Raw genomic sequence first — 138,667 nt, forward strand, 5'->3', positions numbered from 1 at the left:
ATTTTCTGAAGGTTAAAAGGGAGATAATTAATATGAGAGCCATATTACACACACATACTTGAATCCATAATTAATGTTAGGGTCTACTGGTCTAAAATGACCAAAGGTATTTCCATCATCTTTCCGATCATTAATAACAAGCTACTCATTCTTAGATGTAAATTACTTTTAAAAGATACTGTAACCTTTGCCACCAGTATTCTAGTGAATTTTTTTTTGGGGGGGGGTCCGGTCGTGGGGCCTGAACTCTGGGCCTGGGCACTGTCCCTCAGCTCTTCAGCTCAAGGCTAGCGCTCTACCACTTTGAGCTCCATATCCAGCTTTTTTCTTTTTGCTTATATGGTGCTAAGGAATCGAACCCAGGGCCTCATGCATGCAAGGCAAGTGCTCTACCACTGAGCCACCTTCCCAGCCCTTTAGTGAATTTTTGTTTGTTTCTTTTAGCCAGTTATGGGTCTTGAACTCAGGGCCTGGGCACTGTCTATGAGCTTCTTTTATTCAAGCCTAGAGCTCTACCACTTGAGCCACAGTGCCACTTCCAGCTTTTTCTGCTTATGTTGTACTGAGGAATAGAACCTAGGGCTTTTTACATGCTAGGCAAGCACTCTACCCCTGAGCCACATTCCCAGCCCCTCCTGTTTTGTTTTTTAATATAGGAGTCTCACTTTGTAGCCTAGGCTGGACTTGAACTTGTGACCCTCTTGCCTTTGCCTCCTGAGAAATGGGATTACAGGTACAGCTGGGCATATTCCTTGAGTTGTGGTAACTCATATTACATTGGATATCTGCCCAGACCTCTTGCTAAGGTAGTTCTTTTGTTTTCATCTTAGAACCATCCATTTTGCAATTTTCAGGTGTTAGAGGATTGACATCAGAATCCTTTTCATTGAAAGATTTCCAGGGGGGAAATAAGCAAAGTTTGTTCTCGGAACATCATATCAAAACAAATACTATCCAGGGACTGTCTTAGAACATTTCATAGAAATCAAATTCTATACCTGGCGGTTATGTATAATGACCTATGATCCCCAATATGTGTTAGGAAGGATTATTTGGTGAGTTACCACACCATAGTTCTAGGTCAGTTTCTTCAATGGATGATTAAGGCAAAATGTGGTTTAAAAAGTGGAGTTGGGAATGAACTATGCCTGGGAAAGTTGATTGTGTAAGCACTGGTTCTGAGTACAGATCTCACAGTGTCGCCTGGTCTCCAGAACAAGGATGCTCTTCCCTGATCCTGTGTTCAATCTGTAGCTTTTTGAAAGTACCTTGTTGGAACCAGAGAAGAAAGATTCACAGATTGGACAAGTTGTTATGGCTACTAAGAACTATTGGGGTTTAGCCATGAACATAAAACGGTCGGGGGGGAAAGAGGTTGGAAAAGCAAGCACTGGTCTTGGTTTGGCCACTGAGTACTCAAGTAGCTTGTCATCTCTGAGCTTCAACCTCTAAAAATAATACTGTGTTGAATAATATGTGTTGAATACTTCCTATGTTCCCGGAACTATTATTAGACCTTGTGTCCGGTTTTATTTGGTTCTCAGGTTTCTACTGTGGAGTTATGACTATAATCATCTCTGCTTTGCAGATGAGGGAATTGAGGCATGTACAAATTAAGTAATTTGTCCAAGTTCATACAGTCAGGAATGACAGCTCAGAATCAAAACTCTGGTAGGCAAGACCACCTTGGACCTTTCCCCTTATTCATGACACTATACCACCTTCTAAAATGAAGGAAAGGAAGAATCAGGTGTTGGTGTCTTACACCTGTAATCCTAGCTAGAGACTCTTATCAACAATTAAGCTAGAAGTGGAGGTGTGGCTCAAGTAGAGGAGCTCCAACCTTGAGCAAAAATGCTGCAAGAAAGCACCCTGGCTTTGGGTTCAATCTTCAGTACCAACACTGAATGAATGAAGGAATGAAGGAATGAAGGAATGATAAATGAAAAGAAGAGGCTAGAGGACTCTGTTAGTAGAGAGGGGGCTGCCTCTAGTCTGGAAATCCACCACATTCAACACTATCACTTCCTCTCATCTAGGAGACTCTGGGGAATAGATCTTCCCCATTAGGCTTACAGTAGCATTGCAGGACTTGGCTCAGCTCTGTGCCCCAGAAGGATCCTTGCCATGGCCATTCTTTTTCAAGCATCTGGGTTAAGCAAAGTTTCAGTGGCTAGTGGGACTTTGGAGAAAGGAAGTGCCTGCAAAGTTGGTCACCGAGCCAAGAGCTGCGGCAAGAAGCCGCAAGCTCTCACTCCAGTGAGGCTAGAAATCAGCATCCATCAGGAGGGACAGTGGAGGCAGGTGCTGGATCTCAGGGCCACCACTTGGCCCGTTAAAAAACAAAACAACACAGCAGGAACAACAAACAAGCAGCCAAGAGTTCAGAATAAGGCAGTAAAGCAGCTTAGGTGTCAGGAAGGGGGCCCACTGAGACCGTGTGGCAGGTTGGGAGGGGACTGAGGAGGAGGGAGGAAGCCACAGACAGCACCAGAGACCCTGGAACAAAGGGGTCGAGGGATTAGTCAAAGGACCCTCAGGATCCCAGGAGCAGGCAAATCCACTGGAGTAAAACCCTGAGCTGGCATGAGAAGAAATTGAAGAAAGCTGCTCACGGCTACTAAGAAGAGGAGGAAGTGGGAGATGCGCTGCTTCCTGTAGCTAGAACCATGAAGACAAAGCTGGGTGGAGACTAGTCAGTCCCTGGGCTACAGCCGCTGCTACACATACACACGACGCTGCTGCTGCTGCTGCTGCTGCTGCTGCTACTGCTGCTGCTGCCGCCTCTTGCTCCCTCCGTGGGCAACTCCTACTACTGCTGGGCTGGGCTGGGCTGGGTTGGGCGGGCGGCGCCAGGCTGCTGCACAGACCAGTTCGAGAGAGACAGGGGAAGCAGTTCCTGCCCAAGCTTCTGATCAGCCAAGGTAAGGGACACGTTTTCCACATTGCTTCTTATTAACAGAAAGAGAAAAAAATCACCAGTGCCTGGGCTTGTGAGATAAATTTGAGTGGGGGGGGGGGGGCGGGGGGAAGCAAGGTACATTGCTTCAGGATTGGGGGAAATAAGTAGGAAGGATTCTTTTAACAAGGGATTTGAAGAATGATGGACAAATTCATGGCACATTTCCCCCCCCACACACACACACACCCCACTCCCCCAAAATCTCGGTGCTTAGTTTTAGTGACTGGCCAGGAAGACATACTGAATGCAAGAAAGGGTTTGCATAGTTGGGAAGAAAAGCCAGAGGGAGTTGAATGGGGCTGTGAAGCAGTGATCTGGGCATCTCGGGGTTGCAACCCCTCGCTTAGGGGTGCAAGTATTGGGAAATGGGAAATGCCTTCTCTTTCTAATCGATGGTTACACTGGGTTGTCTTTTTTGCTTTGCCCACATGATGACTGTGATTTGGCTACTTGGGGAGTAGTATTAAATCCTTTTGTGCTCAGATATTGCCAACAAAGGCTGGAATTGCGTATGTTAAGAAGCAGTATTTACCATTAAGAAACTGGTGTCCCTGTCTGTCTCCTCCTCGGCTCTGTGCAAAATCAGCTACCCTTTGCCACTCGGTCTTATCTTAAAGTTGCATCTTCCTTCAAAGGAGTGCCAAAGGGTTAGGGACAGAAACTTGTCCAGAATCCCTGACTGCCCTAGGTATGGATTTTATGTTTTATGTTAGGGGTTTCTTCATCTCTAGGTCAATGTTGACGTTAATCTCAGACAGAGCTAAAATATAAAAGTGAACATTATTGTTTCCTTACCTGTACATGCCATTGACTGAAGTTAAACAATCAAACTATCGCTTTTATTCATTAATTTTCCTGAGCAGTGGGTGCTATTAATGAGAACCTAGGACTAGTTCGTATTTGTGAATGATATGTAAAAGTGCAGTATATAGGTCTCAGAGCAAGAAATGAGAGTGTAAGATTTCTTTGGCAGGATATGTAGGAGAAGCAGCCTAATACCCTAGTGTGGCAGGATTTTTTTTAATTCAGTCTTTGTATGTTCAACACAAAGTATGGTTAAGCAAAGCAGTCATTGAAAAAGGGGTTTTCTTGGCATTTTATAATGAAAGATGATAGGTGTTTGGTTTTTTTTTTTGAAAAAAGAATGAGTTGTTTTTAATGAATCTAGAACAATAAAATGGCATATTGAACCACTCATGCATTCTTAAAATACAAGTTTTTCCACAACTAAATATTATACCCAATTAAGAATGTACATGTGTCCCAGATAATGATCACCATTCTCATATGAAGAGCTGCAAGGCTGTTTACTTATGGATTTATTATTATTGTTGTTGTTATTGTTGTTATTGTTATCTTTCCATTTTAATGAAGTTGATTTAGCTCTTCTGAATTTGTGGACTAGCAGCACATTTTTGGAGACAGAGCTTTTATTGATATTAAAGAAAAACCTGTCTGCTTTTTCTGAGGCTATTGCTGATTAGAGTAAACCTGTACCTTATCACAGAAACAAAGTATTACTGGTATTATAAGCATGGTGCTCATCTAAAGGATTCAGTGAATTTCAACAAACAGATGGGCAAAGCAAGTCATATCATGATATCACAATTCCTATCCTAAAGGAAAATATGTAAAGGTAATCTTCCTAGATAGGAGACCTGGGGTAGATCTGAGAGTCCTGCAGTCAAGCTGCATGTCACTAAATGCAGTAAGAAGTTATGAATCTGGGCTGAAGAATGAGGACAGGGCTTTGATATTGATCTGTCTTAGGCAGTAGATAATGCCAACATCCTGCTTTGTTTGGGTATGTATAGAAAATATATGTTACTCAGTGTGTGTGTGTGTTTGTGTGTGTGTGTGTGTTTCATACCAGAGTAAGAAAATGAAACCTTGGTGCATAAGCTTCATAGAATCAAGAGGGGCCCCTGTTTTTTTTTTTTAGCAACAAAAAGAGGTGCCTGCTTTCTGTATAGCACAAAACATTTCCTTAATTGCTGAACTCCAGCTTGAAGCAGAACATGAATAACAGCAGGTCTAACAATGGTAGAATGTTTAGGAAAAAGATGAATTTACTCCTATGCTGCAAAATAAAACTATGTGCACTCATTCTGGCCATATGGAATATTGAACGACATTATTATGCTTTTGCTCAGGGTATTCAGATGCTTTTTATGGAGGCAATCAACACTGAAAATTTAATTGTATGTTCTTGTTCCATCCCCCTCTCCCCCTGCCTCCCCTCCCCCCCACCATATGGCCAATGACTGAATGGAAACATGACTCCATTATTTCATGGCCAGCTCTGGGACTCATATGGTAAGCATGTACTGAATGTGTTTGGTTGACTGACTTCTTTAATCTACTTAGAAAGCAAGTCCAACTTTTAAGTCTAAAAGCCTGTTCACAAATGATTTCTGAGGAACGGACACCATGAATGAAAGAACACAGGCTGCAGAGGCTGGTACATCTCTGACTATTGCCACCCATTCCTACTACTTGACCTGGTACATTAATTTATGAACCTTCATTTGTTCATTGCAAAGAAGAGAGAGGCAGCTATCATCAAGGTTTTGGTTTTGTTTGACTCTTGCTTTTGTATGTGAATAGTTGAGTGTCTGGTGAAATTCTCAGGTGTCATTTTTTTTTCTTTCTTAGTGGCATACGGAAAAGTTAGCCTATTCTTGATCTTTGCCTCTGCTTTCAAGGGTGGAGGAGATTTTTATTACGAAAAGTACTCATAGCATGTAATTTTCCATTTTACCTTTTTTTAAGCATTCAATTCTGTGATATTAGATATGGTTTTGTCATGACCATTTATCCACCAAACTCAGCCTTGTGGAACAGAAACTCTGTAGATTAAAACAAAAACAAAAACAATAAACTTCCCATTCTCATCATCACCCACTTTTGTCTCTATGAATTTGACTAAGTTTCTCACATAAGTAGAATCGCAGAATATTTTCCCTTTGATGATAGTTATTTAGCATAATGTCCTCAAGGCTCACCCATCTAGCATGTGTCAGAATTTCTCTTTTCTAAAGCAGAATAATGTTCCATTGTACGTCAACACCATAGGTTTATTCATTCATCATTCAGTGGATACTTGGACTACTGTTTTGGCTATAAATAATAATCCTGTAAATACAGGCATACAGATAACTGTTAAGAGTCCTAGTATTTGGAGTACCCAGAATTGTTGGAACACAGTAATTTTATATTTATTTTTTAATTTTCTTTTTTCTTTTTGGTGCTGGTCGTGGGGCTTGAACCCAGGGCCTGGTTGCTGTCCCTGAGCTTTTGTGCTCAAGGCTAGCATTCTATCACTTGAGCCACAGCTCCACTTCTAGCTTTTTTGGTGATTAATTGGAGACAAGAGTCTCAAAGATTTTCCTGGATGGGCTGGCTTTGAACTGTGATCCTCTTATCTCATCCTCCTGCATATCTAGGAGTACAGGTATAAGCCACTAGTGCTCAATTGTTTAATTTTTTTTGGAGGAACTCTATACAGTTTCCCTGAGCTAACAGCTACACCATTTTACAAGGCCACTAGCAGTACACAAGGTTCCGGTTTTCCTACTGACACTTACTATTTTCTGAGTTTTGTTTGTTTTTGATAATAGCCATCTTAATGGGTAGGAAGTGGTATCCCATTGTGCTTATGATTTGCATTTTCCTGTCCATGGCTGTCACCCTGGATGCTCAGATTTGCATTTTCCTAATGATGAGAGCTGTGGAGCTTCTTTTCCTGTGCTCATTGGTATATCTTCTTTGGAGAAATATCCATTCAATTTGCCAATTTTAACTGGATCATTTTTCAAAGAGACTTTTTAAATGGTGGGATCTCTCAATGTGTATCACTAGATTATGACTGTGATGTTTGTATTTCATCTCATATACGAGGCTTATTCCCTCCAAATTTAATATTCTTCTCAAAAGTAACTTTTAAGCCAGGCGCTAGTGGCTCATGCCTATAATCCTAGCTACACAGGAGGCTGAGATCTGAGGATTGTGCTTTAAAGCCAATCCCGGGCAGGGAAATCTGTGAGACTCTTATCTCAAATTAACAACCAGAAAAATTGGAAGTGCGCTGTGGTTCAAAGTGGTAGAGCACTAGCCTTGAACAAAAATGCCCAGGGCTAGTGCTCAGACGGTGAGTTCAAACCTCACAACTGACAAAAAAAAAAAAAAAAGAAGTAACTTTTAAAATCCAAAGAAGAAAGTAAGAATAGTTGCACCAGTTACCAAGCAGATCAAATCCTAGGCTGGGCCAGCACATCTGCCTGTTCAACAGAGGGCTGATGCTTCTGGTCCCCTCTCCTGTGTGACATTACTCAGGCTGGGAAAAAGTCTGACAGGTAGTAGAATCAGAAAAGAGAGGAGGAACTGTGATCTCCAACTTACATGATGAGGAACATTTGCCTGTACAGAGAACTCTAGTGGTTAAACCATACAATGAACTTCCGAGACAACGTCCTGAGAATAGAAAGAGATTAGAGTCCAATTTCCCCTTTCAAATTCAAAACCTTTTTGTTTCATTTTCCACTACAGATTTTTCACCCCTAATCCTGAAACCAGGGTGGGCTGGCTATGTGTAGGATGAAGGAGAGCTGGGCTGAAGACTGGGAAGGACTTTTTTTTTTTTTTTTTTTTGCCAGTCGTGGGGCCTGAACTCTGGGCCTGGGCGCTGGCTCTCAGCAATTCAGCTCAAGGCTAGTGCTCTGCCACTTGAGCCACAGCGCCACTTCCGGCTTTTTCTGCTTATGTGGTGCTAAGGAATCAAACCCAGGGCCTCATGCATGCAAGGCAAGCGCTCTACCACTGAGCTACCTTCCCAGCCCCTCTGGGGACTCTTAAGTAGTAACAATATCTAGCTTTATGATGGGATGCAGATGTTGGCCTTGCCAGGTTTATCAGCACACACTCTGTGTGTGGATATGCATGGGGATGTCTTGTAGCTAATGATCCTCAATTGCATTGAATTAGTAAATCTGCTCATTCTACAATTTCTAGAACCTAAGCACTTCCCTTTACCAGACATAGGTAGAAGAGGAAAGTTATAGAGTTGTTTGAAGACTTTGCCCCTACAGCAGTAGACATGTTAAAATTAGAGATAGTAATTGATCGTTAAACAACATGTATATGTATGGAACCATTCATATCATCCTCAATAAATATATGCAATTATTACTTGCTAATGAAAAATACAATTTAGTCCCTGCCCTAGGGCATTATAGAATATCCTCAACATGACCTACCTGTATATCAACCCCCCTCAGATGAATAATGAAATAGGGCTAGAATTTGCTGTTGCCCAGCTGATTACTCAACTCATTAAGAGAAACTCAAGTTTTCTTCTCTCCATATTAGGGCAAGCAGATAGAGAAAAATCTTTATGTTTTGTCACTCTTTAAATTATAAGCCTAAATTATTTTGCTCAAAAAAGAGCAGTACTGAAATTCAATACAGTATGCAAATGTGAGTTTTCTGTGTCCAAATTTGTTCTAGGTGTTCAGAGATGATACTGTGCAAGTGAGGTTCCACATTTCTGAAGAGTATCTGAGACATTTGTGACTCCTATAAACTCATTGTGTTAAAGAAAGCAAGTAGTATTTAATCGGATTCAGTGTTCAAACAAACTCTGAGTTCTTCATTAAATCATTTTTTTAAAAGATTACCGAAGCCATTAGCACATTTTGATAATAGTTCATTTCCTAGCAGTGGTATCACTGTATGGTCAAGTGAGAGATAGCACAAGATAAGCCCTTTTATTTCTTGACAAGTAGTGTAAACAGTAGAAGTCCTAATGGAAAGACTGAAATCGCAGCCTATTCCTCCTAACTTCTAGTCCCTAGCCTTCCTTGTGCCCCATCCTGGCCAGTTTTTGAGGTAAGGCATTCTCCTCATTGTCTCCTATATGCCTAACATGCAGAAGTATGAGAAGAGGGCTGGGAACTGTGCTGATCTGTGCTACTTAGGATTCCTTCCCATGTCACAGGCCATTGCCATTCCTGGAAAACCCTTTTCCACATTTCTTTCGTGTTTTGCTTTTCTTCTTCCCCATGCATTTCCAAGGACAACCATTCAATCTAAGTCCTTACTCTCCATTACTTTCTCTATTGGAGGTTTCCTTTGTCTCATTGCTTATTCCATCAGAATTTCTCCATCTTCATTTGTCTTGTCTACACAAACAAATGGATTGAGTAATTTACTTCTCAAAATTCTAGAGTCTGGGGCATCCACAATCAAAGTGGCGATAGAGAAGATATTTGGTGAGAACTGGTTCCCCTGAGATGATGCCTTCTGTATGTGCACAAGAGCTCCCAAGGGCCTCTTTCATAAACACCAATCCCAAGCACCAGGGATCCAACCTCATGACTTAAACACCTCTCCAAAAGCTCCACCTCCTAATACATTGCATTGATTGGATTCCAGTATATGAATTGGGAGGCAGGAAATATCTAGATCACAGAATCACTCATTCTCTTTTTAACCTTTTCTAGATGAAATAGCCTTTCTTCAAACCAAGAGTACATCCTCTACATAGACTCTCCATCCTATTCCTTCTTACTAAGGACTTAGGTTTCAACTGTAACTTTAACTCTTTCCTATTCATATTTGCCTTCATGTCTTAATTAGTCCTTTATTCCTTGCCTGTAAACATACTTAGCTTTCCCATACACATGTAAATGAATTAAAAATAAATAAAACAAACCCATTCTCTTAATTCTGCCTCTTAACTCATTTATTTGTTTGCTTGGTTGGTTAGTTTTTTTGTTTTTTTTTTTTTTAGGTAGGATCTTCCTGTGTAGCACCAGTCTAGTCTTGAACTCATTAATGTCCTGCCTTTGCCTCTCTAGGGCTGGGATTGCAGACGTGACCCACCATGCCTGGCTCTCATTGACTGTTATCATCTCTCCCAGTTCTCTTGCTTCTCTTCATACCTCTCTGAAGGCTCCAAATTGCTCCAATTCCTGAGTGTTTTCATGACTTGAATCTTCTACCACCTCATTGCTTCATCACATCCTATCCCACAATTCCATTCCTGGTTGTGTGGGTCAGGCCCAGATCTGGTTCTCTCATTTGATCTATTTCCTAAGCTTGCACAGCAAATTTATGGGAACATGCAAGCCACCAACTGGAAACTTCCATGTCCAGCTTGGCCCTCACCCCTGGCTTTCCCACCCCTCCGTGGCTTCCATGACTATGATCAACACCCTCCTCGTTTAAGTCCCTTAATTATGAGAACTCAGTTTTACCCTTTTCTTCCCCAAGGAACCTGAATTGCAGTAAGCCCTTAGCATCTTTGGAACTATCTCTAGACACTGTTCATTTCTATGGTGATGGTCAGTACCTAGCTGAAGCTCCCCTAACCTCTGTAGAACTAACTCGTCCTTTTGTGTTCTTCCCTCCCCACTAGAATAGCTGTCCCACTTCCCCTTTGATCTCTTCACCCTACCATCTTGCTTCTTTGATGAGCCAGGTTCCCTCTGTCTTGGAAGGTTCCGTTCAGATGTGACCTCTTCCATGAAGCCTTCTTTGGTTTCTTCCCTTCCCACCCCCAATAAGAAATAATCTTCTCCTCTGAAATCTCTGTTCTTTCATTAGAACTTTTAGTAGTTAGCTTTTGTAGGGATACAACAATACTCTGCATCCATTTGTTTTTGTAACTGAGGATAGCAGCCATCTTTTTCTTATAGCATACAGTGAAGTTTGTTTGTTATTCATTGATTTAATGAACTTCCTTGAGTGACTCATTTTGGATATAGAGTGAGATAGAGAGTACTTGTCCTCCAGGAATTCATGGAATATGGGGTATGGGGGTGACAGGCAAATACAGAAATAATCAACAGTTCACAGGTCTGAAATGGATGTCTGCCACGTGCCTTTTGAGATGCCAGGGAGAGAACAGGGAACTATACAAGCCAGGTCTTTGTTTTCTTGGAACTTATATTGTAGTTTTGAGACATATTCGACAAAACATGTAAGCCAGCCATGCATCAGTGGCTCACACATGTAATCTTAACTACTGAGGATGCTGAGATCTGAGGACTGCAGTGTGAAGCCAGCCTGGGCAAGAAAGTCTGTGAGACTCTTATCGCCAATTAAATTACAGAAAAAGCTGGAAGTGGTACTGTGGCTCAAGTGGTAGAGCACTAGCCTTGAACAAAAGGAGCTCAGAGACAATGCCCAGGCCCAGAGTTCAAGCCTCAGGGCTGACAGGAAAACACACACACACACACACACACACACACACACACACACACACACACACACACACACACACACACACACCACCACCACCACCACCACCACCACCACCACCACCACCACCACCACCACCACCAGTGGTTTTTAGATCTAATTATATACTAGAAATAAAAAGAGGTATTTGAAAAAAATATATGTCCCAGACTCACCCCAAACTAGCTAAATCAAAGCCAGTCAGGATTGGAACCTTGTCAATATCAAATAATGATCAAAGAAAATATGCCATAGCAATAGGTTTTATAATGGATTAAGATAGAAACAGAATGAGAGAGCAGGTGGCTCCCATCTTAATCTTAGTTTCTCAGGAGGCTGAGATCTACAGGATCTTGATTTGAAAATTGGGCCAGGAAGAAAAGTCTTGGAGAATCTAGCTCCAATTAGCCAGCAAAAATGCCAGACTGGAGGTGTGTCACAAATGGTAGAGCTCCAGCCTAGCGAGAGCAAGGCTGAGTTCAAACCTAGTGCTGCTTTGAGGGACAGAGATTGGGTGAATGATGATGGTGATTTTATTTAGATCAAATTAATTTACAGTCAGGAAGATGATTCTATCTAATTATATATTTTATTTTCTATTCTGTTACCAGTGGGGCTTATCTGAATTAAACATGATTTTTATTGTTTAAAATAGCTAGAAGTACATGGTATTGTTTCTTAGATAAACAAAAAAGAGATAATAATGATTTCTACTCTTAATTCTGTTTTGAGGAACCAAGGAAAACCTCACAGACAAATCACTCAAACTATACACAGCCCTCACTTACGTCAGAATGGATGAAGAGCAGCAAGTTACGGGAATTAATTTGACAATGAGGTTTTGCTGATTCTTTGTTGGTGCTAGATTCTTTCTATATTCACAAGTGCTTTAAACTCGTTTTTATAATAATCCTAATGGTGACAATAAACTTTTTGCTGTAGGCAAAAGAGGAAATGTGTCCTACCAAATAGCTTAAACCATATGAAAGTTGTCTCTAGACCTGGAAGTTGGGCCACACCAATTAGTTGCTTAGTAGCTGGTGAGTGTTCTTAGCAAACTAAATTCTTTCCTTCCTCCCACTCTGACTGCCTCAGACTTGATTTTTCTCTCCATTGTGATGTGGAAATGACTATATTGCTATTTCAGAATTAAAGACAGATTTTATTACCCAGAAGTGTAACAAAGGGGCTGAATTCTTCTCATTAAACTTGCAGAAGAGCTGTCCCCAACAGAATTCCCCTCCCAATTGGCATGCTTTATGGATTAGTGACCACAAAGATAGAACCACTGTGATTAGGTAATTTAAGATTTGCCCAAGGCCAACGTTTCTGAAGAACATGATTCCTAAACCCCAGCAAAAGGGTCTACTTCTTTTTGCCAGGAAAAAAAAATGGCTTAATGGTTTTTTTGGGGTAGGCAATCAACAGAATCAGCCACCATTATTACTCCTAATTTTATTTTTTGGTTAGTCATGGGGCTTGAACTCTGGGTCTGGGTGCTGTCCCTCAGCTCTTCAGCTCAAGGTGAGTGCTCTACCACTTGAGCCATAGCGCCACTTCTGGTTTTCTGGCCATTTATTGGAGACAAGAGTCTCATGGAATTTCTTGCCCAGGCTGGCTTTGAACTATGATCCTCAGATCTCAGCCTCCTTAGTAGCTAGGATTACAGGCGTGAGCCACTGGCACCTAGCTTATTACTCCTATTTTATAAGTGAAAATACCAAAATTCAGAAAGGTAAAATACTTACCAAGAACACACAGCTTTGGAATGAAGAGTTTCCATGCATGTCACTTTGAGAGAAACCCATGCACACTTCTATATACACACAACACACACACACACACACACACACACACACACACACACACACACACACACACACACACACATGAATATTCATGTTGTAATGATGATCTATAGGATGGAGAAGGAATCCTAGAGGCAGATAAAGAAAGCTGAAGTGAGACAAAGAATAACCTTTCACAGAGAATCTTCTAGAAGGAAATACACTAGGTCCCAGAAAAGCAATAGGAATGGCATTTATGTTATATAACCAGTCTTACATTGAAAAAATACTATTACATTGAATCTTTGTCAATGGTCATTTAAATCCACTTAATCTAACTAAAATGAACCCTGGGCTGAGTAATGAGCTAGAGATGCCTACTATTCTGTGACTGATATCTATTTGACTTAAAACTCTATATTCTCTAGAAAGGCATGCCTTTTGTGGATTGCAGAAGCTTTAAGAGAAATAATCTCTGGAATTTCTGGCAATGAGTTATTTAGATAATAGGTCCCCACTTGCTTTTTCTTTCTTTTTAAAAAAATTTTATTGTAAAGGTAATGTACAGACAGTTACAGTTAAATGTCAGGTAATGAGTACATTTCTTTTTGAAGTATTGCCTCTTCACTCCTTTTCTCCCAGTTTTTCCTTCCCAATTTCCCCCAAAAGTTGTATAGTTAGTTTTCAACCTAGTGAGTATATATCTAGTGAGTATCACTGATGCATTTGTTTACCCTTTGCCCCACTACTTCTGTGCTTCCCCTTGCTCTCCTCAAAACAGGTAAACTTAAAAACAAGACAAAAATCAAAACCAGGGACAAAGGAGAAAAAAAAAACAAAAAAACAAAAACAGAAAGCAAAATAACAAAAAAAAACCTCTTATTTCCATTATTGGAGTTCATTTTGGGAAACATATTAAGTGATCATATACAAATAGATATTGAGCCCTTGTGATCCTCTCCTAAGAATATCCTCCTTTGGTCTTACTGTATGAATATTTAGAGTCCTGTTTAATTTATCACGTCCAAGTGTAATTTTTTTGTCTTTCACCCTCCATTGTGTTTACTTGTAGATTTATAGGCATATTCTAGTTACTACAATAGATGGAAACCATACAACCCATGTTTCTATGGTCTTGCTTACTTTACTTAATATAGTTTTTCCAAGTCTTTCCATTTCCTTATGAATGGTGCAGTATTCTTTCTGATGGAAGCATAGACTTCCATTGTGTATACTTACCATATTTTCTTGATTCGTTTATCCACTGAGGGTCATCTGGGTTGCTGCCTAATATTTAATAAGGGAGCCAAAAATACAAGATGGAAGAAATACAGCCTCTTGAACAAATGGTGCTGGCAAAGTTGGCTATCCATGTGCAGAAAACTCATATATCACCCTGGACCAGAATCAATTCCAAATGGATCAAAAGCCTTAATATAAGGCAAGATACCATGAAAATATTACAGGAAGGGATAGATAAAACACTAGGGCTCCTAGACATGAGTCAAAACTTCACAAGATCCAGAATCACAACAAAACAAAGAAAGACTGGACAAATGGGATTGCATCAAACTGAAGAGTCTCTGCAAAGAAAGCTTACCAAAATAAATAGAAAGCCCACAGAATGGGAGATCTTTACTAGCTATGCATCAGACAAGAGCCTCATATATTAGATATATTTAGAGCTCAAAACATTAAATGCCCCAAAAATAAATCCTCAAAGAAGCAATAGCCCAATTAATAAATGGGCTAAAGAAAAAGAGAGAATTCTCAGAAGTAAGAATGGCCAGTAGACACGTGAAGCAACATTCAACATCTCTGGCTAAAACAGAAATGCAAATCAAGACAACAATGAGATTCCACCTCACCTAGTTAGAATGGCCATGAAAACTATGTCAAGAAAACTAACAATAACAGATGCTGGTGGGGATGTAGCCAAAAGGGAACACAACTACACTGCTGGTAGAAATGCAAACTTGTTCAGCTACTCTGGAAAGCAGCATGGAGATTCCTCAAAAGACTAAACATAGAGCTTCCCTATGACCCAGCAATCTGCTCCTGGGCATTTATCCAGTTGACCACAAACCAGGCCACAGTAAAGCCACCAGCATATCTATGTTCGTTGCAGCATTATTTACCATAGCCAAGATATGGGATCAACCCACTTGCTTTTTCTTTGTGGCTTCCCCTGTCTGAGTTGGTATGTTTTGAGTCTGTGAACAGCAGTAATAGTAAAGGAGGAATTTCAGGGGAATCGCTGTGCTGCAGTGTTTTGACTGCTTCTGTGGAAGGCGTGTTTCTGTGCATTTTCCTCCTAACAGACTCACATTAATAGTAGGAGTGCTTTTTTCTGCAATACATGATGGAATGCCTCCTACTCTTGGTTTGCATTCTTAGGCAGGAATGTCAAGTTAATTTTTAGATTTCTGCCAACAAAGCTCTGTATAAGAAGGGTATATAGCTAATCTGTATAGAACTGTGTAAGAAAAAAAATACTTGAAAAAGGTAAAAAAAAAATCTTGCTATCCTTTTTGAGGATTTCCTTAGAAAAATCAATTGATCCTTTGTTCTTTCTTTTAAAAGTAAACCTCATGAATGTTAGCTATATCTGGGGAATACTGCTGAGTATTAGGCAATCTCACTAACTTTTTTTTTACACCCAAACAAGAAATTTATTATTTTCAAAGTTATGAAGGACAAATAACCAGAAAATGAGAATAGGAATTATGACTAACTTTGTTTTAAAATTATATTTTTATTATCTTTAAATAGTTACATAAAGAAATTACCATTCAACAAATCAGTTTATAAGGACAGTGCATCTTGATCGATGTCATCTTTTTCCATCATGGTCCCCTATCCCTGTCAACCTAAACCCTCCCCTCATTTTCTTAGTTTAGTAGAATATGCATTAAATACTACATAGACTTCATTCTCCCTTCCTGACTTCATTTCTCTATCCCCTTCCATTTGGTCTCCTTTCCACATACCAGTTAAGTGCCACACTAACTTTTTTTTATCTGACTTGTGCCAGTACAGGACTTTGTACTCTTACTTGGCTTTTTCTGATCAAGACTAGTGCTCTACCACTTGAGCCACACCTCCACTTTCAGCTTTTAGCTAGTTAATTGGAGATAAAAGTCTTACTGACTTTCCTGCCTGAGCTGGCTTGGAACCTCTATCCTCAGATCTTAGCCTTCTGAGTAGCTAAGATTACAGAGATGAGTCACCAAGGCCCAGCTACACTAAATATTTGGGTTGGTTTTTTTTTTCTGTTTTTCCTTTAGAAAAAAAATTGATACTGAATGGCTACAAGATCTTTTAAAGTAAGAAAAATTAATGTAAGGAAAGGTGAGAATTATTAGCAAAAATATCCAAAGGTGTCAAACTACCTTTTATCATAAATTTTAAAATAATTTTGATGTCATAGTGTAGAAAAGTAATGTTTTAAGGGTTATTACAGGCGAGCCAAGTGGGTGAAGGGCTTTATTCTGGAATCATTCACTTAGAAGTTGTTTAAACTTTCTATGCCTCCCTTTCCTCATCCATAACCTGGGAAATAATAATGATGGGCCTACTTCACAAAGTTATCCAGAGAAAATTGCTTATTATATAAAGTGTTTATTTGGCATGTTGCCTTACTTATAGTAACGCTCAAGATGCATAGCTATTATTTTCAAGATGTATAGTTATAATTGTTGCTGAAAGTCTGAAGGAGAGTACCTTATTTTACTCAAGGATGTCTTACCAATTTCTAACAGAAGTAATTGTTAGAAACTAACATTAATTCCAAGTTTTCAGACCTTGGAATTTGAAATCAACTAAGCAAGCCTCTTTCCTTAGGACAGACAATCAAAACAGATGCTTCAACTCGAATGAAGTATTGGTCTCAGATTTGTACCATTTGTAGAGAAGTCTGTGGTCTGAGCTGTATGTATATGTGTGTATGTATATGTATTTGTATTATCTCCAATCTTCTTTTTCAACTCATAATGTGTCCCATGCCCTGTCACTTTTCATAGCCATGTGTCAGCATATGGGCGCATATCAGGTATATGTTACCTGTAGGAGGCACATTCCTTAGCAATTGATAGTGATATGGTATGAGGGTCTTAAAGACAACACAAGGCAGGTCTTTCTGCTGAACTAGATGTGGACTAGGAGTAGGGAAGGTTTCTTAACCTGGGTTATTTGTTATAGCATAATCTTGCCTATCCTGGTTGATAGTCATTTTTTTTTGTTTTCCCTTAGAACTCTAGAGGAATATATATATATATATATATATATATATATATATATACATATATATATATATATACACACATATATATACACACACCTATCTTCTTGTTAAGTGAACATAAAATAGCTGTTTGAAGATTTTGTGTGTATGAATGTGTGTGCATCGTTGTATTGCATGTTAACATCAAGGGATTTAAGTCGACTACATTTATTAATCTGAATAATTTATTTAAATTTTATTTAAAATAAGGTTTGTAGGTGGATGTCTATGGCTCATCCCTATAATATTAGCTACTCAGGAGGCAAAGATATGAGAATCAAGGTTCAGAGGTAGCCTGGGCAAACAAATTCCCAAGACAATTATCTTCAACTAACCAGCAAAATGTCAGAAATGGAGGTGTGGCTCAAATGGTAGAGAGAACCAGCCATGAGTGGGGGAAAATGAGCAAGAGCTCAAGGTCCTGAGTTAAGCCGCAGTACCAGCAAATAAATATATAAGTAGAGAGATTGATAGATAGACAGATAGACAGACAAGCAGGAAGGTGTACGGACAGACAGACAGACCAATGGATAAGGTTTGTTTCAACTTCACATAGAGGAAATCAACATACTAAATGTATCAACATACCTTTTCTTTGAAAGAGTCTTATAATGTCAAGGTTAAGTCCCTGAATTCTAGTCCTCATGGTCAACAGGTGAGAATCCTTAGGTAATTAGAACTCCACCCACATGATGCCTTGTGAAGTGAAGGGTTTTTACAGTCAGAGAAGAGTGTCCCTAAGTCCTGTTGTATGTCCCAATTTTAAACAACAGGGCTGAGTTCATAGAGCATCTTAAGTAGTATTTATTGAATAAATAAAAGGAAGTAGTTCATTCACATTGCTTCCAAATGTCTAGATTCCTTCATGATCAAAATTTAAAGACAAATAGCTTTAATTTGGGTATTGGTCTAATAAGATCTTGTATGAAAATTTCCATTTGTTCTTTTATAACACTTCACATGTGACTGCAAAACTCCCAGACTTAGGTTATTTTATGTTATATATTTTTTACGACAGTTTTATTTTGCCTGATTATTTCATTCGGATCTCTAAAACTACATTATGAAATACCTTAATTATTTAAATTAGGAACAGATTAATTATCTCCAGTGTACAGACACAACTTAATTTCATTATAAACCTGAGGTTTAAATTGATTAAACTTAGAGTATGTTTAAGAAACTGAGTGATTTTTTTCTTTTACTTTTTTCATGCTTAAAGGCATATTTGATTTGATGACTTTCTATCATAGATATGCTAATAGGAGTAAAAAAATACAAGAAAACTTTACTTGGATTTTATAAACCAGTCAGAGTCTGTATGTCTGGGGTTTCTGGGGGAACAATCTGTGAGTCATTTTAAAAAACAAACACACTCATAATCACACTGCATGTTGTTACCATGGTAATTAGGCCTGTTGAGTTGGCTTGCTTATGTTCCTGATGAGAAGAAGAGGGGGAGAGAAACTGCAGACTCAAAGCTTTGACTATTGGCTCCTATTTGCCTGTTGCAGGAGAGAGTTCAGGGGTTTCTTGAGAACACACTGGCACTGTCTCCTGAGGGAAATGGAGAAGCTCTGGCATTCTTCCTTTGTTATTGAGTCTAGGCTAGCCATGTTAGCATTGGGTATTGTGGTTCACTGGGGAGAAAAGGACCAATTGATAGTCCCTTGTGAAAAAGGGCAAAATAGTTTCTTTTAGCTCATATATAATTACAGATACATCTCTAAGGTGAAGGAAGTGCCTTGTTTGCCTGTGTACAGGACTGTAATGAGCCTCTAAAAGGCACCAAGTGCAGCTAGCCTAACATTATCACAGATTGAAATGATCCTCAGTGTATTACCCTAATATAGTTAAAGGCTGGTTTTAATGAGGCCACTGTTTCTCATCTGATTCCTCAGTAGACCCAATATCCTTTTTTTGTTTTATTGACTGAGTGTGATTCCTTTATCTTGGACAGTGGTCTTATAGTATAGGCCCATGGTTCACCAAGGAGATCGGCAAAGTTGTGGGAGCTCTGCCAAATCTGTCAGGGATCCAGAGGAAGATAAAGGCAAAGCACACACTTAGCACTTGGTTGATTGACATCCATGTGGTCTTGAACAAGTGGAATTTTGTGGGCATTATCCATTATGACTCTATATGAAGAACATTAAAGGGCCTTAATTAAAAGTAGGAACCTACAAAATTGATGCAAAATTCACTTCCTGAGTGCTGTGATTACAGTTATATACCACCGTGCCTAGTTGGGAATCCTCTTACTATATGATTATAGTGTGTTGTCATAAGTTTTTTCTTCCTTTTGCGTGTGTGTGTGTGTGTGTGTGTGTGTGTGTGTGTGTGTGTGTGTGTGTGTGTGTATGTGTGTGTGTTGGTCTTGGGGCTTGAGCTCAGGGCACGGATGCTGTCCCTGAGTTTTTGTGCTCAAGGCTAGTACTCTACCACTTGATCCACAGCTTTCCTTCCAGCTTTTTGGTAATTAATTGGAGATGAATATCTCATGGACTTTCCTGCCCAGGCTGGCTTTGAACTGCGATCCTCAGAGCTCAGCTTCCCACATTTTAAAATATAGAATATTGGAGTCTTTATTATATAGTTAACAGGCTGCAGGCCACCAGCTGTTACAAAGGCCTGCAGCATGCAAATACACATAACCCTGCTAGGAAACATGCTAAAGAGGAAAGAAAGAACAAAAACAATACCAACAAGCCAATTCAGCTCCAATGGAGAGCAGAACTGGGATGCTATGATGACTGGGGACTAGACAGGACACAAGACACGATCACGGAGACACACATGGCATGGGGTCCTGGTGGCTAGGCTGGTCCGGGCCTAAATAGTTAGGCACAGGGGGCAGATCCTCCGGAAGTTCCCAGTCGCAGGCACTAGACTGACAGATTCAGTAACCTCCTATCAGCCATGTGCCTGCCCTTGCCTCCGGGGGTCTGGCACGTCCATTACCTGGGAGGCAGGTGATGGGGGGGGGGCTTCCTTCCCCCAGCATGGAGACCCTACCATCCACCATGTGGCCAATATGGCGCTGGCCAGACCTGGCCTCCTTACTTCACTAGGAGTATAGGTGTGAACCATCGGTGCCTGGCTGAAATTGTATTCTTTAGCACATCTTTAAAGTAAATTTTAAAACAGTCTTGGAGTTAGAACAATTTTTCCTTGTTAAAATTATTTTTTCAAAAGGCTTGAAATAAAATGAGGTGTGATTAAGGATTCATAAAAACTCAGTTTGTGTGGGTGAGATTTATACTCTCGCGTATGACACAGTAACTACTTCTAAACTGTAGACTTTATTTTTATTCTGCTATGTGGAAAGAAAGAAAATTTTTGAACTTTGCTCCTGGTTCGATGTTTTTAACATTAGTAAACAAAACTTTATTTTTTTCTGATCATCAAACTACTCATAAAAAGTATAGAAAACACAGGAAATATTGAAAGTTGTAAAGTAAAACTGAGAATAACACCATTAATATAGTTATTGGCTAAAAAAGATGCACATAATGGAGATCTGCTTTTGTAGCGGCGGAAGGAAGTTAGAACTTATTTTTAATGCAGAGATGGGTGGTCGGGGACTAGTAAGACGGCTCTCCTCCACGAGATCATGCAGGGAACCAGACTCCTTCTGTCACATTATTCAGTCATTCCTAAAATTCCACTTGCCTTCATAGTCAAAGGCAGCTCTCCATAAGGACCTGACTATAACCAGATGTGGGTAGCAAGAAGGGGCTGGGGAGAGAGGGAAAAGGAAGAGGAAGGCAGGACCTAGAGATTCCATGTAACACTTTTGCTGTGATCCCACTGAACTGTGTCACTTGGTCTCACACATAGCTGCAAGGGACATTAGGGAAAAGAGCTTCTCTTGACATGTATGTGCAATAGCTCAGATTTTTGTTAAACATAGGAAGAAGAGGAAAGCATATTTGGGGGGCATATCTAGGATTTCTGCCACTTCCATCACCTTATAAAACAGAGCTAATATACTGTTGGCACTTTGAGCATTTTCTTCCAGGTTTTTTTTTCCCTAAAATTGCATCTGAAGATATTAGGCATAATGCACACTAGAAAATAATATATTTGTGTGTAGTCTGTGTATATATGTTATATATATAAAGGTTGTATATTAACATATATACATGTGTTATACATTCCTAATGTATTATACATTAGGAAATATATTGAAACATTATATAAAATATACATTAGAAAAGTATCATGTACATCATCTTCCCTTATCTTTAGTGATGTATTTTATGTCCCCCTGATGAATACCTGAATCTACAGATGGTACCAAACACTGTATGTATTATTTTTCCCCTATTTATCCATATCTATGATAGCTTAGCTTATAAATAAGCTAAAAGACTATCAATAGAACTACTAAAACAGTGTTAACAGAACTACTAAAATAGAACTATTAAAACAGTGCTCCATCATAGAAGTTATATGAATGTGGTCTCTTTCTCAAGGTATCTTATTGTATTATACTCACCCTTCTTGTTATGGTGGCTGATACAATGAGATGAGATGCTGCCACTGTGATGTAGTGTGAAGCTACCACCTAAAGGTCACTTGAATACAAGCCCTCCACCAGATCACAACAGTGGGTGTGCTAACCAAGATGGCTACTAAGTCAGGTCACCAAGAGGGGGGTAGTATTATACAATATGGATATGCTGACCAGGAGATGATTCATGTCCTGAGTCGGACAGAGGAAAAAAGTAGGAGTTTACATCACACCACTCAGAATGGTGCATACTTTGCCACATGAATTATTTATACCTGGAATTTCCCAGTTCCGAATATTTTCAAACTTTAAGTAATTGAAATGTAGGAAAATCAAAACCTCAGAGGGAAAAAACACTGTATATGTGTATATATATATACATATATATAATTTAGTTGAATAGTAAATATTATTAAATTTACTAAATAAATATATTTAAATATTAAGAAATTAGTTGAGGTTATACTACAGATAACATCTTATATTTATCTTTCTCATGTAACTAGATCATATGCATTTTTTTCATCCTTTGAATTTCTTGCATTCATCGTTTTTTCTGCTGTGTAGAGTTTCTGTTTGACCTAGGTTACATTATCAATAACAAGGTTATTTCTAATGCCTTGGTAGTAATTCTTTGTCTACATTTTTTGTTTAAACAAAGAATTGGTATCACTAACATAATGTTTAAGACCATAGTTGTGTCTTCTGATAAAGAGTGCTAGACTGCTTTCCAGAGACACTCTGCTCATGGACGCTATGGTCGGTAATACTGAGAGTGATGCCCTCAGAGCACCTTGAAAAGGCCTATTTTGCTGCAAGTTCCATTTAGTCATTGTGATCCCCAGGGTTCATTCTCTCAAAATAGGTTGTTTTTTGCCCTTGGCTTGTTTTTTTTCCTTTTGCCTGTCATTAATCGTGAGATAATGTTTTTTTTTAATAACTTGAGCTCATTTAAAACATATGACCCTTTATAGTATTCTGGGAATATAGTTGATTGGGTGGAGATTTTAACATACACACCAGTCTCAAACAATGTGATATCTCCGGGAAGAGTGATGCACTTTTGGTCCTAGGCCTCCATGTGAAAATCATTTTCACCCTTAGTCATAATCCTCTAAATGAGATAGTTCTGTGTTCTGAGTCAGAACAAAACAGGAATGATAAAGTGCTCCCCAAGGCTCTGGCAATCCCCTTTGGGCTGTGCACACTAGAGATTTACAGGAGGAAGGAGGCTCCTCTGGGTAGCAGGAACCTTCACAGATATGAACCACGGCAGATGATAGGCCAATTCTAATTAGACCAACTCTGCTCAACTTTCACAGGGGGGTATTAGGATTGAAGGTTATAGATGTGGACAACCTGTGGAAGCTGTTGCTAAAAGATAGAACCACTAACTTGTTCTATCTACCCTCTTAAAAGGCCAGATACATAAAAGCTGCATGTTTTCCAACCAGCAAGTATGTTCTGTCTTTGTGGCTTTGGTCCTTCTCCATTAGGAGGAAATCTTACTCTTAGTCACCCCACAGTGCCTAGCCTCTGTCATCTGCTTCACCTGGGTTCCTAGGTGGCGTTTAGATTTTTATTTTTTCTTGCAGATTAGTGAATGTCACAAAGAAATGAGCTCCTAGTTCATAATATTATCTGTTTCATAACAGAAAAAGAGTTTATTAAATGTTTCCAGACTCTGAAACATAAGTCTATGCAACTCCCTGCCCTTACAACTCTTCAGCCCTTATCAGCAACCCTGGTTACAGAAAGAGTTCCTTGCTCTTTCTCATGTTTTATTCGATTTCACATTTTCTGGGGAAAAAAAATATATGTCTTCTGTTTTCTCAACAGCCACTTCTGCCAGTGAGCTTCAGGCTTTCAGAATTCAAAAGGTAAGACTTCTGAAATATTTTTTCCAGGATCTTCTTTAACTTAACCAGAAGTCAAAAGAGAAATAAAAGCTTCTTAAGTAGTCTTAGAGCTAGCACATTTAAGCATGTTATGTTTTATTTTACAGTATTTTTAATCTTCAAATGATTGCATATGCGGGTCATAATTTAACATGTCCATTTATGTGTCTGGTGAATTTTGATCAGGGTCCCCCCTTCCACCATTCTCCCTTATCCAAATGTGGTGTTTTATAGGAAATTCATGGAATCTTCAATAATATTGACCTAACTTGGAAATGTAAAGAAAATAGTTCTCTTTAATGTTAGTTAAACTTGGATTTTTCACTCTGATTTTTTCCATTATCTTCTAAACATCTGCACTGACAAACTTGTGAAGTTGCTACTTTAACAAAAATATCCCATGGCACTAGGCATGATGGATAGATTGCAGATATTGAGAGCATACTCTGTGCAGGACAGAACTGGAGAGTAATTAGATCAGAGACGGTAGCCCCTGCTCCTAGATTGATTGTAGACAACGTAAAGCCTTTTTTGCAACAACAATGATAACCAGGAATGGTCACTCTAATGCTGGTGGGGTTTCTTCTAGAAACCCCATTCTAGCTAAATCCACTTGAAAATGGTTGCTAGAATCGAAAGGTCACCATAATCATGTGACAAGTGATAATGTGTTTGTCTATTTCAAGCAAAAATGTTTGCTTGGGTCAATGACTTATATGTTTCATACCATTTTAGAATTTAACTTTACTATGAAAAATACTGAAGCATATGCTGAAACAGAGATAATAATATAATAAACTCCAATGTCCTCATTGCCCAGTTCCAACAATCATCAATCCAGAGCCAATATTTCCCATTTATATTCTTACCCACACCTCTTCTTTCTCTATTGGGCTGAACCATGTGTCCTCTTGAGTTTGATGGCTAGATTTTCAGTTTTTTTAATTGCCAAAACTGTTTAATGTCTATAGCAAAATTCTAATGGAAAAGCATAACCTACTGGTGACCTGATTTAATCAGCTTATTGGCACTACTATTCCTTTATTCATTTCTTCACTCAGCAAGGCTTATTTAGCATTTATTAGGCCTCAAATGTCCCTTAGAATCCATTTTCCTCAATTCATATTTATGATGTCATCAGATTTGGGATTTCCAAATGAGGTGATCCATGAGAGATACACGGAGGGAATGAAACACTGACATTTGTCATACAACTTGAACGGTCAAGTGTAGACATTTAGAATATTCCATAATTTTTGAAACTTATATTTGACTCTTTATAACAGCTTCAAAATACAGAAATGCAAAATTTAACAAAATAAATGAACCTTCTCCCAACCCTGGGATGAATCTGTTTTATCATGATTGCTTATCCAGTTATCTGCCTCCCATTTAAGAAAAGCTCTGAGAGAGCAGGCGTGGTTTCTAATCTACTAACAATTTTGCCTCCAGCATGTAGCCAGCATGTCTGGCACTTGTTACATATTTAATAAAACTGTTGAATGAACAAAAGAATCAGAGCCAGATGCTGGGAATAGGAAGATGAAAACCATACGGGCCTGGTCCCAACGTGGCTGGTTTTGGGGAAGAGAAAAGCCTAGCCCAGAAGGAGCTCTATGGGTGAGGTATGAGCACAGAGTATAGTCTGGTGGCCCACGTGGCAAGAAGTACCAGCAGCAAAGTGGCATTTAAAGGGTGTGTGATATGCCCTCAATAAGAAGAGGAGGCAAAGGCATCCAGCATAAGGATTTGCATGTGAAACTATGCAGTCTCCAAAGGGCATGGTGCCCACTGAGAACCTTAAGAAATTTAGAATGACCAGCCAGTGTCTATCCAGAAAGATGTGGCTGAAGAAGCAGGTCATGAGAGTTTGGAGGGACTCAAAGGCTTAGACAGTACCTGTTGGGTGACAAGACAGAAAAAAGGGCCTATAATCAGAAATTTCTTTGAAAGGATGATTCTTTAGGCAGTAGGGTGAACAAAATGATAGACTAGATTTAGAAGAACTGATGGATTTACTGATTCTAGATAGGAAAGCATCTAATTGGCAGATTTCTTATTTTGGGAGATGAGATGGGAAGTAATAAATGGCTAAGCACAGAAAGAGGAGATGGGATTCAAACCTGAGGAGCAGCTTCATCCCCCTGCTTCCTACTGAAGATAGCAGTGGTTCTGTCATGTCTTCCCATCAGAATCTCTGGGAAACAGCAAAAACTACTGCCAGACCCTACCCAGACCAGTAAGTAAAAGATCTTTAGAAGAGAGGCCTGGGTACATGTACCTACCAAGGTGCAGCTATGGCTGAGAAATCTCTGGTTTGAATTTATTAGAAGGAAGGTGTGTGTGTGAGAGAGAGAGAGAGAGTGAGAGAGAGAGAGAGAGAGAGAGAGAGAGAGAGAGAGAGAGAGAGAGAGAACACAAGTACATGAGAGAAAACATGAACAAGAAAGAAAGAGAGCATATAAACATTCTTTTAAAACCATGTATAATGTCTGCTACCCTATAGTCAAGCTCTTTGGTTTAATTTATCTGGTGTCTTTCAGGGGAGGGCTAAGACATACCTATATTCTATCAAATATTATTAATAATAAGATCATTTCATAAGAATCTAATATTCTCCTCTGATGTTTATGTTGTGTTCTTCGTTGTGCTAAGTGCCCTGAAAAGTTTCAAATCAAAGCAGAGTTTCTCAATGGAGCATGCTCATGTGTTGAAAGAGGTAATTCTTCATAATGCTCTTTGGTCTGCTTAGTCACAAAGGACTGTGGCATCTTTCAGTCCTCATGGTATCCAGAAACATTAGGAACAACTGTGTCTTCACACACAGCCTTTTAAATGAGAGTGGGTATTTCCCACTCTCATTTAAAAAAAAAAAAAACATTATTCCTTCATGCGAAATGATTCGTCTCATTTATGTTCAGGAATTCCCTGTGTGAGTAGTCTCTGTGCTAACAAAATGAAGAAACTAAACAAAGTAGACAAGTAAAAGAAGGCATTGCTTTGTACTGTCAGGGTGATTTTGAGCATATTTGGTCTAATACTGAATCTATTATTTTTAAGTCTGCCTGGAGAAGCATATTAAACAGGAACCGAGAAAACTGTCAAACACTGAGGTCTAAAGCAAAATCTTTTTAAGGTACCATGCCAATTGTGCAACAGTAGTAATGAAAAATGTCTGAGTTTTCTCTTGCTTCTGTAACAAATTATTACAGACTTGGTGGCTCAAAAATGAGAGGGATCTTGCTTGTGCTAAAAATACCCAGAAAGGAGTCATTCCTTTATGGAGATTCTAAGGGAGAAGCCCTTTCCTTGATTGTCCTTTACACCTTCTGGAGGTCCCTTCCTCCCTGTTCAAAGCTAGCAATGTTGCCTTTCTGTGTGGCTCTGTACTGTAGTCAGGAAGGGTTCTTTCTTAAGGACCCATATGTTAAGATTGGGCACACCCAAATCAACCAAGATAATCTTCTCATTGCTAGGTTCTCGTGTAAACACATCTTCAAAACTCCTTTATCCAGGTCAGGTTGCATATTAAGATACAGACATCTTTAGGGCCTCTTATTCTAGCTATTACTAATCAAAGAGATTAATCACTCAGAAGGGTAGAAATGCTTCAGATAACTCAGACAGGATCAGGTAATATTTAATTATCCAGGATTGAAAAGGCTTTGGATTCCCAAGTTAATGAAGCAAGTCCTCACCTTGGATCTGTAGGTCCCACTTTGTAAGTCCAGGTACTGAACCTTTTTTGTTTTCTGCGAGTGTTTGGCAATGCAGACAGGTTGAAATCTAATGGTCCTTTTCCTGGCTAGACTTTGTGGTGCTACAGGTGTGACCTTTGGAGGGTTTGCTGCTTTTGGCATTTCCCCAGCTCTGGAGAGTTTGCCTAGAGCATTAAGGATACAAAGCTTTGAATAAGACCAAAGAAATGTGAGGGTTTTTATTTTATGCTGTTATGTCTACCTGTCACATGTTGCATTATTTATGAGGCTGAGAAATGTGGAAATGAAGGGGGATCATTTAAGATCTCAGAACTTCACTGTAGGGGTACTTATGTTAGGCAGATTTGAGGCATGGTTTAATTTTCTCCACACATTAGGTAAGTTATCCCTGCAATGTAAGGAAACCATTTCTTGCCTGGCAAAGATTGTTGGTTTACTCATTTATTTATTTATTTTTGAAATCCATCTTTGTGACTAGAAATTTGGGGTGGAGATTTTCACTATTTTTCTAGCAAGTCCCTCTTTCTGCCCACTTTTAGAAAGTTCATCCGTGCAGATTAGAAGTCCAAACCTGGGGCTAGGCTTAGAGAAATAAATGATACTGATTTGCTCCAGTCTGAGGGATTTCCCAAGACACAGAACTTCCAGTACTGAAACTGGGAAGATGGCAGGAAATGAGAATAGTTGCTCACCCTAGATGTCTAGTAAAATGGCTCCAAGGGGAAGTAGCTCTCAGGTTGACGAACTGTTAAAATACAACTTTTAATTGCCTAAGAAGGAAGGCCACCACCAGGGTTTGGGGTGAAAGTTGTGGTAAATCTACATCTTTTGGTAAACTTGTGTCCATCCATACTTATAGTCACCCCCTGCACTAGTGAGTTCTGTGTCTGTGGGTTCAACCAACCCCAGATCAAAATTTTAATTGCTTCAGAACTGAACATGTGCATATTTTTTCTTGTCTTTATATGTCCTTATGTATATATACATAAATATATACATAGCACTTACATTGGATTAGGTATTAGAAGTCATCTAGAAATGATATAGGGAAAGAGATATACAGAAAGATATACATATATTTTATGCATGTATGTATATATATATACACACACATATGTGAATGACATGAATATCTACAGACTTTTGGCATCCATGGGGGTCTTAGAAACAATCTTCTAAGATATCAAGAGTTGGTTCAATCCAAATAAAAATAAAACTCCCTAAGATTCAGAACTCTGAAGGACCAGAAATAATCCATGGGTATAAAAGATAGAGCCTGCCTGTTAATTTTCCAGAGCTGGGTATTAACAGTACTCTCCTGTAAGCTGCCTTTAAGGATGGCAGCTTGTTTGCACGACTGTGTCACTGAGGTGACCACAGGACTCTCTGAAGCTTTGTCAGCACTTCAGCATGTGCGGAATTTATAAAATCCAAGTTTGCAAGGATAGCACAGAGCTCTCTTAACTTAATCCTGACTTTTCTATGACAGAATGAATCTCCTTCCCTCCAAACCCACCCTAGAGACAGTACAGATTGTTTAGAAAGAGATAAGCATTAGGACAGAGGGACTTAAGTACCCAGGGGAGGGAATTAGAGTGGAGAATGACTTGGACTCCTAGCTGGCATTAAGAACTTCTTTTTTTTTAATTGTGAAAATACCGCACAGAGGGGTTACAATTACATGGGCAAGATAATGAGTACATTTCTTAACAAGCATTGTTGCCTCCTCCTTTGTTTCCCCTTCCCATCCCTTAATGCTTCTTGACCTCCCAGCAGTAGGTCTTGAGATACTTTCTTGGGGTTGCAGGGACACCTGCTCAGCTTTTCCTCCCTGATTTCTTCCATATTCCCTCCCTGCAAAGCCAAGCTGAGAAACTACGGGTGTTCATTACTTCTGTAGCTTTTATTTGGAAGTTTTTCTTTACTCAACTATTGGGATTAAGTAAAAAAATTGTTCATTGTACTTGAAAGAAGCAAGAAGTTGGCATCCCCAAGAACAGGCATTTGACTTTTAGGGGCTATCAGTGGTTTAAAAAAATATATATATATATATATATATATATTATCATTTTCCATCTTCTGAAATGTGCTAGTTGATAGATCTAAGAAATTCTCTTTGAATGTTTCAATCTGTTCTGTTTATTTGTTTTTCAAAAAAGATCAGCACAATCAGACAAAGAGGTAAAAGCTGAGATTTTGAAAGGATAAATCCTTCATAGAATTGTGAATTACTTTGACTTTCTCCTCAACCATTGCTTGAGTTTATTCTTTCTAGAACTTCCAATCCATCCTGGTTTTATTGATTGTCTCTGGTTAAATCAGTTTTAGGGCTGGGGGTGGGGGGGCGGGGCAGGCAGCGTTTGTAGTTTGTCTAGCATGGGTAAAACCCTGAGTTCAGTCTCTAGCACTGCAAAAATAAAACAGAACCCCTTAAAAATTGTTTTCGATTCAAACCTCTATACTGATTTGGGGGAATCAACAAGTTTTATAAAAAGTTAAAGGAGATCAAATCCTTATACTGTAATTAATTAAATATGAATTTCTTAGATACTTTTTTCCAAAGAGCAATTAGAGACTACTTCTCTTAAGTATAGAATTTCCTATTGGGTAGTGGAAATAAGAGGAGGGGACATCTTCACAACATTGTGAATATATTAAAAAGCCATTGACTTGTTCACTTTAAGATGGATAATTTTATGTTTTATGAATTTTATCTCTCTATATATAAAATATTGATTGAACTTTAAGAAGGAAAAAATGCTGTTTCTTCATACTCTCAAATTCTGGAAGAAATCTACATTCAATTTAATATACTCATTGTCCTCTTTTGTTCTATTGCTGGGAGAAGACATTTGGAAACAGAGTATCTGTAAGGTAAAACTGAACAAGGATGTTGCCAGAGGGTAAAAGAGAACCATCTCTGAGAATAAAGACATTAGTTATTTATTCTTAAAATATGTAATTGTGACTACTACTATAGAATGGCCTAATCCTCCTGGAAACAGATTTTAATATTCATGATTTAAAACAATGGATTTTCTTCTACCTGTCATGAGATGGAAGTTTATCAACTATGTTGGAAAGTTTTTAATAGCTAACAGTAGTAAATTATAACTGGAAATAAAATGTAAAGAATCCTGATTTGAAAACCAATGAAATGTGAGCAAGATAACTTATTTCACATATAGAAACAACTATTATTAAAATAGTGCCTTAGATCTCCAAAGGCCATTATGACCTGATGGGAACTTGTTTTCAGGGATGATTATATCAGTAAGATTCACAAACAATCCTTGGTTTAATTGTGAAACTTCGGGTTTAAAATTTCTTCTAGATTTAGAAACCACCATTTTAACCTTTCTGCAGGGATGTAACTAGGCAACCAGTCCAGCACTTAGCCAGCACACACACATCCAAAGTCCGTAGTTATTGCATCATTTTTTTTAAAAATGCTATTTTAATCTTCCTTTAAGAACTGGCATAGACTGCCATGCAAGTAACCTCTATTTTCTTAGAAAATATCATACAAACCTCTAGTTGTAATGTGGTAAGATTCCTGGAAGCCTCCTCTCATTTTAATAAGGAAATATGCTCACAAGAGCAGTAATGTAGCTGAGAGTAGCCACATGGGAATGGTGTTTTATAACTGAAATTAGGAGGTAGGGTTCATTTTTGATGTACAAATGTGTAACAGTTTAAAACCATTTCCTCAACAGAAAGAAGTGAGCATTTCTCACAGTATGATTAGGGGGAAAAGATGTATTTTCATGGAAAAGAAAAGTAGGCTTTATCCTAGTGAATTGAATTTACTTTACTGGATAGGTAACAACTAGAACTGTCTAGTTTGATCGATAAGCAAGAAATTATTAGAAACTTATTAAACATCAAACACTATACTAGGTATGTCCTGTGTTCCTTTTGGCTGACTACCATGATTTAGATTTTTTAATTATTATTAAAGGAATATAGGTTGACAGGGTGCTGGTGGCTCACGCTGTCATCCTAAGTACTCAGGAGGCTGAGATCTGAAGATTGCAGTTGGAAGCCAGCATGGGCAAGAAAGTCTATAGGACCATTATCTCCAATTAACCACCAAAAAGCAAAAAGCAGAGCTGTGGTAGAGTTTTTCCCTTGAGCAAAAAACAAACAAAACGCCTCAGGGACAGTGCCAAGGCCCTGGGTTCAAGCCTTTGGACTGGAAAAAAGGTGGATGGGTAAATGAATATATGTGAAAGAATGTTTAAGTAATAAAACATAAATAAGAATAAAAACTGCCCATGGTACAACCCCTGTTGTCACTGTATTTGATTCCAGTGTCCTGCACCTTATATATACATTTTTCTAATTTGGGAAGGGGAAGGGAAGTAACAAAATGCTGAAATAAGGATACAGGTTGACCCATTGTAACAATGATATGTACAAGACACCATGTTGAAAACGAACTTTACAACTTTGCATGGAAGGAGGCTGGTGGGGGGAGGGTAGGGAGGAGTTGGGGAGGTGGGAAGGAAAGGGATGGTAGAGGAAAAATAAAGGAGGGTGTAACAATGCTTGATAGGAAATGGACACATTACCTTGCTCATGTAACTGTAACCCCTCTGTACAGTATCTTTACAATAAAAAATATATATTAAGAACAAAAAAATCCACTTCCCCCACCAACTTCTAGCCTTGCTTCTTTCTAGAGGTAGCCAATGTTGACTGTTTCTTGTATATGATCTAGAACTTTTCCACCTCCTGGCTAATCTGTATGAAGAAGGTGAATATGTGAAGAGCCACTGAACCATCTTCTCAGCTTCTCTTCTGAACAAAGTCTTTTCATTTCAAACCACTATTTGATGCTTCTTTTTGAATTGTGCCTTTAAGAACTGAGAGTGAAAATGTCAGAGAGATGCCAGTTGAGAGGGTGGTATGGAGAACAAGAGTGGCATGTGTAATTTCAGCCTTTGTCATATTTATAGATATACACTAGCAATCCCCATTGTAGTTCTTTTATGACTTTCAAGGCATCTGGAGTACAGCATCTCCTGCATCCTTTTGATGACCTTGTGATGCCGGAACAGTTTGCCTTACTGGAGAGGAAGCTGTGGTTTCCAGAGGTCAAGTAACTTCCTACAGTCATGGCTAGTCACATAGCTGATAGGTGACAAGATCAAGGCTAGAAGCCAATGTTCTCCAACTTTTTAGTCCTGAACCCAACCACCATGGTAACCATTAGGCTGACAAGCTTAGCAGCACCTGTGTGACCCCTGCAGTGACAGACCGGGCTGGGGGCCCTGTGATCTGAAGCTCTGGCAAAGCAGTCATCTGGATTCTGCCTCTGGGGCAAGTTATTTAAGGAAGTACCCAAATTAAGGTGGCTGTCTCTCTCCTGAGTTTTCTCAATGGCTATTGGATTCCCCTTCTGTTTTTATAGGTCATACTAGGACACAGGAGTGGAAATTAGCCCTTGATGAGAAAGCCATAATAATCTATCCCAGACCACAAGGGTTCATTGAGAAGGAGACAGGCAACAAGCAGGTATCAGAAGGTTGTCCTCTGGATTGTTTAACTCAACTTAAAAGAGAAGTCCCTATGTTTGGTCATTCAACAACATGACCAGGTCTTGTTACAGTCCAGTGAACAAAGGGGAAGGAAAGGATGAAGAAAAGGAGAGAGGAATGGATGGGTGGAGCACATGTAAGCAAGAGAGCAAACTAGTGGTCTAGTACAATTAGAGTCCTAGAATTCCACTGATATGTGCCAATACATTTCCATTTGTTTACATAAGCTAATTCAAGTTATTCCTAAAAGCATCTTGGCTGATGACTCCAAAGCCTCCATCTCCTTATCTGTAAACAGGGCTTGTAGTAGTTGTCTTGACTGCATCTGACCTGTCATTAAGTATCTCTTAAAGTAATAAATTGGAAAGTTTCTGCTAAAATCATAAAATGTGACACAAATCTAAGATGGGATTTGTCACTGATGGGTTACATTGAGTTAGGAAGAGTTGGAAGAATGAAATTAGCACCCATTTGGAAAATAAGAAGCAAGGGTTCTGTGAGAACCATCTGGTCTTATGCAGAATTAAATGGAATCTGCCAGAATTTCCTAGATTTTTTTTTCTTTTCATATCTGCTTTTAGATATTCTTACATTCTCATAGATACCCACAATGAATATGAGGAGAGACACCTTACCTTGCTGACTCAGGTTAATTCAGCAGGTTATTCTTTTCTATCTCCTGACCTATTTTCTATTTGTCTCTATCTCTGTCTCTGTCTCTGGGTCTCTGTCTCTCTCTGTCTATCTCTTTGTCTCTCTCACACACAAAGCACCACATTATCGTTCCAACATTTATTTTAGTTATTTTTTCACTTGAAAGAGCTTTACAGATATATGCTAACAAACATTTGGCATTATCAAAGAAAAAATCATGGAGGAAATAGAACTTACTGTAGCTCTTCTAGTTATACCTCATATGGGAAGGACAGAGTAGATGTGATTCCCAGGGAATGTTGGCTGTTTTAGGCTCCCATGGGATCAAGATTCATCTTTCCATAAAGGACATAGCTTTGCTCTAAGTGCTAGGTAATCAAAATCTTCTTGAGATGCTAAGTTATCCATGAGACGTGAAGTGTATTTCACTGCTCTAACATTTTTCACTATATATGATAATAGTTCTCAATGAGGGAAAACAGATGGTACCTCTGTGCAATCTCAGATTGCCATTCGGGCAGTCTTTTTTTTTTTTTTTTTACTGTAGCAAGCATCTCCTTCTTTATATTTGATATTTAGAACTCCCCCCAGATGATCTAAAGCCTCAATCTTAGTAGAATAACACCATTTGAAAAAAAAAATGTTGAAGCCTCTCTGGCAATATGATTTATCGAGCATAAGAAAGCAGGATCCATCAATCTGAATATGTTTCACATTTCTCACATGTTCAGTTGTATAATATCATCTTCACTATCTCTTAAGTTTCCATGAGTGTGCCTTCATCTTACCCAGTCGCCAGTACATATTGGCACAGGTTCAGTTGGTGCTCTTTGACCCCTCCAGACCATATCTCACCTAGCTCCTGATTAGTTTTGCCCATAATTAACACCATGGAAGTCAGTGTTTTCAAATAATGGAGGAGTTTGAATAAATTCATATTCTGACTACGTTCATATTCTCTGTTCTCAAGCCTCAGAAAATATCAGCACTACTGGAAACAATTGGCACCCCAAATTCATTAATTGTAGCAGAGTTCAATGCAGAGAGCATTTACAAAGTTGTGGACAAATATAAAGGAAAGAGCAGATTCCCAAGGCTCTTTTACCACCCTGATTTAAAACGAGAGAGATGTGTGTGTGTGTGTGTGTGTGTGTGTGTGTGTGTGCTGCATGCACACGCACAGCAGCACTGGTGCTTGAACTCAGAGCCAGGGTCTGTGCACTGTCCCTTAGCTTTTTCACTCAAGGCTAACACTCTATCACTTGAGCCACTCTCAGCTTTATGCTGGTTAAGCATAAATTGCAAACTGCAATCCTTAGATCTCAATCTCCTGTATAGCTAGTACTACAGGCTTGAGACACTCAGCTTAGCAAGAATCTTCTGAGTGGACCTGTGGCCTATAGAAAAGTAGAAGAGCCAAATCATAACACTGTGGACAAGAGTTCCAGGAAAGAAATAGAACTTATTTCTTGTCTTCCTCTGACCTGCTAATGTTCCCCATTGGCCAAACCCAACTAGAAGGCAAAGAGCCAGCAAGCCTGATGCCTTCTGTCTACTTTAGTCTCCTGAGGCATAACACTGGGCAGAACCAGATGAAAACAGCTTTTCCAGGCAAAAGGAATCTGTCCATCTAGTTAACTGTCATTACAAATGTCTTTTATGAAAGAAATATCAATGTTTCCCAAATTTCACATTTTTATTAATTTTACTTAATCAGGGTCATAGTGCAGCTGGGTGCTGGTGGCTCACACCTGTAGTTCCTAGCTACTTAGGAGTCTGAAATATGAGGATTGCAAGCCAGTCTGAGTAGTGAAGCCCAAAGATTCTTATCTCCAATTATCCACCCCAAACTGGAAAGTAGAGCTGTTGCTTTGAGCAACAAAAGCTCAAGGACAGTGCCTATGCCCTGAGTTCAAGCCCTAGAACTGGCTCAGAATAAAAAAGGAAAAGGAAAGGAAGGAAGGAAGGAAGGAAGGAAGGAAGGAAGGAAGGAAGGAAGGAAGGAAGGAAGGAAGGAAGGAAGGAAGGAAGGAGGGAGGGAGGGAGGGAGGGAGGGAGGGAGGGAGGAAGGGAGGAAGGGAAGGGAGGGAGGGAGGGAGGGAGGGAGGGAGGGAGGGAGGGAGGGAGGGAGGGAGGGAGGGAACAAAGAAAAGAACCTGGGCACCATAAAACTGGTGTACATTACCCATGTTGTTGCTTCTACCATAATCCAAGGAGTGACTATTACCCTAAACAAATGCAATGCCAAGCTAGTGAGTTGAATGGCTGATTTGGGAGTTTATCAAGCTGGCTTTTAATGTCAGATGAATTATTTTCATTCCTTTGATCCAGGAACCAGGATTAGTTGCCTTGATCTGTCTAGATTAACCATTCTGATTCATGAAGAAGGAATAAATGAACAGACTCTGATAAATCTTTTAATTAGAAACCAATTTGGGCATGAGGAAATGACAGTCAAAAGAAAGCAAGTATAGAATGCTACCCTCAAGCGTGAACTTTTTCTGTAGACCAGAAGGTTCCCTGATTTAGGAACTGGTGAGCAGAGTTGAGTCTGTGAGAAGAGTGAGAGGCAGTGTGGCATGGAGACACACACATGTGAAGAGCAGGAGAGATCAGCTTTGTGCTGATCATGAGCCTGGGCAGGTTACCGAACTCTACCTTAATTATCCTCATGTGTAGAATAAGATGAATTTGACTTGCTATCAAATTAACTGGCTCCATGGATGTAAAATAAAGGCTGCATTTTCCATCTACTAGTCATGCAAATATTTGGGCAGCTTCATTAAGGCAAAATTGATAGATAAAACTGCATGTACTTAGTTAATACAGTGGAGCAAGATATAATGGCCTGTTCCTACTATCCTAACACTTGAGAGTTTGAGGCAGGAATATCATGGGTTACAGCCGGCCTTAGCTAACCTAGCACGACCTTATCTTACAAAATGCATATTAATTTGATAAGTAGATATGCTCACTGTAAAAAATTACTTTTTAGCAACCTTACTAAAGTATAATACAGAATAAATGACATTTGTGTGTGTGTGTGTGTGTGTGTGTGTGTGTGTGTGTGTACACATGCATGTGTGCATTGCGCACCAGTCCTAGAGCTTAAACTTAGGGCCTGGGCACTGTCTCTGAGCTTTTTTAGCTCAGGGCTGGTGCTCTACTACTTGAGCCACACCTCCATTTCCAGTTTTTTGGTAGTTAAGTATGGATAAGAATTATACTTTCCTGTCTTGGACTGGCTTTGAACTGCAATCCTCAGATCTCAACTTCTTGAGTAACCAGGATTACAGGCATGAGTCACTGGCACCTGGTATGACATATATTTTTAACATGTATGATTTTAATGAATTCTGGTTGCTTGCACCTATGGAATCATGTGCACAGTCAAATTATTTGTTCAAATGCTTTCTCATGTGCTAGAATAATCTCCTCTTCCCCTGCTTACCCAGCATAGTCACATGAAGATACAGTCACGCTGTACCTAGCAAACGTCCATTCCTTTTATTACAGAGTAACATTCTATTGTAGTTTATTTTCCTATTGATGGACATGACTTAAGTTTTGGTTCTACTTCTCTTCTTCTTTCTTCATTAATAATATAACCAAAAAAATCAACAATTCCATGTTCCCACAGCTGACATCTCCATTTGTATTCTCCAGAAGTGGTACAATTACATTTCGGTATAAATGCAGATATAACTGTATCCGTGTTTACTAATTCCTGATTTAATTTGAGTTCAGACCTGAAGTCTGGATCCTGATTTCTGCTTATGTTCCTTGCCATGAATAAGCAACCTGGAGGAAATATCACAATGCCCATCAACTGATGAATGGCTTAGCAAACAACTTATTTGACCATAAAAAGGAATAAAGTACTAACCCTGACATATCACATGATATGGTTCATTCATGGATGTGTCCATAATAGACAAATCCACAGAGACAGAAAGTAGATTTGTGGTTACAGGAGCTGGTGGGAGAGATGAGAAAACAGGATTGACTACAAATGGATAGGGTTTTTCTTTTTGTTAGTGGTTGATAATCTTCAAGAACTTAATGGTAATGATAGATACATACTTGCAGATATACTGAGTCACATGATGGCATTCCATTATATCTCAAGAAAACAATGAAAAACTTTGCTTGGGAGAACAACATCCAAGAAGAGCAATTAATTTCATTCCTTCTTTTTCAGTTGCTAAAAAGAAAATGTACCACTGTTTACCAGGTGTTTGAGCTGCACCTGCATTCCCAGGTCTTGAGCACAAAGTAAAACTTTCTAGCCACAGGAGGTAAAAACGTGCCAAATAAAACAACATTTACTGACAGAGATAGCTCCATCTCATGCTGTTCTGGTTTACTTAAGATGATAAAATGCCTGTAGCTACTTTGAATTTTTTTCTTGTCTTTTTCTTTCTTTTTAAAAAACAACACACATTCCAATTACCTAATCACCCTTTCCGCTAGCCTTAGTGAACTAGATACAGGATATCCTGTTCACCAAGCATCTTAGCTCAAGACATTATTCATCAAACTCCCAAGAGTAGGGGTTAGAACAGAGTGAATGAAGTAGAAATCCAAATACTGACCCTTGGAAAGGATGAGGAGCCGGATCAGAATGAGCAGAGGTTCAATGCTTTGGTTGGGATCCAGGGTGGCTTTCCAGTGGCTGTAAAGGATGGGAATCACAATAGACTTCTCTGTCTAATTATCTTTCTTCACTACCTTACTTAGAGTGTCTATGTAGGGTCTGCTGCACTGAACCAGGACCAAGACTGTAGTGCCCACAAGGAGAGACCCACCAGTTCTTTACTCAAGAAAGCCTGTGTTTCCTGGAGTTCCAGCTAAGAACAACTACAAACTTTCCCCCCCTGATTTTGAAAAATCCTACTAGCCAAAGTTTGAGTTTGGATGTCATTCAGTTTAAAATTTAAAGGGTAATGATAGTCATTATTTACTCAGTGTGAACATCATACCAATGTGACTCTGCTGAGAAATGCTACTTTGTTTTTCCTTTCATTTGTCAAGTTACGTTTTTCCACGGTGACTTGAAAAACTTGTATAGCAGTGTGTATGTTTAGTTTGAGTTTTCTGCTTATACGCTAACATCTGGCATGCTACCAAAAAAAAAAGGTGTATAAGGTAACTTTCTGTTTCACTCTGACACTGGAAGCTCCCCAGATGTTGCTTTGAGTCTTATTCTGGAGTCTTATTCTATGTTAAACAGCTATAGCACTGAGTCTACCTGGAAGGTGGCCATGTGCTTTTGCAGTCAGAGGATAGGATTTATTGAAAAAGATCTAGATTTTTTTACCTTCTGTGTGTATAAAACATACCATAATCCAAAATGATACAGGCATATGCACACATCTATTAAATCTATTAATAAGGTAACCACACATACTGTTGCATCTTTACGTGCTACTTTGAAAAATTTCAATATTCCTTTTCCTGAGCTTACCTGTCCTTCCTCTTAGAAAGCTACAATCTACATTCATTACTTCATCATTCCCCTGCTTTTACTTACTTTTGCTTACTTTGGAGACTTAAACAGTCATGTTGTTTTGTTTTTTAAACAGATTGGAATTTTACCCAACATTACAACTTGAGATTCATCCAGATGGATGTCCATAGCTTTCGTTTCCTCATTTTCATTGTTCTAGCATTAATAATTGCAGCAGTATTGCTCTTCCATTGCTTGAACTACATCACATGCTATTCTTTTTTAGGTACGTGAGTTGCTTCCAGATTTTTGCTCTGATAAACTGTGTCACCCTGCACATTCCGCATAAGTCTTTTAAGCCATATGCATCTATTTTTCTAGAACAAGCACTTTTGGAGATCAGCTGTTAGCTCATAGGATATGCACATGTCCAACTTTATTAGGTAGGGACAAATTATCTTAAAGCAGTCACACCAATTGACTTTATTAGCACTGTGGACGAGTTTCTGTGATTCTGCTTGTTGACAATTAGCATTCTCTGAATACATGTTTTGAGTAGTTTTGTTGCAGATACACCCTGTCATTATTCTTTTTTTCTTTTTAGTAAAAAAGAATTGCTTGAGCTTTCATTTTTCATTCTTGGTGTAAGGGACCAGGTTAAATGGTCGTTAAATGAACGTACACTTTCCATTACAATGCAGCCTGAGCATCTTATCTCATCTTTTTTTCTATTTTTTCTTTGAATTATTTCTCTACAAGATATTTTTAATGATAAAAGCAACATGTCTTTGTTTGTACAAGGAAAAACAATTCGATAAGTATGGAGAAAAGTTCATTTTTCCTTTCCTCCTTTGTTTGTTTCCTCCTCCAAGCAGTCCTTGTTCATGTTTAGATAAACCAGCCCTCATTTTTGTTCATGTTCATGAATGTGTAACATGTACTTTAGGCAGAGACCTGACAGATTGCCATTCCATTACCTCAAAAGCAGGTAAAATATCCTTTTCACATAGTTTGATCATACACCCTCATGCCTTCTCACTGAGTATTTTTCATGTACTAACAGTCTAGTCTTATTAGCAGTTGGGTTTTATAAGTTGGGTTTTATAGGCCTTCACTTAGCTTGTAGGTGTGGACCTAATTCATTCCTGTTAATGATTGATACTGTTCACTTCCCCCTCTTTGGAGAGATGTCAATGTTGTCCTCCTTGGTTGTGTTTTTCCCTAACTGGTCTTTCCTTATACACCAGTGCTCCAGTCTAATTGAATCCCCAAAGGGAGATTATTAAGCCAAAGGACATATGTCCCTTAATTAAAATGTATTGCCAGGTTTTGTTCTAGAAAGGTTTTAACAGTTTATCCCCATTAGAAAGTATGCGATTGCTTGTTTTCTATCTTCTACTTATCACTGTGCATTAGCACTCCATTGGATAAAGAATGATGTTCAATTTAATTTGAATTCCCTTCTGTTCTGATATGTTTTTAATGTCCTTTTGCATTTCCTCTTCTGAGAATTGTCATTTCATATCCTTTGCCTATGCTTTTACAAGGTTGACTCTTCCCTCAGTTAGCAGAGAATTCTCCAAATGTTAGTGATAATAATACCTTTTTTTTCTCCAAAAAATGGATGCAGTTATGTATTTCCAAATTCACCTTTTTTTTTTTTTTTGGTTTTGACATTGTCACCAGTCTTAGACTCTGTTGTGGAGATCAAGGCTGACAAACTTTTTTGGTTCTTTTGTCTGGGCTGGTGGGAAGTTGTGATCCTCCCAATCTCTGCCTTCTGCAAAGCTAGAATGACAGACACCTGTCACCATGACCAGCTCTTAGTTGGAGGTGGGGGTCCTTACCTGTATGCCAGGATGACCACAACCATGGTCCTCCCAAAGCAGCTAGAATCTACAGGCATGAGCCCTTGGTGCCTATCTCTTTTATGGTTTCTGATTCCTTGTCTTGCTTAGGGACATTTTCTTTAACCAAGATAATATAAATGCCCTCTTTATTCTTCTACTAAGCTAAAAATATATTTTTCATACAGACACATTAAATCTATGCTATGGTTTGAATATGGCTATGCTCCTAAAATTATGTACATGTTTTACTACCAAAGATGCATATCAATAGTGTTAAGAAGTTGGACACTTAATCCCACTATGGTGCGGGTGGCTGGAGGCTTTTGAGAAAGTGATTGGATTGGATCATTGGATTGGAGCTCCTATGATTGAATTCTGGTGGTGTTATGGGAGAAAAGCCAGAAGACAGATATATAGCCATGAGTTCCCACCATGATAAGATGCAGATAAAAGGGACTCTCATCAAAGACTGTACCACAATGTTTACACTTTTAATCTGTAGAACTGTGAGTCAGAATATCCATCTTTTATGTATAGAGTAGCTTCCCTCAAACATTTCATTATAAAAATGAAAAGCTAAACCAGGAGCCAGTGGCTCATTATTATAATCCTAGCAACTCAGGCTGGCTGAGATCTGAGGATTGCAGTTTAAAGCCAGCCTGGGCAGGAAACTTATCTCCATATAACTCAGAACACCAGAGTGGTGTTGTGGCTCAAAGTGGTAGAGCACTAGCCGTGAGCAAAAAATGTCAGGGATAGCACCCAGGCCCTGAGTTCAAGCCCCATGACAAAAAAAAAAACATGAAAAAAAAAAGAAAAAACAAAAACTTGACTACTAGATATATTTTTCATTTGATGTAAGGTATGAATATATTGTTGTTCCTCCAAATGTGTAACCATCTATGACAACTCTGCTCTGTAAAGACAAAAACAAGAGCAAAAAGGAAATCTCTTTTGTCTACTGAAGAGAAAGAAATGCTACCTTTGATATATATTATTTCTATCTATTCTTAATTTCTGTATTTTGTACTATTAATTCCTAGATCCATTTTCTAGTTCCATGTCAATATGATACTATTGTGTGAATAATAGTATTATTTTAGGTTTTAAGACTTAGAAATGCAACTGTGTCTCACTAACCTTTTATTCTATTTATTATTTAATTTTATTTTATTTCAGTACTGGAATTTGAACTCAGAAATTCAGATTTGCTAGGTAGGCACTCCAACTTTTGAGTTACAACTCTAGCCGGATCAACTTTTTTATGTTGTTTTTCTTCCATCTAGAAAATATGTCTTTATGCTCCCATCTGGCTTTATATCCTTTAATGATACTTTATAATAGTTTTTAAATAGTTATGTAACTTTCTCTTAGAGTGTATTTCTCTAAGGTAGGCGTGATGATGCACACCTGTAATCCTGGAAGTTGGGAGTTCAAAGCCAGCTTGGGCTACACAGGAAGAACCTGTCTCCATAAAAGCATGATTTGTCAGTTTCATATGGGGCAATTTTGCAATATGGTGATTGTAAGATAAATATAAATGAAAATGGATGCTTCTGGTAATGCTAAAACTTGTTCTCTGAATAAAATACAAATTAATCCTTAATGTATCTCCAGGGATACATATGACAAACCATACTTAATAAATATCAAAGAGCCAGGCACCAGTGGCTCATACCTGTAATCCTAGCTACTCAGAAGTCTGAGATCTGAGGATCAGTTTAAAGCCAGTCCCGGCAGGAAAGTCCATGAGACTCTTATCTCCAATAAACCACCCAGAAAACCAGAAGTGGTAGAGCTCTTGCCTTGAGCTGGAGAGCTGAGGGACAGTGCCCAGGCCCAGAGTTCAGGCCCTACAGCTGACAAAAATAAATAGATAGATAGATAGATAACTAAATAAATATCAAAGAAGAGCTTATGTCACTTGATCATTCTAAGTTTGCTCCTATGACACCACATCATTTGGATGGTGGCAGCACTCTGAATGTCATTTCTTCTTTTAGTTCTAGATTACCTGCAAATCAGGTTAAACGTAGAATCCTAGTAGAGGAAACAATTATATTTAAATTTAGATTTCATTGAAGCATCATTTTTTCTGTAGGAGAAAGGCTCATTTTAATATGAAACCCCAAGATATATGCTACTGGGAATATCACTTGTTAAAGGAATCTTATCATCTATTTTTGTACAGTTTTCCTGTATGCACTTCTAACTAGAATTTGCCCGCAGTTAAGTCAATAGCCTAAGTAGCAGTATGGAGAATTGTCTTTATATCCAATCTATTAAAAATCCCTATGAAAATGTTTCAGAAAAAAACCTTCAGTAACCTTCAGCATCTGAACCACAAGTCAAAGAAGAATTTTCAAAATAATTCAGTTTTCAAAAGTTGTGACTCTGAACAGTAAAACTAGAAGAAAAGTAAAAAAGAATAAAAGAACAAGTTTTTAAACTTTCACCAGTTTTAACGATAAAAATTTATCTGACTAAAAAAAATCTAAATCAGAATTTTAAAAAATGTTCAGCTATAATCTAAATGAGGAGAATAAGATAATAACCATTTAGTGAAAACTGCAATATCATGATTAAGGGTATTTCTAGAGGCCATAAAGAAAATGATGTACATGGAAAACTAAATAGTTACCGAGGAAAGCATTTTTTGAAATTATAGAATTAAATAAAAACTTAGATGAATTAAATAAACTTGTAAAAATAATACTTGGCTAGATGATCTACTTCTAGAGTGAAACACAGTTTCTTAATTTCAGTATAATAGGGATTAAGTACATGAGCCAGCCCCAAAAATACATTTTTAAAAGTCAATAGTTTAAGGTAGGAAGTATTTCTAGAGTTGATTAAAGACTATTCTCCTAATTAACATCCAGAGAAAGATCTAAGGACATGTTCTCCTAACATTTTTTTAAACCTTAGTAAGGAGAAAATTCTAAAACATCTGGGAAGAAAGCCACATGACGTTCCACATACTGACTTCAGATGCAGCCATTAGGAAGACAGTGAAGTCCCCACAGAAATAAAATAACATCTGCAACTGTAATTATGGAAAAATATTATCCAGGCAAGATGGCCTTTCCTTAGGGAAAGCTAAAGAAGGATGTTCACATATCCCACCAACCCCTGTCATTGACCTTGCAAACAGGAACTACTTCACATTGTGGCCTGTTTCTTAGCATGTTCCACTCCCAAGACAGGATACTAAAACACTAATTCAGTCTGACTGGAGTAGGTATAGGATGGAAAGAGTACAGATCTGGCCAAGAGAAAGATGGTTCTCATGGCTGTTCCTTTGCTTTCTTGTCCTCTGATAATTAAATGTGAAAGATACAAGTCACATGAAATAAAGCTTTAAAAATCACTCAAAGAGAGAGAGAGAGAGAGCAGGGAGAAAATTGTTAATATCTCCAGCAAAAGCCCATTGGAACAAACAAAACGCCCACAAAAGACCAGGCAACGCTCTCTTTGTCTAGATTAAAAATAACTGAAAATGGTAGATGTACACTGAATGCAAATGTGGAATTCTCTGCAGATCCTCACACTCCATAACTTTGCAGCCCTTGAAAGGAGAGATGTCCCTACTGCTCTCAGGAAAGAGTTCCCACCAGCTTCTTCTAGGACTTCCTCACCATCCATGACTTCCTTAACAAACAACAATAGAACTTGACCATTGTCAATGTTCCACTCTGTGTTCCTGCTGTCAGACCATGAGGATTCAATAGAAATAAGATCCATACTATGAATTAATGAAGACTTTAGGATTCAGGTGTGCTTCCTACCCAATGGCGGTGAAGAGATGGGAGAAGGGAGAAAGTACAGCTGTGATTAAAATCTCCATGTCTGACAGTGCCATGTTGAGGTCTAGAAACCCATTTCAAGGACCCATCTCCCAGTGTATAAGACTCTCCTCCTCACCCTTTTCTGACAAATAAGAGTTTATGTTGGCAAGACTCATTTATTTCCCTTCCTCTATTCTATTTCTGCCCTTCAGCTCTAGGCTGGCCTTGCATCTGCCAAGTTCCAGTTAGCCTCTAGTGTTACAGACTCTGAACCAGCCTCTGACACAGGGCTCCTACCATACCTAGCCCCAATATTAGTTGGAACTAATCATAAGAATGAGAATGACAATAAGCAGAATGATGATTTGTGTTCATTAGTGAGTTTGTACATGCTCTGTTTTTTCCAGTCACCATCAGTGGACATTGGGTGGTTTCTCCATTTTAGCTATCATGAATAATGCTGCTGTGAATGATTGTGCAAATATGTCTTCAAGATTTTGCTTTCTTGGACTGGAGGAATTGGCTCAAGTGGTAGAATGCTAGCCATGAGCAAGAAAGCAAAGTGAGAGTTTGAAACATTGAATTCAAGAGCTGGTACAAGCACAATAAATAGATTAACTAAATAAATAAATAAATAAAATAAAAGATTATGCTTTCAGTTCTGAGTCATATGATAATTCTTCTATTTTTAATTTTTTGAGAAACAACCATATTGATTTTCAAAGCAGCTGCATTATTTTATGTTCCTACCCAAAGTTCACAGTCCATATCCCTACTAATACTTCTTTTTTTTTTCTTTTTTGTAATGAAGACATTCTTATGGGACTGGGAAAATATCATTTGAGTTCTGTTATATGTTTACTTAATGAATAGTGATATTAAACATCTTTTCATGTGTTTATTAGTCAGTTATACATCTTCTTAAAAGAAATGTTGAGGGCTGGGAAGGTGGCTCAGTGGTAGAGCGCTTGCCTTGCATGCTCGAGGCCCTGGGTTCGATTCCTCAGCACCACAGAAGCAAAAAGAAAAAAGCCAGAAGTGGCTCTGTGGCTCAAGTGGTAGTGCGCTAGCCTTGAGCTGAAGAGCTGAGGGACAGCGCCCAGGCCCAGAGTTCAGGCCCCATGACTGGACCCAAAAAAAAAAAAGAAATGTTGATTCAAGTTTTGAGTTTTTGTTGCTGGGTGGTATTGCTGTTCTCACTGTTGTTAAGTTGTAGGAATTCTTCATGTATTCTGAATATTATTCTCTTATTAGCTTAGATCACTCACTCTGTTCATTGTAAACCTCAAAACACAGAGGGTTTTTGTTGTTGTTTGTTTGTTTGTTTGTTTTGCCAGTCCTGGAACTTGAACTCAAGGCCTAGGCACTGTCCCTGAGTTCCTCTTACCTAAGGCTAGCACTCTATCACTTGAGCCACAGTGCCACTTTTAGCCTTTTCTGTTTATATGGTACTGAGGAATTGAACCCAGGGACTTCATTCATGCTAGGCAACCATTCTACCACTGAGCCACATTCCCAGGCCAGCACAGATGCTCTAATTTTTTTCTGGTACTGGGGCTTAAACTCAGGGCCTTGCACTACTGTTCAGCTTTCTTGCTCATGACTGGCTCTCTACTACTTGAGCCATACCTCCAGGCTGATTTTTTGTGAAGAAAAGCCTGGACTGGGCTGGGAAGGTGGCTCAGTGGTAGAGCGCTTGCCTTGCATGCCTGAGGCCCTGGGTTCGATTCCTCAGCACCACATAAGCAAAAAGAAAAAAACCAGAAGTGGCGCTGTGGCTCAAGTGGTAGAGTGCTAGCCTTGAGCTGAAGGGCTCAGGGACAGCACCCAGGCCCAGAGTTCAGGCCCCACGACCGGACCCAAAAAAAAAAAAAGAAAAGCCTGGACTGTCTTCAATCTGTGTTCCTCTAAATCTCAGCCTCCTAAGAATCTAGAATTATAGATGTGAGCCACTGGTGTCTGGCTCAAGGTTTTTAATTTTGATGTAGTTCAGTTGAATTATTTTTTCCACTAATTCCTTTGGAAAGTAAACTTTTTCCCTCGGGCATAAAAATTAGGAAAATGTATCATCCTCTTGAACACATAAAAACTTGCAAGAAGAATGGAGGAATCTGAAATTACCATTACTTATATCAAATTATACTATTATTATATATGCTATTTCCATATACAAACTACAAAAAAAGTGATGGTAATAATAAACTCTACTTGAAATCATTAGGTCATTGCCAAACAAGAACAAAAGTGAAAATATATTGCTTACAATATTGTTCATTCTTCATTCCTTTCTTCCCTCAAATAAAAATAATAAGATAGAGAAAAGAAAATATCAGCAATGTTTAGAAAAGGAGAAGGAGAAGGAGTGTGGCTTCTTGGAGAACCTGAAATCCAGACAGTAATTTCTACCTTATTTTAATTTTTTTCCATTTCATCCTTTATTAAAATTTTTATCTTATTGTAAAGATGCTGTATAGAGGGGTTACAGTGACATGAGTAAGGTAATGAGCACATTTCTTGTCGAGAATTGTTACTCCCTCCTGTGTAGTTTTCCCACTATCCCTTCCTTCTCCCACCTTCCTCATTCCTCCCCCCAACCCCAGTTGTAAAGTTCATTTCCAATATACTGTCTTGTGGGTATCATTGTTGATGTGGGTTATCCTGTGTTCTTGTTTCAGCATTTTGTTATTTCCCTTCCCCACCCATATTAGATAAGTGTATACATAAGATGCAGGGTACCAAAATCAAGTACAGTGGCAACAGGAGATATATCGTAGGGGGAAGAACATATAAAGAAAACAAAGCAATCACATCGTACACTGAAAACAACAACAACAAAGATTCTCTGGTTTCTCGTCAGATCGTATAAATCTTTTGCCTTTTCTACATTATTTTATTAATTTATTGTGGAGATTATTTCGTGTTGCTATTTCCCAAGTCCAGGCTCCATCTCTTGCCTCCTATCTCACAGACACTGAGGTGCAGGGCTGGGCCTGTCTTTTCTAACCTATCAGCAAGTTAACTAATGTGAAGTAAGTTAACAATTGCAATTGAAATATTGACGGGATACTTTGAAGAATGTAGAAAAAATTATATGAAAATTAATTGATAAGTAACTTTCAAACAATCAGAAATAGCCAAGGAAGATCAACCCTTATAAGATATTAAAGATGTATTATTACATCTCACAATTCAAAAATGGCCTGACCTAGCTCAAATTACAAATGGAAATATAGATTGTTGGAAAGAATAATGAGCTCAAGAATAAATTTTCACATAATTAGGATTTGATTTATGATCCTATGGTTTTAAACTATTACCAGGAAAAGGCAATTCATTATTTGACCAAGTTTGAGATTAAGTCTGTGTGTAGAAAAGGTGATGAGTAAAGAGGGGTGTGTGTGTGTGTGTGTGTGTGTGTGTGTGTGTGTGTGTGTGTGTGTGTGTGTGTGTGTGTGTGTGTGTGTGTGTGTGTGTGTGTGTGTGTGTGTGTGTGTGTGTGTGTGTGTGTGTGTGTGTGTGTGTGTGTGTGTATTTGAGAATTCCTACTGGGCTATTCTGACTCCAGTTTCCCAGAGAACCTTCCCCCAACTTGTCAGATTTGAGTTTCTCTAAGAGTCTGGTCCCTTTAATATAGTGGCTACTGCTTTAGACTTACTCTTCAGGAGTAACACTCAAACTTTGCATGCACTAAAACCACAGGGAGGTTTCCGTTAAGTCATAAGTTTCTGGACCTCCAACCAGGGATTGGGTTCAGGAGGTCTGGGATAAGGCCCAACTGCTTACCTTTCTAATGAGTCTCAGATGCTCTCCAGAATATAAGTACATATATTGAGAGCAAGCATTTAAAAGTTTTTTTTTTTTTAACAAACATTCTTGAAGGAAACTTCTGTTTTACAGAGTAATGTGAGCTCTGTTGAACCTAATAATGAAAAACTTAAGTCTGCATTTTCTTTGAGGTTTGGGGGGGTTCAGTTTTCTAGGTATACATTTTTATTGGATATTTACAATAGTATCAGTCTGCGGGACATTGGAAACTGAAGGCAAACAAATTCACAAAACCATGTCCACAGCTAGGGTTTGTTTACTGATATTTCCATTGGTGCAGTCATAGTCTAGAATAGGCCACAGTCTACAGGCTCAGAAACCTGACCTAGTAGAAGAACCAAAGTTGATTAAAGTACAGCATAGACACATGCTGTCAGGTTTTGAAAAGAAATGTAAAACCACATGGCATTGTCAATTTATTCATTTACTGTGAGAAATCAAAGTACCAACTGAATAGATACTTCTGTACGCTTCCCTGCTGGAAAAAAACCTACTTCTACCAGTGGTTACCTAGTGATCATGGAAATGGGAGAAAAAGGGCGTAGTTATGTAGCTTCTATGTCTCATGACATCAACCTGGTGACAGACTACCCAGTCTATATCTATCAAGTGGACTTTACACTCCCCTGCTCAGAACCTAGATGGATGGACATTTGCTATTAGAGCTTCCCATCCTGATCCACTGATTTCTTCCTCTTTGATCATATGAGATAAAGTTAAATCTGTTGGATTACTTACCTGGCTGAAAATCATTCTGCTTCTTTGGTGACATTTATTTTCATCCATCAATTTAATTTTTTTTAATTGTGTTGAAACCAAAACAAGCTAAATTGCTTAGCATATTTCATAACATCCTTTAAGAAAAGGCTAAAACACATTCTATTCATTCTTAATTCCTTAGCAATTTCTTTGAAGATATTTTTGTAACTCTCTGGATGTTAGATTATAATTCAATAATCAGAATAAGCCTATTTGATTATGATTGTCAATTTTTAGAAAAGGTAAGACTGAATTGTATTCAAATACATAAGAGTCAAAGATTTAATTAATCCATTGGACTGAATTTCAATGAATAATTCGATTTAAAGAATTTAAGAGGTTAAAGTATGTATGGTCAGTGAAAGAAAGAATGTCAAAATCACAAGGCCATGCTCCATACAAACTGATTATTTTCCTAGGTAAAAAAAAAAAAAAAAAAGCACCATAACCTTTGCAGATATTTTTCAATCAAATAATTTACATCTCTATTGGACAAAAATAACTTAAAATTTATCAGTCTTCCATGAGAGAGCATCTAATTTTACAGAGTCTTCAGCCTATTGTATATTAAGTAAAAATATATCCTTTATGGTATCTGACCAACCTGGGGTCTAGTATGGCACTAAAAGATACATGGTAATATTTTTCTTTCTTTTTCTCTCTTTCTTTCCTTTCTTCCTTTCTCTCTTTTTATCTCTTTCTCATTTCCTTTCTTTTCTTCCTTCCTCCCTCCCTCCCTCCCCTCCCTCCCTCCCTCCCTCCCTTCCTCCCTCCCTTCCTCCATTCCTTCTTTCCTTCCTTCCTTCCTTCCTTCCTTCCTTCCTTCCTTCCTTCCTTCCTTCCTGTGGTAGTAGAATTTGAACTCAGGACTTTGTATTTGCTAACAGACCCCCTACTATTTTTTTGCTCTGGTTATTTTTAAGATAGGCTCTTGTTTTTTTACTAGCCTGGCCTGGACCATGATCCTCTTATTAACACTTCCTACCATAAATAGAGTGATATTAGTTGCTAGAGTTGATCTTGGTTATCTAGTTTAGTATAAACAATGAGTATTAAAATATCACCAGACCCAGCCTTTTCTAATGAGAAAGAATCTCACAACCTTTTTTTTTATTTTTGCTTGGGCTAGCCTCAAATTTCCATCTTCCTAATCACCACCTCTTGAGTAGCTGGGATCACAGCTATGAATAATCAGTGTCCGGCCTCTGACTTATTTCTGAGCTTTGGAAAATTTCACTTAATACATTTCATAATTTCAATCTGCTCCCAGAGAGCAACCCTGATTTTTTGTTTCCATATTCTCTAGAGGACAACAGTAGAGCTTTAGGCTGAGCACAGAGCAATTTTCATCTTCCTAACTTCTCAGATGCAGAGAAGTAGCCTTGAAGAGGTTTGGGATCTATTGCTTGTTTAATTGCCACAAAGAGCAGCTCAGTATTCATGATGGAAGAAAAGCAGTGGTATAATTGTACCCACTGGCATTTAAATCCTCTCAACAGCTGCCCCTAGGTTCTGTTTATTTAGGTTAGATAGTTGGTGCATGCAAAGCTCAAATGTGGAACACAACACCAATGTGTTCCCACATCTTGCCCTGCAAACCATTAACAATACAAGAAACTGCTTAGGGTCTATTGTCTAAGTGGATGATACTTGTATGGGAATTATATTTCTGAATTATCATTTAATGTAAAGTACTTAGGGCTGCATGTAGCACGATAGGCTGTGAACAAATTCAAATGATCTGCCAGTGGGTAAAGAGTAATCATCTCTTCATTGTGAAGAGACACCACCCAGTGATGGCCCCCATCAGGACCATAGGGTGGTAATGGGCCTAAAGGGGCCCAGCACAGATACTGGAGGTTCTGGCAGCCACTGAGTGTTCTGGAAGGTGACCAGAGGTGGGTTTGGAATCCTCCACCCAGCCCCAGAGTTGTCAAGGACAGCAAAGCAGACTGTGTTTTGAAGGTGGCAAAAATGAAGGGCAGAGGAGAAAGCCATGAGACTCAGCCTAAGAAGCCTCAGTGTCAATATTAGCACTGAAGATTTTTGGTGTTGTTGTTTGGTTTGGTTTGTGCTGGTTCTGGGGCTTAGACTTAGGGCCTAGGTGCTGTCCTTAAGCTTTTACCCAAGATATGCTCTATCATTTGAGCCACACACTTCTGGATTTTGAGGGGCTAATTGAAGATGAGAGCCTCACAAGTTTTTCTGCCTAGGCTGGCTTTGAACCATGATCTCCAGATCTTAGCCTCCCGAGTACCTGTGGCTCAAGGTGTGAGCCACCAGTGCCTAATTCTTCAACAAGATTTTAATCAGCTTCATTTAAATATATTCTTCAAAAAAACACTGTGGCCATTGGGATACTAGACTTTTTCTGTTTGCGTCTGCATATTGCCCATCTGGTTGGTAGCACAGAGAACACAAAGTTCTAGAACAGTCTGGATGAGGTGGGTTTTAACAGTGCTGGAAACCTAATGCCTCTGCATTTAAAAAATTGCTTCTTAGAGCATTTTATTTAGTTTTTTCACTGCAAACATCTTTTTCTGTGAGTGCTAGCAGTTGTGGGGGTGGCGGGGGTGAGCAAGTGGCACACAGTACTTTTGACATGCCTGGATCATATACTGTCCTTGCTGTTTCCGAGTCATCCTGTACCCAGGAATGGAAATAATGGATCCAAATAATGATTTGTGTGTGTGTGTGTGTGTGTGTGTGCGTGTATGTCTGTGTGTGTGTGTGTGTGTGTGTGTGTGTGTGAACACTGTTTGAACACTGAACTCAGGGCCTAGGCACTGTTAGCTTTTTTGCTCAAGACTAGAGTTCTACCACTTGAACCACACCTTGCTTCTAGCTTTTTACTGGTTAATTTGAGATAAGTGTCTCACAAACTTTCCTGCCTAGGCTGGCTTCAAGCCTGACTCTCAGCCTCTTGAGTTGCTAGAATTCTAGCCACAAGCCACCTCCTTTATCATCTCCATTTTCACAACATTCTGGTCAGAGTACCCAGACATTTGGAATTCAGTCATGTTTCATTAGAAAGAGCTTTGTATTCAAAACATGGTTTAACTATTTTAAATTTTCACTGTGAGCAGTTCTAGTTTTCAGTCAGGGGTGTGTGTGTGTGTGTGTGTGTATGTGTGTATGTGTGTGTGTGTGTGTGTGTGTGTATCCTTTCTGGTCAGTGTGTGTGTGTGTGTGTGTGTGTGTGTGTGTGTGTATCCTTTCTGGTCAGTGTGTGTGTGTGTGTGTGTGTGTGTGTGTGTGTGTGTGTGTGTGTGTGTGTGTGTGTGTATCCTTTCTGGTCATTTAACTATATCAATGAAAATTATAGAAGCTTAAAAATAGAAATGATAAATTATCTCAGTTCAATTATCTCAGCACAATTTCCATCCAAACTCCTCCCCTACCTAGTTTTGCTGAACACTTCTGAACATGCCCTTTTAGATAAAAACTGAAAAGATAATTTTGTAATTCCATATTGTTACATATCATTTTATGTGTCAGTTAAGTAGAAGCCAATGTGCGAAAAAATAAAATTAAAGAAGTTGGATGCATTTTGTTACCTTGGCTTTGAATGGCAAAGAAGCGCATACAGAATAGAATGAAATGGGCCATAGCATTAGGTCCCACGTGGTACCAGAGGTATAGTCTTCATCGGGATGATGTCAGATATGACAGAGTTCTAAGACTGATATCATTATCTTTCACTCTTCTATGCCAGCAAATGCAGAGGGAACTATCGCTGTCACTCTTTCACAGAAGTTTCTAGAATCTAGGCTTTTCAAAGAAAGAGTTTCTGCACCCCACTTTTCTTATCCATCTGACTTTCAGGGGTCCTGCTCTGTTCCCCCTCTCCTCCTCCCTTTTCTTCTATGCTACCATTCACATTCTTTAACTTACTTGGAATTAAGATATGATGGTATAGCTTCCATATTTAATGAGGGGTAATGAGTGTATGCTTTTTGTTTAAAAATGTTTATCTTATAAATGCATATGATTTGGTTCAACCAATGTACTGAATTTTCTCTTTAAAGAAGTGGGTTAACTGGACTAGAATGTAATCACATTTCAGTGGAGAATGAGAAATGATCCCCCTGTAACATCTCTAGAAAATGATTCCTAACATTGTAACTTGGAAACGTCTAGTTCACCCCCCCACACACACACACACCAAAAATGTTCAAATCTCACTATATTACTGATAGGATATAAACCTTTGATGTGCATTGTCTGAGGAAATTATGGAAGGGTGTTTTTTTTGGTTAACAAATTTGCATTCAATCTTCCGTCTACCTCTAATCATGAAAACAAGAGAACATAGGTGCATAGAACGTATTGTCTATGCAGCTTGCTGGAAGACCCTGTGCCAGTATCCTTTAGCTGTGCTGGTGACACAGGTGTGACAGCTCCTAGACTTTATTCAAGCTGACAGCTGCTGCCGAGGCTCCTTGGACCACACTGGCAGCACAGCAATGCCAAAGCCGCGAGACTAGCTCCCTGGAGACATGCTGGGCATGCTTCCCTGACCTCCTGCTGATTTCTGAGGTGCTGATTCATGCTCACATTCTTTTTCAGTTATACAAAAATGTATAATACAGGTACAAACCATTTTCAACAGAAAGGAAAAGCCACATGAACACAGATGTTGATGTCTGGCTTCAAAACCACTGACAATGGCTAGAAACCCACCAACAATCACAGCAGAAAAGATTTTAATGACAATAAGACCTCAAGTCCTTGGCACTTGGCATTTGGCATTAAGGAAAACCTGTCTGTGAAAGGAATCTATGTCTTCTTTTTATCAGGCTCCACCCGTCAAAGAAGTAATAGGTTTTTCTCCATGTTCTGGCCTTTTCTCTTTGTTATGCTGCTTTCTGTGACATTTAATGTGCCACCACTGTCTTGATAAGGTAAGGGTTAGTTGGGTCAGACAAAAATGCAGAAGTCTTTGCAAAAGCACAAGACTTAGCTGGGTATGTGGCTCAAGCCTGGAGGATTGCAGCCAGGCCAGTCTGTATAAAAGAAGTCTGAGAGACTCCATGTCTGGAGACATTGTGTGCACTTGTCATCCCCAGTAACATGGGGAAACACAGGAATGAGTGAGACCCTACTGCCAAAATAACCAATGTGATAAAGAGCTTGGAGGCATGGCTCAAGTGGTGGAGTACCTGCCAAGCACAGGACTCGAATTTGAAGGTTTGATAACTAAATCGCTTCCTGGATCCATTCAGTCTAGTTCTCCTCACCACTAGTTGGGTCCTCCTGAGAACAGAGCAAAGCACCCAGTTTGGTGATGGGATGAAGAGAGAGCCAGTGTGAGATCTGTGGAAAGTGAAAAGAGGATATGCAGGATGGGAAACATACACATACACACACCCACACACACACCACCACCACCACCACCACCACCAAAAAAACAAAACAAAAACAAAAACAAAAAAACAACCAGAGAGCTGTTTGAGACCTTTGACAGAGTGCCCAAAGAGGAATCCACAGTCTTTTTTTTAAACCCAATTTGGAAGTCACACACCATCATTTCTGCCACATTCTGTTGGTCACATAGGGTATAATACAGGGACAAGAATTCTTATAAGCCATCTTAGAAATGGACCGTCTCAGGTACAAACTAATATCTTCTCTATAGAAACCACAGGTAGTGGCATTTTTTTGTAAGTCCAGTATTTTGTCTAAGGACAAGCTCCTGGTCAAGATGATAATAATGATTTATCACGGGTTTTGTTTTTGTTTTTGTGGTTTTGGTAGTGTTTTTTTAACACCTACTAATATTCCTTCCAAAATTATATCATGTATATGTGTAAAATGTGAAAAGTACTTGCTTCTTAGGACTTGAGAGCTTTTCATCAGCTTCTATTAGTTATGTAGAGGGGATTCTATTGTTACGTTTCCACACATGTTTGTGCTCTATTCCAACCAATGTTACCTCTTTCCTCACACTCCTTGCCCTCCCTTCCATGAAAGCATCCTATAATTTATCACAGTTTGAAGACAATTTATGACTTTGTTTTGAAGTGAAACAGTTGAAAGTAGAATATACTTGAGATAACATATACATACATGAAAGGAAAATACAGAAATTGAAGTTTTTATGCAACTCCTTATAGTAATTAACATGTATTTATATATCACTACAAAATATGTTCATAAAAAAACCCCACAATATTCTAAATCTTTCTCTTTTCACTTAAGAATGTTGTGGATGTTGGAGCTAGGAAGGTAGCTCAGTGGTAGAGTTGGTAGAGTGCTTGCCTTGCATGCATGAGGCCCTGGGTTTCATTCCTCAGCACCACATAAGCAGAAAAAAAGCCGGAAGTGCTGCTGTGGCTCAAGTGGTAGAGTGCAAGCCTTGAGCTGAAGAGCTGTGGGACAGTGCCCAGGCCCAGAGTTCAGGCCCCATGACTGACAAAAAAAAAAACCCAGAATGTTGTGGATGTGTCTTAATGTCATCATGTGAAGTCTGATCTTACTAGTTGGATATTCCACTGAACGCCTGTAGCAAACAGAACTTTTTCAGAATGGTCTCACCAGTTGCTACTGTTGGATGCTGGACAGTTGAGTTTTTCCCTACAGCTTTTAGATAAAACGAGAATCTTGTTAAAAACAAATGTCTTTGTATGTCCTGTGAAAATTCTGTGAGGTAAAATTTCAGAAGAGATTCTGGAGAGAAAGGATATGTGCAGTAAGAATTTCCTAGAAACTGCTGAGCTGTCTCCTAAAAATACTGTGCCCAGTTATGCTCTTTCCAATTGTAAGAAAAGTGCTCATAGCATCTGTCTTCTAGGCCCAGCCTACTTCACTGTGATGTGACTTGCCGTGCTTTTAAGAATGATATGATGTTACTTGACCGAAGAATTTAAGACAAAAAGTAAGCAAAATAAGTAAAGAGAGAGGGAGAAGGTGATAAAGAAAAAGAAGGAAGGAAGATAGGAAGGAGAAAATGAGAAGCAAGGAAGCGAAAGAAAGAAAAGAATGAAAGAAGGAAGGAAGGAAGGAAGGGAGAGAAAGAAAGGCAGAAAGAAAGGGAGAAAGAAAAGGAAGGAAGGGTGGTGGAGGTAAGATCAGAGTCTCCACCAGAGAGTGAAAATCTCCTGTGAGATTGACTCCTGGGCCATTGTACCTTCTCCAGAGTGCTGCACATAGCTCCAGAACCCAAGCTTACATCTCCACCATGTGTGTATGCATTGGGGATGTTTGTCCACCTTCTCTTCAGTGAGCCAACTCTGACACCTTCAGTCACTGGTGTCCACTGGTGAAGAAAATAGTAGGTGGCAGTGAAGCCAAGTGGGTCACTGAACACCAGCTTTCCTCAGTTCTTTCCAGAAGCCTGCCACTATTCCTTCCTGAAAAATCTCACGAGCACTTCAGCTAATGCCTCACATACAAGATCCTTCCAACAACATGGATCACCTGAGAAAAGTCACTAATAGAACTAATATATAAAGAAGGTTACTATTTCATCCTGAGGAATTGGAGAAGCAGGACTCTGGAAGAATAAAATTCATTCATTCATGGAGTCATTCAACTATGAATACATATTGAGCAGCTATCATAGGCAATAACACCTCTTGTTATGGATACATGGATATATAATCACAAGTTAAAAACAGGTGCCAACATGAAGCACTTCCTGTCCAGTAAAGAAGATGGACAATAACCAGATGGTCCCAAATACACATTTACAAACTGTAATTACATCTAGGAAATGAGCAGTATTTCAATGAGCTGGGAATACAGAAATCTAAAGGATGAGTTTGAGGTGAGTAAGAGCTGCTGGGAGAATCTTACTAGACGAAACAAAGACAAGCAAAAACCCCTGAGGCAGGAGGAGCAGGGATCTTTGAACTGAAGGAGGCCAGTTCTAGAGAGAAGACTGGAAAAGGAGGCAGGAGCTAGATCATACAGGAACTACACATCCAGCTGGAAGGAATAGGTTGAAAAAAAAATCCCAGGTACAGAAAAATTTGAAAACTAGCCATAAACTGGATATAATAGCTCAAGCCTATAATCCTAGCTACTTGGGAGGCAGAGATTAGGGAATCATGTTCAAGGCTAGCCAAGGCAGAAAAGTTGGAGACTTTCCACCTGAATCAATGACTGGCTGCAGTAGATGGTGTGTGCCATCTCAAGCTACAGTAGGGATTCATAATGGCTATGTGAAGTGATATATGCCTGTAATCCAATGACACAGGGAATCACAAACAGGAGGATTACAGTCCTAGCCACTCCACCATAAAATAAGACCCCATTTCAAAGCACTAGAAGAGTGGCTCAAGTAATAATGAGGTCGCTTAGCAAGTGTGAGGTCCTGAGTTCAAACCCTAGGACCGCCAACATTGAAGGAAAGGGAAAGTAATGACTACTGGGCAGGATGGGAGAGGCATCTCAGCTGGTGAAGGTGCTGCTCGGGCTCCATTAGCCACACATCCCCTGGTCCTTACTGTCTACTCGGGCATCCTGGGCAAAAGGCTCTTGTGCTGGGACCCATGGCTGCATAGCGTGCCCTCTGTAGGATCCAAGCAGACTTGAGAGGCTCTGCTTTCTACCCTTGTAGATTTAAAGTCTGTGCCCCACTTTGCCTTTCAGATACCTGGGAAGATTCCAACAAAAGTCCACACCAATTCTACTAATTGAATTACAGCAGAGAGGCCCTAGTGCCTTAATCCATCTCCACATTTCCCTGAAATGTTCCGTATTGTAAGAAGCCTGTGGCAGCATGCCTCCAAAGCAGCACTTAATTGACATAATGTGGGTCACCTGTCTACATGGAATTCGCTGCCAGAGCTTCCAGAACAACCTACTTTCCTCCCTTTGCCTCTAGCTTTTGAATTACATGATTGCTACTCAGGTCAGTTTTGAACTGTTAGTTAACAAAAAGCCATTATTTAAGCAATCCTGTGTCCTTACCTTCAGAATTTGCCTGATGTAGCCAGGGGTGGTAGGGATGGGGGGTGAGAAGAATGTAGTTGGGGCCTTGGGAACTGGGTCAGGGCTTGTATGCGGGCACAGCTGGCTAGCATCCACATCTGCAGGAGAATAAGACAAAAAGTATAACATCAGTAGGTGTCCTGCTTTAATAGGAGGGGCTAGATAACCCTGAGAGGGGTGCATGCTTGCATATACATGCATGGGGGAGAATGAAAGAATACATGACATCATAAGGCAGGAAAGGTGTGCTGTGAGAACAAAACCATGTCTGAGCACTAACTAGCTGCCTTTGTGTCCAGACTTCGGAAGCCACAGAGATGAATTGCAAGAAGGTGGCCTGAGATCACCTCCTGCCACCACCACGTACTAACCTGAACACCTTGGAAATGTAATGAATTTGTCCAGGCTTCACTGTCCACATCTGTAAAATGGACATATTGGTACGATTTTAATCAAGGGGACGAGGCATGAAAAGACCTTAGTATAAAGTAATTGCTTAGTAAATTTTTTAAAAAATCTAACAGTGTCAGGCTCGGATCTCAATGTTTTTTATTAACATAGTTCATCTCTGCAAGATCCCCAAAGATCTGTGCCCTTCTTATCACCAACTGCACTTTCCAGATGTGGGAATGGAGACAAAGGGATAAATCACTTGCCCCAATCACATAGCTAGTAGGAGGGCAGAATACTCAAACTGGAGCTGTTGAGCACAAAGTCCAAGCTCTTGACCATTTTGCCACATACTTCTTGGTCATAAAAAAAAGTGCTAGTTTTTGTTGTTACTAGAAGAGGGAAGGGAGAGATCATGGAGGAGACATGGTGTATGAACATACAGAATTGAAAGAGTACAATGGTGAACAAATACCCTCCTACCGTCCTCCTCCATCTAATAACCGTTCTTATGGCCTTTCCTCCTCTCTCCGTCTCCCACAATGATGTCTCTCCTCACCATGTGAAAGGAGGTAGCAGATAGGTAGCCTGACACTCTGGCCCTGGCCATTTCAGCATCTATATCCCTTTGACAGCACCAGTATTTGATACACAGGTCCAAGGACCTGGGGGAAAAGAGAACATTAGCAGTCTTACTGACATATTTGCTTTAGCTTTTTTGCTGAGCCTCTTCCCACCTCAAGGGAGCACCACAGAAAACAAAAGCAAGCCATGTCGCTGCAGTACAGGTAGCAGTGTCCAGTCACTGTGTCCAGGATGATTGAGAAGAGAGCCTTGGCTGCCCTAGCCCAGAGCCTCCTACAGAAACAAACTAAAATCTGCTGCCTGTGGGTCCTGCCATCTGTACCCCAACCTGAATGATCCCTTCATCTCAGTGTGACCAGAGCAAGTTTCTACTCATTCCAGTTAGGTAGGAAGATGTTACCTGATGAAGGTGCCACAGCTACCCTGGCTAGTAGTGGCTGTCAGGGGCCTTTCCTGGGGCACTGGATACTACCTGTAGGCTTGAACCGCTCTTATCAATGAAGTCCTGCCTGTTTTCATGATGGTTGGGCTTCTAAAACAAACCAGCAGAACTGCCCAGAGGTGAAATTCCCAAGGCAGAACTGCATGATTGACCCAATCTGACATTCCAGAGCTAGTTTTTCCCTGCGGAGTGACCAGCCTAGATTCTTTCTTCTAAGATGTCAATGAATCTCATATGAGACCAAAGGCACTTCCCACAGAAACAAGATGACATAGGTAGCTCTTTACAAGAGCTTTACTTTGGATATTACACTACAACCATACTACTTGTGAGTTTTGTGAGTGTGTGTGTGTGTGCATGTATACTTTTGCAGATGGTATTTAAGTTGTAATATCATCTAGTTGTTGAGAGTGTAAGTAGTTCAATTTTGATTCCTGTATATGTCTTCCAGGCATAACTGTGCTGCTGGATAGAAGCCATTAGACAGCATGAAATGATTAGCTCAGACCCGAGCAGGATGGAAGAGATCTGCCATAATGGGCCACTTCATTTGTCTGTGATAAAGAATGGGCAGGTGTAATGGTGCACATTTGAAATCCCAGTATTCCAGAGGCAGGGGGAAGATGATTCAGGTTTACATAAAAGTGGGAGGCCCACATTTTCTCCATCCATTCATTGGTTGCAGGGGATTTGGACTACTTCTATAGGTTGGCTATTGTGAGTACTGCTGCAGTGAACCTTGGTGTGCAGGTGCCTTTAATGTATCCTACCCTGAAATCTTCCAGTTAAATGTTCAAAAAGACATCGTTGGATGATAGGATAATTTTATTATATATATATATATATATATATATATATATATATATATATATATATATATATACATATACACATATATGCATATATCCAAATACACATATGTGTATATATATATAATGGAATTTTATCCAATCATCAGGAAGAATGAAATTATGTCATGTGCAGGGAAATGGATATATCCAGGGGAAAATACATATTGAGTGATATAAGCCAGCCCAGAAGGACCTATTTCTCCCACAGCCGGATCATAGATGCAAATAGCAACTTCCCAGACAAACACATACAGGGAAGGTGCATATATGCATGACCAACCTGGATAACGTACAGTATATACAGGGGTGCAAACTCTTTGAGCAACTAACAAATAGTTTAACAAAATGAATAGCAGAAAGTGGTTACATGTTTAGAATGGGGAAGGGTGTAATGGGAGGGAGCAGATGAATGGAAAAGGGAAGGATGGACGAACACAGTCATAATAGTCATTGTCCATAGATGATAAAGGAAGTGGGTGACGATGTGGCTGATGGGATGGGAGAGAATGATGGCAGAAGGGACGACTCCGATCAAGATGCACTGAGGACAAATCAATGGGCATGTGAAATGGTAGCCTCCTTATACAAGGATATCAAAATAAAAGATATTGTTAATGCAACATACCTGTGATATCTTTTTAAAAGGTGGAAAATTTCATCTGAGAAATACAATAAAAAGTAAAAGAATGAGGAGCATAGTTCAAGTGGTGAGGCTTTGAGTGCAAGCCTCAGTACCACCAAAAATAAACAAAAAGCTGGTCAAGAAGCGCTGGCCACGGTAACCCTAGTGGCTACTCTCATTCTTTTCCCCTGGCTCTTCCCCAGGAATCCTCTGTTCTGAGGTTGCCTAGGAGGGGAAGGATTTGAATAAATGCTCATTGTTTTGAAAAGAGGCTTGGTATACACCTTGGGCATTACATCCCATGTAATAGGACTTGATCATAAGTGGTATCAGCAGGGTTTTTAAAAATCTATTTAAAGCTTTAAATAGATAGCCAGAATAATGTGCTGCAGGTGCTTATCTCTAATTAATTAATTCATTTGTAAGGGCAATACCTAATTAAAGCAGTGTCAGGGAGCTTTTTGGCAGTCCTCACTTAGTGGGTCCAGTAACAGATCTTTGCTGATGAAACTTGCTGCTCTGGTCCCTGTGGGCTAGTTTGCTTAATCCAATAACACTTTCAAGAGTTGTTTTGCTATTGTTGTTTTAAATGCATTACAGACTAAACTGATCTTATCATAAAGCCACCTGCTCATTTATAGCGTTCAAAAAATCTGAAGATGGTATCTTTGGGACCTGTCAAAATCCTGGGGGACATAGGTAGACAAAGCTAATAAGGACTGGTATCCTGCAAATGGTCACCTACTTGGACATCAGGAAGGACAAGGAACCTGTTACTTCATGACTGCCTGTTTGAGTTTGCCTGTAGGGCATTTCTTTCTCCTTCAACGCTTGCTTTGCCTTAGTCAGAAAACTATGGAACCCAAAGTGCTTCCCATTATATCCCATTGGTTATGGGTAGGGTTCATGTATATTCATTAATTAAATTGTCTGTTCTCTGAACTCCCTTTCATTCCCTTGTTCTTTTCTTAGATTAAGGCCATCATCCCTTAGACTAATGCCTTACAGTAAAAGAACTTATGACAACTTTTGGTTGAAACATTTCTGTTTTATTATATTGTACCTTTGGTCCATTGTGAAGGAGAGGATGGTAATTATGATGATTTTAATATAATGTATTTTATTCCTTGTAGACTACTATTGCCCTAAATAAAATAAATAGAGCAAAGAACCTAAGGGAGCTCACAAGACACCTAGTCTCCTTTTGGGATAGAGGAAGGGTTTAAAGAGGCAACAGGAAAGAAAACAAATTGAACTCAGGATAAATGAAAAAATTAAGGGGGAAATGGGCAAATGTGATAATATATTAGATGCCATCTCTTTTCTCCCCTAGTTAAAATGACTTTCTATTTCTTTTTCTAAAATCGGTGCTGGTAGCTCACACCTGTCATCCTAGCTATTCAGGGGACTGAGATATGGGGATCGCAGTTTGAAGCCAGCCTGGGCAGAAAAGTCCATGAGACTTGTATCTCCAATAAATACTTAGAAAAAGCCAGCGGTGCTGTGGCTCAAGTGGTAGAGGGCTAGCCTTGAGCACAAAGAACATCAGGGACAGTGCCCAAGCCCAGAGTTCAAGCCCCAGGACCAGCAAAATTAATAAATTAATAAATTAATTAATTAGATACATTAAATAAAATCCTTCCTTTATGAACTAAATGTTTCTCCTTAACATAAAAATGTTATTCTTTAAAATGTTTGTAACAAATGCTATTTGAAAAAAACAAATGGCATTGCTCTTAGCTAGTGCTTTGTAAAGGGCCCATGCTCAACCTGGAAGAATCACTTGGGTCTGTATGTAGGAATTAAGAGCCACATCCAGGCTGAGAAATCATTTGGTACATGGGAGAACAAACATGTAGGCTTCTCATAGGTTTCTCATTTTCTTCCCATGGCCTGTCTGCCTGGATTGATAATTCTGTGTGGCCCAAGAATGAAGTTATAGATATCCAAATGGTCAGAAAATGAACAGAAAAGAGGTTCCCTGCCACAGAACTTAGGAATCACATGCTCTTTTGTGGTACAGAAGCATGCCACAGGATGTCCCATCCAAGTTCTCCTGAGACCGTGGGAGTATATGACATTTGTTGTAAGATATGCTTATAGACCATGTCATTTTCAGAGAGGGAGGGATTATACCAAAGGATACGGTGATCGGATAGGAAAGGATAGGTAGGAAAGCTAGCCTCAAAGGTAAGCCCTGAGAACAGACATGCCTTCCTATGTATTTCTTTGACCTGTTCTGCACAGCATAGTACTTACAAGAGACAGCAAATATACAGAGAATGTGCCAATCAGTGAATGAGACTGTGAACCTGTCTATCCATATAATCATTTTATTTCTGCATTCTGATATTTCTGGGTGTTGGGTGATAGCTGATAATGTTTAACCAAGAACTAATTTCAGAGGGAAAAGTCATATTTTTAGATGATTATTTTAGACAGAAGAAAGCAGAAATTCAGTGGGCGATGGAACATATCCAGCATCTGTCCCCTGGAGATTGTGGAGTAAGCTCTGCAGACAGAGGGTGGTGAGAAATAGTCACAGTGACTTTCCAAGCCCCTCTACTTTGTGCTGGGGTTATTTTGTACATCAGCCTCAAAGATGCCAGTGTTAGAGCATCCAAAATTTTCTCTGCTAAAATAACACAGGAAAAAAAAATTAATCCAATTAAATACCTGGGGTGGAGGGTGGAGTGTTGACAGGACTGTAGCTGGTTAAAGGGCTATCAGTGATTGACAAGGAAGGGAGCCAAAAATAGGGAGTCAGCCAGTGGAGAGCTACCTGCAGGATGCTGGGGTCAGTGCCAATCTCCTTGGACCATGCCCGGGGTAGTAGAGGGGTTCCAGGGGTGCTGTGCAATGGACAGGGGGCTGTCAGATGGTAGAGAGTATCTCATACTTCCCAGTAGAACCCACCTAGAAACTAGCAGGAAGAAGGGTGAGGAAGGAAAGTTTTTTCCATAGTTGCACTTACTGAATCCGGGAAGAAGGTAGAGGGAAGAAACTGCTTTGCTTTTGGCAGACATCAGTGAGCAGCAGTGGCTAGACTGGTTGTCTTTGCCCTGAGATCACCTCTGTAATCTTCCTGTGACGTCCACATTCTCCAGGAGATTAGAGTCACTGCCTGAGCCCAAGCCTGAGTTCATTAGGGCCATATCTTTTCTATCATTCAGCAAATAGAATAAATCTGGAACACACCAAATTTCCTCTGATTAAAGATGCTTAGCATTAATCAAAGGAGATAAGAAAGTAAAAGCCAGGCTTTTTTTTTTAACCATACCATTGAGTTCTTGAATTGTGATTGCTTTATTTGATTTAGTTTTTATGTGCCAGTACTGGGACTCAAACTCATACTCTTGCTTGGCTTTTTCATTCAAAGCTTGACAGCTGAGACACAGATCCACTTTTGGCTTTCTGATGGTTAATTGGAGATTAGAGTCTCAGGGACTCTCCTGGCTTTGAATTGTGGTTCTCAGATCTCTGCCTCCTGAGTAGCCAAGATTACAGGCATGAGGCAACCATGATAGTGTAGTCATGAAAGAAAACTGAACTTTCCATCTTTTCATGGTGCCATTCCTGCAGGCCCAGGCATTATTTCTGAGCTTTTATTTTTCTTGAGGCTAATGCTCTACCACTTGAAACTTGAAATACAGTTCCTTGAAATACTCTGGCCTTCTTTTTGCTAGTAAGTTGGAAATAAAAGTCTCACAGACTTTTCTTGCCTTGGCTGACTTCAAACACCTATCCTCAGATCTCAGCCTCCTGAGTAACTATGATTACAGCCACCAACCACCCACCATTTTTTTTGCAGAGGGAGGTCAGTCATGAGGCTGAAACTCAGGGCCTGGGCACTGTTCCTGAGCTCAAGGTTAGCTTTTGCTAAGGCTAGCACTCTATGACTTTGAGGCACAGCTCCACTTTCCGTTTTCTAGTGGTTAATTGGAGATAAGAGTCTCACGGCCTTTCTTGCTCAGGTTGACTTTGAACCTTGATCCTCAGATCTCAACCCTCCTGAGTAACTAGAATTACAGGTGTCAGCCACCTGTTGCCAGCAAACATGTCTTTTTTAGTCATCAGGTACATTGTATTAGAACTAACTCTACCCACCTTCCTCCAAAAAGGAAGAAGGTAAAATTTACAGGAGAATGAACAGCCCACTATCAGGACAAAACAGTTGGACAGAATCCATCCCCAATAGGACCAAAGATATCTACTATGCTATAACCTCACAGCTTTGGCTATGTTGCCATGATAGCAAACCTAGAGAGGCCCTTCTCTGCTCTGTCCTGTGAGGCACAGCTTTTAGTTCATTTTACTGTTTTTTGTTGTCCGTAGGCAGACCAGATTCTCACCTGAGAGCGTTTCTCAAAAACATCATGCATTATGGTATCATTGCATATAATACCACTTAAAATCATTTGCACATTTGTAGTTTTACCTTACAAAGATGAGACCAAAGATAGAGTCTAAATTTTAAAATATCCACCCATACCAACTTAACACGAAGGTATTTTCTAAAATTAAAAGAGCAGTTGTTCATCTTCAGTATGGTCTCAGGAGTCTGTTTGCCTTGTATTTGCAGCTTTTTCCAATGACTTGTGTTTCCCAATGCAAGTAAGTAAATAGGTATGCTAATGAATGTAAGACAAATCAGTTTTTACTTGAAAACCAGCTATAAAATAGAATGAAAGCATATTATCGCTTAGGTACAAAAACTACAGTCCTGCATCCTCCTCCTTCATTTTAAAAGAGTTAAAAAAAACAATATATTACTGTGTTTGTTAGGGGATTTTGTTTTGTTTTATTTCATTTTTGTCCTGATCTGGGAGCTTGAACTCAGGGCCTAGGCTCTGCTCCTGAGCTTTTTTGCTCAAGGGTATTGCTCTGTCACTTAAGCCACATCTCCACTTGGGCTTTTTTTTTTTCCAGTATAGTGAAGGTAAGAATCTCACAGACTTGATCACTTTGAATCTAAATCCTCATATCTCAGCCTCCTTGGTAGCTAGGATTACAGGCAAGAACCACCAGCACCCAGTTCTTGTTTTGTTGTTTTTGCTAGCACTAGGGCTTGAACTCAGGGCCTGGGTGCTATCCCTTAGCTTTTTCACTCAAGACAAGTACTTTACCACTTGAGCCACAGCTTTACTTCTGAATTTTTAATAATAATAATTCTTATTATTATTACATAGTAATTATATATGATATTATTATTAATTGGAGATAAGAATCTCATGGACTTTACGGCCTGGGCTGGCTTTGAACCTGATCCTCAGATCTCATCCTCCTGAGCAGCTAGGATTATAGGCATAAGTGATCAGTGCACAACTAATATTATTGTTTTTGAGATATTCTTATAGATCATCATCAGGAAAATAGAATTTAGAAAATTTTATAATTCAGCTAGAATAAAAACTTCTATCAATTCACTATTTGTTTCATTTCAGATAACAATTGGAGTAATATTTAATTTATTAAATGAGCCTCTTTTTGTAGATAATTCAAGTGATGATGTAATCATGCTGTCACAGGACTGGAAGAACAATGTTTAAAATACTAAAAGAGTAATTTTATGTGTAAACATCTTTAGAAATAGTTCTTTACATATAACTAGTGCACCGAGCAAACAAAAACCAGTTTCTCTAATCTTTCAAGCAAGAACTCAAATAAATTTCTTTTTTATTTTTTTATTGTGAAAATACTGTACAGAGGGGTTACAATTACATGGGCAAGGTAATGAGTACATTTTTTATCAAGTATTGTTGCCTCCTCCTTTGTTTCCCCTTCCCATCCCTTCCCATCTCCGCATCTCATTGTTGCAATGGGTCCACCTTTATTCCTATTTAAACAATTTGTTTTTTCTCTTCCCCTCCACAAATTATACCAACATCAAATACAGTGAAAGCACGGGTTATACTGTGGGGGAGGGACATACAAAGCAACAAAGAAATATAAATATGTTAGAAACAATAACAAGCAAGAAAAAACGTTTGAGTCCTTATCTTAATACATTTATCACTGATAGTAGTCTGCAATCGAGATGTTATGGAATGATCTTTTTCCTTCTTAGTTTAATGATGGAAGTGTAACAGCTTAGACAGTCCTATCTACTGAAAGCCATGTAATTCCTGGACCTTGGATGAAAGTATAGGTCTGTAATCCAGTGGAACTTCCTCTGAGCAAAACAACTTAAATATGTTGTGGCCTAGTCCAGTAGATAGCGATCCCAAGCACTGAAAAACAAATGTTTATTAGGCCAAATATTGAGCAGCATACAATTGTCTTTTAACCTTGTTTCTGAGACTCGGGGAAAAATTCATTTTAACAAACTGGTGCAGTGGCTTACACTTGTAATCCTAGCTACGTGGGACACAGAGATTAGGACGATGAAGGAGTTCAAGACCAGCCCAAGCAAAAAGTTCCCAAGACCCCCTGTCAACCAATAGCTGGGAGCAGTGACAAATGCCTATCACCCCAGCTGCCTTAAGAAACAAAAGAGGAGAATCAAGGTTCAAGCATGGACCTGAGCAAAAAGTGAGACGCTATCTCAACATAACCAGTTCAAAAAGAGGCCAGAGGCATGGCTCAGCCTGGCAAGTGTGAGACCCTGTCTATCACTTTGCACTAATATCAACTCAAAATGTGTCCAAGTCCTCAATGTCACACCTGAAACCTTGAAACTACTGCAGGAAGGAGTGGGAGAAACTTTAGAACTTATTACTTTCAAAGTGAAGTTCCAGGAGGGTCAGCAAATTGGAGAGCGGCTCAGCAAATGGAATTACATCAAACTAAAAAGTTTCCGCACTGCAAAGGACAAAGCTACCAAGCTAAAAGGACAGCCTACCGAATAGAAGTTTTTACCAGCTATACACCTAAGAAGAGCGAATATACAGAATATACAAGGAGCTCAAGAAACTAAACCCTTCAAAAAGCAATCATTTAATAAATGGGCAAAGGGGCTAAATAGAGACTTTTCAGAAGAAGTAAGATTAGCCAATAAACCCATGGCTCTATAAACATCCCTGGCTCTAAATAGGAAATGCAAATCAAAACAACATTAAATTCCATCTCACCCCATTTAGCTTGGCCAACATGGAGGATTTGAGCAATAACAAATGCTGGTGGGATGTAGGGGTCGGGCAGGAGCCCTATTGGCACTGTTGCTGGAATGTAAATTAGTACAACCACTCTGGATGGCAGTTTGAAGAGTCCTCTAAAAAGTAAACATAGGACTTCCCTACAATCCAGGCATACCACTCTTGGGCATCTTCCTAGAATATTACAAATCAGGATATTGGCCTTTACCAAACATGCACATCCATGTTCATTGCTGCACTATTCACAACAATCAAGTTTTGGAAACAACCTAGATACCCCACCTTATATAACTAGATCAAGAAAATATGGCTCCTATCACAGTGAAATTTTACTCATCTATCAGAAATGTTAATATTATGTCATTTACAGAGAGATGGATGGACCTAGAAAAAATTACATTAAGTGAAGTCAGGCTCAGAGAGACAAACAGCACATGTTTTCTCTCATGTTTAGAAATTAGATCTAAAATATAAGCGTGACTGATAACATATATACAAATAGTCTAAAAGATAGTATATTTAGGAAAGGAGTCCAGTGGTATAACTCTGGACAACTAATGAACCATTTAACAAAATGAATAGCAGGAAGCTGAAACATGTCCAGAGGGCTGGAGGGACAATGAGAGAGGAGACACAGGAACGGAGGGAAGATCAGTGAGCAAATGTAGTCATTATATTCAACATAACTTGGAAGTAGGGATGGGAGAGGGACAATGGGGTAGAAGGATGGAAGGGGTAACACTGACCAAGATGCATTGTATTCATAAACTGACTTGTAGAATCTAAATTCCTTTGAACAATTATTAAAATAAATATTTTTAAATATTAAAGTTGAGGGCTGGGAATGTGGCTCAGTGGTAGAGTGCCAGCTAGTAATTGCAAGGACTTCTTTTAAATAGAATTTATAAACAAAAGGTCTAGGTGAGGATCAGAGATCTTAAGCTCTTAGAATAATGTGTGTGCACACATGCGTGCACATGTGTGTGTGCTTGCGTGTACATGTGCACTTGTGCAGGTCCTTGGGCTTAAACTCAGAGATTGGGCCCTGTTCTTGAGCTTTTGAGCTCAAGGCTAGTGCTCTCCCACTTGAGCCACAGCTCCACTTCTACTTTTTGCAGGTTGATTGGAGATAAGAGTCCCATGGTCTTTCCTGCCTGGACTGTCTTCGAATCTCAATCCTCCTGAAAAGTTAGGATTATAGGCATGAACCACAGACTGGCACCTGGCTGCGCTGATTATTTTTGGGATAGGGGTTTGATTCCTGTCTGGTATATCCAGAACCCTCATACTTTCCCCTTCCTACTGGTTGAGAGAGAGTCTTGAGTGTATTCCTGGGCTGGCATAAACAATTCTCCCAAGCTCAGCCTCCAAAGTAGCTAGCATTACAAGCATGAGCCACTGGTACCCAGCTAGATGCAACTTTTTATTGCTAGGAGAGAAGGCTCTATTTCATACCCCCGGAGATTCTTTTCTTCCTTCGGACATAGAAAAGTAATTCAGCTGTGGGCATGGGGTAAGTACAGGTTATAAATCCAGTGCTCACATCATCTTGCTTTCACACATGAGGCCAGGAAACAAAGCAGCAGAATAGTAATAATAAATACATGTCATTACTGGGCTGGGAAGGTGGCTCAGTGGTAGAGCGCTCGCCTTGCACACTTGAGTCCCTGGGTTCGATTCCTCAGCACCACATAAGCAAAAAAGAAAAAAGCCGGAAGTGGCACTGTGACTCAAGTGGTAGAGCGCTAGCCTTGAGCTGAAGAGCTGAGGGACAGTGCCTAGGCCCAGAGTTCAGGCCCCACGACTGCACCCAATAAAAAAAATAATAAATAAATAAATAAATAAATGTCATTACTTCAGATGCTGAAGGTGGGTTCTCTTAAAGTAATGAGTTTTTGTTCTTTAAAACAATGTCATGAGACTTCATAAATTAATCTTGGGAAAGATATATTTTCAAATCATTTTAAAAAATCATCAAAAAGTGATGATAATGAGCATGAACTTCAGCAAGCTTCTGTCTCCTGAAGTGATTCTGTTTTAATAAAGCTGGTGTAGCTTGCCAATAACCAACATCAGCTTCTTATCATTTCTTAATGCACCCAAGTTTCTAGTTCTTGTCATGATTTTCTTTGTATTTTTTAGCGTTTCTTTGTGCCATCTTTGGAATTCTCTTGCTAAGCAGGGCCCCAGACTCCATTATATTATGATAACTTATTATTAAATGTTTAATTATTGAAAAGAAAATAAATAAGACTATAGCATTTATCCTATGTGTGTGAGAGAGAATAGAAACAGACAGACATACCTTGTGACAGCTAAGTAAATTGAATTCTAAAACTCTAGCTTTAGCAGGCACTGGTGGCTCACACCTGTAATACTAGATATTCAGAAGGCTGAGATCTGAGGATCAAGGTTCAAAGTTAATCTTGGCAAGAAAGACCACTGAGACTCTTATCTCCAATTAATCAGCAAAAAGCTGGATGTAGAGCGCTGTGACTCAAGTGGTAGAGAGCCAACCTTGAGTGAAAAAGCTAATGGATAGCACCCAGGCCCTGAGTTCAAGCCACAGCATTTGTACAATAAATAAATAATTAATTAATGAAACTCCACTATCCAAATTACTTTGGAATGCCTGACAAAAAGTTTAGAGGGTTATATTTCTATAGAAAGAGAACTTTTGTGTGTGTGTGTGAGAGAGAGAGAGAGAGAGAAAGAGAGAGAGACAGAGAGAAAGAGACGGGGGGAGAGAGAGAGAGAGAGAGAGAGAGAGAGAGAGAGAGAGAGAGAGAGAGAGAGTATGCCGGTCCTGGGGCTTGAACTCAGAGCTTGGTCCCTGCCCCTAAGCTTTTGTGCTGAAGGCAAGTAGGCTAGCATTCTACCACTTGAGCCACAGCTCCACTTCCGAATTTTTTTTTAAATTATTTGGAGATAACTGTCTCACTGACTTTCTTGCCAGGGATGGCTTTGAACTGTGATCCTTAGATTTCAGCCGCCTGAGTAGTTAGGATTACAGGCATATGCCACTGGCACCCAGTCAAGAGTAATTACTTTTTCTGTGACAGATTAGAATAATTTAATGGAAGAAATTACTTGTGAATCTTGCCAAACAGAAAACACAGCTTTTTAGGTAAAATAAAAAGGCGAAGGGGAAAAATATTCTATTAGGTCTATGTAGAGAAAACCTAGTTGCTTGAAATTGAAGAACATTAGCATGAGGGCCTTTCCTCACTGTGGATAACTCCATCGGGGGCTGGAGGAGACCCCAAGTGGTGGCACCAGCCAGATCTTAGCCCTGACAGCCGCACCCTGACACCCCCCCACACACACACACTCTGTGGCAGCCACAGGACCCTGTGTCTCACCTTGTCCTTTAGTGCTAGGGTTCACTCTCTCTGCCAATCCCCACTTCCGCTCTGCTGTGGCCAGCCGTGCACCATCTGAGTCTCCCCACTGCCTTTAATTTCTCCTCCCTTCCCCCCAGACTTGAGAAAGAACTCAATTTTTCCCTAAAGAATAAGAAACAAAAAAAAGTCTGTTTAAGAAATAACGGACTCCAGCTTATAAAGAAAGGCCCCTTTCATTCTGGGGCGGATTTGTGCTTCCTGGGCAGCGGGGGTGGCAGCCTCCTTAGAGTCCAGTCAAAGATGGCAACTAGTCATTTCCAAGGCTGCGGAGAGGGGGGGCAGGGGTGGCCCTGGGGCCACTCGCGCACCATTGACTCAGAACAGCGCCCACAGCTCCTTCTTTAAACAGGCTGTGTGTGCATTTGTTTGTAGAGCAATTGTCTCTAGCAAATCATTTTATAGTTCACTGTGGGCAGGGTGGTTTGATATTGGGGTTTTTTTTCATAACATTCTCTTATTTCAAAGTAACTCCTGAGCAGAAAAAATAATAGGGATTAAATATGAAATAGTGGGGACCTGTCTGAGGTTTCTTTCTGTGTTGGGTTAGCTGGGCTCCCTTGGTGAGCTGGGGTTTTCATTCCCTGTGGGGAAACCTTCATTCACCATAGAGTCACTCTCAGAGTATCCTGTTGCCCTTACAATGACCCAGAGATGACCAAACTGAATGGAAATGAAAACACTTGGGGTAGAGATTCACACCAGTGGGAGTGGAAGTATGGCTCAAGTGGTAGAGTACCAGCCTTGAGCAAGGAAAAAAGCAAAGCCAGAGTGAGAGGCTTTGGCTTCAAGTGCCAGTTCTGACACACCACACACACACACACACACACACACACACACACACAAATATATGATTCGTACCATTTTTTGAATCCATGGGATAGAATGACTTGTTTCACTTTCTCCAGATATACTCAAATACACATTTCCATTTTTCCATTCTCTGAATACATATTTGATTTGGATTTAAATGAAGAGGTATTTGTTTGGCAAATTTCAACTAAAATGCAAATTGCATACAACTTTGGGATGCTGTGTGATAGGACAGGCTCACAGATTCCCTAGTGGTAGAACAGCGTTACTGTTTTCTCTCAGGACGTTCTAGCTCAGGTCCTCTAGAGCAGATAAACAGGAATAGTCAACAAAAAAATCGGAAGATTCTCTGCTCAAAAATGCTGGAATTTCCACCCCTTCCTCTGCCTTCACTCTGTAACTATAGACTCATTATCCATTTTCAGTTTTACTTTTAAAAGTATTATTATAAAGGTGATATACAGAAGGGTGACAGTTATATAAGTCAGGTTAATGAATACATTTCTTTATGGACAATGTCATTAGGTCGGTCTTTTTAAGTGCAGATGCTTCTTGATGGGTTTTAAATATTAGTCATTCACATTTCAGGTTGAATTACCTTCAGCATTGACGTCAGAGAACAAATCAGAAACTTGGGTTCCTAACTTAGTATTACTTAAAAGTTTTTGTACTGCCAGGCACACACTGGAAGCTCGTACCTATAATCTTCTTACATTTGAGAGTAATAAAACCTGGAGGATTGAGGTTTGACACCGGCCTCAAAAGAAATGTCTATGAGACTATTTCCAAGTAATCAGAAAAACAAAACGAAACAAAAAAACCCAACAAGCTGGAGGTGTGGCTCAAGTACAAGCCAAGTGAGAGTTTGGGCTCTGAGTTCAAGTACTTATATTGACATAAAAAAAAAGTTTTTGTGGACCAAAATAAAAGTTAATTCATTTTAGGTCCAGTTTACTAATCTGAATGTCTCAGGATGGGTACTCATCACAGAACAGCTGAGAAACCAAAATGATACAATGCACTCTATTCAATTGTTAAGAACCATTTAATAAAAAGGCATCACCGTTAATCATTTTTTCACCCCCCTCCCCGTGTCATATGGTGAAGGCTTGGTTCTCAATGCTTTGGTATTAGAGGTAAGGCTTTAGGGGAAGTGATGAAATCATAGAGTCTGTGGCTTTATCAATGGTTTCTTCCACTGATGGGATGAGAAACTGATGGACTATTGGAAGTGATGGATTTAGGAGATAAGATTTTGTTGAAAGAAGTGGATCTTAGAGTCCTTTGTGGCTATATCATGTCCCCAGCACCACACACACACACACACACACACACACACACACACACACACACACGCACACACACACACACACACACCACCAGCCCATTTGCTTGCTAGCCACTATGGGCTGAAGGGGTTTGCTGTCGACCATATTCTGCCATGTTTCTCTACCTCTGCCTTACCACAGGCTGGACAGTGGTTTCAGCCAACCATGGCCTTCCCCCTGTAAGCTAATTTCTTCCTGTGCTTTGTCACAGTGATGGAGAGCTGACTAACACACATTTGAGCAGTGGTAAGTGATACACCATCATGCTTTAACCCATTCTGTTTGAGCTCAGTTAATAGATGTCAAAGCATGGCGTAGGGAGAGGTGACTTGGAAATCTAAGATGTGTGGGATGGTGAGGCCTACATATGTTAGCTCAGTGAGAAACTTTAGCATGTGATGGTACTGCAGCTCAGAAGATAGAAAGAAGAAGAAAGAAAGAAGCAAATGTCAGCTTTTGCTTCTGCCTTGAAGCCCTTCCTCGCTGCCACGGATATCTTTGGAAGGACAAAAGGCAAAAAGCATCTCCTGTGATACGGACATTTTCCATCAACAAATAAAATGTGGCCCTGGCTTTTAGGTGCTTATGAATAGTAGATGATATTTCTAATAAAAGGAAGGACACTTCCCCTCTGGCTTAGATTCTTATCAAGGCTTTAGATTCTGTTTGTGGTATTTATTAATACTATGTTTCTGTCAGGTTAGAGTCTCACTATTTATATTAATTTGACATTCTTTTTTTTTGGGGGGGGGGTCGGTCATGGGGCTTGAGCTCTGGGTGTGGACACTGTCCCTGTGCTCTTCAGCTCAGGGCAAGCACTCTACCGCTTGAGCCACAGCGCCACTTCCAGTTTTCTGGTGGTTTCTCGGAGATAAGAGTCTCACAGACTTTCCTGCCCGAGGTCGGTTTTGAACTGCAATCCTCAGATCTCAGCCTCCTGAGTAGCTAGGATTACAGGCATGAGCCACTGGCGCCTGGCTTAATTTGACATTCTTTTAAGGGGAAATTCCTAGAGTATTATAATCAAGAGTTAAAAAAAATTCACAGTGTCTACATTGCTACCCTCAAAGAAATTACAGTGACAAAAATACACCTGTGTAATATGAATGAAGCAAATAAACTGAAATGTAAAAGGTATCCAAGACAAATGATTTGCCAAAACCACTGGCTAGTTCGTACAAAATCTAGAGTTTAGGAATGGTTTAGGGGAGGGAAAATCCTTAGTTATTTTACTGAGTTTGTATGAGCTACATGGAGTCATGTGCTGCAGCATGGAAGTCTTGCAGCACAACTTCAACACTGCAAATAGAACAAAAGGGAAATCCCTCTCCCCTGGAAGAAATGGCATTCCATTATTCAACCTTTGAAGGAATGTGAGCCAAAGCATGAGGTTCCTTCCTCACAACAGAAATCCTCCAGCCATCACCAACCACTGTCAGTCTCAACCACGAGCAGACCCTCACCAAGGAGCATTTGAGAAAGATATTCCATAGTACTTCCACAGAGGAATAGAAACAATCTACCAACCTAAGTTGCTCTGAAGGAAAAAGATAACATGAAATCATCTACTGTCCAAGATAGGAGTTCTGAGTATAAAAGCTTATGCATTCTTTTTTTTCTTTTCTTTTCTTTTCTTTTTTCTTTTCTTCTTTTCTTTTCTTTTCTTTCTCCTGTCCTTCTTTCTTTTCTCCCTTCCTTTTTTTTAAAGACAGAGTCTTTCTGTGTATCCCAGGCTGGTCTTGAACTTTCAATTGTTCTGCTTCAGACTCTCAAGTGCTAGGATTACAAGGAGTTCACTACCATGCCTCACTAGGTTCTTGCTTTTGTACTTATTTATTTTTTTCTGTTGTTTGTTATATGCACAACTCTGATATACACAGTATTTCATAAGCAAGTGACATCACTGGCAAAGATCAATCCTAGGAATCAAAGTTAACAAATGACTCTGTAATATTAATGTATTAGTAAGACTTGAGTCAAATGTATTGGGCTCATTTGCTTCCTCAGGTGTCACCTGAGTACCAAGTCAAGCAATCATGTAGCTGAGATATAGGACTATTTGTTCTTGCTCTATCAGTGATTGTAAACAGCTGCCGTAATGGGGCCCTTGCCTATTTCTGACCATGCCAGTCCCAATCTCCCCCATGATGGACACCACTTGTACCTGCATGACTCATCTACCATTCACTGACAATGCGAAGAGAATGTGAGGGTGTTGAAAATTGGGAGTCACTATGTGGCCTTTCACCCAGGGCTTCTGAAAATGAGAACTCATAAATCACAGAATCCTCTAGTAGCTCAGGCAGCATTTGCTCTTCTAAGCCAGGCAAAGGGTGAAGGAAAAAAAACCAAACAGATGTTAATCATATACATAAGCCTAAAGCCCAGAAGTGCATAGGGGTGGGTGGACTTGATGAATGAACATACAAGTGTTAAAACTGTGGCTGGACACTACTGGTGGTTCATGCTTGTAATCCTAGCTATTCAGAAGGCTGAGACCTGGAAATCAAGTTTCAAAGACAGCCAGAGCAGAAAATTCCATGAGACTCTATCTCCAGCTAACCTGGCTAAAACTAGCCAGAAGTAGAGATGCGGCTCAAATGATACAGTGGCAGCTTTAAGGGGGAAAAAAAGCTAAGAACAGGGCCCAGGCCCCAAATTCAAGCCCCAGTACCTGGCTCACACACACAGACACACACACACAGACACACACTCACATAATAGACACAACTGAAAGCAAGATTTATCTCTCTTTCCTATTCCCTTTTGATTGATTTCCATGGAACAATTATTTGGGATGAAATAAGACTGAAATCATTTACCCACAAGCCTCCTTACAGTTGCTACATCTTAGACTGGTTGGGCTGGAGGCTGATAATAGTCACTGATGATTGCCCTGCTGCCAGTTTGACAGATAAGTCTTAGGAGACCCAGTGCCGCTAGAAAGCCATTTAAGATGATAATATCTCCTTTCATTAGCCAGAAAAAAGTTACAATCCTCATTTTAAAACCCCCAGTAGAAAGTGTCTCTCTGTGAGATGATTTCTATACAGAATCTGTTTCTATGCAAACCAGCAGTCACACTGTCCCCACCCAGCTCAGCGCTCATTTGTCTTCGCTTCGATGTATAACCTCAGCTGCTCCAGCCAGGCATCAACTGGGGTTTTTTTAAATTATTGTTATGATTCTTGTGTAAGCACTTCCTGTGGTCTATTCGATGAATGTATGGTACAAATATGGTTAAAACATTCTCATTCCGCCAGGCAGACTCAGCTCTGCTTGTGCAGCACCATCCTGCTTTGGTGATAAGGGGGTTCCGTAACCATGAGCCTGAGTGATTCATCCCCACTATAAGCAAAATGATTCCAGATGCGAGCTCCATCCTCGGCTCCACTTCTTGGGGAAATGAAACGTTTTCACTGGAACGATTAGGCCTTGCTTCTTCTATGTTCTTGCCCGGTTCTGTGTTCTGAAGTTTCCTACTGCAAGTGCTAATTCTCAGAGCATGAAAATCCACAATTTTTGACCTTGCTCAGGTCACCTAATCTTTTGTTTCTTCAACTGCAAAATCTGTTTCTGGTTTGCCATGGAAGTGTTTCCCCCAAACAGAAGAAAATACAATATGAGTCCTTGAAGCTAACCTTAACTTCCTATGTTGGTGACCTAACAACTAAATGGAACCAGTAAGCCCCAGAAATATCACATCAAGTTAGCATCAAATCCCCTAACCCATAGGCAAGAGCAATGTTTAGAAACCAACAGGAAGCTGTTCCAAAGCCAACTTTCAATAAGCTCCCATACCCCCATTGGCTTTTTTTATACAAAGGTCCAGAAAGCCACAATCTCTTAAAGCCCATCTACAAGTGATTGACAGAACCAGGTCCCCTTCTCACAAATGACTCTCACAAATGACACAAATGGACAAAGGCATCATGTATGTTTCATTCATTCTCTCTTTCATTCATTAAGTCATAGTGTGGCTAGTTACCGAAATTCAAATCGTTGTTGATGCATTCATTTTACTGTGAGCCAGGCCCTATCCCAGTCACCACAATTCAGTAATAATGAAAATAGCCAATCCCCTGCTCTTATAGAACCTATGATTTAGTGAGTAGTATTGCCAGATAAAATTAAAATATATGTCAGGTGGTGATGAGTGATGAGAAAGAATATCAACCAGGATAAGGGAATGAGAACTTCAGGAAGAAGGGGTGTTCTTTGGGATCTGAGGCCAGCAAAGCCTCTGAGTTAATGTTTGAACAGACACCTGACTAACGTGAGACATAAATTAGATGAATAGAAGCATCAGGAGCTCCAAAGGCCCTGGCACAGGAGCAGTCAAGAACTAGCAAGTTGATATTGTAGCTGTTTTTTGATGGGTAAAAAAGAATGGAGGGGAAAGCAAGCCAGAGAGAGTCACATACACACATTATCAGATCTTATCAGTCAGAACTTGAGGAACATTTGAAGGACTTGTACTTTTGCTCTGCCATTAGAATTTATGAACAGAAGGCCAATATAATTCTGAAATAACTTAGAAAAAAACTCTAGCTGCTATATAAAGACTAGACTGAGATAGCTACTCAGGAAACTGAGATCCGAGAAATCTTGATTCAACAATCAATCTGTACAGAAAAGTCTGCAAGACTTCATCTTCAAGTAACTAGCAAAAACCAACAAAAGAACTGAGAGGACAGTAAGACAAAAACCCAGAAAGACTGATGATAACAAATGCTGGTAAAGACATGGAAAAATTAGAAGACTTGCCCAGCTTGATGGAAATGCAAAATGATAAAGGCATTAGAAAGCTTCCTTGGAAAATTAAAAATAAGCCAAGCATAGTAATACATGCCTATAGTCCCAGCTACTGAGGGGGCTAAAGCAGGATAGCCTTGAGCACACATATTCAACACTAATCTAGGCAACATAGTGAGACCTAAAAAAAAAAAAATGGGGAAGGGATTGTCCAACAATCCTATTTCTGAGCAAATATCCAAAAGAATAGAAAGCAGGATCATGAGGGGATATTGGCACACCAGTTCAATAGCAGCACTATTCTTGCTAAACACAAAGTAAAAGCAACCCAAGTATCTGTCCATTGACAAATGCATGACTAAAATATGGTGTGTGGCAGGGCGCTGCTTGTCATCCTAGCTACTCAGGAGACTGAGTTTTGAGGATCATGGTTCAAAGCTAGCCTGGGCAGAAAAGTTTGTGAGACTCTTATCTCCAATTAACCACCAGAAAACAGGAAGCAGTGGTAGAGTACTAGCCTTGAATGAAAAAGCTCAGACACAGCCCCTGGACCCTGAGTTCAAGCCCCATGACTTACAAGAAATATATATATATATATATATATATATATATATATAAAAGAAATTCTGTTATAGGTTACAGCATAAGTGAATCTTAAAGACATCATATATGAGCTAAATCAGCTACAAAAAGGCATCATAGCTTATGACTATACTTATAACTAAAACTCTTAGACACATGCTGGTGGTTAAATAAAGCCAAGAGAAGGAAGTGTTTAGGGTAGAACTCACCACGTTATATGGTGCTAGAATATTCAAAGATATCAGGTTTGAGCCCTAGCAATCAATAAAGATTATCTATAAGGAAAATATGGTCTTTGTTTGATAGGGGATGATTGTACAGATGGACACTAAATCCAATAATAACCATTATGTTCTTCATTATGTTCTTGCATAAGTACAAGTCATGAAGAACATGAACACTCTCTTCTTGATGCTGCTATTTTTTAGTAAAACAAGAAGAAATGTTATCAGCTGAAAAATGAGGATGGGGAAGAAGGAAAGATTGGGGTTATAGTATAGAAGATTGAGGAGAGAAGAGATGGTGTGGGGGGAAAAAAGCCATTAGAAGGTGACTAAGGAAATGTGCGCAGAAAGCTAAATCCATAGGAAGTTAAGGTCTGGGGGTTTTCAGTGAAATACCCCATCCCTGCTCTACTGTGCCCGCCAACCCCACCTAGTTGTTCCCGAATGGAGTACAAAGTACCTGCAGCCAGGACTGGGGACTTAATCAGACTGTGAGATGGAGCAAGAAAGGGGCAGCTTGCTGGAAGGGACAAGAGTGACCATACCATACGTTAGACCACAGCATCCAAGCCAGAGGCATAGGCAAAACTGTGTCTGTTTTGAGGGAAAGGGAAAAGGCAGCATGCTCAGCAGATTGGGCTCCTAGTGGAATCAAAGAATGGTGAGAATCATGGCTCACTACAAGCCAGGAATCAGACTGTCTCAGATGGAAGAGTTTGCAATCCCCTTTTTAAACTGGGATCCTTATGGTCTTCGAGTTTTCTATATGCTTATACACTCTCCTTGAGTGTTTAATTTTGGAGTATGGCCTGCAACTTAACTGTGTTGAGAAAGTCCCAGAGCTGCAGAATTCACTGACACGATGTGGGAAAGAAAACTAAGTCAGAGCTCTGAAGCAACCAACACAAAGAACTGGAAAGGAATCAGCATATCATATCAGGAGTCAGGGTTAAAAGGGCCTGAGCACTGTCATTGACAAGGAAGGAAACTGAGCCCCAGAAAGGATGAGATGAAACTATCACTCAGCAAAGTGGAAACTCACGTCTAGATCTCCAGCCGCAGAATTCTGTACCCTGTGCCACCCCACAGCTCTCCTCCTAAATGCTTTAAGTTCTGTACCTTGGGGTGCCAGTACTGACCACTCCTTACTAAGCAACCTCCTGGCTCTGCTAATACTACACTCTGTCTTTCCCTTCAAATTCCCATTGAAAGACATCACACTTATAAAAGATAAGCATCCTCTTTTAAAGAAATTCTCTGGAGACACACACAATTAGCTGTTTCAACCTCTGCACAACATCAAGCCTAGTTTATTAAAGAGCAAAGACCTGATTAACAAATACTATTCACATACTAATCAGAAAACCTTTGTAGTCAAATTTGCAATAGTTTTATGGTTTTCATAAGAGTACAGAAAAAAATCTGAAATTTGGAAAAAAAAAAAAAAGCCCAATTCTTTTCATCTCCACATATCAGAACATGTCACCATTATTCAGTAAGCACCATTGGGAGCTGAGGAGTCCAATGGGGATATGTGTGCATTCAAGAAACAGTAGAAAGGTACATCTAACCGGGTATCTGAAATCTGAGCCTGGGGTTTTGACACCAATTTATGGTTACGTTTTCTACAGTAATTCATATAATCATTCTGCCATTTGGAGTTTCTTTATGTGGGAAAATTGGGTCATGTTCAGTGAGTTTCAAGCACCTTCTATTTAGCCATGGTTAAAAGTCAGTGGCATATATTTATTTACAGAGGATGCTTTTTCTAACTTCACATTGCTAGAAAAATCCTCCATCCAGTTTTGGAGAGGGTCTTGCTTGCTTCATGAGTTCTTCAGGCTGGATGAGAAACTGGAACCAAACTCATACAGTAAAGCCCATGCCACATTGACCTCCATACTTTGGGAGGACTCTTCTAAACCTGCTTCACAATTTCTTTTATAAGTGCTGTAAGAAAATGTCCTGTTTGGGGCAGTTGAAAGACAACAGATAGATTTCCTGTAACCTTGAGGCTTGAGAACTTCATCAACTCCATGGTCTAAGTAAGGTGGATCCAGCCCATGGTCATGGCTAACTGCTCTTCCTAAGGAAAGACCTCCTTCTGTGAGATCAGGTTGGGAAGAAAGAAGATGAGCAGGAAAGGGGGTCACTAGCTCCCTACACTAGTATCTGCAAACAAGTGGTGTTTGGGATTTTGGAATCTATCCATACATCTAATGAGATACCTTGGTTAAGGGAATTCGAGGAACAACACAGAATTCCTTTCTGTTTCATTGTGCCTTACACACATAGCCCAAAGGTAATTTTATATACCATTTGTGTTGCACCTGTGTTTAGACTGTGACCTGTCACATGAGGTCAGATGTGGAATTTCCCATCTGTAGGGTATCTTGGCATTCAAAAAAATTGAAGATTTTGGAACACTTCAAATTTCAGATTAGGAATGCTTAACTTGTTTCTGTAAGAGGAAATCCTGGTTCCCACGTCAACATTTCCAATACGTTTTTTCATTCTTTGGAGGAGACAAGGTCCATCCCACCAGCCTCGGGAATTTCTGAATCAGTAAGGACATGACTTGCCTACACTTGTACTTAAGGACATTGAAAAAAAAGAAGAAGACAGAAGAAAAGGAGGAAGAGAAGGAAGGAAGGAGAGAAAGAAAAAAGAAAGAGAAAGAAAGAAAGAAAGAAAGAAAGAAAGAAAGAAAGAAAGAAAGAAAGAAAGAAAGAAAGAAAGAAAGAAAGAAAGATGGAAAGATGGAAAGAAGGAAAGAATCTGGGCACTGGTAGCTCACACCTTCATCCTAACTACTCAGGAGGCTGAAATCTAAGGATCATGGCTCAGAACCAGTCCAGGCAGGAAAGTCTGTGAGAATCTTATCTCTAATTAAACACCAGAAAACCAGAAGTAGAGCTGTGGCTCTAAGTGGTAGAGTGCTAGCTTTGAGCCAAGAGCTCAAAGATAGCACCCAGGCATTGAGTTTAAGCCCCAACAACCAGCAAGTATAAAAAAGCATTTGTCCTGTTTTCATCTTCTTTCCTTCCTTCCTTCCATCCCTCCCTCCCTCCCTCCTTTTTTCCTTCCTCTTTTCCTCCCTCCCTTCCTTCCTTTTTTCCCTCTTTCCTTCTTTCTCCTTTCTTCTTTACTTACTTTTTTTTGTTTCAGTCCTGGGGCTTAAACTCACAGTATCTCTCACTCACTAGACCTTTTTGCTCAAGGCTAGTACTCTACCACTTGAGCCACACCTCCACTTCCAACTTTTTTCTGCAGAGATAAGAGCCTTACAGAGTATTCTGCCTGGGCTAGCTTCAAACCACAATCCTCAAATCTCAGGCTGAGAGATCCAGGCAATTGCTAGAAAAATGGTAAGTGGAAAGATGGTCTACTCTTCTCATTCTTATATTTTGTTCCCCAAGAATGTAGGGGTATTCAAAGACTAGATAAGATGAATCCAAATTTGGAGGTACCCTTTTGGGGGGCATGCTACATTAGCCATCGTAAGCAATCTGCATTCAGGAGGTTCTCTGTGGTAAGTGGGATGGGAGGAATGGCTGAGGCCCTGCTCATCCTAAGAAGGGAGCACATTTCCTGAGCCTCTAATGTGTAGAGCTAGGGTCAAGGGGGCTCTGGAAGACTTTGATTTGTTTTAAGGTATTTATTGAGCACCTACTGTGAACACTACAAAGTCACTATGTTTACATTGAAGGAGAGAGACTGATGATCATTCTACTAATTAGATATGACAATGCATTAAAGATTGTTGTATTGCTTTGAAGGAAATATTTAGGGTGATATGCCTGGGAATGACAGGAAGGAGGACCTCTAGATACTTTGCTTCACAGGAAACTTGACATTTGAAGCTGGGCTGGAGGCAGAAAAGAATCAGGCATGCATGGGCAGTATCACACAGAGATAGGCAGTGTTGCAAGTAGGGAAGACAGCATATGTAAAGGCCCTTGGGTAAGATAACAGACACATTGACAACTATTTGGGAAATTAAATCTAGGCTTAAAAAATATCTGTGGTGGGCTGGGAAGGTGGCTCAGTGGTAGAGCGCTTGCCTTGCAATGCGTGAGGCCCTGGGTTCGATTCCCCAGCACCACATAAGCAAAAAGAAAAAAACTGGAAGTGGCGCTGTGGCTCAAGTGGTAGAGCGCTAGTCTTGAGCTGAAGAGCTGAGGGACAGTGCCCAGGCCCAGAGTTCAGGCCCCACAACCGGACCCAAAAAAAAAAAAATATCTGTGGGGGGCTGGGAATTTGGCTTAGTGGTAGAGTGCTTGCCCTGCATGCATGAAGCTCTGGGTTCGATCCCTCAGTACCACATAAACAGAAAAGGCCGGAAGTGGCGCTGTGGCTCACTAGCCTTGAGCACAAAGAAGCTCAGGGACAGTGCCCAGGCCTGAGTTCAAGCCCAAGAACTGGCAAAAAAAAAAAAAAAAAAAAAAAGGAATATCTGTTGGATAAATGTCCACACCAAATAATGATGACTAGAACCAACAGAGAAATAGCTTGGATTATCCCACACAGGTTCCCAGAATGTTAGAGTCTCCAGAGGCTTGCAGAGGTTACTCTAGGCCTGGGGAAGTTTTCTCAGAGGAAAAGAGTCTAGAACTGAGATGAAAGACACCCTGTGTGTGAGACATGAAGGACACTGGACAAAGTCATGGCCGCTGTGGGCATGAGCTATACTGGGAGAAAAGAGAACAAGCTAATTGGGCTAAGGTCAGGATTAGCCATAGGAGCTATAGCCAGCAATGCTACCCAGGCCAGATTGCTTCTGTTTGTGCTGGGCTGGGCTTTTCCATATGGGATGTAGGCCTGAGGAGAAAGAGCAAGGGAGCCAATTATGCAAGCCTCAGATGCTAGGCTTGCAAGTTTATTCAATGACTATAGGAAACCTTTTCAAACACCATATGTAGACATGGGTTTTTCCCTCCGGAAGACAACAATGAGAGACAGTGCCTTCCTAGAATTATTGAGGAGGCCCACAGTGTTCTCACAGCTGCTCAGCTCAGCAGCTGGTTTCCTTAGCAACTTAGTGGGACACGTGCGTGTTGCTTCTGGCTCACACATTAAGCGCTGGATCAATCCTTGCTAATTTGAATCGCAATTGATTTTCAATCACCATCTCTCTAATAGGTGGTCCATGAAAGTCAGAAATCTCAAAAGTAGATGGAAAGCTTTATGTAACCTCTCCCACAAAACACTTCCCTTATTGCCTAAAAGGTTTTGTTTTGTTTTGTTTTGTGCCAGTCCTGGAACGTGAATTTAAGGCTTGGGCACTGACTCTTGAGCATCTATTTTGCTTAAGACTAGTGCTCTTCTACTTGAGTCACAGCTCTACTTCTAACTTTTTAATGATTAATTGAGGATGGAGTCTCTTGAACTTTCCTGCCCAGGCTGGCTTCAAACTGCAATCCTCAGATCTCAGCCTCCTGAGCAGCTTGGATTACACACATGAGCCACCAGCACCTGGGTAGTTTAAGTTTTTAATAGAACCATAGTTGAATGCGTCCATAGACTTTTTCCTTGGCCCTTCTTAGTCCCATGGCTCCTTTTCTATGTTCTTAGTTGTAAGGAATAAATATTCATGTCATATTTTTAGGTCACAGTATTTGTTCAGTAACAGTGATGGTCATTTTTTCTGTCCCTTTGTCCCCTTTCTGTCAATCCATAATTCATAATGTGCTCTCACAAATAAGTAGGCATACACAGGTGCAATCCCCACTTCATGGCTAAACAACTGAGGCCTACAAAGACTTAAGTGATTTTTCACTATGACATAGTTGAGAGTTTTCGTGAAGACGAGAGGCCAGCTCTTCTGTCTCCGATTGCATGCTTTTCCTTTCTTGTACCATCTGTCAGTTGCATCTGTGAGAATACCCAGATAAGAATATAGTGATGAAAACCAAACCTGAATGGAAGAGGTCCAGTTCCTATTAGGAGAGCTCAGGATTTCTATTATCTATGGATTTGTATCATTTTGTAAGCTGCTGGGGTTGTTGGAGGTACGGTAAGGGAGTTCAGCCAGCAAACTCTCCTGAATTCTAGGAGACTCTTAAGGTTGGAGATTTGCGAAGTAAATCCTGGTTTAATATAGATTGAAGCACCAGATTCTTACCAAGAAAATTGATTAACCAATAGATAATCTCAGAAGGAAGCAGAAGGCCATTGCCTGCCACAACTGTGGAGCCTGCTGTCACAGAGTGGTAGACATCCGAAGGTTAACAGAGCCATTTCTATGGAAACTAGCCTGTTATTCCTCTTTTATTGGAACCCTACTGGTTCATGGTCTGGTTCACCATTGGGGTCCCCACCCCCATCCTTGGAGTGAACAAAGCCTGCTTTGCATCTAAGAATGCCAACACCCATTCATGGACAAGAGCCATTTCCTTCTCCAAAGCTCAGATAAAAAGCTGAAAGCTTACAGTGTCATTTTTAAAGTTGCAACACAGCCTATTCATTTGTTTCATTTTACAAAATCCATGAAATTCATGACTTTGAAGTCAACATTTTTCAAGGCTGTGATTTTATTTTCTTTTTTCTTTTTCTTTTTTTTCTTTCTTCCTTTCTTTTTTTTTTATTAAAGTCATGAAATGAAGCTAGCAATGACCCTCTTTCCGAGAGGAAGACTAAATCTTGTAGGGGTTAATGCTTTCAAAAACAGCAGTTTATTGGAAAGCAGAGAGCTGTCATTTCCAATATGGTTTCTGGTGATGAGATTTTGCAGGGAAGCTGAGCTTTGGGTCCTCTCCACACAGCACAACACAGCTTCCTACTGACTTGGGTTTTTTCTCTTCTTTGGTGAGTAGCAACTTCCTAACCACATGGAAATAGGATTGATAGGTTGCTTCCTTGTTTCATTCATTTGTTTGTTTATTTATTTATTTATTTATTTTATTTTTAACCCAAGAGCAGGTTTGGCTGTTAAGGCTTTCCTTGCTGGTTTTCATTTGCATTAGCCCTCCCTGAAGCTACACAGACCCACAAGCCATAGAAAAAAAAAAGAGAGAAGAAAAATTTTGTTTAATTGGCTATTGTGTTTGGGAAAATGGCTAAACATGTACCATAGACCCCAGATTAAGATCAGTCTGATGGCTCTGAAAGTGTGATTTAGGAAGAGCTGAAAGAGAATCTTTCCCTGGGGAAATTTCTTTAGAAACATGCTTCTCACTGATGTGTGGCCTTCATCTAAGCCTCAGCTTCCTCCAACAGGGGAGATGTGCTCATTTTCCCTGCCTTGTTGTGAGACGTAAATACAGTCATGCTTGAAAGCACTTGGCCAGGTTCCTGGTACATGGTGAGCTCTTGGTCTAGAGGCTGATATATTTGCTTGAGCTCCTGGGCCCCTAGTGAAAGAACAGAGCTTTGGCTCCTAAAATCAAATTCCCAGAAATAAGGAGCATTGAAAGGTAGAGGAGGAGACAGACAAGGGAAGGCCCCTATGTTTTTTTGTTGCTGTTGATTGTGGGGCTTGAACTCAGAGCCTGTCCAGGGGTGCTGTCCCTGAGCTCTTTTGTACAAGAGTACCACGTCAAGCCACAGCTCCACTTCTAGTTTACTGATGGTTAACATTGGAGATAAGAGTCTCATGGATGTTCCTGCCCTGGCTGCCTTTGAACAGAACCAGCCTCCTGAGTAGCTAGGATTACAGGCATCCTACTTTGTTTTATTTACAAATCTGTCTTTCAACTTAGCCAGCATGGTGGTGTCCAGCCATTGGCAATAGGGCCCTCCAGTGAATTCTCTGGCTCTTTCCTAGGCGAGGGGCTCTCTTCCTGTGCCTTCTGCCCTTTCTCTGTCCTTTCCCTACAATCTCGCTCTCTGACCTTGCCTTACCTCTCTTTGTTCTTAGATGCAAACCAGGGCTCATGGAATGCCACCTCATTCTTTATCTCCCTTTTCATTAGAGGACATTGACTGTATAAATGGATTTCTTTGTTATATTCCTATACATGCATGATATATTTTGATCCTATTCACTCCCTCTGCTATTCTTTCACAACCCTACCCCCACTTTCTAAATAAATTATTTGGAGTTTCATTATTCTATTTTCACACGTCTATAGTAAACTTTGATTATATCTACCTCTCTATTACCCTGTCCCTTAGCCTCTCCCTTCCTACCTTCTCCCCTATAAATAGGCCTCCTTTTACATTTCATGTAATTTTTTTAGGTCAAGATATTGAATACAAGAGAGAATACACGGTATTTGTCTTTCTGAGTATTTATTTTACTTAATATGATGACCATCCATTTTCTTACAAATGATATAATTTTGTTCGTATTTATAGCTGAATAATATTCCCTTGTATATATATATATATATATATATATATATATATATATATATATATATATATATATATATATACCACATTTTCTTTATCCATTCATCAGCTGATGGGCAAGTAAGCTGATTGCACAGCTTGCCATTGTTAATAGCGCTGCTTTAAACATGGGTGTGTTTGGGGTTGGGAAGGTGGCTCCGTGGTAGAGTGCTTGCCTCCCGAGTAGCTATATTACAGGTGCACACCACCAGAACTTAACTTTGTTCAATGTTTTAAAGTTTTCATTGTAGAAGTCTTTCACCTATTTAGCTAAGTTTATTCTATGTACTCTATTTTTAAGGCTACTATAAATAAGAATTTTTTCCTGACTTCTTTCACAGCCTGTTCATTAATGGTATACAGAAAAGCTATGTATTTTTGTATGTTGATTTGGGTTTTTGTTTTTTTAGTTGTTTGGCAGTACCAGGGTTTGAACTCAGGACCTCAAGCTTGATAGGCTGGAACTCTTGACACTTGAGCCATGATTCTAGCCCTGCTTTTGGGCTGATTATTTTGGAGATGGAATCCAGGATACTTTTATGCCCAAGCTGGCCTCCCACCACAGTTCTTCAGATCTCAGACTCCTAAGTGGCTTATACTACAGAGTGAGCCACCAGGATCCACCTCTATATTGTCTGTATATCCTAGTTTATCAGACCTAAAGTTTGCTTTGATGGAGCTTTAGATTTTTTTAAATATGGTAAAGCCTGATTTCTGCAAATATGTATCTGACTTCTTCCTTTTCTATTTGCATGGTTTTTGATTCTTTTTCTTCCCTTATTGCTGTGGCTAAGAATTCACTTACTATATTGAATAAGAGTAAAGAGGATGAACTCCCTATCTCATTCCTCAGTCCAGAGGAAATGCTTTTAGTTTTTCTCCATTGAGGAGGATGTTAGCTATAAGCTTTTTGTATAAAGTCTATTATGCTGAGGCACTCGCCTTCTATTGCTAGTTTCTAAGGCTTCTATCATGAAGGAATATTGGTTAAAGGATTTTTTTTTCCTCCCTACCCTTCTCTTCTTTTAATGGAAGTATTGAAGTTTGAATTCAGGGCCCTGCACTTACTAGACAAACAATCTATCACTTCAGCCATACCACCATCCCTTTTTGCCTTATTTGTTTTTATATAGGGGCTCATACTTTTGCCTGGGTCTGGGCTTAGACTGCAATCCTTCCACCCCTTCTGCCGCTTGTGTAGCTGAGATTACAGGCCTGTGCCAAAATGCTTGTGTCATTTTTTGAGATAAAGTCTTGTCCACTTCTCTTTTGTCCAGGCTAACCTTGAACTACAATTCTCCCATTCTTTTTCTCGCAGAGCTGGGATTACAGATATATACCTCCCCTCTTGGCTCAAAAGAATTTTCTTCATTTATTGAGATGATCTTGTAATTTGTAAATTTGGCCATGGTATATAATGTTTTTAATGTGTTCTTTAATTCATGTACATTCTTAAAGAATATTTACATCTGTTGACTAAGGAAATTGGTGTAAGCTTGCTCTCTTTTTATCTTTCTCTCCTTTCTCTCTTTCTCTCTCTCTCTTTCTTTCTTTTTCTTGTATGCCCTTATCCAGTTTTGTTATTAGGTTAGTACAAGCTTAATAGAATGAGTTGCCCTTATCCAGTTTTGTTATTAGGTTAGTACAAGCATAATAGAATGAGTTTCTTAGGGTTCCCTCCTTTCTATTTTATCGAATAACTTTGAGGTATATTGGTGTTCATCTTTCTTTAAAGGTCTGATAGATTTCAACCTGAATCTATTTGATCTCAGGCTTTTTACTTTGCTAGAAGACTTTGTTTGGATGAGAGACTGTCAATCTTATTTATTTTCTTCAAAGAACCAGAACTTGGTTTCATTATTTGTATTGTGTATTTAGTCTCCATTTTATTAATTTCTGGACTGATACTTATGATTTATTTTCATCTACTAATTTGGGGTTTGGCTTACTTTCTTCTAAAAGTTTGTGATATACTATAGTTAATTATTGGAGATTTCTCTGATTATTTTTTAACATAGACAGTCATATCTATACATTTGTCTTGTACCACTGCCTTTGTTAGGTCTCCAAAGTTCTGGAAAATTGTGTTGCCATTTTCATGTGATTCCAGACATTTTGTTTGATTTCCTTATTTCTTTGGTGACTCATTGATCATTCTAAAGTCTGTAGTCATTCTTTATGTGTTTGCATATTTTCTGTAGGTTCTCTTGCTGCAGATTTCTAATTTTATTCTTTGTGGTCTGATAAAACACAGGACACAGGAAGGTCTTTCAACTCTATAGTATTTTTTTAATGATTGCTTTATGTCCTAAAGTATGATCTATTGTGGAGAAGGTTGTATGAGCAGCTGAGAAAATGCTTGTTGGATGAAATAGTCTGTAGATTTGGTTAAATGTCATTTTAGTTGATTTTTGTCTGAATAACCTGTGTGTGAGAATGGGGTATCAGTACTCATGCTTGTTTTCAGACCCCATTTGTTTGGCATGACTTTTTCCATCCTTTCACTTTATACTTGTATTTATCTTAATGAATATAGTGTGTTTCTTGTAGGCAACAAATGGTCGAGTCTTTTTTCCTCTTCTTTTTTTTATTTTTGTAGATCTTGGGGCTTGAACTCTGGGCCTTGGTGCTGCCCTGAGCTCTTCAGCTCAAGGGAAGTGCTCTACCACTTGAACCTCAGCACCACTTTAGCTTTTCTGGTGGTTAATTGGAGATAAGAGTCTCATGGATTTTCCTGCCCGGGCTGGCTTTGAACCGTGATTCTCAGATCTCAGCCTCCTAAGTAGCTAGGATTACAAGCATAAGCCACTGGTGCCCAGCTGGTCAAATCTTATTTTTAAATCTAACCCATTTGTCTGTGTCTTTGGGTTGGTAAATTGAGACCATTACCATTCACAATTATTAGTGAAAGATATGTAATAATTTCTGTCATGTAGTTGTTTTGTAGTGTTTGATTTGTTTGTAATCCTCACCATCTAGTAAGATTTATTCTTTCCTATATTTTTGCATTTATGATTATCATTCTCCTCTACATATGGAATTCCTTTAACTTTTTTTCTATAATGCTGGTTTAGTAATCATTAATTTCTTTAGCTTTTGTTTATCAGGGAAGGTTTTTATTTCTCCTTCAATTTTGAAAGGTATCTCCTATGGATAAAGTAATGAAGGTTAGTAATTACTTTCTTTCAGGGCTTGAAATATACCATTCATAACCTCCTTTCAGCATTTTTCTTGAGAAATTTGCTGTTATACTGCTGGATTTTCCTTTAAATGTAACTTGGCACTTCTCTCTTGCATTGTTCAATATTATTTCTTATTCTGTACATCTAAAGTTTAGATGTTTTATAACACAGAAGTTCTTTTCTGGTCATCTCTGTTTGAGGTTCTAAGAGACTTCTGTACATGGATATCTATCCTTTCCCTAAGATTTGGGTAATTTTCCTTCTATTGTTTTATCAAATGTGTTTTATTTGCCTTTACTTTTCCCTCTTCTCCTTTCTATGTGCCCATGATTCATATGCTTGTCCTTTTAGTGGTGTCCTAGTTTTTTAGTTATTTGGTTAGGGGTTTTTGTTTTTGTTTGTTTTTAATTTTATTTTATTGTAAAGATGCTGTACAGAGGGGTTACACTTACATGAGTAAGGCAATGCGTACATTTCTTGTCGAACATTGTTACCTCTTCCCTTGTTGTTCTCCCATTATCCCGTCCCTCTCCCACCTCCCTCACTCCTCCCCCGCAGCCTAGACATTATAAAGAAGAGACAAGGATTCAAGACAAATCCAAGAAATATAATAGATCCATACACAGATAGAAGATACCATCAGAAGACCTAATTTAAGGCTAATGGGTGTAGAAGAGGGCCTAGAAACAGAAGCTAAAGGTCTAGGAAATTTATTTAACAGAATCCCAGCAGAGAACTTCCCACACATACAAAAAAAAATAGACCCATTCAGATACAAGAATCCTTTAGAACCCCAAATAAACCAGACCAGAACAGGACATCCACCATCACATCATAATCCTCACAGGATCAATAGAGACCAAGAAAAGGATCCTTAAAGCTGTCAGGGAGAAAAGACCAATCACCTACAAAGGGAAACCAATCAGAATAACTAGATGTCTCAGCAGAGACCATTAAAGCTAGAAGAGCCTGGAACGATGTATACCATGCCCTAAAGACAAACAATTATCAACCAAGAATACTGTACCCAGCTAAATTCTCCTTCATAGTAGAGGGACAAATATAAACCTTCCACAGAAAAGAAAAATTGAAATAATATATCTCTACCAAACCAGCCTTACAAAAGATACTTAAAGATATCATATACACAGAAAACTAATAAGAACATGATGACGGCAGAAAAATAGACCCCAAAGAAAGAATCAGATAAGCATAGTTAGAACCCAGTGGGCACAGCCTCCAAGAAGGTGGATAACATGTCAGGTATTATCAAACACCTCTCAATCCTAACTCTCAATATTGATGGAATTAACTCTCCAATTAAGCGACATAAATTGTCTAGTTGGTGTCCTAGTTTTATTCCATTCATAGTTCCTTATTTTTTTATTTTTCTTAATGTTTTAATACATCTAACTTGTCTTCATACCTTGATATTGTTTGATCTAGTCTTGATGAGTCACCTGAGTTTTTACTTGACTTATTAATCTTTCTATTTCCAGAATTTTTATTTGATTTTTTTATTGTCAAGGTGATATACAGAAGGGTTTCAGTTACATAAGTAAGGTAATGAGAACATTTCTTTCTTTCTTTTTTTTTTGGGGGGGGGGGTGGGTCCGGTCGTGGGGCCTGAACTCTGGGCCTGGGCACTGTCCCTCAGCTCTTCAGCTCAAGGCTAGCACTCTACCACTTGAGTCACAGCACCACTTCTGGCTTTTTTTTCTTTTTGCTTATGTGGTGCTGAGGAACCGAATCCAGGGCCTCAGGCATACAAAGCAAGCGCTCTACCACTGAGCCACCTTCCCAGCCCATGAGAACATTTCTTGTCAACCTTTTTACTCTTTCCCTCAATTTTCTCCTACTTTCCCTCCCCGCTCAGTTGTACAGATTGTTTCCAACATATTGTCTTGTATATATTGCTGTTGCATTGGCTTCCCCTTTGTCCTTTGTCTTACCATTCTGTTGTTCCCCTTCCCTTCCATAATTCCAATAAACATATATACAATACCAGGGTACCAAAATCAAATACCATAACAACAGAGGATATACCACAGGGAGAAGACCATACAAAAGAAACAAAAAAAATCAGCACATTAAAAACAACAACAAAGAAAAACCTCTTGTGTCCATGTCTTGGAGTTCATTGCACATAGCATCATCTTATATGCTCACATGTACATAGCTATTGAGCTATTCTGCTCATCTGCTAAGATTATCCTAGATATTTACTAGTTATTGGAAATAAGGCAAACCATGGAACCTATGTTTCTTTGGGTCTGGCTTACTTCACTTAATACGATTTTTTTCCAAGTCTTTCCATTTCCTTACAAATGGGATGGGGTCATTCTTTCTGATAGAAATATAGAATGTGATATATACCACATTTTCTTGATCCATTCATCTACTGAAGGGCATCTGGGTTGGTTCCATATCTTAGCTATGGTGTATAATACTGCGATAAACATGGTTGTGCTGGTAGCTTTAGTATGTCTTTGTGGTCATTGGGTAAATGCCCAGAAGTGGGATTGCTGGGTCATAGGAGAGTTCTATGTGTAGTCTTTTGAGGAACCTCCATACTGCTTTCCAGAGTGGTTGGACAAGTTTACACTTCTACCAACAGTACAACAGGGTTCCCTTTTAGCCACATCCCCTCCAGCATCTGTTGTTATTAGGTTTCTTGATTATAGCCATTCTAACTAGAGTGAGGTGGATATCTATATCTTTGTTGAATTCTTCTTTCATATCCTATATTATCTTTCTTACTTGATCAGCTTTTCATTTCTATTCTTTTTCATTCATTCTGTATTCATTTATTTTTTCATTTAATTCATGAAGATATTTATTCATGTCCTTTTAAAATTCAATGACCATATTTACAATAATTTTTTTTAGTTCTTTGAGATTTCATCTACTTCACTATCATAGAGTTCATTATGTTGGCTTTTAGAAGTCATGTTGCCTTGGATTTTGTTTTGTTTTGATTTTTTTATTTCCTACATTTCTGCATTGGATTTGTGCATATGAAGCTAAGTTGCTGGCTGGAAGCTTTAACTATCTGTAGTCTTTCAACTAAACTATTCTGTGTTTAGGCAAATGGGGTAATAGCAGAGTTGATATACTATTTCCCACCACTGTTCTGAGGACATAGATTAATAGCTAAATATTTCCTCTGGGAATTTAGCTGGGCCCACTCTCCAGAACTACTCAGAAAGAAAAACCTAGTTGCAATCTCTTGTAATTCATAGTGTACTAAATTGGTCCTGTATTTGCACTGAATGCAGGGCCATTCAAGGGTAAGTTGTCTGGTTCAGGTCTGGTTTCACTTTAGAAGCTTCTTTGTATACTGGAAACTACCACTGGCTGCAAGGAGCTTCAAAGCCTATGAGTTGGGAAGATTTCCATTGGTTCCACAGGCCTCCAATTCTGTACCCAGGAACAGCAAGCATCCAAGATAGAGTATTTCCCAAATGTATTGGAGAGTAGGTGGAGCAAACAGAACACTAAATTCTAGACTAGAGGTGAAGAACTAAGGCAATCAGTGCTCTGCCTGCCAATATCCAGTTCATGATTATTCTACATTCTCTATCTCCAAGCTTCTTCTCTATGCCTGTTGTAGACCTATACCCAGTGTATTCTCATCAGCTTTTATATGTTCACTTCAGTCTCTCCATTACAGCTCAAAAAGTGAGCCAAGACAGATGAGAAATGTATCAAGTTGCTGAAAGGTGAGGGAGAGTGGAGAAAGCTACAGAAAGACAGAGAGACAAAGAGATAGAGACAGAGAGACAGAGAGAGAGGAGACAGAGAGAGAACAAGATGAATTCTAACCTAGATCTTTCAGGGACTGAATGAGTTGAAGGAAAAGTAGCAAGTCCACAATAAAACTCTTACTGGTTTAAAATGTCCCTAGTTTCTAGGGATCAAAAGAAATTAGTATTCAATGATTAACAGAGATTTATTTGCTATTTTGACTTTGTTTCAGTATTTGGGGGTTGAACCTAGAGCCTTGAACTTGCTAAGCAAGAATTCTACCACTTGAGTCACACTTTTTGTTTTCATTTTACTTTTAAGATAGGTTCTCATTAACTTTTCCAAGACTAGCTTCAAACTCTATATCCTCCTGTGTTTGCTTCTCAAGTAATTGGGATTATAGGTGGCTACCATTATGCCCAAATGCTTCTTTAGCACCTTTAGGGCAAAATGGAAAACCAGGAGTAGAAAGATATAAGCTAGCTCTGGTGGCTCACACTTGTAATCCCAGCTACTCAGGAGGCTAAGATCTGAAGGATCATGCTTCAAAGCCAGCCCGGGCAAGCTAGCTTAGTAAGCCTGGACCTTAGTTCAATCCACAGTATGGGCAAAACATGGGGGAAGGGGCAAAGAAAGAGGAGAAAAGAGCAAAAGAGGATGGAAGAGAGGGGAAGAGAGAATAGGGGAAGAAAAGCAAGGAGAGGAGACTGAAGTCTGGAAGACTGATATTTTACAATCATTTAAATCCATTGCAACCACTATTCATAAACATTCTGATTGTGAGAACTGTTTACAGGATTGGATATTGTCTGCATATATATGTATATATATATACATATATTTAACTATACTCTGTATAACTATACATATATTCCAATATTGGTATACCTACTAATCAGCATATATAATATAATCAATTTAATAATAGTATAAACACTTCTTGTTGAATAAATTAGGTATAAAAAAAGCAAATGGAAAAAAATTGCCCAACCTAAACTGAGTTATGGTATGAGCAATTAGCAAAGACATTTATCCAAATAACTGTAGGAGCTCTAAAAATTCTTAGCTGGAATATTTTAAAATTTTTCCTCTCATTCAAAAGCAACTAACAATGATCACCAGTGTTGTTAATGCCAAGTAAAAATAAAGATATGAACAAGTCTGGGAGACAATAAGAACTTGTTTATTTTATTGCCAATGTAATGTACATGAATCTACAAAACAAGTAAATCACAACCCCTCAGAACCTACTGCAAATATAAAAACATGGTGCTGAGAAACACACAGTTGTAATTAAAATTAAAGGTCCTAGAGAAGTCTGCCTTGTGCTTTAAAAAAAAAAACACAAACAAAGGATGAAAAGGATGAAATCCTCCACAATTAACCTACACTCTCGAAAGCAAAGATCTCATTATCAAAACATTTATTTATCTTTGTGCCACAAAATAAGGGGTTGAGTGTTTACAGCAAAGCCCTAAATGACAGGGAAATATATGGTTTCTTAACAGAAAAGTTCCTCCTAAAGCCAACTAAAATTCTGGGTGTATTTTTAGGCACAGAAATCTCAGCTAAAGGTTATTACTGCACATCAGGCCTCTCTCTCATGTTGCTCAGATGGGGGTGGAATACTCCCATAAGTTGAATATAACAGAATGCCTTCTGCATTATTTTTTGGTTTGGAATTTAGGTGGGATAATTAAGACATTCTTGCTTAGTTCAACCAGTCTCTCGCACATAATCCCCATAATTGTTCTAGGGATTTTTATTATTTGTATTCTTTTAGCTTACTGGCAAATACAACCCAGCAAAATCTCCTTCTAGTAGTACATTGCACAAAAGAGATTCATCTCTATGTTAAATGAACAGAGCCCAAATATCCATAAAGCATAATAATAAAGATGAGAATTATTAGCACTTATTTATCACTGGAAAAGTACTAGGTATTATATAATGTAGCCTAGAGCTGGACCTTTCTGCATCTAGAACTTCCTCTTGCTCTTTTTTTCTTTCTTCCTTTCTCTCCTATTTCCTTTCTTTCTCTCTTTTTCTTCCTCCTCCCCTTCTTTCTTCTTTTCTTTCTTTACTTCTTTTTTGGTGCTACTAGAGTCTGATTGAGTACCATGTGTTAGGCAAGCACTCTACCAATGTTTTGCACTAGTTATTTTGAGATTAAAGGTCAGGTCTTGCAATCTGCCCGAGCACATATCTGGGACACAGTCCACCTATTTTAAGGTTCCTATTGTTATTGAGATAACGGGCTTTTGCGTCTAGCTTCTCATGGCTTTTTCTGCCATGACACCCCTGGCACCTCCATCCCAAACTCAAACTTCCATGTAGCTTGGGATGACAGGAATGTGTCCAACTATTGATTGAGAAGAGGCCATGTAAATTTTTCTGCCTGGGCTGGCTTCAAAACCATGATCCTCTCATTCTCAGTCTTCCAAATAATTAGGATTACAGACATGAGCCACCAATGTCCAGCCACATATTGTACTTTAAGCAGCTTTTCATTTATGACTGTGTGGCTATCTGGGAATGTCTTTCCACATTTTTCATTAAGGGACTTACCACACTGTTGTTGTTGCTAGGCCCCTACAGGGCTACCTCTGCATCTACTATGTGTCAGATGTGCCCCCACTTACTGTTATAACCAAAACTAAACCCACACATTTCTAAATGCCTCCTAAGAAGCAAGACACTGCCTGGGTATCCATGCTAGTAAGTCAAGTTAGGGAATGGATAAAATATTGAATACTATTTGAAATTGCCAGAGGGTATATTATTGGCGGGGGCGGGGGGAGGGGGGATTGGTGTGCCAGTACTGGAGCTTAAACTCAAGACCTGGGCAGTTTCTTAGCTTTTTCACTCAAGGTTGGCACTCTACTACTTGAGATACAGCTCCATTTCTGTTTTTTTTTGTTGTTGTTGTTGGTTAATTGGAGTTAAGTGTCTCACAGACTTTTCTATCTGGGCTGGCTTGGAACTTCAGTCCTCAGATCTCAGCCTCCTGAGTAGCTAGGATTACAAGTGTAAAACAATGGTGCCCAGATAATTATTAATTTTTGGTTCTCTTTATAAGTCTACTAATAAGGCTTCAGCATTATAATTAGGATTCAAATTCAGAAAACGTAACCACACACATGCCCCCACCATACCTTGGTCACCAGATTCTCCAGTACTTGGCAACTGCCACCAATTGCCAGGATCAGGATAGCTTTCTGAGCCAAAAAAAAAAAAAAAAAAAAAAAGTAATTTTGCACTGTCCTATCTTAGATCATCACCTTGAGCAACAGAAGCTCAGAGACAGTGCTCAGGCTCTGAGTTCAATCCTCAGGACTGAAAAAAAGAAGCTGGAAGTATGGAAGTAAAGCTGTGGCTCAAGTGGTGGAGCATTAGCCTTGAACACAAAAAGCAAAGGGACAGCACTCAGGCCCAGAGTTCAAGCTCCAGGATACATACTCTCTCTCTCTCTCTCTCTCTCTCTCTCTCTCTCTCTCTCTCTCTCTCTCTCTCTCTCTCTCTCTCTCTCTCTCTCTCTCTCTCTCTCTCTCTCTGTCTCTCTCTCTGTCTCTCTCTCTCTCTCTCAAACATACACACACACAATGGCTAAGATCATAAACTTTATGATATGTTTAACTACAATTAAAAATTGGAAAAAAGAGAATTTGTGATACAGAGGATTTCTCTCACAGTAGCTCTGTGTATGTGTGTGTGTGTGCGTGTGTGTGTGTTGAATTGTCCAAATTCCACAAACTTGGAAGACAGATAACTTTTTAGTTTTCCACAATTGAACATGAGAATGGCTTTTTCCCCTCCTTTTACCACATTTTTGTTGAGTCTTGTCTTTGTTTAATTTTGCAAGAACTAACTTCATAAAGTTTGAGCTAAGTGACTTAACAGGAGTAGAAATATATCTCACATGGTGTTTCAGAAATGGAAAGCATGGCTCTGCGTATGTGGTCTTCTATGACATTTACAAAGCCACTTGCTTCTAGGACAGCAGGTGTTTAACATTTAGAGATGTAAGTTTTCCTCTATTGACCTTCAAGTTTTGCGTAAGTCACAACATGAGCAAAAAGCTTCCAGGGAAATGAGCTTCAGAAAAATCACGACCTATTTCCTAAAAGGCCTAGCAACAAATCATTCAGGATGGAATTCTGGACAGGGGTTCTATTGGACCACATTCATGGCTAAAAAGATAGAGGTAAAATCTCAATAACTAATAATAGCACATGTTATTTGATATAGAGGGAAAGTCAAAGAAAGAAGAAAAATAGGAGCTAATTCAGCAAATGTGGTGTTCACTTCTGCATAATGGAAAGTTTAAAAAGGAAAGGTATTGAGAGAGACTGAAATTTTTAAAAGAGAAAAGAAAAGAAAAAATCTTTTAAGGGAAGGTAGAACGAGGTACTCAGAAATATAGGCTCAGCTCTACCCTCAGGGGTTCTGCTCCTCCCCCTGACCTAGCCCTGGGAAGGATTGCTTTTCCTCTAGCTCTGCTTCTTCATCAATTGATTCTACCCTCAAGTCCCAGTTTGTGACTCCTCTTTTACTTTCCAGAAGATGAAGATTCCCTACCAGGTGACTCTAAGTCTAAAATAGATGTAATGTTATTTTTACTTGATTTTTCACCCATCATCCAAACACTGCAAGCACATTTTAGAAAAATAAGTCTAGAGCTCTATTACTCTTGCAATCTTCTTTATAGGAATTTAGTTAGCTATGAAAAGTGGGAAATGCACTAAATGATTCTAAAGGTGCCCCAGGATTCTACCAGGGTAGAATGGTAAAACAAGAGCATTGTGGATTAATCTGCCTCACACCAGAAACCCAGCGCCTACATTTGTCTTTTCTCTTAAGTCCATTTAGGTTTCAAATGTATTGTCTGTCCAGTGTTCTAAACCTCTGCACCCTCCATCTTCTTTCTTCATCCTACCTCCCACCTCCCAACTTCTCTTCCCCGCCTGTACAGAGGCCTCCTTTCCATGGTAGCAGAATAACTCTCTCCTCTAATGTTGATTTTTTCCAGTTCCTGGAACCTGTCAATATGAATGGAATTAAGATTGGTAATCAGATGACTGAAAGAGAGGAAGATTATCCCAGATGATCTGGATAGTCCCAGTGTAATTACAGGGTCCTCAAAAGTGGAAAGAAGGCAAAAGAGGAATCAGAGTCAGAGAGAGATGTAACTTCAAAGAAGTCAGAGAGACATGAGTAGAGGAGTCCACTCACATTTGTCAGCTTTGAAGAAGCTTCTAGAAGCTAGAGAAAAGGACAGCTTACAGGAGGAACTTCTAGAAGGAATATAACCTTGCTTGCACCTGGATTTTAGCCTTCTATGAATTGCTTCAGTTCTCTGATCTCCAAAAATGAAAGAAGTTTAGACCACTGAATTTGTGGTGTAAGTTACACAAACAATAGAACTAACATTATCACAGTTTCCTTAGGACACCTAACAGCTTTTCCCAAGAGCATAAAAATATATCAGGACACAGACTTTCCTAGATATTCTAATGAAGGTAATGGGGCATTTAATCAGTTAGTAGAAGGTTAGTTGGATGTCAGTGACAGTAATAATGGGACTATAAGCAAGACAGACACTATTTCTCTCTCACATAAAAGGTGGCCAGTCTACAGCTGCCATGGAGATTGCAAACAGTCACTTAGGAGACAAATCCTCATGCTCAGCCTAGAATGTCTATGATGGCCAGCAGCAGGAGGAATGGAAGGGAGGCATGTCTGTTTTTAATTGGCCAATATTTAGTCAGGCAACTATATCTAGCTGCAAGGGAAGCTGCAGCATTTGGTTTCTTTCTTTCCCTTCCTTCTTTCTTCCTTCTTTCCTTCCTTCCTTCCTTCCTTCCTTTTTTCTTTCTTTTTTTCTTAGTTTCTCTCTCTCTCTCTCTCTCTCTCTCTCTCTCTCTCTCTCTCTCTCTCTCTCTCTCTCTCTCTCTCTCTCTCTCTCTTTTTCTTTCTTAAGCAGAGTTTACTCAGGTAAGATTCAGGGTGCTTGTTTGTGATCTCTGTCTGAAAGAAAAGATAATGTCATTATTAATTTTAAGAACGGGGAGTTGAGGGATGTTGGGGAAGCAAACTGTAAAATCCCTGCTCTAGGTTACTATGTGATCTGGGTTAGATTCAAGGCCAGCCTCCCACACATCTCTTATCCTACATGAGGTCTCTATAATAATTTTGTGATCCACATTGTACAATGGTGAATACATTCTAATTTGGCAGAATTATTAGCTTTACAGAACAGTACACAGGAGCTTACAGATCATGGATACTACCAACTTAGAATGAAGGGGAATAGTTAGGCTATCCTCACTGGATACATCCATACACTATCTTGGCCCCATGAGGTTTTACTAAGCTGTATAAGTTTCCTAGGGAAATGAATGATTAGGTCTCTAACCATGCCAATGAAATCATGTTTTATTTCTTGTTGTTTTTACCTGTATTTTGTCCTTCTTTGATCTTCATGTATATGAAATTACAGTTTGAAGATCTTTCTGCCTTCAAAAACCCCTTTATTCTTCCTTCTCACTCTTGTCTCCATACCCTTTAAAAAAAAGTTAAAAGAACAGCTAATTTTCTTCTAAGTTATGCTACAAATGCTTTTGGGTGGCTTATTTTGCAGTTTTCATTATAAAGTAACAATCTTGGTGGATGGATTGTACAGAGAATTATGTGTAATTTCTTCTTTTGTCTTGAAGAATTATATATCAAGAAATAAGCATGAAATGAGATGATTTATAGACTTGCTCTTTGGGTAATTAAAACAAAAAAGTCTTTCTTCATTTTAGTGGGTAGTTAAAACTTACATATTCTTTATTTTGGATTATTATTTCTTCTCCAGGTTTTCTTTTTCTTCTTCCCTTTTTTTTTCTTTTAGACTCCTGCTCCATCCCTAGATAAAATGATTTCCCAAAGCCAGCTAAAGTTATGACTTTCCAGACAATGTCTTTAGAATATGATGTCACTAGTGTTGGCCAAGGCAGTATTTAATGCTTCTCATTTCTTGGTTCATACACTCTAGTTAATTTGAAGCTCTCAGACATTGCCTCAGTATGAGTGTTTGTGACCTGCAGGGCCATAGTTAACACAAATGTCCCTGAAATTGTATATGACACCTTAACATAGAGTAAGACCTACTCCAAATTGGAGGGGGAACACATCACTGAAAATAAAATAGGATACATTAAAGATGCACATGAAGAATAAAATGAGACAATGGGTCAAAAAGAGGTTTAGAAGGGAAATAAAAATTGAGACAACATTTGAAAGTGGGGGAAGTCTGGCAATTAGAACAAAGAAACCCTTGTGATCTACCTAGGTACAGAATTCCACTTGCCATATTTCTTTTTTTTTTTTCAAGTAAGGGGTAGGTTTATTTAGTAGACCTGCTGGGACCAGGCAAGGTTGGCACTCCATGCGGCTGGCAAAAAAAGATGTATGCTGTATTTCCTTGTTGAGAAAAAAGGGTCTTTTATACTTGTTTAGGAAAAATACAAGTAATTAATGTACTTGTCAATTTATACATAGCAGTCCTTCCATCTTGACATGACAGATGAATTCCTAAAGCAATGTAAACAAAGAATTGTGAATTGAATCACATTTCAAATGGAATGAAGAGAAATTACAATAATGCTGGGTTAAGCAATACTGAAAAAACAACCTTTTCATCCAAAGCCTAAGCAGTATAACAGTCTAAGGTGGCCACAGTTAGCTAGAAAGATAGGGCCGGAGCCCATCAGAAGAAAATAGACATTTTAGTATTGATCCCTTGGTTTACCTTTCCCTTCTCATCCTGTGAGTATGACTAACACAGTATCTGACAATAATAGCACCCAATAAACTCCAGCAAGTACAACTGTAATAATGCATACTGTCACGGCTACCATTTTAAACTTATCTTATAAATTAAGGTAATTTGTGTCTTGTTTCCTTAATGTAGCAGAGCATCTTATTCTACCTAATTTGGGGAACATTTGTGCACATTCTATCTCTCTCCCTTCCTCCATTTATTTCCACCTTCCTTCACCTCCCCCAACCCCAAAGATGGTGGGAAAATAAGCGGAAAAGCAAATTAATCTTCTAGTCTACCTGCTAATCAGATATAGTATTGACTGAGATATAAGGGTCGATTAAAAAAAAACTGTTTTAAAATCCTCCAGTCACAAAGAACTAACTTGTACATTTGGCAGCTCATGAGTTCCCTGACAGTATTCTATTTGTTTTCTTTTCTAGAGTGTCTGAAAAACCCCATCGAGCACTCCAATGGCCAGCAACAACACCGCCAGCATAGCACAAGCCAGGAAGCTGGTAGAACAGCTTAAGATGGAAGCCAACATTGATAGGATAAAGGTGAGGACACCGTAACACTCATAGCTCATCTGGTTGAATTGTAAGGAGCATAATCTGTGGTCATCTGTCATCTGATTATTCTTCTACAGAGAAGAACAAGGCCAGAAATGATAGCAGAGAAACTTCATGGTTAGGCAGATGTTCAATTTCTTCTGTGTCTTTGCCATCCCTGCATTTCTCTAGCACAAAATGATAGTATGAATTGATACTGGGTCACCATGTTGAAATAAGAACAAAACAAGATTTTAAAAAAGCAAAACACAGTATTGTGGCTGAATTCTAGTCAAGGCCATAGCAAAACACATAAGATACATCCATCTACAAGCTCACCTCCATGACACCACAAAGATTCTATTCATTTGGATTCTTTCTCTCTCCTCGTTTGAGTTCTAAGGTTAAGTGCCTTTTTTTTTTTCATTATTTCAAGTTAGTGATTTCTTTTCTTTATACCTTATTGTTTTTTTTTCTTCAAGTCATACTAGGTCTCTCTAAGACATCAAACCAAATAGTTTCATCCAAATTAAGTCTGTTTTTCTTTTCTTTTCCTTTCCCATCCCAGATCTAACCTGTCAGCTTTGCCATAAATTAAGGCAAATTTATATTGAAGAATGACTGTTAAGTCCACATTTTTGTTGGTAGATTGTGAGGGTGGAATTGGCCCTACAATGTCACTTATGAATGAATGGCTATCAGTCTTCACAAATTTACTTCACCAGAAGCATTCCATGAACTCAGAAACATATTTCATTTTACTTAGAACAATAATCTAGAGCATTAAACCAGAGTATTTTTCCTACTTGCTCCATACTTTGTGTTCAGCCCCTAGTCAATCCAGTCATCCTTTGGAGTCTGCAGGAGACAAAAAAACTATGGCTCATGAGCCAAATTCAACCACTGCCTATTTTTATAAACTATATTTTGGACATAGTTACACTCACTCACTCATTTACATATTGTCTATAGCTACATTCACAGTACAACAGCAGAGTAAATTGTTGTAATGGAGATTGCACAGCCAACAAAAACCAAAAGAATATTTACTTCTCAGGCCCTTACGGAAAAAGGTTGCCAACCCTGAGTGCATGGCAATAATTCCTAGACTATCTGTGTGGTCACTGCACCCAAGGGATCTAGAAAAGGACCAATTCCCAAACCATACCTGAACCAATCAAATCAGAATATCTGGGCTATAATATCTTCTTAATCTTCAGTTAATTTTGGTATATAGTCTGGATTGAGAACTGCTGTCCTAAAGCAAGAAGTTTAGTCCTCCTATCTGTCATCAGGTATGTCCTACAGAATGAAGGAAGGGCTTATCTTCTTCCAGAAGTACATCAAGCAGATGTACAGGTACTTTTTCCATCGTTTGTAAATTTGGGGAGTACTTGAACTCAGGGCCTAGGTATTGTCCCTGAACGTTTGTGCTCAAGGCTAGTGCTCTACCACTGGAGCCACAGCTCCACTTTGAGCTTCTGAGTGGTTCATTGGAGACAAAAGTCTCATGGACTTTTCCTGCTTAAGCTGGTTTCAAACCATGAGCTTCAATTCTCAAACTCCTGAGTAGCTAATATTATAGGTGTGAGCCACTGCATCCAGCTTCTTTTGTAAAATTTTACTGCTAGTAATAGGCCATAAGATAATTCACTCACGTTCTTCTTTGAATGGCTTTCATTCTTTATTATTTGTGAATAAGATAAAGAAAGGGCCCTTACCACATTCCTTGCTCCTTTGTCAGCTTTTGTTTCTCCACTTTTCTTGTCTCTTCCTTTTTTTGTTTTCTTGCTGAAAAAGTACAAGGTGACAGGTAGACCAACTAACTGCTGAGGGAAAGGAGTTTGTCCAAGGATCTGAAAAACACATTTAGTTCATTCATGGGTGAAGAAGCATTCTAGCTATGGACCTTCTGGAAAATACCATTCTGTCTCTCAGAGTGACCCCACTGAGATAAATGTGCATAAAAAGCTCATATTTGGCATTTTTCTCTGACTTAGCATCTCCAGGCACTGTTCCTGAAGGAGGATATGATGTGTGGATGACTGGCAAAAACTGACAGCAGGAGGAGGACCACTCACATAGACATTTCAAAAATAGCTCAGGCCTTCATCATCCCTCACTCAGATTACTAACTGGAAGGGCTGCCTAACTGATCCCTGTAGTCCTACCTCAACCCATCTCCATCTCTGCTATCAATTACCTGTCACATTGCCACCAAAGAAAACTTTCCAGAGAAAAATGTTATTGCCTTCCTTTTCCCAGTGGTTAAAAAAAATGTACTATGATTCCCCAGCACTCGTATAATAAAATCCACTCTTTAGATTCCCCTGGATCCTGCCACCTCTCCAGCTTCACCCCCTTTCTCTTGCCCACATCTCACACTGAACTGCTTTTACTTCGCTTGATGGCAATTTCAAATACCTCCAACATTCTATTTCTTTGGATTCTCTACCTTTCTGTTTTACTCACCCTAAACTCCTTTGACTCCTTCAAGGTTTAGATCAAGTATTAGGTCCTTTGCAAAATGTCCCCGAATTTTCCTTGTAAAGTTCAATATTTCCTCTTTGCTCTGTTATTCAGTCATTCATTCACTTACCTAATATATATTTTACTGAGATTTATTCTAAATTGCTGGACTTGTTAGGTTCTAGAGATATTGACATTAAAAGACATCATTGCCGTTAAAGATTGGTAATCTAGGCCAGGCACCAGTGGTTGTAATCCTAGCTTCTCAGAAGGCTTAGGACCTGAGGATCAAGGTTGGAAACCATCCTAGGCAGGAATGTCCAGGAGACTCTTATCTCCAATCAGCTACCAAAAATCACAAGTGGCTCAAGTGGTAGAGTGCTTGCCTTGAGCAAAAAAAAAAAAAAGCCAGCCGGGCGCTGGTGGCTCATGCCTGTAATCCTAGCTACTCAGGAGGCTGAGATCTGAGGATCTCAGTTCAAAGCCAGCCCGGGCAGGAAAGACCGTGAGACTCCTATCTCCAATAAACCACCAGAAAACCGGAAGTGGCGCTGTAGCTCAAGTGTTAGAGCGCTCGCCTTGAGCTGAAGAGCTGAGGGACAGCGCCCAGGCCCAGAGTTCAAGCCCCACGACTGACCAAAAAAAAAAAAAAAAAGCCAAGGGATAGTACCCAGGCACTGAGTTCAAGCCACAGGACCAGCACACACACATACACACGAAGATTGGTAGTCTAGTAAAGGGTTACAGAAATCTGAACAAGGCTTATTGCAATACAAATAACACATCCAGGAAGCATAATTACCAAATGGCAGCAGAAAGAAGCAACACCACATCCTAATTACCCTTCGAAGACACAAATAAATCATTACTGAATGACAGGCCGAGCCATTAGTCTAATAACCTGAGCGTGCGTGTTTGCCTTCCTGGACACTCTTCACATTCACATCTCCACATCCTCCTTGACGTCATTAGCCTGCACATCATTGGAAACACAGCAGCCTGTATTTCAGTATTTGTCCTGTACCTCAGAGCTTCTGTGAGCACCTCAAGCATGCTGTGGTGAAGTGACAGATTATTTTTAGTACTGCTGTTGGGTAAAACTGGGATGGTGGCGTCCCAGTTGCCAGCTAGCTGGTAGAAGGCTTGGCTGTCTTTCTTGAGGAGTCCCTGCAAGGCCTCCAAAGAGAAGTCCAGCTTCTCTACCCACTTCCTAGGCCATGGCCTTGTCAGCAGGTGGGGGTGTCTCTCTGGAGATGGCAGATTTGTGATTTCCCAGTGAGAGCGGAGCACTCTTCACTGAGGCGACAGAGTAAGCTGTTTAATAAGAAGAGCTTGGGTATAGCTGGCATTGGAAATTGCTGAGGGTCCCTGAGGCAGGGGGTGGCCTTTTCCCTCAGGTGGCCTCCAGAATCATGCAGGCTGTTGTGCTAGATCTGAAAAACCGTTTTGTTTTGCAGCTTCTTTGTTTTCTATCCCTTTGCATCACAGATCCTGAGAGATTGGGGCTAATGAAGCCATTATCTGATCATAAACCTCAGGCATATCTAAATGATACTCCAAGACTTTTTAGATTTGAAAATGCAGGAAAGAAAAAGGGAAATGGAAGTGTGAAAGGGGACGAAGAGAGTGGCAGAGAGATTTGTGAACTGTGATTTATGAAACAGCAAATGATAAAGCACACAACTACCGACGAGGCTGTGAGATGAACGAGAGCTTGTACCACGACACTAGAGGAGGGAATTGTTCAAAAGGACAGAACGACTCCACTGATGTATGCATATATATAAGAGAATATATATATATATATATATATATATATATACACATACATAGAGAGAGAGAGAGAACACTTGAAGTAACTAACAACAGAAGCTTAAAGAAGCTAGCTTAAGTAGAAAGAAGACATTGATTATAGAAGATAAAGGCTGTCTGAGAATTCAGGAGCCAGAATTTGGCTAGGGGGGGCCATGGAAGGAGAGCTGGAAGCCCACTCAGATCCAGGGTAAAGGGGTTCTGTCATATGCCTCTGTTTCTCTGTTTATCTGCCACTGCCTTTTCCTGAGAAGAATTTTTTTTCAGGTCCATATGACAAACACAAGACAATCCCCAGGGTACCACTCACAATTCCAGCCGCATGAAAATCCAGCCCATTCCTTTCTGTCTCAAGTCTGTGGCTGTAGAATGGCATCCCTGTCCAGCAACAGTGAGACAACTCCAGCTTCACTCACCTTACCTCAGAATTGAAACACATTAGCCAAGAGCTGGTGGGTCACACCTGTAATCCTAGCTACTCAAGAGACTGAAATCTGAGGATCACCACTCAAAGCCAGCAAGCAGGAAAGTCCAAGAGACTTTAATCTCAATTAACTACCAAGAAAGCCAGAAGTGGAGCTGCACCTCAAGTAGTAGAGCATTAGCTTTGATCCAAAAAGCTCAGTGACAGCTTCTAGTCCCCAGGACCAGCACAAAAGAAAGAAAAATAATGTAGCTGTAAGAGCTAAAGAGTGTCAAGGCTGGGCTGGGAAGGCGGCTCAGTGGTAGAGCGCTTGCCTTGCATGCATGAGGCCCTGGGTTCCATTCCTCGGCACCACATAAGCAGAAAAAAAAAAAAGCCGGAAGTGGCGCTGTGGCTCAAGTGGTAGAGCACTAGCCTTGAGGTGGAGAGCTAAGGGTCAGCACCCAGGCCCAGAGTTCAGGCCCATGATTGGAACAAAAAAAAAGGAGTGTCAAGGCCTAGACCCTCATTGAAGTGACTGCTTCTTAACAATTGTGTTTTCTGGGGCCCTGGGGCCTCATGCCTGTAATCCTAGCTACTCAGGAGGTTGAGATCTGAGGTTTGCAGTTCAAAGCCTGAGCCCAGGCAGACAAATCCAAGAGACTTATCTCCAATTAACCAGCAAAAATCCAGAAGTAGAGGGATGGCCCAAGGGTAAACATCAATCTCTAGCAAAAAAAGCCAGAAGAGATTAATCAGAAGGCTCTGAATTCAAGCCCTAGAATTAGCACACATGCATATACACGCGCGCACACACACACACACACTGAAAATCAAGAAAAAACAGTGTTTTATATATTAACCTCATAAAAATTTCAAATTTCTTTATTCTTCCAATAGATCATTTCAGCTGGTTCTTCTTACTGTTCTAGTAATGTGCTATGCAAAGTCCCACTTCTGGGTCCCCTAATGGGAATACATTTGTTTTTCTTTTTTGCCTGCCCACATCTTATTCCTTTCTTAGGGGTCAGCTCAAATATCCTCTTGTTCATGAATCTCTTTCTCTATTCTGACCAAATGTACTAATTATTTTCATCTTCATCTAAGAAACTGCATGGCAGCTGTTGTTGGGGTAAACTGCATAGTCCTTGTAGTCAAAGGCCATATACTGGGATGGCACACTCAACTTCATGGAGGTGGAAGCCCTTGCACCTGGGATACTTTCAGCCTTCAACCTATACAGCTCTTCGTCTGACTTTTCATTTATATTCTTTTAGAAGTTGGCAGTAGGAAGTTATCTCTTTTCCTGGGTTCTGTGAACTGCTGTAGCAACCTAGGCACTGGAGGCCCAAGCCTAGCTACTCCTAGCAAAATAGTAGCTAATCCGAGCTACTCAGGAGGCTGAGCTCTGAGGATCATGATTCAAAGCCAACCCCAGGGCAAGAAAGGCTGTGAGAGTTTTATCTACAATTAACTACCAGAAAACTGGAAATGGAGCTGTGGCTCAAAGTAGTAGAGTGCTAGACTTGAGCAACAAAGGTCAGGGATAGTATTCAGGCCCTGAGTTCAAGCCCCACAACTGACCCAAAAAAAAGAATCATATATATTCTTTATATATATATATATATATATATATATATATATATATATATATATATATATATATATACTTTATATATACGATATATATACTTTATATATACGATATATATATTATGTGTATACTATATATAGTATATATAATTGGTATAGAAATGTTTTATTTATTTATATATATATATATATATATATATATATATCTAAACCAGTTATATGTAACTGGTATGGAATGAAGACAGTTGTATGAAACTGAGCTTTTTCTTTTCTATTTTTGTTGGGGCTTGAACTCTGGACCTGGGCACTGTCCCTGGCTCCTTTTGCTCAAGGATAGTGCTCTACCCCTTCAACCACAGCGCCACTTCCAGTTTTTTCTATGATTAATTGGAGATAAGAGTCTCACAGACTTTCCTTTCCTAGGCTGGCTTGGAACCGCAGTCCTCAGATCTCATCCTCCTGAGTTGCTAGGATTACAGGTGTGAGCTATCAGCACCCGGCAAGATTGAGCTTTTAACCAGTGGGATCTGACATTATCTCCAGGAAGACAATGTAGGAAGATAGGATAGGGGGCCCAGGGAATGCCAGAGGATAACCTGTCATGGGAAAACCCACAGATCTGATATCCGAAGAGGTGCAATGAGAGCAGTTTTGAGTATAGAGCAGGAGAAAGCAGTATGCCTTCCCTGATATATATTCCCCATTTCAGTCCTCCATCAGGGTAATCATAATTCTTGTAAGCAAAAAATTAAAATTATGTCAACCCTGGATGACTCTATTAATACAGGCAGCTCTACCAAAGGGCTAAGTTTATGACTGATGCCCTTAATGTATGGGGACTTCCCATGTGCATAGACAGAGACAACCTACCAGTGTTTATCTCTTTGCATGATGGCTTGTACACATTTTGTGACATCAATTTTAAGATGTGCCTCAATTTCAAGGTGTAATGAAGTGTAGTGAAGATGGGGCTCTATCCTTACATTCCACTTAAGGTGAGGGAAGTCTTGTTTCAGTCCTTTCTGACAGCTGCTTCTTCTCAGAGGCTCTTGAAATATCTAGCTACAGTAGATTCCTTTTTCTTTCCAGACACTAGTGCTAGCTTTTACTAGGGATGCCTGTAACCCTCTCCTTCCTCTCTGCTTCTAGTTGAATGAGACTGCTGAGTGAATGGGTTTCAGCTATTGTTGATCTGAGACACAGCTAATCAACGTGGCTGTCAAAAGTGAATTGTTTAGCTAGCCACTGCTGACTCACACCTATAATCTTAGCTGCTCAGGAGGCTGAGACTTGGAGAACCATAGTTCAAAGAGAGCCCAGGCAGAAAAGTTCGTGAGACTCCATCTCCAATTAACCAGAAAATTATCAGACTAGAGACATATATCAAGTGGTAGAACACTTACTATATAAGCAAGAAAGCCAAGTGAGAGTTCAGGCTCTGAGGTCTAGACCCAATACCAACACACACATGCATACACGCATGCACCTGCACACATGCACAAATTTGTACATATATACATACTCATGAATTCCTTCCTTTGTACACCAGGTTCTATCTTCCTAACCAGCCAAGGAAACTGTTCAAGCAGTTACTACCCTCCTATACCCACTCCCTCCCATTCTGTTTCATTTAGTTTTTGCTTCTTTACATCATCGTTTCTGCCAACATACAATTTATTTCTCCCATTCTAAAATTTACATTTTCCTTGACTGTCCATGTCCTCATCTAGCAACTATATCATTTATTTCTTCCCCTATGCAGTATAACTTTGAAAATACTGTGTGCACTTATTGCATCTAGTTTGTCTTTTCTCTTTCCTTTATAAAGAGATTTTTTTTCTGGCCCTGGGGCTTGAACTCAGAGCCTGGATGCTGTCCCTGAGCCTCTTTGTGCTCAAGGCTAGTACTCTACCACTTGAGCCACAGCTTATGTGGTGCTGAGGAATCAAACCCAGGGCCTCATGCATGCAAGGAAAGCACTCTACCACTGAGCCGCCTTCCCAGCCCTGGCTTTTTTTTAACCAGAGATAAGAGTCTCAGACTTTTCTGCCCCAGCTGGTTTTCAACTGCAATCCTCAGATCCCAGGCTCCCACTGGCACCCAGCTTATAAAAAGATTTTTATTCTGGAAACTGTCTAATTTCAGAAAAGTTGAAAGCACTGTGCAAAGAATTTTGTTATCTATGATTTCTCTGTGTGTGTGTGTGTGTGTGTGTGTGTGTGTGTATCTGTGTGTGTGTGTGTGTGTGTGTGTGTGTGTGTGTGTTGGACTAAGGGTCTTCCACTATGGTTTGGCTTTTTCCACTCAAAGCTGGCACCTGATCACTTGAGTCACAGCTCTACTTCCAGCTAGAGTTAATTAGAGTTAATTGGAGTTAATAAGAGTTAATTAGAGATCAGAGTCTAATGACTTTTCTGTCCTGACTGCTTTGAATTATAATCCTCAGATCTCAGCCTCCTGAGTAGGTAGGATTACATGTGTAAGACACCAGTGCCTACCTTTTTTTCTCTAAATTTTGAGGTTCAGTTGTCCAAAATTATTCCATTACTTCCAAATACTTTCATGTATATTTTTTATTGTGAAAATACTGTAGAGGTGTTACAGTTACATGAGCAAGGTAATAAGTACATTTCTTATCAAGCATTGTTGCCTCCTCCTTTGTTTTTCCCCTGCCATCCCTTCCCCCCACCTCTCCCCTCACCTCTCCCCCCTTTCCCCTCCCCCGCCCTTCCCCTCCCCTCCCCTTGCCTAAATTGTAAAGTTTGTTTTTTCAGCATAGTATCTTTTACATTTCCTTTTTACAATGGGTCAACCTGTATCCCTATTTAAACATTTCATGTATATTTTCAACAGCCAAGAATATTCTTCTACATTATTATGATGCAATTATCAATCAGGAACTTAAGATTAATACATTACTAATTTCAAATGCTAAGATTCTGCTTAAGTGCTACAAATCACCACAATAAGCTCCTGGTTAGCCAAAAGACCCAGTTCATGACTACTGTGTTACACTTAGATGTCCTGCGTGACAATTCCCTCGGCTTCCTTGATTTTCATGACCTCGACACTTTTGAAAATTATAGGCCATTTATTTTAGACTTCCATTTAGTTTGGGTTTGACTTATATGTCTCCATGACTAAATTCTAGTAACCAAACTTTGATGTATACTTTGGGAAGATAACCATTTGCAATTAATTTTTCCAAATGTGAGCTATGAACAACTCTAAACAAGTTATTAAATTTTGCTCCATTTAGTGTTTCAATGTCATTAAAGAGGATTTAGAAAATTCATTCCACATGATTGTATGTGAGCATTGCAAATGACTAGGAATAGATGGTGCTGAATCTCCTCTCAACCAGTGAGTTTTCAGTATTACTGGGGTTTGATGTAAAACAGTATTACTGTTTTACAGTCTCTGCTGCTTAACAGCTATACTCCTGATTGGTATAATAATGACTATTGTTCAACTAAGGAAAAGGCATGAGGAAACAAATGGTTACAATTCAGCCCAAAGGTCTGACCTTTGCTTTCATTTGAGGAGCTAAGACAAGAACAGGCTGTTTGCTTTCCTTTGGTCACAGTAATGTTTAGTAAAGATGCATGAAGAATTTTAGTTTAGACTTTTGGAACTCACCACACATTGGTGTAGTTTGTATATGGATGACAGTGGCTTACTGGAAAAATATCAGGGTCCAAGTTCCATTTCTGCCTTACATTTTGCTATATAACACTGAACAACTCAAATAATCTACTGAGCCTCAATTTTTTCATCTATAAAAAGCTGATAATAATTCTTACTCCAGGATTATGGTGAAGATCAAAAGAAAAAATTCAACTCAATGTCTAGGACAAAATAGGAGCACAATATAAATATTTTATGAGCACTGCAATATCCATTAAAGAACAAGACTGATGTTTTGTATGAATATAGTATACTATGTGAAATAGTATCTCCTAAAATTCATGCCCACCTGGACTTTTATAATATGACCTTATTTGGAAAAAGGGTGTTTCTAGATGTGACCAAGGTTACATTATGTGGACCCTAGTATAATGACAGCTGAAACAGGGAAATTGGCCACGGAGAAAAGAAGGCCATGTGAAGACAGAGGCAGAGAAAAGAGAGATACATTATTAAGCCAAGAAACAGGAAGACTGCCAGCCTCCACTAGAACAGGGGAGAAGCATAGAACCCATTCTTTCTCCAAGTCTCTGGTGGGGACCAACATTGATTTCATGCATGGTAGGCAAGCCCTCTACCACTAAGCCACATTCCCAGGCTCCCCCACCTTGATTTCAAACTACAAATGTATACCATTGTGCAGTATTGTTTAAAGCCATTCAATTTGTAGCAACCTTTCAGAACAAAAGAATAATCATACCAATATTTATACTTATTCAAATTGGTCAAGGAAGACTAGTTTGTGTGTGTGTGTGTGTGTGTGTGTGTGTGTGTGTGTGTGTTTGTTTTTGTTTTTGTGGTAGTAAAGAAAGCACCTACTCCAATTCTTTGGAGCTTACAATAATAAAAATGTACTTCTCACTCCTGCCACATATCAAAAGAGAAAAATATAACTTAATGTCTGGAATGAAATAGGTTTATTATTATAGGCCTATGATGAGATCTTACACAATCAGCTGCCAATGTCCCCATGTCATAGTGACCAGGACCCATGACATATAGAATGGCTTCTATCAGGAGCTTCTGTCTGGTCTGTGCCAAAAGGAAGAGAAAAGCCAAAAATTCAAGGATTTACGGGACAAGAAGATGAAACCAAGCTTCATGTCCAACCACTTAATGGTAAATTTGAAAGCCCTTTAAGCGTCAGCATTGTTATCCTTAAGCCCTGGAATGAGGAACAGATGAGTGTGTGACCACAGTTCCATGTGTGAAAGCCTCTGAGTCCATGGAGGGCATTCATAGTAGTTACTTCAGTTAGACCCAGTAGCAGAGGAGAAAGTGCATAGCAGCTGATGCACTGACTCCTCTATTCAATTCTGCTCATGTACATGGGTAAGAGCATGTCATGGGTAGCATGGCCTTGGCTGATGACGTGGTGTGGTATGTGTACCTCACAGGTAGGGAGGAATAGGAAATATATTGAGGGATAATATAAAGCCACTCCACTCTTTTTCTTTCTTTCTTCTTTTTTTTTTTTTTTTTTTTTTTTTTTTTTTTTTTTTTGGTCAGTTGTGGGGCCTGAACTCTGGGCCTGGGCCTTGTCCCTCAGCTCTTCAGCTCAAGTCTAATGCTCTACCACTTGAGCCACAGCATCACTTCCAGTTTTCTGGTGGTTTATTGGCAATGAGTCTCACTGACTTTTCTGTTGCTTTGAACCACAATCCTCAGATCTCAGTCTCCAGAGTAGCTAGGATTACAGGAGTGAGCCACTGGCTCCCAGCTATCTACTCCACTCTTACAGAGGATTGTGCTTGCAGCAGTGGCTCTGAGAACCTTCCATAGTCATATGGTGGTATTAAGCTCATGTGAAAAGCCTTGGAGTGATCTTCACAGCAAGTATACTGGGCAAAGAATTGGCTCGTGGCTTTATGTTTTTCATTCCAAATGGCATCCTTCTGGTGGATCATCTATCACATCTCAGAAATGAGTTGATTTTTCACAATGAAATTCACCCTCTCAAGTAGTGAAACATTGTCACTGATGAGTCAAACTGCTGGATACTCCTAACAAGGAGGGGAAGAAATGTTCTGGGAAGTTGTCGGTATCACTAAACTCAGTGACAATCTCCCAGTAACACATCCCTGAAAGGTGCATTGGAATCATATAGACTATACATTTTGGTACTACATAAAGTTTTGTTTGTGTGTATCTGAGTGTACACACACACACACACACACACACACACACACACACACACACACGCATTAGCTGCACCTTCGTATCTGTTTTGATTAAAGAGAGAATCCAGCCTGGCTTTGAACATCCCTAACAAGATTCCTGAAGCAAGAGGGATAGATGGCTGAGTACCTGATGATAACATGGCTAGTTCATGCGGAAATCTTGCCAGAAGCCAAGCCCTAAATGATTTGCATGGATTATCTCACTTATTTAATCCTTGTAACCCAGTGAGTTACTAGGCACAGAACTCAAGAGATACATACAAGATGAGGGTTAGAGCCCGGAACCAGTGGCTCACATGCCTATATAATCCTAGCTATTCAGAAGTTCCAAAGCTAGACCAGACCAGGAAAGTCCATGAGATTCTTATCTCCAATTAACCACCAAAAAGCTGGAAGTGAAGCTATGACTCCTACGGTAACATGCTAGCCTTGAGCACAAAAGCTCAAGGACAGTGCCTGACTACTGATCCATTTCCATGGTCTCTGTCTTCCCCTCCAGGTTTCCAAAGCAGCTGCAGACTTGATGGCCTACTGTGAGGCGCATGCCAAGGAAGACCCCCTGCTGACCCCCGTCCCAGCCTCCGAAAACCCATTTCGAGAGAAGAAGTTCTTCTGTGCCATCCTTTAAGTTTCCAGGCGGAGGCTGAAGAGCCTCGGGGTTCCCGGGACATTGGCGTAATGTTTCTATCAAAGTGGGCACCTTTCTCGTCCACGGCATTTAAAGAGAGAGAAGAACCATCCTGGAAACTCCAGGCTGTGCATGTTTAAAGAACTGGTCCCCTTAGGCAAATGAAAGCCGATCCACTTCCCGACTTAAAAGATCTGATTCTGCAGACCTGCCTGGAGGAGGGGAATGTATAAAAAATAAAATTGGTGTCACTTCTTTTCTGCTATCACCCTCCCCACCTTACTTTTTCTGCTTCATATTTAAAAATAAAAATAAACATTGAAAAAGACAGCTGTACTGAGCTAAGATATGTATGACCTTCTCAAAATGATTCTTGTCTTTAGAATGCCTTCTGATAAGCTGAATTGTCCAGTGTAGCCATGGTTCAGCGTAATGACATCAGTGTTTAGTCTTTGTGTTTTTCTTTGTCCTTTCCTCTACCCCTCTCCCTTCTTCTATCCCTACCCATTAAAGTAGTACAAAGAGAAGGCTAGACTAGTCTGTAAGATGGAACTCCAAGTTTAAATGAACACTCAAAATGTTTAGGAAGATGTTTCTTGTGGTGTATTATCTTGATAAGAACAACAACAAAATTGCCAGTTGTCTGTGTTCTCCTATCACTATTCCTAATATTTGTACATGGTAGCTTTGATTCTGCAAGTAAAAGTAAATCATGTGTTGTGACTGGTGCTTTCCTATCTTTGTGACCGTTTCTTGAGTAATACTGCATGACAATGTCCCTATGTTACATCCATTCAGAAGATTTGTTGTTTTAACTAGAAAGCTAGGAAGAGAAAAAGAAAATATACTGGGGGCAGGGGAATCCTTCAGTATTTTGAAAACTGAGATCACTTCAGAGCCTTAGCCATGCCTAAAATACCTCTCAGTTCCCAGTGGTATAAGTACCTCTTTAGTAAATTTCCCAGAATTCAAGGCAATTTGTTTTATCCAGTGTCCATGGCAGCACAAGTACCCCCATAGAAAGGACAGAGCATAGCCATGAATTTGAGAAATGTTTTTGCGAAATGTATACAATTTTTGAGAAATGTATACAAGCATGTCTCTCTTTCCCTGAATCATGGACATTCTAGACAGAAAGAAGGCTTTCCAGCCTTTGACTAGAAATCTGTGGTCCTCCTTTTTCCAGCATGATCAGAAATAGACCCATAGACTACCCCCCTCTAGGCTCCACCCATCCTTCCAGTGACAGGTGCACTCCCCTGTCCCCACCCCCTCCTGCCAGCTGGCTCCACCATGAACAAGTCTGTTTTTCCCTTGAGATGTTCTTCTTCAAAACCATTGGGGGGGGGGGGGGCTTGTTTGTTTGTTTTTTTGTTTTTTGCTCTCTACCTTATCAGAGTCTCTCTGTCATTATTTACATCTCTCTTGCAGCTAGTGCTCTCTCTCAAGATAAGGCATTGAGACCCATTCTTCCCTTCCACTAGAAGCTTCACCAGTAATAGCAGGCCCTGAAACCTTTTTCACTCTTTTTCTCTGTCATTTCCGGTCAAAGAAAAACTCTCCTACAGATTGTTTGCTATCAAATCCTCAAAGACCATTAACTCCAAATTGATTTTCCTCTTCCCCTCTTCCTTCATCATTACTCTTCCTCCTGTTTTGTTTTTCTGTTTAATGTACCAAAAAGAGAGAGAGAGAAGATTTTTTAAAAAAAGAAAAAGAAAAAAAGGACTGATTTTGAAACAGACTTGGTAATATTTTCCTTAGCTCCTCTGTGGGCATGCTGGTGAAGGAATATGTCCAATTCAAGCTCATGCTTGAAGATACTGAAATATTTGTGAGATGTGTAAGTACGCTTTTGTAACCAGAACTTCTACTCTGACCAAACAAAGCTTGGGGTTTTGATACAGTCTTAGAGATGCTGGAGAAGATTTTTTATTTTGATGGAGATACAATATTGTACCATTGGCTTAGGAACACTGTGAGGTCAACTAAAACACTATCCAAGTGTTGAAAATGAGCTGAAACATGACTATATGATCCCAGAAAAACAACAGACTTAGAGTACCCCTGGCTGGTGATGACATGGTTTGAAGGTCCACATAGTTTCCACAGTATGCTTTATTTCTTTCTTTCAGACAGACTGTTTGCATTTCTGTGTGAATTTATATCTTTGGAATAATAGATATGGAATAGATTAGGAAGAAGCTGGGGACCATACCTGTAACCCTACCTACTCAGGATACTGAGATCTGAGGAGCCAGGCCAAAAGCCAGCCTGAACAAGGAAGTCTGTGAGATTCTTATTTCTTTAACCACAAAAAAAGCTAGAAGTACACCTGTGGCTCAAGTGATAGTATGCCAGTTTTGAGCAAAAAAGCTAAGAAACAGTGCCCCAGGCTCTGAGTTCAAGCTTCAGTACTGGCACACACACACACACAAAAAAACAAAAACAAAAAAAAAAACATTTTTTTAAGAAGCACCTAAACACAGGTCTATCAACTAAAACTTCAGTTCAAATTGCATATGTTCATGCTATGAAAGGAGAAATAAGACCGAAATAGCCCATCAGAAATTAAGAAAAATGGTTTGGCTTTTGCATAATTTCATGTCTTATAGTATGGAGTTATAATCCTTATAATCCTTATATGAGTTTTGGCTTATTGATATTTGTGTTTATTAAAGGAGAAATGGGGTCTTTTGATTACTTTAGCCATCTCCTTTAGAAATTCACCATTTTCACCAGCATAATTTTATTTTAAGAGTAACTAGTAGAAGAATTCAGCTTAATTATTGAAGGCCCTAATTTCTATATTCTTGTATAATATATTGGATAATAAGAACATATGCCATGAAATTAGGAAATAAATAAAAATAAGTTTCATATTTAGAACTGGAACTCTTAAAAAGAAAAAAATTGCATCATTCTCAATATGAACTCCAGTTGAAAATTTGTTATTATTTTTATTTGAAGGCTAGTACTATTTGATTTTTTAAACAGAGGATTTAAAGGAAAAGTCAAATGAAAATCATTTCTCTACATACTCATATTCATGTAAGAAATTTTAAGAAAATCAAGCATGCTGTCTGAAAGGGTTTTTTTTATATATTTTTCTTCCTTAGTATTTGCTTCTAGCTACTCCTGGCAATGATGACTTGTTACATGTATGTCAATATTTCACAGCCCAAGGATTGTTCACATTTTCCTACATAAGATCTATGAAATATGTCTTTTAAATAGAAGGAAATATAGAAATGTTAAAGCAGGTAAACCTGAATGTGATGTGCACATTTTCATCCCACATGAGCAATGTATTTGTTTTAATAAATGGAATTTTCAGATTCATTTCATGTGGAGTCAAGTTTTTTTTGAAGGCCTGTGACCCACCCATTCCATAGCAGCTCATTTGCCTTATGACAGCATAGGTGCATGGGGAAATAGCCGCACGTTGATTTTCTTTTGCCTGTTGATGCCAAGAAGTCCTAAGGAAAGAAATAACTCACCTGAGACTATAAGCCATTCTCAGGAATAGCTTTTGGGAAAGAAGAAATATGGCAGTTAGACCATACAGACAGATAAGCTCTATAGGTATTTCAACTTGCTGTGAATATGCCACAGTGATTTATTTCCTTTTTAAAAAAAAGCTTTTTCTTTGAATACAGAAAGAGCTATCCTCCATAAACTGTGATTTAAAAGGAGTGATAGAGAACAAAGGTCCTTAGAATTCTAGCCTCGGCAGCTCTTGAAGATCTTCCTAGTCAAGAAAGCTTTCTAAATGTCTCTCAAATTGTGACAGTATGTAGTGTATCTTGCTAGTAAAGAAATAACTGGCTCTTTCCCAGGACTTGTGCCAGCAAAAACAGCATCCCTATACCAGGGATGACGGAGTCACTTGGTGAAGTGTGTGAACATCACTGTTTCTAGTGATTCTGTTTGAGAATCACCTGGAATCTCTCTTGAAAAAGAAATACTGTGGCCTTCTACAAGTCCAGATTCTCTGGCAGTAACTTAGGACCATGCTTTCTACCACATGCTATAGGCTGAGGACCACTCATTTCCATGCTCAAAACAGAATGCCTAAGGAAAGGCACAAAAGGAATAGTCACTGGAAGTGGCTTGGCTGCCCGCGAGTGACCATGTAACCAATGGGTGACAATCCAGCCAGTCCCGGCCGGAGACCTTATGAGATGGATGAGGATGGGTTTTAGCTCTGTTCTTGTTTCCTTATGATCCTGTGGGAGGACTCTCTCCAGCTCCTGTTCTTTAATAAGCCGGTCACATTTTAGACAGCTCTCACAATGACAGAGGGAATTGGAGCTGGGTCAGCTCCAATCCACAAATTGCAAATAATTTGCCAAGGGAAATCCCTTTCCCTTCGGTTCTGTCCCAAATCTACATTTTCTTCTATTTAGAAGCAAAGACACAGGCAGAATTCATTTTAATGAAGGGGGCCATGAGCTCTCTAGCTTTTCCTCTGCAAGAACTCCTACTATTTCTTCAGGTTAGTTAGAGGAGCTGGAGGTGGAAGGTGCATCTCTGCCCTAAGGTACAGAAAGATGGTGCCATGTGAACTCGGCGCATACAATATGCAAGCAAAAGTTCATTTGACATGAGCTGAAGATTCAGAAATAGCCCCAGAATTCCTGTGTGTCCTCGGGCAACTTCTTTCAAGCCTTAAAATGGGGACAAAATGCCTGATCCAAGCTGGGTATAAATGGTTCACAAAAACCTGTAATCCCAGCACCCAGGAGGCTAAGGAAGGAGAATCGCAAGTTTGAGGCCAGTCTGGGCTACATAGGAACATCCTTTCGTAGACATAGAGATGATAGATAGATAGATAGATAGATAGATAGATAGATAGATAGATAGATAGATAGATAGATAGATAATTATATGTAAATGATTTATAGTTATTACATAGTAGATAAATGATAGACTGATTGATGGATAATGAATGGATGGCAGATAGACAAGAAAGAAAGAATACATGAAGGAAGAGATTATAAAGAATCACTGGCACTTCTTGATAGCAGCCTTCCAAGAAGGTTGCTAGACTGTTCCTTCCCAACTCTCATCTCACTTTTCCTCTCTATCTCCCAACACACATAGCCCTTTCCAGGGCTCAGGCTCTCAATGTTTCATGTCTGAATTCCCACCACACTGGCTGGTGTGTCACTGTCACCCTCCTACTCTTCCACCCTTTAACCAACCCTGTCCCCTGAGTAGTCATTAATCCCCCTTAGTCGCAAGTGACAGGAACCTCAAAGTAACTGCCTGATAAATAACTGAGGAGCAGGGAGGTGAGTCCTGCTTCAAGCCTAGCTGGATTTTATGTCATTCCTGGAGACTCATAAAAGCCATACATGTGCCCTTGTTTCTGCCACTCATGAAAGTGAAATGTTAATAACCACGACGATAATGATAACAATAATATAGTAAACATGTATTAATTCCATTAGTATGTACCAGGAAGGCTGCAAAACATTTTATAGACAACATCCTATTTGTTCTGATAGTAACTGTCTGACTTGACATTATTTATCTCTTGAAGCAGACACTTCTGTGGCTCCTGGCACATGTGTGACCCAACTCTGATTTCAGCCACAGCTACAGTAAAGGTTTTGACAAATTCATTCTTACCGGCAGAATTCAGTTCTCCTGGGAAGAACTTGAGCCAATGTCAGAAAGGGAGGAAGGTCTGAAGGCCTGGCTCACCTTTTACCCTCAAAAGATGCATATGATATGGTCTTGCTGAGCATTCCTAGCAACATTAAGCCTCCTCAACCAACAGTAACCAAGCCAGTAATACATCGTGTTGGATTTTGCTCCTTAAGTCTGTCTCATTTTTCCCTCTTCTGACATTTCTGCTTCCTGAGATCATTCTCACCACCCTCTGCAATAATCTTCCTGCACCTGAGGTCCCTAGTCAGGCTCTGCTTTGGGAGGGACTAGACTAACTCACTCCAGGAATTTTGAGGTTTAAAAAGATTGACATTTCCCCAAAATCCACGATGCTATAAAATGGCATCTGAAAGACATAAATCTCAATCGGCCTCAGTTACAAAGATTTAACTCTTCATGACTATCTTGGAGTGTGAACTGGAATGCACATATGTAAGAAGGTAGCTATAAGGAAAGTTACGAATGTGTTGTGTATAAAATAAGCAGATTGTTTGTAAAAATCAAGCCTAGATTACTTGTCTGGAATGAAAAAAATATATGAGTCTTCTCTTCCAAGTTACCTATTCTCCATTTGGCAAGTAGAAAACATCAGCAGTAGTTGTCAGTTTCACCTTCCAGGGAGAACATTTCCTGATCTCAAGGAACTCACGCAAGGAAAAAAACAGATAGTTATAGCAAGAAGGTTCGGGATGTTTATTTTTGTAATTTGGGACTTTCAGGAGGTGGAAGGGATAGTGGATCTCTTCCTTTTCCAGCTACTGTTCTGACAACTGCTTCCCTGTCATTTTAGACTCCATCAACCCTCCCAGGGTTAGAAGCAGGGTCATCCAAGAGGCAACAAATGCTTCTAGGCATGACTGGAGAAAAAAGACTAGCTGGACAGAAACCCTTGTGAATGTGGTTTTGAGGTCTCACCAGAGCTTCTTTGGGAAAAGATAAAATAGTGCTTATCTCATTCTCTTACCCTCACCCCATTTCCTGTTCTCACTCCAAGAACATGCACAGTTCCACTCAGAATCCCAGAATCCCAGGTACAGAACAACAGACAGTGCTGCACACTCATTTACTCTGCATGTGTGCGTGCACACCCGTGCACGCACGCAAGTGCGCGCGCACACACACACACGCACACACACACACACACACACACACGATACAAAGAAAAGGTATTCTAAAAAGCTTGTGAAAGCGTGCTCTGTCCAGAGCAGTGCCCTGGAACATCCCATCATCAAAGCATCCTAACTCCTACTTGTAGGCCATCTTGGTTTACTTTATGACAGCAGTTCTCAGAGTGCTCTGGGATGTACTCAAAAGGATTCCTGAGGCTTTCTCAGAGGATCTACAATGCCAAAGCTATTTTTGTAATTACACTGTTATGTCATTTTTCCCTTTCTACTCTCATTTTCTCTTGAATGACACTGGAGATTTTAGATACTGAGGTGAGATCAAATGCAGATCAAATGCAAACACATATGAGGATCCCGTTATCTTCTATTAAGTCAGATACTTAAAACAGCTGCAAAAGTTTAAAAAACAAGGCTGGATACTTTCTACCATACTATAGACAAATATGTTCATTTTTATAGAAATATATTTTCATTAAAACATTGTTTTTGTAAAAGAATATATTTTACAGAAACACATTATATTTGTCATTATTATTTGCAATGACTCAACAAATGTATATTTTTAAAGATGATATGTTTTTAATCTCTAATTTAGCAAGTGGCATTCGATACAACTCACACAAACCAAAGCTCTAGAGGAAGTCTGTAATGATTCTTAAAGTATAAAGAAGTCCTTAGGCACTAAATTTTGAGAAGTGCTACCTTATAGAATGTTTTCTATTCTAACTCTTTGTTTTGCAGACAGAAAGTTTACCATTCAAAATCATATGACTATTTCCTAGTAGAGTCGTGAATAGAACATAGATGGACAAAGGTGATCATTTAAAGGGACTAAAGAGAAATGCAGTAAATTTTCCCCCAGGATATAAATGTTCTCAAGGACAACACTCCTGAATTCAATTTCATAATTAAGTAAGATCATGACTGATCCAGGTATTAAACACTTGTCAAAAAATGAATTCAACTCATTATTAGATTTTTCCAACTGATTCAAAATGAAAGTCAGAGGGCGGAGAGGCATTGATACATAAGGAATACTGATGAGTTTGCAAATCTATGCAAAACTAGCTTCTTCCCAAAGAAAGAGACAATCAGTTGAGCATTTGCCAGACAGAATTAAGTCACACATCTAAACACGAGAGCTATTTTGCATTGCTATCAGTTACTGGCAGCACACAGAATTATAAAAGAGCTCAAAGAGAAGGAAAGGCAGACAGTTCTCACAGAACCAGAAGTGCATAACCCAGAAGAGTATGCTCTCCACAGAGCACATTCTTTTTATGGAAGCATAGGCTTTTCCTACCATTGAGATTCTGTGAGGAAAAAAGGAAATGTGTATGTTCCGCGAGGGAAATAGGAAATATGTACATTCTGCTCTGAGGGATATGGCAGTCTGTCTCTCTTACATAGTCTTTCTCTCTTATATAACCCACTACTGTGCTACTCATAGATAAACAAGTCACTTGTTAACACCTACCTCCATATATTGGGTACTACACACTACTTTGGGGAGGCTGTGGAAACTAGGAAAGTGGAGCTTTGAAGGCTTAGTTTCTGCCTCCCTCTCTGTTTCCTATCCACTATAATGGCCAGCCTTCTCCACCTGCTCCCATGATGTTCTGCTTCACAGAGGATCCAGAACCAACAGAGGCAAGGACTGTAGACCAAAACCTCTGAAACTGTGAGCCAGAATGAATCCTCCCTCCTTTAAGTGGTTTGGGTCAGGTATTTTATCACTGCAATAAGAAAAGAAACTAATACACTTTTTTTTGGTCAGTTGTGGGGCTTGAACTCTGGGCCTGGGCACTGTCCCTGAGCTCTTCAGCTCAAGGTGAGCGCTCTACCACTTGAGCCACAGCACCACTTCCTTAATGCTTCAGGATCTTGAAGTCCTCTCTAATGCCTTATCATATACGACACTTTACAAAACTTAAGACATGTGTACAAAATGTCCATTTTGCCACTTTGTCCATTCTGTTTAGGTTCAAAGTCTAGTGCACCCAGCTGAACCTTTGCTTTCTTCACTAATTTTAATTTGGGGGTGAGGTGGGTAGTACTAAGGGTTGAACTCAGAGTCTTACAGGTGTATCATTACTTAAACCACAACCCCAGCCCTCTTTTCTGATTCTGTGCCAGTGCAACAGAAAGTGACCGGTGGCAAGAAGTAACTTTTGGTACTAGAGTTTGAACTCAAGGTCTTGTATTTACCTACTAGGCTCTTCCACTTGAGCCATGCTTCCAGTCCTAGTTTTGCTGTTACTAAAGTCTCTCAAACATTTCTGCTTGGGCTGACCTCAAGCAGCTATCCTTCTGCTCTTAGGCTCCTGAATAGCTATAATTACATACTTGTACTACCAGCTGCTAGCATGATAGAGAAGTTTCAATAATTCTCTCTGCTAAGGAATAGGCACAATCAAACCTCAAAGAGGTGTTCTGGTCCCTTTCTCCTTCTTGGAGGATGACTATTTCTAGATGGTCCTCTGGTGAAGATTTTACACAGATATTCTCCCAGAAAGATGGAGTTGTTACAGAGGTTGGGCTAAGAGTTGCCTTAGACCAGAGGCTGGCAAACCACAGGCCACATCCAAATCCACCTGGGTTTTATATGACCTACAAGTGAAGGAATATACAGAAAGAGAGAGAGAGAGGAGACAGAGACAGAGACAGAGACAGAGACAGAGAGAGATAACTTTTTGATGACTGAGAAAAAAATATTTTGTGATGTAAAATTACATGGAATTCAAACGTCAGTGTCGAGTAGATTTCATTAGAAGACAAGTATCCTCATGCATTTCTTATTTTCTGGGCCTGCTTCAAGCTGCAAGGGAAGAACTGAAAATTTGTGACAGATGCTGTGTGGCCCTCAGAGGTGAAAATCCCAACTATCTGGCTCTCCACAGAAAAATGTGGCCAACTCTTGGCTTAGAGTAGCTTTCTAATTGGACATCATTTCTCAGAAATCCCAGAGTGGCAGTTCTGAAGAACCTCAGCGTGGCATGCCCTTCATGCTCCAAATTTCAGAATTACGTGTGTGTGTGTGTGTGTGTGTGTGTGTGTGTGTGTGTGTGTGTGTGTGTGTGTGTGTGTGTGTGTGTGTGTGTGTGTGTGTGTGTGTGTGTGTGTGTGTGTGTGTGTGTGTGTAGTATAGAGGGGCGGGGTGATGGGGAGGGAATTCTGTTATTTCAGGAGTCTAGGAAAAAGGCCAAACCCCGTAAGCAGCTTGAAGTCCTGGTCTGAACTTTACTTGGGGAAGTTTCTCCACTGGGTTTCCTGCTGTTGGCACCTCAATCACTCTGTGGCTGTTCTGGGTTTCTGTCCTGGGGAAGTCTGCTTGAATTTACCATTAATTACAATAATTAAAATTAAGTGCTACCTCTTGTGTGGGAATTTTCCAGTTCCCTAACAGGGAGAAGCCTCCAGATAGTTTGTCTTTCTCAGAGCACCCTCTGCTGTTGACTTTGCAGATGAGCTCCACATCATGGAGCTTCTAACAATAAAAGGGCTTTGACATCAGGAGGAAGCCAAAGGCTGACTTTGATCTAGAAACAAAGGCATGTGCCACTGTGCCCAACCCTGGTAGAGCAGGAGATGGTTGAACTTTGGCTTCCAGACAGCTTGCTAGCTGAGTTTATTGCTTAATCCAAAATACCTTGCTTGATTGGAGCATAACCAGGCTCATTTATTAAGACTCAGGTCAGGTTTAAGGCAGCTTTTTCGATGTAGAAGAGAGAAGCCTGATTTAAATCAGGTAAATATTGTGGTATAATTGTTTAGGATTGGTAAACAGCAAGGTTTGGGAAGTCCAGAAATATAAACTATTGATTTGATGAAAGTTCCTGAAACTTCTACAGTGAAACAAAGCTTTGCTACTTTGCTTGTCCAAGGCAAGCATCTCTAAACTAATAGTTATACTAGTGATCACTAGGTAATCATAAATAGTTTTTAGGTTCCTAGATTTGAAATAATTACACATGAAGACTAAGAAGCACAAGTGTGGATGTGGTTTGGGCATAGCCAGTCCATGGTGACTTGAGATGAAATACTGGGCCCACTTTGAGCTACCAACTTCGTTAGGGTGAATGGAAGTCTGTTAATAACTCTAAACGGGTATGGATGTAGGAGCTCTGCAGCTATTAGCGAGCCTGCCAAGAAAAGGATTGCTCTGTGTCAGGCCACTGTACTGGTTTAAGTTGAGCATCCGTGCTAGATGATAGCATGTCACATGCTATCATCTTGTGGGCCCAGCCCTACTTGGAAGGTGCTCTGCAGAGGTCCTCATCAGAAAGCAGCAGAGTGAACAGCAACAGGGCCCAGGCTTGACTGGCTGCATGGAGAAATCAGGGAGCAAACACAGTAGTGGCTGATGTCAGAGATGCAATTCAAGAGAGAGTGGAAATCCATAAGGCTAGGAAAGGACAGAAGTAGGGAGGCCCCCAGACCATTAGTTCAGGAAAGTTAAGTTCCCAGAATATTCTGAGAATAGCAAATAAGTCCATGTTACTTGATTCCACCAGTGGGATTCCACTAGCAAGAAAGAAAGTTTAAGACCAGGTAGTCTTCTTTGCAAAAATTTGGGACTTTATCCCAGAAATGGCATAGAGACCATGAAAAATATTAGTATACAAGAATCAAGAATAGTTGGGGGCTGGGAAGGTGGCTCAGTGGGAGAGTGCTTGCCTTGCAAGCCTGAGGCCCTGGGTTCAATTCCTCAGCACCACATAAGCAAAAAGAAAAAAGCTGGAAGTGGTGCTGTGGCTCAAGTGGTAGAGCGCTAGCCCTGAGCTGAAGAGCTGAGGGACAGCGCCCAGGCCCAGAGGTTAAGCCTCATGACCGGGCCCCCCCCCCCCAAAAAAAAAGAATAGTTGGAGCTGGGCTTTTGCCTGCAAATCTAGCTATTCAGGAAGCTGAGATATGAAGATATAGGTTCAAAGCTAGCCAGGGCAGAAAAGTCCATAAGACTCTTACCTACAATTAGCAAAAAAAAAAAAAAAAAAAAAAAGACAGAAGTGTAAGAGTGGCTCAAGTGGTATAACGAAAAAGCCAGAGTATGAGGTCCTAGGTTCAATACCAACACAAGCATACTTCAAAAAAGTAAGTGGGTGTAAAAAGACTTAACCATCAGGAAACTATGGCTTCAAAAACAGGAGTCCAAAGACATTCACAAAAAAAAAAAAAGAAAAGAAAAGAAAAAAGTGGGTTTGAGATAGAGAATTCCCAGGCTTGCTCACAATTAGATATAGAAAGGAGAAAGAGAAAAGGGATTCTAGTTAGATGACACACTGGACTTTGGTTCAATTAGCTAAGATGAAAAATGCAACAAGATAAGATGGTATGTTCAGTTTGGATGATTTGGCTAGGAAGCCAGAAGAGGGGCTAACCTAAGAAAGACAAAATTGGAGCTCCTTTGAAGGAGGGCGATTAAACAAGCCATTTCAAGGTGATGGACATAACACAGTAGAACATACTCAAAAAGAGAACGCAAGAGAATACTCCCTCCTCTCCAGGTAGAAGGAAAAGAGGAGGACAGCGAGGGTAATTCATTTTTGTGGAGCAGGAGATTTGGCCTATTTCCTACTCTGAATTTAATTAACTCAATGCCTGAAAGGTTGGGAATCAATAGAAGTGGGAAAGAAGAAATTATTATAAATGAAGATGGCCTCTCCGGGGATCCAGCTGTGCAAGATGCAAGAATAGCAGGTGTGAGCCTGGAGTGTGGCTCAGGGCTTAGTTGCTGAACAAGAAGGTCCTGAAGGGACCATTTTTTACAATACTAAGGATTGAAGTCAAGGCCAAGTGAAGCATTCTATCACTTGAGCTACTCCCCCTAGTCTTTTATGTTTGTTCCTCAGATAGGGTGAGCTAGTTAGAAATAGTCCCTGTACTTGCTGAGTTTATAGTCTAACAATGGGAATGGCCTTTACATGGCAAAGTACAATTAATACCACAGTGCAAAGTAAAATGGGAAGAGGGGATAAGGATATAACAAGGGGCTGGACTGTTCTAGGAAGTTTGGGGTGGGTGTCATGGGGTTGGGTGGGCAGCACTAGGCAAAATGAGGAGGAAGAGGAAGAGGAGGAGAAGGAGGAGGAGGAGGAGGAGGAAGAGGAGGAGAAGGAGGAGGAGGAGGAGGAGGAAGAGGAGCGGGAGGAGGAGGGGGAGGGGGAGGGGGGGGAAATTCTAGGCAGAAAGAACTGAAGATAGATGATTTCTCACGTTCAAGGAAGATGAGTCAGCAACAGAAATTGAAGGAAATTGGGGGATAAGAAAGTACAAGGAACAGACTTGATTTTGGAAATGTTCACTTTGAGTTACGAAAAAGACACTCCTATCCATAAGAGGGCAGTATCTGGGCTTCCAAAAAAATGTCAGCCTGAGGAATCACCAGCAAACACCAGGCAAATTAAAACCACTAGAGCCAGATGCCAGTGTCTCAGGCTTATAATCCTAGCTACTCAGGAGGCTGAGATATGGAAACCATAGGAATTGAAGTCTGATAGACTCCATCTACAAAATAACCAGCAAGAAAAGAAAACTCAGACAAAGCTAGAGGTGTGGTTCAAGTGGTAGAGCACCAGCTGAGTGATCAAGCCAAGTGAGAACAGAGTAAGTGTGTGGCTCTGAGTTCAAACTCCAGTCACACAACTGGCTGTTTATTGTGGGTGTTCCTTCCTTTCTGCCCCAAAGATTACAAATATTTGTCTCCTGGCCATAATGGTCCAAAACTACACGTAACCCTTTTTCCTCTGGATTCAAATCGTGCCCATCAGTCTCATTCATTCTAGTGTTTTTGTGTGCTTTTGTTTGGTAGTCCTAGGGTTTGAACTCAGGTCCACATGCCTCCCTCCCTTTCTACATTCTGGCTGAATTCAGGTTCTCAAACTCCCAAAGAGCCTCACACAGACTTAACTTCCACGGAAAACTCTATACACGAGGTGGCGGTTGGGGGGGGGGGGGAAGAGGGGGGAGGACAGGAAGGGAGAAGGGTATGTATGCATTCTCATACATGTGTATATTTGAAGTATTCATTTGATTTTTGTTTTGTTTTTTGTCTGTCTTGAGGCTTAAATTCAGGGCCTAGGGGTTGTCCCTGAGCTCTTTTTGCTCAAGGTTAGAACTCTACCACTTTGAGCCATAGCCCCACTTCCAATTTTTGAGTGGCTAACTGGAGATAAGAATCTGGAGCCTTTTCTGCCCAAGCTAGCTTCAAACCTGTAATCTAGGATTACATGTGTGAGCCATGGGCACCCAGCCAATTTGGTATATTTTAAACATTGACTAGGTATTACTATTTTTAAAAGATTTACTATTCTCTCATTTTACAACCAAACATAAACCTTGAAAAATGGAAATGATCTGGCCTCTGTCAACTTAAGTGGAGTGAATGTGTAGGCAAGATTTTACATGTGTTCTCAATTTCTTCTCCAAGCTGGCTGGTTTGAACATTCTTCCAGTCCTGGAACACATTCTTTTCCAAGGACTATCTCTGTGGGTCTGGATGAACTCTCTTCAACCTCCTTTTTTATCTGTTAGTTCTCTCATTTTTTAAAACTTGGAAAAGAATCAGGAATTGCCAACTTTGGAATGAAGGCATACCAACTTCAAAGAACATGTGGATTCTAAATAGAGAGCTGTTTATGTAAGTGTGAACCATTCATTCCAATTCAAGTAAACTAGTCAGAGTAAGTTTGGTCACCTTAAAGAGAGCTGTAGTCTCCTACTGTAGTCAGATTTTTATGTGGTGGTTGTTTATAATATGAAGTTCAACTTTTTTTTTTCTTTTTGTGACTAGCATGCATTAGGTCTTGGGTCCAATCTCCAGCACCAACAAAGAATCTTCATGAATGAAATGTCTCTTGTATATGTAGGGTGTCACAGATATTTAGAGTGCCAGTTCCTTGTTTATGTTTAGTTTAATTATCTCATCCAGGTGCCAGTAGCCCATGCCCATAATCTCAGTTACTCATGATCTATGGATCATGGTTTAAGCCAGCTCAGGCAGAAAAGCTGTGTGACTCTTATTTCCAGTTAATCAGCAAAAATCCAGAAATGGACTGTGGCTCAAGTGGTAGAGAGCTAGCCTTGAGTGGAAAATGGACAATGCCTAGAGACAATGCCTAGGCCCTGAGTTCAAGCCCTTTGACCAGCACACACATACACAAGCAAATAATAATATAATAATCATAAGCATAATCCAGATTGAGAGGTTTCAACATATCAGATCTGGTCACTCACCCAAGATATAATAGGAAATGTTAAGGGTCAAAGAAAGGAGATTTATTTATAGACAATCTGCGTTTAGAAAGAGAGCAAAAAGCATTTCAGCCCATTTTTGGACTAATAGTCATAAGCTTTAGTTCTAAACAGAGGAAGAATTGGGGTAGGAGGTGAGAAGTAGACATAATTAAACAGTTCTGGTCAAAGGTATGGAGCTCACCCAATTGTTTGGGTGAGGTCAATTAAGGTTAGATCATCCTTATTGCCTGGGGCGGGGACAGTTTTGATTTTTCACAAAATGTTTACCCTGAAGTCTTTTCTACAAGAGGGATTCAGAGAGAGAGAGAGAGAGAGAGAGAGAGAGAGAGAGAGAGAGAGAGAGAGAGAGAGAGAGAGAGAGAGAGAGAGAGAGAGAGAGAGTCAAAGTAATGGAGACAGAAACAAAATACAGAAAGCCTTTCATTAATTTGGGGGCCCAGTTGAGAAGTTGGCATAAATTAGTGAAAACAGTGTTTAAGTATCAGTTATTAAACAGGGTGGCAAAAAATGGACAAGCTGATGGATTGGCTCATACATATCATCCCTGCTACTGTGGAAACTGAGGCACAAGTTTGGAGCCAGCAGGACAACATAACCAGATCCCATCTGTCAAGAAGAAAAATGAATTTGGGTGCTGGTGCCTCATCTGTAATATTAGATACTGGGAGGTAGAGATGAGCATAGAGAACTGGGGTTCAGGCAAAAAGTTCAAGAGACTCCATCACAACCAGTTGCTGGGTGTGGTGGTACATTCCGGTCCTTCCCAGCAACACTGGAGACATAAATGGGGTATGAAAGTACTGTTTGGCCAGGGAAAGAGAAAGGGAGGAGGAAAGAGAGGGAGGGAAGGAAAAGGAAGGAGGGAGGGGGGAAGGGATAAAGAGAATCTCAGAGCAGAAAGTACTGTATAATTCAAGAAATATAGTACCTATGGTTAAACATGAATCCCTGAGTTCAAATCCTGGCATGACACAAAGAGAGAAGGGGGGAGAGAAGAGAGAAGAGAGAGAAATGAGAGAAAGAAAGAGAGGATGGAAGGGCTACTGTTCAACTTTCAATGTTAAATATATAAGAATAAAAAGTCCCAAACCTTAAGTTTTGCCCAAAGTCCTTATTTCTATCACTAACAGTCTGTGACCATCCAGTGGAATCCTTTACTTTTTTATGCATGCCTGGCACTTGAACTCTGAGCCTGGGTATTGTCCTTGAGCTTTTTTTGCTCAAGGCTAGTGCTCTACCACTTGAACCACAACTCCACTTCTGGCTTTTTGTGGTTAATTGAAGCTAAGAGTTTCACAGACTTCCTTGCCCTGCTGGCTTTGAATAACAATCCTCAGATCTCAGCTTCCTGAGCCACCAGCAACTAGCTGTCCTTTTTGATTGAAGGGGAAAAAAAATTAGCAATCACAGGTTGAAAACTTAATGCCTATAAGGTCCCATGTGAATAGCACCTGGGAAGGGGGGGTCCTAGCACTCAGGGGGTTGCATGCTTGGTAGAGTGTGATCACAGAACACAACCTATGCCAAGAGGACAAAGGTCATCTGTGTCCCCTGGGAGGCTCAGCATGGATGACAACAAAGATCAGGAAAAGAGGCATCATTTGAAAGGGCCTAGAAAGGTCAGGCAGTCTTTGAAAGCTGGGCGTGGCAGAGCAGGATGGAGAGAAAAAGAGAGCCCAGTAATGGCACAGACATCCCAGAGAACAGCATGAGCAAGGTCAGGGAAGTAGAATTGTTACTGATCCACAATTGGTACAGAAATTAAAAGCACTAAAAATGATATAGCAATGTGTGGCAACAATGAATTAATACCCCTCTCTATAACTACTGTAAGCTAGAGGGGAAAAGAACCAAATGCACCAAAAAGAATTATATAGCACTTTGATACAGTCATTCTATTTCTTTTGAGCCAAATAATTGAAAAAAAATGCATTTATACATGTGTGTTTTATTTTTCTACTGTTAAATTTTATTGTGCAGCAGTCCTCACTTATCTGCAGTTTTATTTTCTATAGTTTTAGTTATACACAAACCTCTCTAGGGTAAAAGTATTAAAACAGAAAATTCCAGAAAGCAAGTCTGACACTTGTAGCTCATGCCTGTAATTCTAGCTGCTCAGGAGGCTTAAAATCTGACAATTTCATTTCAAAGCCAGTCCCAGCAGACAAATCTGAGAGACTCTTATTTCCAGCTAACCAGTGAAAAGCAGGTATAGCTCTGGTGGCAGAGCACCTCAAGTGAAAAAACTAAGCAAGAGCACAAAGCCCTGAGTTCAAGTTCCAGTATTGCCATAAAAGAAAGAAGGAAGGCGGGGCACTAGTGGCCCACTCCTGTAATCCTAGCTATTTAGGAGGCTGAGATCTTAGGATTCTGTAAGAAGCCAACCCAGGCAGAAAAATCCAAAAGAAAAAAAGAAAGAAAGAAAGAGGATGAGGAAGGAAAGAAGGAAGGAAGGAAAAAAGGAAGGAAAAAAGGAAGGAAGGAAGGAAGGAAGGAAGGAAGGAAGGAAGGAAGGAAGGAAGGAAGGAGGGAGGGAGGGAGGGAAGGAGGGAGGGAGGGAGGGAGGGAAGGAGGGAGGGTAAGATAGTACCAAATTGTGGCATTCTGAATGCTACATTCTGATGGCATCTCATACTGTCTCACTGTGACCCTCGTAGGACATGACTCATGCCTTTGCCAACATACCCATGGCGGACATACTTGCTACAGCCCATCAGTAGCTGCCTTGGTTGTTGGGTGGGTATCACAGTGCTGGGTTTAGGGGATCCTTGACCCACAGAGTTGTGAGGCAAAGGGGCACCAGAGCATGAAACCTGGACAGATTTACTCTGGCACTCTGCAATGCTGCAGAATAGACAGGAAAACCCAGTGTGTGCAGGGTTCAGGATTCTCCAAAGTTTCAGGACTCTGCTGGTGGTGTTGGAACATATCCCCTGTGGATCAGGGGAACTTCAGTGACTGTGACAGATTGAGCTAACACTTTGAAAGTGAAGCACCAGGGTTCAGGGCTTGTCAAGTCTCTTGTTCCATACTGTGTCAGATGTGGAGCGGAACAGGAAGAATGAGTTGGAAATGGTAGATTCAGACATAAGCAGGAGGGCTGGTTTTTTGGTGGGTTTTTTTTTGGGGGGGGTGATATAAGTCTATTTCTAGGCTCAGAGAAATGGAAGAGGAGACAGGAAAAGATGGGAGGAATCTGGAATATATAAAACCATCTGAGTTACAAATACAGATTCTATTTTCTTTTACATTTAGCACAGAGCAAACAAAACACACCTGAGAGTCATGTGTGCCATCCGTTTGCAAATTTTTGTTGTTGTTGTTATTGGCCGTGGGGCTTGAACTCTGGGCCTGGGCGCTGTCCCTCAGCTCTTCAGCTCAAGGCCAGCACTCTACCACTTGAGCCACAGTGCCACTTCCTAAACTTCTTTCTTTCTTTATTTTTGTTTTTTTGTCAGTCGTGGGGCCTGAACTCTTGGCCTGGGCGCTGTCCCTCAGCTCTTCAGCTCAAGGCGAGCGCTCTACCACTTGAGCTACAGCGCTACTTCCGGTTTTCTGGAGATAGGAGTCTCACGGTCTCTCCTGCCCGGGCTGGCTTTGAACCACGATCCTCAGATCTCAGCCTCCTGAGTAACTAGGATTACAGGCGTGAGCCACCAGCGCCCGGCTTCCTTTGCAAATTCTTTGAGGCAAACAGATAAGGTTGTGCTGCTTGGGGGCTGGGAATGTAGCTTAGTGGTAGAGTGCTTGCCTAGCATGCATGAAGCCCTGGGTTCAATTCCTCAGTACCACATACACAGAAAAAGCTGGAAGTGGCGCTGTGACTCAAGTGGTAGAGTGTTAGCCTTGAGCAAAAGAAGCCAAGGGACAGTGCCCGAGGCCCTGAGTTCAAACCTCAGGACTGACAAAAAAAAAAAAAGTTGTACTGCTCAGTTTCACTGGCCACACAGTGGCAGAGTATCAATGTCTCCTGGGCCCTAGAGGCCCTCAGAAGAATGGACTTCTTGTCATGTGCCAAGAGGTCATCTTATGTTCCTGTGTGGCTGGGGGCAGTGTGAGGGACTTAGCAATGACCTGGGCCCCAGCAACTGAGGATGGCATAAGACTGAGTGCATCAGAGGGGATGCCAGAGAGAGACAATGAAGGCACTTAACTGCTTTCCTCTCTGTCTCCCACTCTGTGGAATTTTGAACGTTCCATAAAATTCTGGAGCCATCACAAGGGTAAAGTGGGATCCTAATGGATGCACCATAAATTGCTAATGACTTACTTTTTGTCTTTGTCCATAGAAGGTTGAAGGCAGAAATTAGGTCTGTAGTCGTGGACTGTTTTGGATCATGCTCTTCAGCAATGCTCTGAATGATGGATGAAGGCCTACTTTATTTTCCAGGAGTGCTTATCAAAGACAGCCCCTTAGTGGGAGATTTACCCTGTTCTGAAAACCAAATCCACGTATTTCTCCATAATGAGGGAAAAGATGGCAGGAGCCTTAGAAACACACACTTGCATGGAGCTCTAAAGTCTAATGCTGCCAAAAAGTTGGGCTCAGTGGGGAAAATAGCTCAAACCCTCATTAGCAATCTAAATTATTTATTCCTACAGAGTCATTAGTGGAACCAATGAAGTCAGGTCTCAGGTTCCACCAAGACCATCAGGGAAGCTGAGTGATTAGAATTGGAAGAAAAGGATGAGAGCAATTGTGTTTTCTAGGCATTTGCTAATACCTGGGCCCAGCATGGAGCCTTGGGTTCTGGGACTGAGTTCCCGGGAGGTAGCTGCTCTGATCTGCTAAAGCTTAAGTTGGAACAGTCCAGCAAACATGAAAAACCAAAGAGCCGCAAAGTGTTCATGTGCTAATGAGTCTAAAGGGCAACCATTTTTCTTCCTTATTATTAAACCCCAACATAATTGCACATGCATTTTTTCAGGAAGGCTTTTAAGAACTAGAGAAACCACCATAATTTTTCTGAACTGAAGAGAGGAACTGGGGTCCGAATCTCACTGAAAAACCTGTTGGAATTTAATCACATTGATGAGCCAGAAAAATCTATCTTTTTGTTTTTGTTTTTTTCTTTCTTTTTTGTCAGCCCTGGGTCTTGAACTCTGGGCCTGGGTGCTGTCCTTGGGTGCGCCATAGCACCCCTTCTGGTTTTCTGATGGTTAATTGGAAATAAGAGTCTAATGGACTTTCCTGCCCCGGCTGGCTTTGAACCGCATTTCTCAGATCTCTGCCTCCTGAGTAGCTAGGGTTACGGGCATGAGCCACCAGCGCCCAGCTATACCTTTTTTTTTAAGTGTGTGTGTGTGTGTGTGTGTGTGTGTGTGTGTGTGTGTGTGTGTGTGTGTGTGTGTGTGTGTGTGTGTGTACTAGGACTTGAACTCAGGACCTATGTGCTATTCTTTAGGTTTTTCACTCAAGATTGGTACTCTATCACTTGAACCACAGCTTCACTTCTGCCTTTTTGCTGGTTTAATTGGAGATTAGGGTCTCATGGATTTTGCTGCCTGGGCTGGCTTTGAACCTCAATCCTCAGTCTCAACCTCCTAAGTCACTAAGATAACAGGTGTGAGCCACCTGCACCTGGTAAAATCTGTCTTGATGGCAGCTATATTTCCCTCTTTTTTTTTCCTAAGAATTTGTTTTTCTGTAATTGAAAAATGATCTACATAGCTGTGGATCCCAAGTTTTCTGGGAATGCTGAAGAGTAGAGAGAAAGAGAACTGTGATAGTGGATAGTTCATACAATTAATTCTCCATGACTCCCAGTAATCAGCTGAAAAGAGTCAAGGGCAATCTGAGACAGAGAATCTGGATACACTCTTCCATTCTAGACAATGCACCTAGCTTCTGACATTTCCACCACTGCTCCCATAGCCGCCACAATAGCCTCCAAGGTTGGCCTTCCAGCTTCTCCCTCTCCACCAGCTACATCCTGTTCTCCACACAGCAGCCAGGAAGATCTTACAGCCCAAATCACAGTATCACTCCTGTTTGTGACATCCTTTGACTTGCTATTATTTATAGACTAAAACCTGTGTGAGGCTCTGCCCTTCTTTTATAGGATATGTATCCCTAATCAAAAAAAAAAAAAACAATCTGCAAGTGGAAAATTCTATACCTAACTTCAAGTGACAAGGTGTGGTCCAAACACAAGTGTCCTAAATGTATTATATAAAATTATCTTCAGGCTAGGTGTAATAAGGTACATATGAAACATGAATATTTCATATTTACATTTGGATCCCATCCCATCCCCAGATACCTCCTTATGTTTATTCAACAAAATCCAAAATCTGAAACACTTCTGGTCCAAGCACTTCAAACGAGAAATACTCAGCCTGTACTCTCCTTTTCCTCCCTAAACAGGCAAATCTCTACCTCATTCATATTCTCTTACCACTCTAGTCTTCCTTGGATTTCCCAGCATTGTATACTTGCTGATGATAAAGCCCCCCCCTCCCCCCGCCATGTAGGGCTTGAAATCAAGGCCTGGGCACCATTCCTGACTTTCTGTGCGCTGGACTAACACTCTACCACTTGAGTTACAGCTCCATTTCCTTCCCCCCCAACTTTTTTTTTTGTGGTTAATTGGACTTTCCTGCCTTGGCTGTATTAAACTGAAATCTTTGAGTCTCAGCCTCCTGAGTATCTAGATTACAGGCATGAGTCCCCAGCACCCAGTGTGAAGGGCATTTTGCTTTTGCTGCTTTCTCTGCCCTTTCTTCATTTGGGAACTCAATAGCAGTTCATATTTTATTACTTACCTTAAATGGCACCTTTTCCACCAGTCCTCATCTGGCTGCACCATCTAAAATGGTCCTTTCCTTTCTCTGTCTCTTCTGCCTTGCTTCCTGTTTCCCTGTTGGACTCAGCCCAACAGGGAAATATGAAGATGAAGTTCAAGCCAGGCTCCAGTAACAGAAGCCTGTAATCTTAGCTACTCAGGAGAAGAAATCTGAGGGTAATAGTTTGAAGCCAGCTTGAGCAGGAAAAGTTTGTGAGACTCGTATTTCCAATTAATTACAAAAAGTTAGAAGTGGAGCTGTGGCTCAAATGGTAGAAGGCTAGCCTTGAGTAAAAGAGCTGAGGGACAGTGCCCAGGCCCCAAGTTCAAGCCCCAGGACTGGCACAAGAAAGAAAGAAGGAAAGACAAAAAGGAAAGAAGGAAGGAAAACAAGGGAGGAAGGAAGGAAGGAAGGGAGGAAGGGAGGAAGGAAGGAAGGAAGGGAGGGAGGGTGGGAGGGAGGGAGGGAGGGAGGGAGGGAGGGAGGGAGGGAAAGAAGGAAGATGAGGGTGATGCCTGTCCTCATCATTACATCTCGGGTCTACTTTGCTACATAACAGATGTTCAGTAAATATCCAAGGAATGAGTAGATGGATGGAGGCTTCCCACCCTCATTCTTTAACCAGGATTTGTCTCCTTAGATGACCCATTGTGAAGCTTTGCATGTCTTGGGCAGAACAGCTATTGTACTGAATAGAATATGAAGAAGACTTTGTGATTTTTACTACAACACAATTTCACTTAAAACAGTTGCTGTCTGGATGCCAGAATCGGATCTGGACAAATCTGAAGGTGTTCACCATCCCTGACCTTCCTACAGCTTGCACCTGAGCTCAGTGATACAATTTCCCAGAGAGGAATCCTGGGAAGTGGGCCCCAAAATGATGCCTGCATCTGGAGGCCAGCTCTCAGGACATTCCTTTCCACAAACAGGTTAAGGGTCCTTCTAGGAACCATATTTCCTAGCCCTTACTTGCATCTTAACAGCCTCTGTCACAAAGGAAAAGGGACAAGCCTTTGTAGGCAATCCATCATTAGGGAATCTACCTAAGGGATTCACTGAGAAGATGTAGAACCTGCCTGAGCATTCAGTGGAATGCTAGGGAAAGGAAGCTAGTATAAGAATGTGCAGT

At 40.0% G+C, this 138,667-nt stretch overlaps 1 protein-coding gene across 2 annotated transcripts; it reads left to right on the forward strand.

The window, feature by feature from the left end:
* Positions 1–2,492: 2,492 nt before the first annotated feature.
* Gng2 (G protein subunit gamma 2) lies at positions 2,493–119,032 on the forward strand. 2 transcript variants are annotated; one of them, XM_070028198.1, is made up of 4 exons: positions 2,496–2,924; positions 23,628–23,668; positions 102,811–102,927; positions 115,562–119,032. In XM_070028198.1, the coding sequence occupies exons 3-4, from the start codon at positions 102,841–102,843 to the stop codon at positions 115,688–115,690; spliced, it is 216 nt and encodes a 71-aa protein (XP_069884299.1). In that variant the 5' UTR covers positions 2,496–2,924; positions 23,628–23,668; positions 102,811–102,840; the 3' UTR covers positions 115,691–119,032. The 2 variants fall into 2 exon arrangements, with proteins under 2 accessions (XP_069884308.1, XP_069884299.1); XM_070028207.1 differs by lacking the exon at positions 23,628–23,668 and having other exon boundaries at positions 2,493–2,924.
* Positions 119,033–138,667: the final 19,635 nt, after the last annotated feature.

This window comes from Dipodomys merriami, unplaced genomic scaffold (assembly GCF_024711535.1).
Source record: "Dipodomys merriami isolate MVZ:Mamm:240054 unplaced genomic scaffold, mDipMer1.0.p SCAF_1, whole genome shotgun sequence".
NCBI lineage: Eukaryota > Metazoa > Chordata > Mammalia > Rodentia > Heteromyidae > Dipodomys > Dipodomys merriami.

Coding starts and splice junctions, on each gene's coding strand:
- Gng2 (XM_070028207.1), top strand. CDS start 102,841: ATGGCCAGCAACAACACCGCCAGCATAGCACAAGCCAGGAAGCTGGTA. Junction 102,928..115,561: donor CCAACATTGATAGGATAAAG/GTGAGGACACCG, acceptor CTTCCCCTCCAG/GTTTCCAAAGCAGCTGCAGA.